This window comes from Drosophila miranda, chromosome XL, assembly GCF_003369915.1.
Source record: "Drosophila miranda strain MSH22 chromosome XL, D.miranda_PacBio2.1, whole genome shotgun sequence".
Taxonomy (NCBI): domain Eukaryota; kingdom Metazoa; phylum Arthropoda; class Insecta; order Diptera; family Drosophilidae; genus Drosophila; species Drosophila miranda.
The window spans coordinates 16,890,148-17,033,686 of NC_046673.1; the positions used below are offsets into that span (position 1 = coordinate 16,890,148).

The following is a 143,539-nucleotide window of genomic DNA, read 5'->3' on the forward strand; positions in this document are numbered from 1 at the left end:
TAATTAAAACGAACATTCGATGTCGTAATAGCTGGCGATATTCGGGGCCACTAGCAGTACCACTAGCTGCTAGAATGCTGATAAGGAATGATAAGGGTGCTCTTTCATGACATCACAGAACTTCAAAAACTCAGATCTGTGGAGGAAACGTCTGTACAGAGGAAACTAGAGAGAGAGAGAGAGAGAGAGAGAGAGAGAGACACACATTTCAGACATTATTAAGTACTATTTTATCAAGATCTCGATAGATCTGATGAGTAAACTTCCACAAATAGGCTCAGAAGCGAGCAAGAACACAACCCAGAAATCCTAGAATCCTATTTCAATTTATTATATTTTAAATATATATATATATTTTATTCATTAAGAGGTTTCCTTGATTCCGCAGCTCACGTAGTACATATTTTATTTCATACTCTCTATTAAAATCGATTAAAACTAAATTTTTTTCACATTCGCAAATGAAATAAAAACGTTTTGGGTTTCCACAATAATTTACTATTATTCTTCTACTTTCTTATAGAAATTTAATGATCTTACTAAGTCTCTCTAAATTGGTGCATTTCAAAGGGCGGTTTAATTATAGTTCCAATTCTATTTTAACTTGGAATTAATTGAACCTAAAGATATGGTTAGGTCTGAATTTATACTTTTCCTTTCAGATGCAATCAAGAAGCCACTTCAACTCCTACAAGTCGACAACTTGATTAGCAATTAGCCAAATTTTGGATCGAATTCGTTTCAGTCCGACCCAAAACCCGCGTAGTGCTCAAAGAACGGGGGCAAAACATGAGAAATGAGTCCTCCCATTAGGCGTACGGCAATTAATAATGATTGCCGTCAACAACCTGAGAGACGAGCCAATAAAAATCAGTTATAAAACCATTAAGTCGATACACAAGCGGACATACGAGTGAGTAGAAGATACATTGCTGATACAGCTACTGTCCGGGCTATAAATAGCCCCAGAAAAACCGCAACGAACCGAATCGAAAACCAAACCCGAGACCGAAGCCTTAATTGTCTAACGCCCGTGTATCAATCAGATGGAATAAGGGGCTCCCTATCTCCCCATTCTCAAGTTTCGCACAAGTGTTCAAAGGAGAAAATGGTATCGTATAAGACTCGCTCGATTGTAAATTTCCAAAATATATGATGAGAACGTCAACATTTCACATGGTTTATCTCTACTTCAGTCTGTGATTTCTTTATTAATTGACCAATTGCCGGATCTTAGTCATCCATCTACGTGAGGAGCCCAACGATGTCGGACAATCATCCAAGCAAATTCCCCGAAAATTCTCTGCGTCACTATATTAAAATCAAGCTACGCCTGCGCTGAGCCTCTCTCTCGCTCTCTTGGTTTTTGCAGACCCAAGAGGAGCTCTCAAAAAAGACAGCGCTGTTGGGCCTGCCAATGATAAACTCTCTCGCCGCTCCCTCGGTTTGACTATCTTATAGATACTTGGATACACTCGTACTTTGTTTTGTTTGCCTAATCAGTTTCTCGTGTCGGCGTCGCTTTGTGTACAGCGCCACCATTAAAGCCATCGAATCAAGTTCATTTCGCATACGATTCTCCATTAAGTTCCCTATGAATAATTGGCAACAGGTGGCGATTACCCCAAAAACGTCTTCGAGGTCTTCTTTTTCGTGTGGGGGAAGGGAGCTAATGGCAAAAGGTATGCTCTTGAAAACGTTTATCAATCTAAGACCCCTAGAAATGTTTATTCTCCAAAGGTAAAGGCCAAGGAATCGTGAAATCATGGAACTTTATACGCATTACTCCTACGACAGGTAATGGGGTTCATTTATTGAATATTCTATGAAAATTTGAGAGCAGTATTCCTTCCAACGGATACAAATATTCTAAGTAGAAAAAGTACCTCGCTTATAACTCATAGCTCTTAATTTTAATAAACATGTTAACTTTAAGGAGAAAATAAATTGAAATTTAAATAACATGAATTCAGCTCAACAAACAACTGAAATACGAGTATTACCGGGAAATAATGCATACCATTATTATAGATCAAAGAACGAAGAATTTTCCAATAAATAAAGCATACCATTATTATTAAAAAACTTTGGCTATTGGTACCAGAAGATGCATCTGTCCACCGACACACAGAGTAGACTTCGCAGGTAAGATGACGAGACAACCAATAAATTCTGAAGTAAGGATGCTTTCTTCACAGGCACACGGGGCTCGACATCAAGATACCCGGCAATCCATTTCTGTGGTCTGATCTGGATAAGGACCATTCCTGGATTCAGAAAGGGTATATCAGTTGTTGCGCTCACTAATCACCTGGTCAATCGCATTCTTCAAATGCAAAGCATTGTGCAATTTGTATTAAATAAAAGCTCGTACTTTCATTTTTTCAGCAGAATATTGTTGCAACGAATGCGAATACGAGTATTGCCTATGAGGTGTAATTGTATCTGTGACTGAGGGTAATGTGTTGATCGCCTTGCTTGAATGGCTTGAATTTCGATTTCATTGCGGTTTGCTTTATTCAAATTTAAATGCGAAAATGCCAATGGAAAAAAGATAAATAACAATACGAGTATTAGGCAATTGCGTTAATGAAGCAATTCGACTGATATTTGAATATGATTCAATGAACTTTCGCTGAACCAAAAAAAAACCAAAACAAATTTTCCAATGAAACCCAAGAACCGGAAAAGGCAATATCATAGCCAGTCAACCATCTAAAAATGTGGCAATTACTAACACGATTTCATAGAGAGAGAGAGAGAGTCACTGCCCATATTTACGCATTTCCATTCCCGTCTCTATCTGTACGGCTGTACGGGTATCTTATCCGGCAACGTTAGACTCTTAAGCGCTTAAGTAATAAGCACAAAATATGAATTCGTCGTAGTCGTTGAGCTATTTAGATAAGCGTCAGAAAAGATACAGATAGAGATACATAGCATGCTGACACTGATAGTGTGGGGGGATCTCAAACGACATTCCACCCCAAAAATAATAATAAGTAATAAAACAAAATGAAACGAAACAAAAAAGAAAGCACAACCTCATAAAAAGGAAAATGAAGAGTAGACCCTGACTGGTTGTCTGTCTAGCGATAAGATTGTCATTTCATATAAGATTAAAGAGAACAAACGTAGACCTCCACCTGTCCTGCCAAGAGTCATGCAGTTATGACGAACTCCGAAATAAAATCTTTTTCAACGCAAACAATCGAGTAATCCCCATCTTAAGTTAAAGAACAACAGTCAATGTTCTGTGAGTCCGTCACTGATCTGGGTCAACAGCTGCATCCCCCTCGTATCCACTGCGCCACAATAATTCACTTTCGGTCCCTCCATCCATTGGCATAGACAACATTGAATCGGAATTGCGATTGATAGCGGGGCTCTCTGATGCGGAGAGCTCTAGTTTACGGCGGAAACGGAGCTGCACTCTGGCACGAACCACGAATCGGGTGATTCACGAACTATGCGAAGAGAAATTCATTTTCATTGTGTCATTCGATTCCACTTTCATACTTTATTCTTTCCTCATCGTCTCGAAATGTCCGTGACGAATGTATGTTTGTGTTTCGTGTCGATTCGTAGCGTATGTATGTATCCGTTCACCTATGGGAAATGCGGACAACGCAGGAGTACAGCAGTACAGATCAGATGTGAATCTTTGAATTGGATAATTCAATGATATATTCTTTGGGATCATACACATGAGCATTATAGCCTTTTTTTATGCACAAAAGAAAACTTATTCAAATTGCAAATGCCAATCATCCCCGGTCAAAACTAAAGTCCTTGTGACTCAAAAAATCCCCTTCCAAATATAGCTACCTACTACATTTTGTGTAATATCTTTTTACGTAGCTCAAAGAAATGTGGTTCTGTATAAGATTAGTTTAATTATTTTTTACACCACGTGGGCTCAAAATTATTTCGGTTCAGTTATTTTCGAACATGATTAAATCATTAAACGTGTACCTATCATAGTCCTAGGGTGTTTCGTTTGAAGTCATATATCGTATATATTCCATAGGAACGATTTTCCATGTTAGCATCCTTCCATTGATTCGATCATAGCTTAGGAGCTTAGGGATCTTTATGAGGTGTGCATTGGAAGAGGTGGATCGTATTCTTTTCTTAATTTCGTTTCTTTTTTGTTCACTCACTTTTGGGATTACTCATTTGGATTATTCTCTTTTCGGTTTTTCCCAACGGAGAAGATATTTTGATCAGGAATTCCACTTGCAAGTTACGTTCCCTCGTTCTCCTTGAGCGAATATCATTCGATAAGATAATCAGTGAGTGCTACTCGTAGTCTCTCCCCCAAAAACTCAATTAAATAGCCGAGTTGGCTCTTTGGCCGAAGTCTTATCGAAGGGGGAGGCTCTTTTGGTTGGGTCTTATTACCAAGAGAACTTGAGGCAATGGGCTCCCTCCCTGATAACGCAATCAGACGCCTCCCAAGCAGGCAGTCCAGCGCGTTACCAGAGTCGAAACAGTTTGCAATCCCCGACAGTGCGCGGACAACAGCAACGTTATGAGGAGCTAGGCCACAGCACACACAACCCTTGACAATTCTCCAGAGAAACCTCGTTCGAAACGCGAGAAAACCCCTTGTACTGTAATCGTAATCGCAGCTGAAAGGTGAAACTAGAACTAGATAACAGCTCCCACAATGCTGAACACATTCAGCTCGGTGAGGCAGTACCTCAAGTTCGATATTACGCGGGTGATCATCGACAATATTGTCTTCAAGCTGCACTATCGCTGGACCTTTGTCATCCTCCTGGTGGCCACACTACTGATCACCTCCCGCCAGTACATTGGCGAACATATCCAGTGTATATCCGATGCTGTGATTGCACCGGTGATCAATACCTTTTGTTTCTTTACGCCCACTTTTACTGTGGTAAGTACATCACAAGCCATGGTAACATTCTATGGTTTGGGGCCTTCTCAAATGGTAGACAGAGATTTCGGATACGGAGGAATCATTTTGAAAGATTCAAAAATCTTTTGAACTAAAAAGTGCGATCTATTTCCATTTTTCCAGGTGAAGCACTACAACAATACTGCCTTTAAGAATGGTGAAATCTTCTCGCCTGGTATCGGACCGTTCAATCAAAATGAGGATAAGATCAAGCGCCATGGCTACTATCAGTGGGTGCCGTTTGTGCTGTTCTTCCAGGCGCTCTGCTTCTATGTGCCGCACTTTCTATGGAAGAAGTGGGAGGGCGGACGGGTCAAGGCCTTGGTCTTTGGCCTCCGGATGGTGGGCCTCACCAAATACCTCAAGAACGATAGTCTACGGATTGGCAAGCTGAACATACCCTCGATGGCGGAGGCCGATGAGCGGATAAAGGACATCCGTCGGACAATGATCGATCGCATGCGATTGAATCAGTCTTGGGGCGCACATTTGGTCTTTGCCGAGGTGCTCAATCTGGTGAATCTGCTGTTGCAGATCACCTGGACGAACCGCTTCCTGGCCGGAGAGTTCCTCACACTGGGCCCGAAGGCTCTGCACTCCCGATGGGTGGACGAGATGAATGCCTTGGATATCGTCTTCCCCAAGGTGACCAAGTGTAAGTTCTTCAAGTTCGGCGCCTCCGGATCGCTGCAGGAGCACGACACCCTCTGTGTGATGGCCCTGAACATCATGAACGAGAAAATCTATGTGATATTGTGGTTCTGGTATGCCTTCCTGTTGATTGTCACCGTTCTGGGTCTCGTCTGGCGACTTCTGACGCTGTTCTTTTACAAAAAGTGAGTAGACGAGTACTCAACCCTTAACCCTTTTGATAATCCCATCCATCATACAGCTTGACCTTTACCCGCTGGTCTCTGTATTGGGCCAAGCCGGGTAGAGTGGACGAGAACGAGATCTCTGCGGTGATCGACAAGTGCAACTTCTCCAACTGGATGTTCCTCTTCTTTCTGCGCACCAACTTATCCGAGTTCCTGTTCAAGAAGATCATCTATCATCTGGCCAGCGAGTTCCCCGATCCCGATCGCGACAACGACATCAATGCGTATCGCGATCGTGTACCCCACTATCCGGACACTAGTGGCCTGGACACAACGGATTCTCCCCTGCTGCATCTGCGTCATCCATCCACAGCTCCGCACCAGCTTCCATCGACGTCAGGGATGTCCACCAAGCAGCCCGTCTGAACGGAATCAAAACCCGATTCCAATTCCGAACCCCTACCAGAACCAGAATAATTTATTCATTTCGATTAAATCTAGGCAGTTAATTATTTCAAATGCTTTTTTTTATTTTAAATATAGGTATATATATTTTTAAGTGTATGCATTTTTTGGTTCTTTTATTTTGTTTTCTTTTTTGGGGAGTGTAACAGGTTTTTGGATCTGGCCAAAATGGCCGACAAAAAAAACTGTAATTTCGATTTCGGAATTTCAAATGAAAAAAAAAAACGAGACACCTCCATTCGAGGGCTGTGAAACGTGGGCGTGGCTGACAGTTTTGTGGTTTTGGTGACCCACTTTATGGCCTGTTCCTACGCGGTTTTGAAAGTGTCTCCACCAAGCTATGGGCCCAGCCCAGTGAAGTTTTTATGGATGGTGTGTGCTTGGGAAATTTCAATGGATTCCCATCCAAAAGATCCAGAGATATTGTACTATGTATTCGTATGATTGCTGTGGTTTTCTCCACTGATAAGCACTGAAGCTTGTTTGCTTCCATTGGGATATCATACCCTGTTGGTAACTCAATGATTTCCCATAGAATACCCCATAGAAAACCTAAATAAATACACATACAATCAAAGGCAAATAACGAATGGAGAGACCTTCTCTCCTTTGTCCCAATAAAAATATATCCGATCCCAAGATTAAAAGATAATTGTACACAAAGATAAGAACACCTTTCTCTTGTCGGAGATTTTCCAAGGAGACTGATCCCTTTTGGCAGACCCGTAAATCCTTATAAAGTCATTGTATCTATAGGATGAGTGAAACAACAAATTAGTATGAGAAGCCTCTGGTCTGACACATTTTTGCACTTACTTTTGGCAAGTATTTCCAAATACGATGACGACTCTTGCGCCATACGCGTCGAGGTGTAATGGCAGGCTAGTTATGACACCTGCTTAGCACCAAGTCGAGAAGTCGACGAGGCACTCGGACATTCGAATCTCTTGAGAAGTTGATTTGATGACAAGATTTCGCTTTGATAGTTTGCGGTCAATGTTAACCGGATTGGAATGGCTTGGATTGGATTGGATTGGAATGGAATGAGTTCGGGGATTAGATTGGCCTGGGTTCATTCATTTGGTCATGCAAAAGTTCAACTTTCGAAACTGTCCAGGTCCAATACGGGCCCCCCGATCGACTTCAAGATCGAGAACAAAAAAGAGTTGGCGTTGGAGAGCCGATCAGGTTTACGAGTATCTTTTGTCTCTTCAGACAGACAGTCTCTGTCTCAATTTGTATACCCGATACTCAAAATGAGTATTGGGGTATATTAGATTTGTGGTAAAAGTGGATGTATGTAACGTCCAGAAGGAATCGTTTCCGACCCCATAAAGTATATATATCTTGATCAGCATTAATAGCCGAGTCGATTGAGCCCTGTCTGTCTGTCCGTCCGTCCGTCTGTCCGTCTGTCCGTCCCCTTCAGCGCCCAGTGCTCAAAGACTATAAGAGCTAGAGCAACGTTGTTTTGGATCCAGACTTCTGTGATATGTCACTGCTACAAAAATATTTCAAAACTTCGCCCCGCCCACTTCCGCCCCCACAAAGGACGAAAATCTGTGGCATCCACATTTTTAAAGATACGATAAAACCAAAAATCTCAACCAGATCGTATAATTATTATAGCCAGAATCGAGAAAACAATTTCATTCTTTCTCGCTCTGTCTCTCTCTAACACACAGGTTTCATGGTCGACTTTGCCAATTGCAAAATATGAGTTCAAGGATCTCAGAACCTATAAGAGCCAGAGCAACCAAATTTGGTATCCACACTCCTGTGATATCGGACCTTGACCGTTTCGTGTCCAAATTTCGCCACACCCCCTTCCGCCTACGCAAGGACGAAAATCTGGGGCATCCACAAATCTCAGAGACTATTAAGGCTAGAGTAACCAAATTTGGTATCCGCACTTCTGTTAGATCTCACTATAAAACGTATATCTCAGAATTTCGCCCCACCCTTTTCCGCCCCCACAAAAGACGAAAATCTGTTGCATCCACAATATTGCACATTCGAGAAAACTAAAAACGCAGAATCATAGATAACGACCATATCTATCAGATTGCTGAATCTGGACCAGATCAGACAAATCAATTTGCACTGGCTACGCAGCGCCCGACGTCACGCTCAGACTGATTTTCTGTCTCTCTCGCACGCACTCTTTGTCGTGTCGTTTAATATTAGCGGCGTCTGCCGGAGGAGAGTTAAACTGACTTAGTATCGGGTATAACTGTAAAGTTGCGGTGTTCGCAGCAACTCACAACGTTCCCCCTCGTTTTTTATTCTTTTTGTATCGAACCAAATCGAATCGAATCGAACGCTGTGTGCATATCAAGTGACTTCTTTCTTTCGCTTGCCTTAAAATCCCCAACAAAGCTGAAAACCAGCTCCTCGAATACTATATCAAACAATAAATAATGTGTTCAGCTTGCTCTCTGTCATGCACTAACAATCATGGGGTCAACTTACTATCCTGTCCAGATATGTAATGACGTATATGTCTGATGTCTGCCATTAAAAAATTATATGAATAATAACACTACAGAAAAATGTGCTACAGAATTTTTTGTAGAGAAAAAACGTAGTATTGTATTTATTTTAAAGTGTTGCATATTTAGATTAAAAAACCTTTGTTTTAAATCAAAGTGAATTCTATTTAATTTCTCTATTTGTGTATTTCAAACCCGAATATTTAATTTAAATATGGGTGTGCCAATTTTTGTCTGAGTGTATAGACTTTTAATTGACTTTTTCCAAGCCTTTGCTATATCATTATATGGTAAAGAAATATTTTCATGTTTGTATAAGAGTACCTACAATAGTGCTTAAGCTGTTGTCAGTTGGAGATACTTTTGGAAGAGCATCAAGGATACCCTGGATACTTCTACAATATAATGCCATGAACCAGATATAATTTATTTCTGAATTAATTAATCGTATAGCATCATCTAGAGTATTCTTCGTGGAGTAGGGTATTCATGTATCTGTTTCTATTTTAGGCTTCGTTTTCGTTTAATTTTTTCTTCGGTTGTTGTTGTTGTTGCTGCTGCTGGTGAATGACCGTTAACATTTATGAGATCGAAGTGGTTTTTTTCTGTTTCTGTGTTGTTTCTCGGTTTCTCGTTTTTGGGCATCGGTCAAGATTTCGTTTGATCTGTCTTTTGTTCTATTAAGTTGTCTTTGTAGCAGAGTTTGAGATCTTTTGGATTGGATTAGGGTGTATCTACATTAGGGGGAGATGGAAAGCGATAGAAAGAGAGAGAGAGAGATCGATCCCAAGGCAATTTAATTAGAGATACGAAGACAGCGGGACTACCTTCAATTATCCAAATTGATGCGACAATTAACACTTTTGAACTTTTGCGGCTGCTGCCTCACCTCGAGAAATATTGGAGGATGACCTATAGAAGGGGATGGGCTGGGCTGGACTGGGAATTTGTTGCCAATAAATTGTATGCAATTGGAACACTTGTTGCATGCCATTTGCCATCCCAATCTTGGCATGCAAATTTATTTCAATTGCATTTAATTTGTGCGGATTAGCAGACACCAAGACACAAGGTGGGAGGGTGTTTCCAGGCTGGAGACTGGAGACTAGTCAGCCTACCAATTAAGAGTCACAATTTATAGCGATTTATTAGCAATTTAGAAACGTTGAACTGGGGCCGGGCCTCATTTGCTATTCGAATTTTGACATATTTTGCAGCTTCCTTCCACGTGATTCGACGGATAACAAATACTAATTGCTCTCGGGGGGAATGGGGTCTATGGCGTTTTTTCGTTTTAGGGAATGTAAAAGATTGGGTGGATTGGAATGGAGCATGAAAGGGATAGGGAATGCAGATATTTAATTTTTCGGGTATCAAAGATATAAACATGTACAAAAGGAAGAGGAAATATGCTCTTAAATGTCAAGAAGGTGGAATACTGCAAGATTCAGATAACGTAGAATATAGTCTATGATATTCAATGGTATAAAGATGGCTAGTTCTTGAAGAAGATTTACATTGCGAATAGATAGAGGATGGAGGAGGATACAGAACAAAAGTTATAATATATAATGGAACAGAATAGAGAGAAATAAAATGCAGAGATACAAAAAGGGTAGAAATCTGGCTCTGAAAACTGATAGATAGAAGTACAAAAATATTGACTTTAATACATTTATGGAATAATTTACGAAATTGAAAGGCAAATATTCATATAAAGCATTTCCCTCCTTAATGGAAATTACATATACATATATGATGATTTTAGTAGGTACTTAGATAAATGTAATTTATGAGATGGAGTAGGCAAAAAGTTTTAAATATAGTGTCAAAGTATGTATGAGTATTGATGGTATATATGTAAGTAGATGGGATACATAGATTACAGAGTCCAGATGTGTTTAAGGGTAGGTTTTAAAGGGAACATACATGTATATAGCCATACATGTATAATAATCCCTCTATTATATGAACAAGTTTTGGGTCATATTTCAGCATATGTCTGACCGCCAAAGAGCTTCTGCACGTAAATAAATTATTGATAAATCGCGGCACCACGAGGATATTTAACTTGCATGTGAAAAGGGGATTGCAGGGGCTTGTACATATATAATTATAAATTGGGATTGAATGTTCTGTGGCTATTGCTATTACTATAGTATACATATCCGCTAAAGTCTAGACTCTCAATTACTTAATATTTAAGTAAAGATGATATATCTTAATGTCTAGCAATATAGATACTCTCCTACTTAAAAGTCATAGAATGGCAATAGTTTTGGAACGTCTATCTATTGCGTTGTCTTACATTTATCGCTGTGGTTACGACCCCCCTCCCCATGGAGCTTACACAAACCCTTACTCAACGAGGAAATTGAGGATTTTTGGGGAAAATCGCGTGTGAATAACCTCCATTGCGTCGTTTTCATTTTGCAACAAACACGTGGGGAAAGACTGTCGGTTCTTTGTGTCCTTTGTGTCCTTTGTGTTGTCATACTTTCGTGTCCTTGCTTCCGCAAATGACGCCAAAAATTTCCATCCACGAAAAGCATAGGTCAGTGCGAGTCGAGTGCAATTTGGAGTTGAGTGGAATGTGGACTTCGACTGAGTCGAGTTGAGTGAAAGTTAGAAGCAGGAACAGGAAGCAGGAAGCAAGAACAAAGGATAAACTCGCTCTCTTTCTCTGTCTGTCTCTCTCTGTGTCTCTCTTTTTCTCTGTACTGAGAGATCAACCCCCGGACTAATGACGCAGCAGCCTCATAAAAACTGATTTTTCTATGAAATACCCAACATCATCCCATCATCCGAAATTCGTTTTCGTTTGCAGATTCAGATTCAGAAGTTCTGGTTCAAATGTTTATGCTCGGGGTTGTCCCGTCCCTATTCGGGGGTTGTTCCACACGAGCTCGGTCTCTCTCTGGACTGCTTGTGTGTGCTTAGTGTGGCATGTGGCATGTGGCATGTTTCGAATGTTGGAAATTTACAAGAATTTTCAAAATGCTTGTTGTCTGTGTCTGTTGTCTGGTCTGGAGTTTGTGCCTCGTCTGCATTTCGTTTTTGTGGCTATTTTGGTTGCGCTTGGCAGTGACCTTGAGCCAGCCATCGCATGCTGCCAGATCTGCCCTCTACCATTGTATTCTATCCCCTATTCGTCCCCCGGATTTCCAGCCTCAACACATCGCACATCGCCCATTGCCCTCCACCGATTCAACAAAGTTCTGTTTACACATCTTGTGTCTATCAGCTAAAACATTGTTAACCTTTCGCTTCATAGATTTTTATATATTTACATGTACTACATACATACATATGTATACCCATAGAGGTGTTCACATTTCACAATCACAATCGGAACGAGGGGACTTTTTGGAATGTTTGAAGACGGAACCAGACTATGAAAAATCGAAGCGGCATTCGAATACGTAGAATAACAATATTAAAAGCTGTTAGAAACAGTATTCTGGTTTGAAAAGTATAATTACATGATTGAAAGAAAAACACATTTCACATCCAGACAAAAGTACTTAAAAATTCCTAACCCTAATCATCTAACAACCGAAAATGTTGCATAATTTTAAACATACTCGTATGTACATATATATTTGTATATTTTTTAGAAATAATTAGGGGTTAAGACCCCTGGCAACCCCCCCGTCTCATTGGATTAGGCAACAAAAAAAAATACCCTCGATACCCTACTATTTGGCGACGACCCAAAGTAAAATATCGGACTACGACGACAACGACGAACCAAAACTGGTTTTTGTAATAAAGATATTGCCCACTAAATGATCGTTTTGTTCAATGATGACACTTGCTTTTTCTTGAAGGATTGAGCATTGAACAATTCTATGAAAAATTCTTACAACGACTCCAACAAAGTCTTTTGCGTGTTCAATGAATGTACAAGGCATGCTATTAAATCCAATTCAGAATGTTTTTTCATTCGACTATCTATATTTATCTAACAGATAATAATACAATTACTAGCTATCTTCATTCAAAGGGAATTAGTTGAGAATGGGATTATCAAAATCGATCGAACTGTGAGAGTATTCAAGTCTTTGCTTCTCCATGTGATGGAAGACCATTCTCAAACGAACCATAAAATGAAAATCTGTCATCCCATCGATATGCCATGTCACATTTCTATCATTTGTATATGCTTACCTTCATTTCCATCTGAATATTAGCTAAACAGTAGACCTATTTATACTATTTTTTCTGTTTTTCCATTACAAATCTTTAAATCTTCTATGGGACGGCAGACAGAGATGGGGATACAGTGGGAGAGAGGGCAATTGTGTCAGTGGAAATGCTGATAAAGAATCGACTCGTAGCGATTAGAATACGAAAACATAGTACTTTGTCGAGCGCCTGGATCTTTGGATCCCTTTCCTTGTTTCGCTGCCTCTCCTCCCTGGTGTTTGGTGTGGATGTCACAGCGGTCGGTGGCCATGCCGCATGCCCAATGATAGCGCCTCAAGGCGCTTTCAATTTATACAATTACGCAACAGTGCGGCTCTGCTATTCGTGCCGCGGGGTTCATCCAACTTATGGGGCTTACGGGGCTGTTGTGTGGGCAGAGCGTTGCCTCAGGTTGCCATAGGTTCTTTGTGCCTTTAAACGACCGGCCGCAAATTGCGCTGGCTTAAATGATCTCTCGCTCAATTGCCAAATGGAAGAATGTCAAATCCAATTCCGATTGATGATTGCGATTGCCGTTCGATTCCGGAGGTCAGTCGATTGACAAACAGAATCTTTCAAAGGCAAGCCGAGAACAGTCTTCGAGAAGTGTGTCACTAGTAGCACAAGGGCCACTATCTTGGCTATTGGATCTATTTATACCGCTTAAATAGGATTAACATAAGGTTAAAGTTTGATGCGGTATTCATGAAAATATATTCATTTAAAGAATGACATAAAACACAGACACCACGGAGACAAGTACGATGATTCTTTTTGTATTTCCAAGTTCCACGTTCGACTATGGTTTATGTAGTTCTTAAATGAAACTTTAGCGAATGACATGATATGAATTGTGACCAGGAGACCATTGAAAAGCCAATACATTAAATATGATGTTTCAGCCATAAAATATCATTCTAATAGATACATATGTATATTATGTTGGATTTAATAGGGTATAGAATAGGGTATGGATATCGGCGTAAGGATGTGTTTTGTGTTTCAGAGTTGCGCAAGCGTGCCCCTAATCGAGTCGCGGAGAGAAAGAGAAAAATATGTGGAGAGCCCTTCTACATCGATCTCCATTGTTGTTCCTCAGTCCAGGCGTTCCTCTCTCTCGCTCTGTTCAACTTTGAGTTGCGCTCAAAGTGTGTGTTCCACTGCCAAAGCGTTCCCATGCCCCCAAAACCAATTAAATATACATCTGTGAGGTTTCTCTATTTGTTTTGTGTGTGTCTGTCTCTTCACTCTTTACTTTGTTACAACTTAAAAATTAAAAGCTTAAGGTACTACGAAAAAAAAAAAAACTAAACGATGCACAACGTGTAGAAGAAGCTGAAACAGTGTAGCTTCTTTGTTCGCGATCTCTCTCTCTCTGTCTTTCTCTCACTGTGGGAGAGACTCTCCTCTCCACAGCTTCAGCGTTGCCAGATGAGCCAGAGCGCAAGCATCAGGCCGGCCACACCCCATTTACCGTTGCCAAAGGGCCTCGTCAGCTGTGAAACGGCGCCATTGCACCCATCTGAGTCGCAGGTGTAGATGCAGCTGCGATAGTCCATGCGGTCACCCTTGTTCCGCACGTAGTCACAATAGTTGCCCAGATCCTTGGAGCTGCAGAAGCGCTTCGCTCCAATGCCGCCCTCGAAGCGGCCGACATGCTTCACACAAAACTGTGCCCCATGGACGCTGGAGCAGTTCTGCGGCTGGATGTCCGGCTGATCGTACCGCTCGAACCACTCGCCGCACTGGAAGGGATGCTCCGTGTCGCTCGTATCGCACACATAGCACTCGATGGCCTCACCAAAGGGCACCAGGCACAGGCACAAGCAGAGGCAGAGCAGCGATGCGATCCACCACTGGGACAGCGATGACATTCTCGATTGCCTTCGATTGCACAATGCTATGGGCAGGGGTTAAGCAGGGCAGGGTGGGGGGGTGCGCTGCGCTGGTTGCTTGGCGTGACGTGACGTGACGGAGACAACAACAACAAAAACAACAGCGTTCGGTTTTTTGGAGAGTCAAAAAGTGGTCTCAGCGTCGTCAGCAAATGCCAGGTTTGAACTGTGTACTGAAGCGCTGTTTCAACTTCGTTTCCGTTCGTTTCACGTGTCGCTGCGTGTCTACCTCAGCTCTGAAAGAGAATGAGCGAAAGAGAGAGAGAAAGAGGGCTTGCGTCCAAGCGGGCTTAGGCAAGGTGCATTTTCCTCAAGGTGCGGCATTTCCACTCCTGGAGTTGCATATTTTGTTGGCCACTCCATCATTCCCTCTCGCCCGCTCTGCGTGTCTGCCGCAATATAGGTAACCATGAAGAGCAGGTCACTCTGGGACTGCCGCACCCTATGTGAGTACACCTTGGGATTGCGATGGCTTGGTCGCTCTCTCCAGTACTGCCTCTCCCAGTGCTTGTGCTGCTTTGTTTGTTTGGTTTTTTGGTTTTTGTGTTCTTTTTTGTTTTGTTAAGGGGGCAAAACCGGTTGCCAAGCAGCCAGCCCCCAAAATCAGTCCTAGGGCTAAGGCTATCAAGGGTTAAGGCTAGGGCATTCATTCTCGTGTCCTTTTCTGGCCCCCGGGTTATCCGTGAGACCAGCCCCACAGGAACTTGTTGTGCAGCCAGCAACAGGTATAATAATCGGATTACACACAATCGAAACGAACACAACCAAAACACACATTCACACACACACACACACACACAGAGAGAGAGTGACAGACAGAGAGAAGGCGAATAATGGGGAGACCAACATTTTTGGTTCTTTGTTTTCCCCTGTGGCTGTTTTTCTGTATACCCAGTACTCGTGGAGTACAAGAGTATATTAATATACATATATTCGTAATCAGCAAAAATGAACACCTGAAAGTCACAATCACTAATCACCACCACCTTACGCCCTATCGACCGAGGGGCACTGCAGCATGACACGCAACACGTACTATAACCGAACCGGTCGCGTTCACAGCAAACGAATCTGTTTACCACGATATTTTTACGATTCTATGATTTTTCTATGTGTATTTTCTCGAATAATACCCAGTTTTGCCTGAATTTAATCCGTATATTGATATTGCAAACGACTTACTAATAATACTCAAATGGTTCAACGGATATGCAATTAGCGTGGTATCTTTTAGTCGGAATAACACAAATAACCTGGGACATACTTGTTCTTTATTGGAATTTTGGTATTCTTCTTTACTTGGCTTTTTTTTTGTGGAGCTGCCCAATCGAGGGCATTCAACTTACATTTATCTGCTGTGCCCCATCAACTGCTTCGACAGCGAGAGAGCCAGTGCCATTGTCAACCGATCGGCCAAGAAGACCCCACTCCCCACAGAAGAGAACCGCGCCAGCCAGCCCACGCCTTTCAAAGCCAGTTTTTCGTGCCGCTGGTAGCCAGGGCGATTGGATCGAAGTGACCAAGAGATTGGTATGCGCCAATACATATTTCACCATTTCAATGCAAATGCAAATGCACTGCACAATTCCAGCGTCAGCGACGATCCCAAGTGGATTCATGTCGATGCAATGGCCACTTGAGCACCCGTGTTTCCACCTCATAAGAGCTGTACTCAGATTTCTTTGGGTGTACGTGATCGTTAAGAGACAATTATGAGCTGAAAATCGCTCGTTCTCACCCATGCAGTGGCCGAGAGATGGAGGGGGCAAGTCAAGTACATGCGAGGAATCTTCAAGATAGTTTTTACAAATATCTTGAAAGAACAAGGAAGATTATACTAAAGATCAGATTTTTAAAGGCCAAAGGGATCATAGTAAATTTATTTAAAACTAGTTTGGACTGCAAATTTCGAACAATATTTAATAAAAATATAACTAATAATTATCGCTTGGGACAGGGATTGGTAGTTGGATTGGGTCTGGGACTGGGGCTAGAGCAAGTTCGTTTGGATCATCCTCCAGTCTAGCGACTTCACTTGCTCCATCTTCTATGGCGGCTATCTCCTCCTCCTCCTCAGATAACTCGCCCTCATCGTCCTCTTCGATATCCTCCATATCGTCTATCTGTTTTAGCATAGCATTCCAATGGTAGAGTTTTCCGCATACTTTTACTAGATCTTTAAGGCATATACCCATAATAAAAGGGCATACGAAGACCAATATCAGGGAACCAACGTTGAGGGCATTAATAACGTTGTCATCGCCCAGAAAGCGTACAAATGGAGGGGGCGGCGGTCGAAAATAGTACCAAATCTGAAGGCATATTTTTTTAGTAATTTCGACAATCGTTGGCTCCTGTACTGGCGGTGGGTTGAAATATATTGCAATTCTTTTAAAGATATCCATCTTCAGAAACTGTCAAAGATATAGGACAACAAATTTTAGGTTTTCTAAAATTTTAAAAATGTGTGTTTTGTTTTTGGATTTCTATCTTACCGATCACTTATTCAGACGGTACTGAGCTCTGGTGTGTAGTTCTGTACAGGGTTTCATGAAAGTATTTAGCATCGCCTACTTTACTCTCATTTTATAAGTATTCTAAACAAGTTTTTGAATTTGAATAGTCCCAAATTTTGGCGAACTTTGGCCAGGGCCACAGACAAGGTTCCTTCGAGAAAAATAATACAAAAATAGGGATCTATGGTCTATGATTTCATGGCAAATGTTCCAGTTCCAAGAGTTCTCTATGAAACTGTGCCTTCGTTTGCGTTGGTTTAAACTTAAAAGTTGGCCCGCGTTTCAGTGATTGATTGTCCTCTTTTCGGTAAATCTATCGACTCATTCGAATCCTCGGACATAAGGTGTACACAGCCATTGATCTGAACATTGATCTGGTGGGGATCACACCCCACACCCATCAACTCCATCACACATTCGAGTGCAATGAACATCCGAATTTTTCAAGGTGAAATTAGCTATTAAAGTCATTAAAGAAAAAATTATTAAATGATAGCAATTGTATAATAAAAATCATCTAGAATAGAAAGAACTTTTAAAGCAGAAATCCCTTGAAATCCGTTTTGATTTTGGGTACATTTCTCCTTATAGACAGTATATTCCTGGAGATCTTCTAATAGCCGTTGAGCCACTGAAAGGGAGCATTATTTTTAGAATATTAAGATAATTTTTCTCTCTGCCTACGTGATGAATGCTGCGGACATTGACGATCCTCAGATACAGAAAAGATGTTGGAACTCTCTCGAATGTGAATGTTGGCTATATATAGCACTCGGCGGATGTATGGAGCATGGGGCATAAGTCATGGAGCATGGATGGTCCTATGGTTCAAGTACACCCCATACTCGTATTCGACTCCTTTTGATCTCCACTCTTTGTAAAGCGTTTCCATATTTGTTGCCAGTGGCAGCCAGACATATGTACATAAAAGGAAGCTGCAACAAACCTCTCCCCCTTCTCTCTGTTGCATCCAATTTTTCCACCTCGACTCTCTGCTGCTCGTCCATCAAGGAAGCAGACAAAAAAGGAAATTGCAAAACAGGAGCAGCTGCTGTGGCTGCTGCTTCAGAGCGTGAGAGAAACGAGTGAAATAATGAGAGAGCCTTGAGTGTGAGTCCCAGTGTGCCGTTTTGAGTGGAAAATTCTCCGAACTGCAGATGGCGGATGAGAGGATGCTCATGGCGGAAGGCAAAGATACACGCACACACAAATGCAGATAAATCCACGCCTGGAGCTCGTGCAACCGCTCACGTACTGTCCACAGGGGGCAGGGGCAAGGAGAGGCCATCGATACCGCCGACCGATACCAGGTCGGCGGTGATGTAGAACGGGAACGGACTGTATCTGACAGACGTGACACTTAACGAGTGAAAGGTATGTAAGATACGAGTGCATGTATCTTCAGATATATGTGTGCATACATATGTGAGTAGGTCTTATGTACAAATGTACGTCTGAATGCCATGTACATAAAATATGTAGTACAGTGGTCTGTCAATAATCGGAACTACCATACAAATTAGTACAGTTCCAGAAATGATACCTAAAGAAAGACCTAAAATTCTTCTTTAGTTACACATGTAAAAAGTATTCTGAACATTCACTAAATTGTATTTTTGGATGTCGAAGTGTCAAAATTTCCATACCAAGTCTATGCTTGTTATGCGCCAAAATGAATCGAGGGGCGCTGCCGCATTACGCAGAAAATAATATGGATACGATCTAGTAACAAATGTTATACTTGATTAATAATTATACTACAAAATAAAAAGTATAGCCAGGAACGAAAGAGTTTTGCGAGATATCTAATTTAGAGGGGGATACGAATGAAAACAACGGATATATCCGCTCACTTATGGGAAATCCGTGCGTAATGTTGGACTAAAGGAGATTCAAACCATCACCTTCCTCAAACTGTCTCTCTTTCGGCGGACACCTATGCAAATCGTGGTCGCTCGTCTGAGAGAGCATTCACTGTACAACGATCGTGAGCGTGATATGTAGGAATATCTGTGTCTATGCGCATGCCTTGTGCTGAAGCCGTTTTTGTGTGTGTGTGTGTGTTTGAGGCCCATTTTCGATATCATCCGAAAGAAACCAAGTCTGGTTTCGGAGCAGAGCTCTGGATCGGGGTCGGGTACGGACCCCATTTACGCGTTTCTCATGTCGGAGTTGTTCGTGTCGGCAATGACAACGCACTTAACATTTTTTCCCTCATACTTCTCTTACTTTTACATTTTATTTAATTTTTTCTTTTCGGTACCTTTTTGATTAAAGTCCGAAAGTGCGCTGTTCGTTTATGGCCAAGTCAAGACGAAAAGCCCAAAAAGAGGGCAAGAAATTTTTTAAATTAAAAAGGAGCACGAAGTCACCGCATGATATTATGGGAATGGCATAGGGATGGGGGCGACGAATGATTTTTTAAGGGCCCCGAATCGTAAGACAAAACCTGCGACGACTCCAAAGCGGTTGCACTGGTAAAAAATAAACAAAAAAAATAAGAAAGACAGCGGGCACTTATGCCACTGTCATTGTAATTCGAGAGCCCGGCCGTATTGGGTGGCAATTCTGGCACTCGGTCCCTGCAGACCGATTGACGAACTGGCTCAGTGGCTAACTTGCTGACTGACACGCTCCACGAGCCAACATATCCGATATCAGTCGGTATTGCAACACACTTATCCGTGGGATGATCTTGAAGATTGAGATTGATATTTGCGAGAGCAAGCATTTATCAGAATAGAAAAATCTAAAAAAAATCTCATCTTGTGCCTTACGTTGCCAGATCTGATCGTACCAATCCACAAGAAAGTTTGGATAGGATGAGGTATCCAAATAATATAAAAAGAGAGTAATTTCTTTATGCTTTAAACCAAACTTTTATAAAACTCAAACGATTTGAATCAATCCAATTTTGTTTCATAGTTTTTAATTACTAAAAATTGTAAATTCCGAAGATGTAACCAGAATCCACAGAGCTGTGAACCATTTACCTTGAGCCCCCCATATCATAATTTTGGTAAAACTTGATTGACGTTCTAGAATGTAGTCCTATTCTTCATACTAATGAGATCACCTCTATAAGAACCCGCATGGCAGAGAGAGCATTTCTTGAGCGACTCCCCCCACTGAGAGAACACAAAAATAATTTCAAGTTTTTTCCGCCTCTTACCGCATTCTTTTATCGGAATAATCAAGGTAGAAGAATAGGAGAAGGTGAATGAGAAGGAGATGGAGAAAACCTTAACTTAAGACAAACGCACAAAAAATGTGTGCGTTTCCATTTTGGGAGAAAAGAAAACCAAAAGAAAAGCGAGAAGTGAGCAAAATTTAATTCGAAGCATTCGAAAAAGAAGAAACAGAAACCCCACCCGATCCCCTCCCCTGCACGTGCCCTTTGAAAAGCAGCCAAGCAAGAAAAGAAGTCAAGTAATCAAAAAAGAATAAGAAAGAGAAAAAAAAAGAAGCCAAAGAAGCAAAAGAAGAAGAAAATGTAAGCTGAACGGCATACAAAACACATCTTGGGACGAACGACAGCTTAAGTCTCAAACTTGAGAGAGAAAATAAAGCTGTGGATTTGGTTTTTTTTTTGTGGAATGGAGACAATATCTTCTCGTCAATTGTTGCTCCAATTTTAGTTTATTCCAAGCGATCACTTTAATTTAAGGCTTAATTCGTTTAAATAAACCAATATATGTACAAGCGCTCACTCGCGCTCGCTCCCAGTCTCTCTCGCTCAAAATCCACACGCACCACGCTCAGCATGGGAACAAAAACGCACTCCAAGTGAGATGAGCGCAAGAGAGCGCACTCGAGAGAGCGCGGCTTTGAAGCTAAGCATCGAGTCGAGCTGCGAGAGTGAGCGCGTAACGCTGAGCGGTTCGCGCGCGAGTTTGAGTCCAGCTCGCTTTAGGTTATCTCTCTCGGCTCTCTCGCTCAACAGATTTCGGTTGAATTCATAGAGGAACCTTGATACCCTCTCTTGATACCCTAAGTGCACACGCCGCTGGTTCGGCAGCAGGGAGAGCGAGCAGCTGCTACAAAAGCCATTCCATTCCCGAGCAGCGGGCCCAAACAACACCACTCAAAATCATTTTCACTTCTGCGGCGTTTGCATCGCATCTGTATCGTCCGCCCTGCCATTCTGGTCTGTGTTTGAGACGTTGTCTCCCATATATTTTTTGTTCTACGTACGTTTTTATTTTTTTGTTCTTTTGTTGCTATATATTTTGTTTGATTTTGCGTTTGTTTGGCTTGGACTGTCTCCAGTCTGTTGGGTGACAGTGTAAAATAGGAGAGAGAGCGAGAGCGATAACTTTCTGGAGCAACTCCTCCGCGGCAGCTGCTGTTCTGCCGCCGCTGCTGCTGCTGCTGCTGCTGCAGTTTTTTGTTTTAGTTTTTATGTGCGCGGCATTTTCAAGTTTCGTTTCTTTCTGATTTTTTAGTTGCAGCGGCTGCAACGTGACGCGCGCTTTAAACCGCCCCAAAACGCACCACCAAAACCAAAACCACCGCCAAGAACAACAACAACAACAACAAAAGCAACACCAAGGAGAACTGCAAAGATTTTATTTTGTGATGCTGCTCTGCCAAAACCTGTTCTAAATTGCCCACTGTGCGTGCGTGCATGCGTGTGTGTATGTGTGTGTCTCCACTGCGATTGTTCATGTGTATGTTGGTCCGTATGCAAATTTCTGAGACGCCGACGTCGACGCCGCTGCCACCTGGCAGCTGATTTTGCTTCTGCCATAAGGAATCCAACGCGACACTTACACATGCACATACACAGTACAGCGCCCATTCATGCAAGTACAGCTGCTGGTGACAAAAACATCAAGCAGTGAGATAATACAGCCCAGAAAGCAGTTGGCAAAGCGTCACTCAAGCAGTGGATGAGATCGAGAGCAGTAGAAGGAGGAGGAACAGCTAAGCAGCACCTAAGGAGAAGGAGCGTGGCGAGACAATCATAATCAATCAACGGAATTCGGTGTAAGTTCCATCACTTCCACACATTCAATATTCACTGTACCACCAGAACAAGAGAGAGCAACGCAATACAATGTTCTCTTGATTAATTGCGAAAGCTTTCAAGCTGAACTAAGCTAAAGCTTAAGCTCTCGATTAAGCCCAAAGATATTAGGCACGACACACGCGCGCCAGCTAGCTCTCTTTGAGTTGTTGTGTAATCTGCACCCGAACAGCGATCATCTACCAGGAGCTGGGGAGCCAACCTACGTGTACGGGGGTCCCAGATGGGGTAGATCTATATCTAACATCTGTGTTTGTTCTGCGCCCTTTGAGCTTTTTATATTTTTTTTTTGCTCCTGGTCATTATTTCCTCATTTCTCTTTCCATCACATGCTTCTTTCTGTTCTTTAACACCATTCTTCTCCCATGGACTTCTGTCTGTCTTCATCATTGTTTTCCAGTAATTATTTTCCCATTGTTCTCTTCATTCTTTTCCTTCTTCTAATCAGTTTTCCACCTTCGTTTATTCATCTTCGTCATGCCATCATTTTCTTCAGTTTCAAGCCTTGATTCTGATCGTCTATCGGCTTGCCTTTAGATGTCGTGTTAGAAGTCTTCACCTGAACAGGTTCGGCGACATCTATGGCACGATGATCCCCTCTCCATCATCCCACCCTCCTACGGCCCCATCCCTAGCAACGGAAATGGTCAATTTATGTGGCACAGAGGCGGCTCATTGTTTGAGCATGTGTCTCCAATCAGAAGAGACCCGAACCCGAACCGGAGCCTCTCTCCGCACCCTGCACCCTATTATGTGCACGCTATTCTTTGGTTTCCCAATTCTAACGATCCTCCACCTCCACGGCCTCCTGTTCGAGCCACATGCAAAGTTGGTGGCTGAAAGCAGAAGAAGCCAGCAATCGTGGTTGGCCAGCTGCCACGTTTGTGGCTAGACAGCTAGAGATGGAACCGTGAGACGGAACCCAAAGAGATTCCACCTAGTCTTAGGTTCTACAAAAATATTCGATGTCGATTGGGTCTAACGAATCGTATGATTCAATGTTACCTGGTGAATCACTAAAAATAAAACGTGTCCGTTTGCTTATGGGAAATTTTGACAGGGAATCAACGTTATTTTCGAGTGCACCGAGTCATGGATGCATATCTGTCTCTGTCATCTCTAGCATGTCGCACAGGCGCACACACATTCGGAGAGGGCCACTTCCGCTTTTTGCGGCCCAAAAGCTGCTCTTTGGCTAACCAAAAACCAACCGAACAGAACTGAATCGAGCCAAAAACAAAACGAGTGTACAATCAGATGCAATTATGGCCTCTGTCTGCCGCTGCTCCAACACAGACTCCCACTGAGAGTCGGATGCCGATTGCAATAGCAATTGCAATTGCAATTACGATTGCAGTTTTTCTGTACTTGTTTGCTTGCTTTTTGTTTGTTTCTGTTTTTGTTTTTGACTAGCATTCATGTTAAGGTTAAGCACTCAAAACACTGCCTGCGACAGCGGCACACAGAAAAAAAAAGCCAGCAAAAACAATTGAGTATTACGACTATGGGATACCCGCTACTTGGATTCTTGACACCCTTCCAAATACCCTTACAATCCACAAGCAGGGCGTTTGTATCAACAGTCGTAATGTTGGATGTGAAGGTACACGTGCCTCAATATTATGATATCTGATACACGATTGCTGCACATGCATTGAAACGACTTTGACGGACTTCCCCCTCCTGTGAGGAACGGGGGGCGAGAAAATGAATCGCATTTGAGGCACGTACATAAATAGCCTTCATGCAGGCAATTGCCGAGCCTGACACCTAACCATAAAACAGCCCGAAAAATGTGCGAATATACAAATTGGAATTTGTTGGGGAGAAATTGTCGAGAAATTCTGCGGTGATCAACTGTTTGGTCTCCCCATGGCCTTGGCAATGAAAATGTTTGAGTGTATATATAGAAATATTATACAGGAAAAATGAATAGTTCTGTGTTGTGTTGGGGGGCGGTGGGGGGACGGTGGGTTGTGGGCGGGCAACCTGCCAAAGTCATGGAAGTCAGCGAAGCGTAGTGCAGCAGAGGGAGAGGATGTCAGGTGCTGGCAACGAGGCAGAATTTATGTGGGAAGTATGTAGTGCGAAAGGGAAGTGGTTAAGTGTTGGAGGGGGCATGGGGTGGTGCAACAACATGCATTAGAGATTCGTAGAGAATGCAAATACGACTGATACCACAAACCATTCATTGCAGTGTATTTTTAGAGCAGCCGATTGCGAGAATTATTCTGCAACACTGGCTGTCAGCAGAAGGCAGCTCTTGCGCAACACTGCTGCGAGTTAGGCAACACTGTTTAAAGCTTTGCTTCACCCTAAGCACACTTGTAAATCGTTTTGCAATCCTGTTTTAAACGAAAGTTGAAAGTCCCTTGGAAAATCAATCTACTTAGGTTATAAAAGGCCAATATGTAGGTATCATCAGAATTGATCAGTTTCCTATTGGAGCAAAAGAATCGATGACAAAAGAGACAGAATTTGAAACGATTTAGCATAATTGAGGGTCTCCAAGTGGCGCTTGGGTCAAATGCGTTGCACAAAGATCGCATGGGTGGAATCTCCAACATGCCTCGAGGTGCAATGCCCCCGTGATAGAGGCGGCACCGACCGTAGAGACCCAACAGAACCAGACCGAAGCGGTCCGGATTGGAGCTGAGCGGTCCCAGTGGCAAATGGCAAGTGGAGCATATGGCAATTGTTGTTACTTAAATGGCGCATCAATTTCCACAAAAAGACATGGGACGCAACACTGAGAGACAAAGAGAGACAGAGAGAGAGTGAGAGAGTGAGATACAGAGAGAAAGAGAGAGACGTCTTTAATTGAAATTGAAATTGAAACTGTCTGAAGATTCTATTAGTTGATGTTGATTTATGCCAAAGTGCGAGTACACATGGGCCCTCTTGCTCGTTGGCTTCGCTTCGTAGTACTCCTCGTTTTTCGGCAAAACTTCAATTGGAGATTGCAACTGTATTTTCAATCAGTGGAATGTACTTCGCAGATATCGCACCGCACCGCACACGTACACTACAAATATTTACTCTATTTGTTTATCTACTTTCAGTTGATATGCATCGAACGCTGAGCAGTTACAAGAAAAGGAACAAGAATCGATTGAAAGAAACGCTTGCGTAACATCCTTTGTTTTTTCGCTCACTTGCCAACACTGCCCGACCCCAGAGCGGGGAATACAGCAAATTCCAGCAAAAAGGACACCACCCTTCCTTCTTCAATTACCACATAGCCTGGCAGCCAGGCAGCCAGCCCGCCCCCTTTCAAATTTGAGATCCAAACTGTGGCAAGATGTATAAGCTATTGGGTAGCCTGAAGAGCTACCTCAAATGGCAGGACATCCAGACGGACAACGCCGTCTTCCGGCTGCACAACTCATTCACCACGGTGCTCCTGCTCACCTGCAGCCTGATCATCACCGCCACCCAGTACGTGGGCCAGCCGATCAGCTGCATCGTGAACGGTGTGCCCCCGCATGTGGTGAACACGTTCTGCTGGATCCACAGCACGTTCACCATGCCGGATGCGTTTCGCAGACAGGTAAGAACTCTCCAAAATAAGTCTACAATTGCAATTGTGCCTAAAGCCCTTCAAAAAGCTGAAAGAGAGCTGTAAAGTATTGCCATGAAAACTCTCCAAAGTCTCCACAAGTCTGCAAACACTCGCCAATGGTTGATTTTGTACCCAACCGATTCATCTGAATGGTTTCTTTCCCACTCTACACAAGTCTCCAAATTTTACTAAGGGTTTTTAAGACAACAAAACTGTCTGGAAATGTATGGTTTCGCTGAAAAAAACAATTCCATATCAACTCTACAATCTCTACACTATCTCCACTACTCTCCAATATTTGAAAGTACTGATTTTTTCACAGTTTGTTGTTTAACCACTTCAGGTTCACGATTTTACACTATTCGACTATCTCTACAAAGTCTCCAAAGAGGAATATATTGTCATCCACACTCAAAAAGCATCTAAAAATGCATAGTTTAGCTGTAGGATAATCTCTACAAACTCTCCACAAATCCTTAATTTCGCAAAATTAATTCTTTGGTCTCCAATCTCAATAAAAACAGAATTTCCAAGCTTTTTGATCATCTCAACAAAAAAAAACCTGCCTTTAATGGTAAATAAAGAGCTCTTTAGTTTTTGGAAGCTCTTTGAATTCTTTAAAAGTTTCTCAAGTATTTCCGCTTCATCCCTTATGGCACTTCCTGTCCGCTTCCAGCACAATAGATAGGATTCCTCCTGGATGACTGCCAAAAGCTCTTTTCTGTCATGGGAGTGGATATGCCAGGTCTGTCGATCTGCCCCCCCCCCCTGTATACTCTGTACGCGGAGCACGTCCGACCCTTGGCTGGAGGTACGAGTATGATATGATATGGACACACACACACACACACACACACACACATAATTTATGCCCGGCCTATAAAGCAATTATAAACTGGGCGTAGTCTCTTCGTCTTCGGTCGCTTTGGGCCACGCACCGATTTCTACATTCGATCGCAAACAGAGGCGAAAAAATACAAAAAAAAAAAAACAAAATTGAATTCCCGCAGGGATTCGTTCCCTGGAGACTTGGCTCATATTTCATGGGCATGGGCATGGGCAGGAAACGACCAAAAATTTCTTGAATTTCGTGGAAAACATTGTACAGACTCCACACCATTGGATGGCCTTAAATTTATTCTGGCGTATCAAATTACCCCACAAAGTTTAGCAAACTAAGTGAATCTCTGCCAGACAGAAGTGCTTTCTACGTAAATCACTTGCAGTTCAAGAGCATCGATCTGAGAAGAAAATATCCAGAGATCAAATACGATATAGTAGAGATTTCTTTTGTATTTTTGTACCTACTACTAAGTTAAACAATGTTTTTATGTTTGTTTCCTGCAGGTTGGTCGCGAGGTGGCCCATCCCGGTGTGTCCAATGATTTTGGAGACGAGGATGCCAAGAAATACTATACCTACTACCAGTGGGTATGCTTTGTGCTCTTCTTTCAGGTGAGTGAATAGTCTGGTCTGCAATGATCATACGAGTACTCGCACTCGTCAATGGCCGGCTGTCGATCGTTTGCGTGTGTCGTCGTGGTCTCGTTTCTCCAAACTTAACGCAACTCGAGGGAGCGAGCCAGCCAGCCAGCCAGCGAGCAATCGCTCCAATTAAGTTCAATTGAATGCGTGCCATGCGTGGAAAAAGATAGGGGAGTGCTGCTTTTGGGTTGGGGATGGGGCTGGAGGGTTGGGGGCTTGGGTCAAAGTATTGCTCAAATGCGGAGAGATGTTTGAGCGCCCTGTTGTGCCATGTCCAGAGCCGAGTCGAGCAGAACTGGGCGGCAAAAGTATTCCAACTTGTGAAATACCGAATGTAATTAATGACTTGCTAAATAGCAATAGCCACAGCCACAACAACAGAAACATCAATGTGTCAATTGCTTCGACAGATTTCAATAAAAAAAAGTGTTTGTAAAACACACATTCCAACACAGTCAGTGCTCAAACATTGCGGGGGGGGGGAGGAGAGAAGTCTTGCCAATGAGCAAATATTGAAATACAGTAAGAAATACAATGAAATGATTTTCTTGTAAATATAAATAGATAGATAGATAGTCTCCAAACATTTCCACGTATTTACTTTAGTATTATTTTGTGTGTTTAGAGGCTAATGGTAAGGCATTTCTGCCACTCTACACAAGTCTCCAAATGTAAGACAACCAATTCAATTCCGAAATACACTGTCTCCACTAATTTCCCCAATTATTGGGCATCTACAGAAGGTCTCCAAAGGGGAATATATTAAATTTAAGGCTTTTTTTGCTCGACTGATTAATTTATGTATTTTGTAGGCCATGGCCTGTTATACGCCCAAATTCCTGTGGAACAAATTCGAGGGCGGCCTGATGCGCATGATCGTGATGGGCCTGAACATCACGATCTGCACCCGCGAGGAGAAGGAGGCCAAGCGGGATGCCCTGCTCGACTATCTGATTAAGCACGTCAAGGTAAGTGAGAACGGGAGAATAGTACTCCTCGTGCCACTCGTACATATATCTTACGCATATCTCTCTGTCCTATCCGCTTGCAGCGCCACAAGCTGTACGCAATCAGATATTGGGCCTGTGAGGTGCTCTGCTGCGTGAACATCGTGGTGCAGATGTATCTGATGAATCGGTTCTTTGACGGCGAGTTCCTCTCGTACGGCACGAACATAATGCAGCTGTCGGATGTGCCGCAGGAGCAGCGCATCGATCCGATGGTGTTTGTGTTTCCCCGTGTGACCAAGTGCACATTCCACAAATACGGTGCCTCCGGGTCGCTGCAGAAGCACGACTCCCTCTGCATCCTGCCCCTGAATATTGTCAACGAGAAGACATATGTGTTCATCTGGTTCTGGTTTTGGATTCTGCTCGTCCTGCTGCTCGGCCTGATGGTCTTCCGGTATGTCGCGCACTCTCTAGACTGTAACTCAATGTAATTCTAATTGCCGGTTGAATTCCAACAGCGCCTGCATCATCTTTATGCCCAAGTTCCGGCCGCGCCTGCTGAATGCCCGCAACCGGATGATACCCATGGAGATTTGTCGCTCGCTGTCCGGGAAGCTGGACATTGGTGACTGGTGGCTCATCTACATGCTGGGCCGCAATCTCGATCCCGTCATCTACAAGGATGTGATGAGCGAGTTTGCCAAGCAGGTGGAGCCTGCCAAGCACGATCGTGCCAAGTAAATTGACAGCAGCATAAGCAGCAGCAGTCTCTTCTCCTCCCCCCCTGGACACCCTTTTCGCGGAATACCCCTGCAGAATTCGCCTCTGATTCTGATTCCCCCTTTGGACTATTAATTTTATTTAGCGCAAATCATTTTAATTAGTGGAAGCCCCAGAGAACCGAACCCAGGCACCTATCCACCACCTCTCTCTCTCTCTCTCTCTCCAGTTCTGTGATTATGCTGAAACTCTCCCCTACGCTACCCTAGCCCCGCCCTACTTTCCTCCCCTTGGGGGGCACTATCATACTACGTCTTATAATCAATGATCACAACTCGAATCGAATCGCTTGGCAAAAAACAGAAAAAAAGAACGACAATCTTTTTTTTGTGTGGCTTCATTATTTTTTTATTTTTTGCTTTTTACCCAACGAAAGATGAGATTTTGCCCTCGGAAATGCATGTGTTTTTCTGCAAACAAAATCATTTTTTTTCCTAATTTTTAAAACACTAATTTAATACCTAGCTTTTATTTATAATTAGAAACTATAAAAACAAGAAATGAAAAATCCCCATAAAAAAAAAAACAAGAACAAAATCGGTAAAAATTCGATATTTTTGCATGAAATTGAGAATTGTTTAAACGCTTCGCAGCCAACAAAATAAATATTGCTTTTGAGTCTTTCATAATAAAAGTTTTTAGTTCTTACGGAAGCGTTTCAACAATAAAAACAAAGAGCAGCTAAAAAAAAATTATCTTATTTTTGCTGTTAATTTTTTTTTAAATTTATATTTTGGGGAAGAATAAAATGCGCTATGTTAAGTTTATTGTGTAGTTTTAGGCGAAAATTGCAAAGGTTTTACATACATCTATGCAGATATAATATGAAATAAAAAACTTTTTACAACTGGCGAAAAAAACAAAAAAATTTAAATTCAAAATTATTTATAGGCGCGCGATGGTGGAACCAGCCAGCCAGGAACTAGCTGAATGGCCTGGCGTCCTCTGGTGGCGAGAGCAAGAACTAAACATATCGCTGACAAATTATTATCGCAACGCTTTTTGGTAATAGTAACTAAGAGCCATGACAAAATACGATCATGATAAAATTATATGGTTGCGTAAAAGTAAAGTCGGTGCTATTTTATGAACATTTAAACAAATAATTTCTGGTGCTTAAAGAAATACGCGATTGTCCAACAATGGAAATGTATTGACGTTTACTGCCTATCGATACTGTTTCGGCGATAGCACAAGCCAGAGTGATCGTTTACGGTATGTTATATACTTTTGTTTATATTTTGACGTCGCAAATGAGTTCTGCTGTCTAATTCAAGTTGCAAATCTGTTTCAATTGATGGGATTAAGTTCGGTTCTTAAACGGTATATTTTCAATATGAGACGGTGTATTTAGTATATTTCTGAGGGTCAGACCGTATTTTTGATCGGACTATGTGATTTTCTTGCCACCATGTCTAACACACCGTGCAAGTGTTTATACTTTTCATAGCGTTTTCTAGTATTTTTCAGTATATTTTAAGACGCGTTCTGGACTCACCCCCTTGTGCAATGCACCAATGTAGAAACCGTGTTGAAATGCCAATTAGAAACACGTTCCAGACCTGATCGTTTGACATCAAAATCTCAATTTTTCCAAAAATGTCGGGAAAAAGGTATGTCCAAAAGTGGTTAACGGAGGCGCTTCCATGGGGCTTATATGAAAAAAAGGGCAAACATTTTTGAAACGTACTCCTTTTTCCTTCAGGTGATGCCTTTGGTAATTACATGAAAATGTAGTTAATATGTAGCACGTGTGTAGTAAGCGTGAAGTTATCGTGTAAGGAAATTAATTTACTGGAAATTGTTGTTGACCGGTTTTGCTTAAACCTTATTTTATAAGCCATGCAATAAAGATGAAAACTTCAATTTAATCAGTCATGTAGGAAATTGATTTAATGATCGGATAAATATATGATTTTGGAGCCGAGGATCTTAGCTGGCTAGTAATATTTGACCTAATAACAAAAACGGGGAATATGATGCAATTTGATTACAAATAATTCGTCAGTATATTTACGGCATATTTTGAAATTCCTGACGTAGTACGGTATATTTCTGTGGGTCAGACCGTATATCTTTTCGATAAATCCGCGGTCACACAGACAAGCGAGAAAAATAAATAATAATTTGCAACTTGGTTTTAATGAAAAACGCCAGCAAATTCATTCAGCGACACATAATATTCGTGATTATTTCGCCTGCACCTCCGCACTCAGCCCCTCGCCCGATCCCCTGTCCAGAAGCAGCAAATCAAAAGTGATGTTAAGTGTGAGTGTTTAAAAAAAAAATAAGAATGGAAATCCATTAAAACGCCATAGTTTGAGTGTGTGCGTTCGTGCTCGCTCGCTCGTTCGCTCGTGTGTTGTTTGTGTGTGTGATGTGCGAACGAAATTAAGAAGCAGCAAAGCAGCAAATGCCGCAGCCGAAATGAAAACAGAATGATGTCGCCAAATAAATAAACAATTATCAATTTCCAAAAGCAGTTTTCAGTTGCGTGCAATGAGAAAACGGAAATGAAAGAAAGAAGTTGTGCAAGGCAAACAACAAATGTATGAAACCAGAAACGACTTTGGGGTGCAATGGTAGTGCTCCCAACTCCCCACACCCCACACCTTGCCACTAGCTTATCCCTATCCCTATCCCTGTTCCTGTCCCTATCTTGCCTGTGTGGGAGTAAACGAGAAAGCGCTTTGACCAGTTTCCAGGTTGTTGAAGGAGACTTGTAGCCGCAAAATTTTGAGCTTCTTCACATCCGTCCGTCCGTCCGTCCCAACCCTTGTTTTGTTATCCCTTTTTTATTTTTTGCTCTCCATGCGCGTGTGTGTGTGAGCGTCCCCATAGCCCGGGAGCTAAATATTCAACCCCCAAAATTGCCCCTTCCCACTGTCCAGGCAAATCACTGAGCAATAACCACCCACCCATTCAGCCAGACGCCCACTCTCACCCCCAAGCGTCGACATTTCGCACTGGAAATTTCTTGCTGGATGTTCTCACTCTCCCTGTTCTTCTTATTCGTCTTGTGCCTCCCCTGCCGCCGTTGCCGTCAGCTCCAGCTCCAGCTCTTTGTTGTTTCGGTTGCGGGATGAAGCAGTGGCATTAACGGGGAGCCAAAAGGCAGGAGCAGCGGGTAAAGGGAGCAGTAATTCAAAAACTGTCGAAATAAAACGGCTTCTCCACTTTCCTGTCCCGGCCCCCCTGTGCTCACTCTTTGCTCTCCTGCTTGTTCAACCACTTTGCCTCTCTCGCTCACGCTCTCTCTGGTCTCTTTCTTTTGTGCCTATTTCCGCTGCCGCTTGTTAGGTCAGCTCTGCCTCCCGCTCTCACCTACATCACATCACATCACCACTGCTTTCCCCCCCTTTGGGGTCCTATTAAACTTTTGGGCTTCAAGCTCTCGCAATCCTGCCTGACTCTGTGTGGGTGTGTGTTTGTTGGTGTGAGTAAGGGTCGGAATGCGCATAAGTAAGGCGAAATATGAATAGGACTTTGGGACACTGCCTGGAATTGGTTCTAGAACAGAAGTAAATGAAAGGAGGGGGAATATAATTGAGTGTAACACTTTCCGGCTGCTGCTGGCGTCGGCTTCTCGGGAAATACAATTCCACGATTTTTTTAAATTGCGCAAATTGGCGCGTTTGCGAGCGTTGCCCAACACTAGCCGCATGCAACCCTGCACGCGCAGTGTGAAAGAAGGGAGACGGAAAACTTACACTCACACAAACACACTGGTCGCACACAGGGAAGCAATTTTTGTTATTATTGAACAGAAAGAACATCGCAAAAAAAAAAAAGAAATAAAAGACACCTTCCGAAGCTGGGTGCAAAAGCGTGCGGTTGGTTAAAAAGTGTAAATTACTGCGAAAATGTAAGAGGGTGAGGTGCTCTCTCAATAAGAGCGGCATCGGGCCACCAGGCAAAGCCGAAAAAAATTCACTCGCGGGGGAGCATAAAGGCAAAAAGAAGCAGTAGCACCGCAGCAGCCGCAGTCGCAGCGGAATCAAAAGCAGCGCAGCCGCCGCTAATTGTCGCGTCGCCGTCGTCGTAGTTGTTGTTGCTGTTCCCAGTGTTCGTGCGCTGCGTCGCAAAAAAGAATCATTTTCCCCCAAAGGAAAATTCGAAAAGAGAAACAAAAAGTTAATTTTTTTCCACAAGTTTTCACGGGTTCGTTCTCTGTGTGCTCGTACATATATATCTATATAAATATATATATATATATATGTGTGTGTGTGTATGGTGTGTGCTGGTGTGTGTGAAAGGCAAAGAACAAGGCGCTAAAAGGCGCAAAGGAGAAGAAGAGGAAGACCGAAACGAAGCGAAAGAGCAGAATGTGAAGGCGAAAGGAAAACTATTAAAAACGAACAAAAAGGTCAAAAAAAAAAGTGTGAAAGAGAACCGAAAGAACCGAACAAAATGTGGATTAAAAGTGGGAAAACTAGCATGTGTGTGTGTGTGTGTGCGGTGGGGGGAAAAGCTAAAATTAATTTTTTGTTTTTGTTACATTCGCGTGCATGTGTGCGTGTGTATGCGAGGGGGGGATATGCATATTTGTTAATGTGCTAGGAACGATTCTGTAAAACGAATTTATTATATATATATTAATTCCCAATTTATTAATTAATGTGTTTGTGTTTTCTTTTGTATCCAAAAATTGCAGTAGAATCAATTGCACAAAAAAGTGGAGAACAAGGAAAGGAGAAGCAGAAGCAGCAGCAGAAGGAATAAGCAACAATAAAAACGAGAGGAAATCAATAATAATAATAACAATAAAGCAGTAAATAACAGAAGAAAGGAGAAGCAGAAGTGGGAGCCGTAGCGCAGCGGCCGGACCTGTGCCTGTGTGAGTGCATGTGCCGCGTGTGTGCGTGCATGTAGCATGTAGTGTAGTATTGTTGTAGCAAACAAAACGAAAGGCGGCCAACAACAATATACAACAAGAAAACATAATGAAAGCAAATGAGCGAAATCAAGCAGCAGAAGCAGCAGCAGCAGCAACCGCGTCCAACATCGACGACGACGTAGCAGCCGCCGATGCCGCCGACGCACGGGAAGCACCGAAAACCGCATGACAAGGAAATGGAAAATTTTGTTAAAAATTCTTTGGAAAAGCGAACCAAAAACGCGAATCAAAAATTAACAAGAATTCAAAGTAAATCACAGAAACAGAGCAACTAAGAAGGAAGCACCAGCCAGGTGCCGCACCAGTAACAACAAAGAAGAAGCAGCTAAAGGAACTAAAGAAGAGGAAGAAGAAGAATAAGAAACAGCAGTAGAGCATCCGAAATAAAGCAGTGCAGCTAACGGAGTGAGAAATACAAAGCAGTGCATGAATAGGAATATAAGAAAAGGTGCAGGAAGAGGTGCAGTGCAAGAAGCAGTGGAGCTAGGAAGAAGAAGCAGGAGAACCGGCAGTTTGCGCCCCCGCCCTCCACCCTCACCCACACCCACATCAACACCCTCTCAAACACACACTCTTATCACCGAACAACCAGCAGCTCCATCTCCACCTCCACCCACTCTCATAGCAGGAGGACTGGGGGATAATACCATGGCAAGCAGTGCAACAAATGCAGCAAGCATCATACGCACAAACACCAACAGCAGTATCACTGCTCTGCCATCACTATTCTCCTCTGCCTCCGCCGCAGCCGCTGCCGCTGCAGCAGCCACCTCAAAGGACATGGACGGACTGATTGCCATAAATGATAGCGCATTATCGCAACAAATCGAATTTATACTACAAGATGCTCCCATGGAGCAGGATGATGACCATCAACAGCACCACCACCACCACCGGCACCACCATCACCACCACCATCAGCAGCAGCAGCAGCATCAGCACCACCAGCCGTCGCAGCAGCAGCAGCAGACGCAGCAGCACCACCACCAGCCGCAGCAGCAACAGCCGCATCTGCAACCACATCATCAGCTGGTAGTAGGAGCTGGAAGTGGAACAGCGGCGAAGCTCGAGAATAACCACCCACCGACAACAACAACCGCTGCAGCAACCGCAACGGCGACCAACAGCGCTTCCGTTTCCACCTACACCACCACCAGCAACAGCAGCAACAACAACAATCACCTGGAGGAGCATCACCACCTGATGATCCAACAGCAGCAACAGCATCTGCTAAATGGCCGGCGCGTTATCATCCAGTCGACCGGTAACAGCAGCATGGCAACAGTACTGGCCGCCAGCGACATCAAGGAGGAGGAGCTGGACGAGGAGGAAGAGGATCCCGAGCTGAACGATGAGAATCTTCAGGATATCGAGGAGGAGGCCCAGGCGGCCGAAGCCGACGAGGAACCAGAGACGACCGCGCAGCAGCATCCGCACCTTCAGACTCGCGTCAAGATCGAGGTGGAGGACGACGATATGCCCGAAGACGATGACGATGAGGAGGAGGACGAAGATGAGAACATGTCGGTAGCCCATCTCCAGCGGCAGCAACAGGCCCAGGCTCAAGCCCAAGCACGAGCCCAAGCTCAGGCCCAGGTCCAGGCCCAATTGGAATATCAACTGCAAACGACGCAAGCGGGCGGGGCAGGCGCCCAGCAGTTGGTGCAGCTGCCCGCCGGGGGTCTAATGAGCGCCTCGAGTACCCGCACTATGACTGTGCCCGTCACTGAGGCGGCACTCGTCCAGCTGCAGCGCCGTCCCGTGTATATCAGCAATGCTGTCGGCGGTCTGTCCGCCGGCACCACCTATGTACGAATGCCAGGAGCGGCCGTGATCAGCCGGAGTCCGATGACGGTGCTGAATGTGGTGCAACAGGCGGCGGCCCTACCCGCCACCCAATTGATCCTGCAGGCCCAGAGCCCAACGCCTCAACAACAGCAGCCCCCACCCGAACAGCAGCAGCAGCAACAACAGCAGCAGCAGCAGCAGATGGCCATAAACCAACAGCAGCAGCAGGCACAATTGCAATCACAGCAGCCGCAGCCGCACCAGCAGCCGCAGTCGCAACAGCAGCCGCAGCAGCCTCAGCAGCCTCAGCAGCCGCAGCAGCAGCCACAGCTATCATCCCATCCCGTGAAGCATCAACAACCATCGCCAGCATCCAGCTCTTCCCCATGCAGCAGTAGCGGTAGCAGTGGGGCCAGCAGCACGGGGGCCACCGCCAGCTCATCGAGCAGCTACCAGTGCATGGAGTGTGTGGAGAAGTTCGAGTCGAAGGAGCTGTTCGACATCCATCGCAGCGGGCACGCCAACAACATGAAGTGCGCCATCTGCAACATGGTACTGAAGTCGCTCAAGAACTACGAGAAGCATTGCCTGCGATGCAAGCCGTACGAATGCCAGATCTGCGGCCGGGTGGTACGCTTCCGGCCGAACTTCATCAAGCATATGCGGGTGCACACGGGCCAGCAGTCGGAGCGGCACAAGTACAAGTGCGAGGTGTGCCACAAGGAGTTCATGAGCTTCGAGTACTTCAAGGTGCACAAGAAGATCCACAACGAGAACGTGAACCTCACCTGCGAGATCTGTGGCAAGGTGTTCAGTGCCCTGGCCTCGCTGCGCGGCCACTCGAAGCTCCACTCGGGGGTCAAGCTGCACAAGTAAGTAGCTCTTTGTTTTGTTTTCTGTAATTGCAATTGTTAACCGCTTTTTTGTGCCGCCCTCTTCCCTTTTCAGGTGCGATGTCTGCGGCAAGGGCTTTGGCCAGCGCTACAACCTGAAGATCCATGCCCGCACCCACACGGGCGACTTTCCCTTTGAGTGCAAAATATGCAAGAAGAAGCTCCACACACAATCCTCGCTGCAAACGCACATGCAGGTCCATCTCAGGGACCAGCCGACGGCAGTAGCCACGCAGCAGGCAAAGGCCAGCAGTGCCAGTGCCAGTGCCAATGCCAATGCCAGTGCCAGTGCCAGCAGCCAGAACGGGGGGAGCATCACCAATAATACCAATACCACCACAACTAGCACCACCCAAACCCACACCGGCAGCAGCGGCAGCAACTCGAGCAACAGCAACAGTGCGACAACCGGTACGGCCACAACGATTGTCAAACTGGAGCCGCCAAGCGATCTGGATATGGCCAGCACCAGCAACAACAATCAGCTGCAACAGCAGCACCACTCTCACCACCACCACAACCACCACCAACAACAACAGCAGCAGCAGCAGCAGCAGCAACAGCAACAACAGCAAATGGAATTGGACGACCATTCTGGCCTCAGTGGGGACGAGGATGTGAACTCTTCCTCGCATATTGTCAACTCAACCACCAATCGCTTGACCACCGGTGAGGATTCATCCAATGAGTCCTCGAATGCCTCGCTACACAATCAGCCGCACTCCTCCTCATCCGCAGCCAGCATCAGCTCCTCGCATTCACCATCTATGCTGCAGCAGCAGCAGCAGCAGGTGCCGCCTACAGCATCGTCGCAGTATCTAATGTCCACGTCCTCACGGACGATTGTCATCAAGAACTACATGCAGCAGCAGCAGCAGCAGCAACAGCAACATGCAGGCGCGGGGCAGGGGCAGCATCATCAACAGAACGGACCCGATCAGGGGGCTGTACTCCATACGCAGGTCATCCAGAGCGGTGCAGGCACCAGCAGCAGCGGCAGCAGCAGCAGCAATGGCAGCGGGAACGCCATCGTTAGCAATGGTACACAGCAATTGATACGCAAGACGCCCATCATTCATCACTCAACGAGTGGCAGTGGCAGCGGCACGCTGAGCTCCGCTTTGGCCAGTGTGGTGCAGCAACAGCATACAGGAGGTGCAGGAGGTGAGTGGGAAGCCCCCTTGGAGGCTTTCAGAGAGCGTAATTAAATGTTGTTCTTTCTACTATTTGTTCACAGTTGGTTCGCCCGCTCAATCGCCACAGTCATCGTCGTCAACGTCTGGCTCCTCCACCACTGTGCTGGTGTCCAAGGCCACGGGTGTACCCCTATCGATAGCATCCTCGGCAGCGGCGGCGGCCGCCCTGGCCGGTTCCACTATCATACGGAGCACACGCAGTCATCATCATATACAGCATCAGCAGCAACAGCATAGCAACAGCCAGAGCCAGAGTCAGAGTCAACAGCAGCAGCAGCGTGGGTCAGGAGCTGGAACGCAGCAGCGCAATAACCACCGAAACCACCACCGACGTCGTCATCTCGCAGACATGGATGATGACGACGATGACGATGAGGACGAAGATGCAGCCACAGCAGCCGCTCAATTGCAGTTGCAGCGCCATGGTCAACAGTCGTCGATGTCCGCCAGCCCCCACCACCACCAGCATCAGCAGCACCATCATTCACATCATCAACAGCATCAGCAGCAACAGCAGCAGCTCCATCATCATCATCATCATCATCATCATCACAATCATCATTTCGATGATGACGATGACGATGAGAAATCATCACCGTCCCTGGCAACGGCGGCCATCAAGGTGGAACCGAATCTCTACTCCTCCGGCTCCGGCGACAACTCCAACGATATGTTCATCAAGGAGGAGGTGATGTTCGAGGACTCGGCCGCCCCACATTCACCACAATCGCCGCCCAGCTCAAAGTTTCGCATATCGAACTTTGATGGCGATCTGGTCGATCATCATGTCGATTTGAATCACTCGCTACCGCCGTATGGGAACCTGTTTGAGCCGCATTCGATACCCGATAGCATACCCGTGCAACTCTATCCGGATGATGATGATGACTTTCGGCTGGACCATAGCTCGTTGGGTGGACTGCATAATACATCGTCATCGACCACAGATGGGGACTTTATCAAAAAGGAATGGGTCTATGGCACCGGCACCAGTTCCTATGCCATGAATGGTAAATTCGACGATGACAGCGATGCCCTATGCGATGCTGCAAATTTCATATACAATTGAGAGTGAGCGTCGTCGCAATTGTCGGGCAGCCAGAGAGGAGCGACAGGAATGGAAGGGTACAGGATATACCTGGACATGCATACGCACATTTTGGCAAGACAATTGTTTGGATATATGTACATCATATACGATAGATATATATATATCTCTCTCTCTCTCTCTCTATCCCTGGTCACCTCTTCTGTGGCACCGTTTAAACACAATCAATCACACACACACCACCCCCACACAAACAACATAGATATACATGCATAGATATATGTGTGTATGTATATATATATATATATATATATATATATATATATGCCACACACACCTCTAGATAATTTGCTATTTCTGTGTTGCGCTCGTGATGATCTTAACGTGATCTTAAGTCTAGATATGTGTAGAGTGTAGAATTTTGATATACTCTCTCTCCCTCTCCCTCTCTCTCTCTCTTCCTCTGTTTTACCTTCTTTTCGCCGACGCCCCCCAAACACCCTCTATCCTGTGTGTCGTCATTTTTCCAATCTCTGTCTCTGTCTGTCTACCTCTGTTGTAGTTTTTTGTGCATATTGCCCTCTCACTCTAAGTCGCTCACGAAATATATATCCGTCTCTCTCTTTCTATCTCTGTCTGTCTCTGCTGTCACTGTCCCATTCTCTGATGTTTTGAGTATAGAGTACTCCTTCCACGAAAAACCACTGCTCTTCTTCCTCAATGATGTGTAGTGTAAACGAGACCTGATCCTCCCCCCAAACCCACCCACTCCTCGCCTCAGCCAAGAACAAAGTTACAAAACAATAATTTCTATTATTAAAAAGGGGTTTTTTTTTTTTGGAGAAATCTCTCTATATACGGCTAGCGTCCAGCACACTGATCCGCCAGATATAGTAATAATACTATATAGCAGTTATATATATCATTTTGTATACGATTTAATCTTAAGTTTAATTAGTTTTTGCATTTGATCTCTCGCTTCCACTCAATTTTGGTTTTAATGTGTGCAACCCAAAACGAAAGAAATGTAGTTCCTGTTTAATGGCAAAGAAAGCTTGAGGAAATCGTATGATTATTTTACATATAAAACATATAGATTATAGGGTGGTGTGGCTTGTGCTGGCGGCCAGCTCTATATGGAAAGATCTCTCCATTCACTTTTTTGTGACTTCTAAAAAGATTGTACAGTATTTTGCTCAAAAAAAAAAAAAAGAAAGCAAAATGATCTATCTCGTATATTTGTAATGAATGTGCACTTCTGATTAACAATTTTATTTTTTTTAACTTACCTAAAGCGCAGTATTTGTTGGTCCTTCTATTCGAGAATCCATTGAATTTTTTTATTTTAAACCACATACACACATCCTAATACATAAGTATTTAGTTTTTATTGTAATTAGATATTTTTGTTGTTGTTTATAATTTGGTTAAGAATTCAATGCTCGATTTGTGCCGCTGCTTTGTGTAACAGCGCCGCTACCTTTAAAACTGTTCTAATGTGCAATCTCTCGCTTGCCCCCGTCTCTACTCCCCCCCGCAAACCCCCACCCCCCCTCTCAGACGAAACCTTAACTAGTTTCTAAGTTCTACGGATTCACACAAACACACACACATGTATATTCTTTATGATTTGCATTATATATGTAACTGTAAGCGTAAGGCCCCAACCATTTGTGTTTTGTCTCATAAACTGGAAGAGCATGCTTTTAGCCCTAGCTTTACCCTAACAGACGACACTGCTTGTAAAAACATATAAAACACACACACACACACATACCCTCCACATATACATAGATAGATCTTTAGCGTTAACAACTTTAATTTGCATTTACACTCATTTTTTTGTGTACTCGCTTGTATTTCCTCCTCCTTCGTTTGCAGAGAGACAAACAATTAAAAATAATTAAAAAACAAAAAAAAAAAAACGAAAAGCAAACAGAACGCAACATATATATATGTATATGTATATATATGTTGGACGATGTACATGGGATTGGAAGATGAGGATGCAATAAGAGGAGTACATTTAACATAAACTTCTATCAAAAGCATTTAATGTTAACAAAAATAAAAACAAAAATTCATAATAAATCGATATAAATTAATTACAAATATATAAAGTATATACATATAACAAACAAATTAGCCAACAATTTTAAAATGTAGCTGAAGAATTTAATTTTGTTTGTTTTGGAATTTGTGTTAGTTTTCGAGTAGACGATACAAATTTGTCCCCCACCTACCACGCCCACTTTAATTTCGTGCATTTTACGCTGTTGCTTTTTTGCGCATCATATAAACAAAAATGATTAATATTGGTAATTGTTGTTGCTTGCCATTTTGTTTGTTACTAAAAGAAATATATTAACAAGATCATTAAGTACACACACACACACAAAACACATAGACATGTACGTATAGAGAAAAGCTCAAAGGAAAAGAAACAAAACAAAAACAAATGCGCGCAAAAAATAATACGTTTTACATTTTGAAACCTAACTTTATGGATTTGTCTTCCGCACGCACGTCGAAACAGGGGTTCGAGTCCGTTCGAATGCTGTTCGATTTATGTACAAATTGCCAATCGTAATCGGCGATTGACGATATCAACCGATAACCGCTAGACCTACCCCTAGACCTCCCCTACCCGTTTACATTGCATTCTTTGCTGGAAGATTGCCAGCAAGAAATCAGAATGAGAGACAACAAAGAGTGTCGGGAAAACGCCTAAGAAATGTGAGCACTGCCCCCAAGCCTTCGGCTAAGCCCCTCATTTGCCGCCAGCATTCTGAAAAGAAAATTTAAGACCCAGAGAAGAAGAAGGAAAGAAAAAGTAGTAGTGAGTCCTCCCAGTAGCCCGGCCCCCTGCCCCCGCCCCCGACCCCGTAACAAATCTCAGTTGAACTAATGAAACAGAAGCAATTTAAAATTAAAACAAAACAAAAAAAAAAAGTTATACATTTTTGTACATTTGAAAAATGAAATAGAGTTACAAAACAAAAGAAAAACTATTTTATATACCAAACAACAAAAAGGAAAACGATCGACAAACACCCAAACAAATGAAACAGCAAACAAATTTTGCACCACAACAACAAAAACAACAAGAAAACCGAAAGCAACAAAGAAAAAAACAAAAACAAAAAACAAAAAACAAATGATGTAACTTTTAACATTTAAAATCTCAACGACTGCGCACACAGCAACAAAACAAATTTTTTGTATTATATTGAAAAGAAAACGTGAAGGCAAGAAAACCTTACCTAATCATAAGAAAAACGAGAGAAACACGTACACTTAGGGGAAAATTCAGAAGAGAAGAGGCGATTGGATAGATGGAAAGCAAATAAAGTGAAATATTTTTTTAAGTGTAAACCAGGCCCGTCACACGGCTTGGTCGCCAAATTTTCTGCAATAAAAATAAACAAACAAAAAAACGATAAGAAAATATACAAAAAAAAGAAAATATTGTAAACTTTATAGGCATATACACACACACACACACACACACACACATACACAGAGAAAAACTAACACACATAGACATACGTCACACTGAACTTATTGTTAGGCTGCTGTTACACGACACATTTTCCAGCGACAGAGACAGCGACATGTCCTAGATAATCGTTGCCTTCCATCCGCGAAGTAGAAAAGGATTTTGAGATGTTCCCGAATGTGAGAATGCATGATAGGGAAGCGTATTCTGTGACTAAAAATAAGCGACGGGAAAATTCGGAATTCATCGGTGGTAGAGGTATCGTTTAACAGCAGCTGTAGGGTAGGAAAGAGCAAGTATGGAAGAGTTTGGGTAGAACTTAGGCCGGGAGTAGAGGAGAAAACAGACAGCTTCAACAGTCCAACAACACAAAACAGACGTATATATATATTTGTATACGTATTCGCAGAACTTCCACAGAGATCTGGCAAAAATATGATATATGATTATTTTTCTTTGTGAAACAAATTATGTTTTCCGTAGGCAAAAAATTGTTGGTTCTTAAACACACGTACACTTAGATACGGGTATATAGATGTATAGTGATGTATGAATAGATATGTCTATATATTAGGACCCAAGACGGGGGAGGGTAGAATAGGGCCAGGCCTGGGCCCAAAACATATTCGCCACCTCTCTTGAAGCGATCCTGGTCCACACACACACACACACACACACACAAACACACATACACAGAAATACATTAAATGTCATAGTTTTTGTTTTTTGTTGTTTTTTTTAACATAAATGTACCTAAAAAGCAAACAAAAGCAAAGATAAAAATAGTTAAAAAGAATTGGGAAGACAAATCAAGAATAATTCCAATTAAAAATGATTTTTCGATTCGAAATGGAATAGAAATTTTTGGCAACTTTATATAGATTGAATATATAGCCGCATATATTTATTTATATATTTCTATGTGTCGTCCCCACCCCTTCCCCCGCCCCTGTGTGTAATTTTGCAACTCAAAATTCTTAGAAAACAAACAAAAACAAATGAAAAACGAAAGCAAGAGAATGTTATAATAGAAAAGAATTATTTTTAATGGAGGAAATGGATTTGTTAGGCACAAAATCAAGCAGAAGAGCCAATTTTTTTCTTGATTTACGAATTTGTTAAAAAAAAAAAGAAAAATTTGACAAAAAAACAAAACAAAAACAAAAAAAAACATGATATAAAATAAGAGAAACCCAAGGAAAAACACGACTTTTTAAAGCATTTTCGAGAAATATTGAGGAGTAAAGGAATAAAACCGAAACCGAACAATTTCAATCTGAACAACAACATAAAGCCCACGAAAGTATATATATATATATAAATATAAATAAAAGTAAATAAAAGTATATATATATTTAAATAAATTATGTGTAACAAAATGGTAAAGTAAATTAAACAAATCGTATTTATATACTATGAATGTCTAGTCGTATTTTCAGTATTATGTAAACCTACCCCGATCCCACTCCCTACCCCCCCACAACAACCATACTCCAGGAAAAACACAGTAAAAACTATTAAAACAAAAAACACACACAAACAATATATAGAGAAAGCTAAGCTAAATGAATGTGAACAAATATAAAAAACAAATTTTTGAAAATTAAAAATTTAAAAACTAAAAAAAAAATATATTATGTGTGTAGTGTGTACAATAAAAAATAACAAAAAAAAAAATAAAGAAAAAAAATAAAAAGAATGGTGGAAATAAGTGAAAGGGAGGCGGAAGGCAAAAAACAATATGGTAAACAATTTTTAGAAGCATTTTTAACACATACAAAACCCAAACTAAATGTTTACAAAAATATCGAAAGTAACGTATATGTATATATACACCTATATATACATATGAATATGTGTATAATGCAAGTGGCAGAGGAAGGAGAAAAATTTAAACGAAATGTGTCTGTTTTTAGTGTTAGATTCGATGTAAGAAAAAACCCACAATAAAACATAACAAACAAATCATATATATAGATATATATTATATACATACATCCAGAAAAATCATTAAAAACTACTAAATCAATGTGTGTAAACAGATAGAAGAGATCTACAAATATATAGCTATATATATAGATATATGTATATATACATATATTAAAACAGAGAGTTGGAGAGAAGAAGGGACAGATGTGTTGGCTTTAAAGAAAAAACAAAAAAAGGAACTACTACATATATGCAGACTTATATATCTGTGTATATAGTCGCGCTGTATACATACGTATATATATTATTACTCTTAATTTTTGTGTATACATTTTTTGTGAATTACAATTAATACTTTGCTAAACCGACTTTAGTTTATAAAAAAAATATATATATTTTAAACACTACGATTATGATTTGTCATTTAAATCGATTTTTATTTCATATTTTAACCATAACACCAGCAAAAATATACATATATATTTTGTCAGAATAAAATCTGTGTTTCTTTTCCTTTTCGTTTCGATTCTTTTCGTTTCGTTTCGGTCCCTGAGGAGTGAAGGTTCATATCAGCATAAATCATATGTATATCTATATATATATCTATATGTGTCATCATTTATATAAATGTAAATTGTATTTGTTAAGCAAAACAAACACAAGGCAAACAAATGGAAAAATGAAAATGAAAATTGGCGCAATTTGCTCAAACCTATTAAATCGAAGAAAACTAAATTCTCTTAAACAAAGAAACAAAAAAAATTTTCCTTTCCCTGTGTATCCTTAGTTTACTATCTGTTTTCTCTCTATTTTTTATTAATAGTGGAAATTTTAAAGAATTTAGTTCAACTAATGAAAAAGAAAAACAATTTAGAAGAAGATGCTAAAACAAGAAGAGAAACCGTAAAAACTTGCTAAATGGAAATTAATTAAACAAATACATATATTCAAATTCATGAAATAATGAAAAATAATGACAAAAACAAAACAAAACAACAAAAAAAAAACAAAACAAAAAAGAAACAACTAAAATGAACCCAAAAACAATCTAGTTTTTATTGTAATTCCGTGTCTGTGTGTGTATTTCAGTAATTAATGTGAAAAACAAAAACAAAAAAACCAAAGTCTAACAATAATAACAAGAGCAACAACAACAAAACAAAACAAAAATGGAAGAAAACCCCAACAAAAAAAAATGCAAAAACCTAACGAAAAAAAAAACTAAAAAAAAAAGAACACAAGAAAAAACCCAAAAAGAAGAAGGACAAAACATAAAGAAACTAGCGAAATAAATAAAATACAAAATATTTGAAAATAAACCAAGAAAAAAAGAGAAGTGTGGAAAAGTTTTTGATTACATTTCGATGGGATCTTCTCTCGGTTCTTTATCACGGGGAGCTCCCCAATCCGTTCAAATAATTGATGTTTACCCGAAATTACATAAATGAATTCTCTTTCCATTCCTGCACGTACTGAAACGACTCGGCTACGCGTGTGACGCGGCATGCGGCAGCGCCCCTCGGTCTTTTTGAGTTTCTGCCTGGTAACCGTTCACGGAACCAGATCCGTTAATTATGGTGTCCAGTTTTCTATGCTCTTTGATGGCTCGGACTAAGGGGATTTCTGCCGAAGAGAAGATTCGTTGGTGGGAACAGATAGAAACAGAGACGGAAGGTGGGCTACGAGGACATCTGTAATATTGGTCTGGCAATGGTCTTATAACGCACTTTCTTTGCAGATTAGATCTATTCTTAATTGGTCGTAATTTAAGTCAGTCGTGGGCGGACTATAGTGTGGTCAATGTGGACCTACTGGTTGGGCCACAGGGTCCACGGTTTTTACTGTATCGAATCGAATTAAATTATATCGGATCCCAAAGTTGTTGCCTTTTACAGGAGATGCGGGTGATTCGATGGCTAAAAGCAGGAACCAGAAATGTTCGCCTGGGATAAAAATAACTGTGTAGCGGAGCGCATAGGTGTTTTGGAGAACAAAGTCTGATAAGTCTGATTAAACATTGATCAACTACATTATATATTGATCATTTTAGTTGCCATTTTGAATATTCCAATATATAGCAGTTTTTAGAGTTCTACGAAAACTTTTTATAATTTTTGCCGGCAAAATGTCGTTTGTAACACAAATCCTTAGTACATTGATCTCTCCCCTGTATGGAAAATGCATTTTAGTAAAATATTCAATGTTTATTAATTAATTCGATTCTCATAATCTTTATATAGTATACATAAATGATAGTTTAAAAAAAAAACCTTTCTTTATTATCAGCTAAATCAAATTTTTCTTTCGATCAAATTTCCAATACATGTTTCATATATAGTACTACATACATATATACGATATATAGTTATTTAGATTTTAGGTTTACGTTTTTGTTATACCCTGGTACTCGAAGGTTTTTGTTTGTTTCTTGCGTGGCGTACAAAAAATTCGTAGAAATAAAAGTAAATTTGCAATTTTTCATGGAAGTTGAAGATTTTCTGAATGGTAGATACTTTTTTTGACTAAACTAAATAGATATATCTATGTATATATAAATGTTTGTGTGTGTGTTTGTGCTGATCGGATATATATATGTTTGTTGTGTGTGTGTGTGTGTGTGTGAAAGTTTTCTAATTAAATCTAAGGTTTCTGAGTGGGGGAGGGGGTTCACCTATACCCCTCTCCCTCTTGTAAATCTATCTACATGTCTAAGGCTTTTTTCCTTCCTGCTGGTGGGGGGGCGGGACTCTGCGGGGGCTGTGCAGAGGGCGTGTGTGTCGCCGCAGTGCACAGCCCCCGTCGTCTCACCGCCCCCTCCCAAAACGAATCATTCATCTCGTTCTATCCATCCATTCTCCTGCTTCCTTTTGTTTAAGTTTAACCAACACCAAGCGATTGCACATAAAAACCCGTTGTTGCTTATAAACATAAAAAATGAAAAACAAAAAAAAATACAAAATTAATCCTCAGCGTTAAATTAGAATTTCAATTTCATTTAAATCAAAAAGTAAAGTTAGTTTGTTGTTTGTAATTCAAATTCAAATCAAAATCAAATTCTGAAGAAATGCTTAGGCTTTAGACTTAGAACTAGCGATAGAGACTACAATTATGTGTTAACTCTAAGCGATTTCCTACGATTTGTATTCGTAAATCGCCATTTTTGTGGTGTTTTTTGTTGTTTGTTCAGTGTATCAGTACGATTGGTGGTCTTTCCTACAAGCTACTATTAATGCAAGAGTAATTATTTAAATCAAAGGAAACCATTCACTTTTTAATGGTTTATGGTGTGTATATATGTATGGTATATAGTGCATGGATTGGTTATAAGATACAATATGTTTCGATTATTTTGTTGTTGGGCTTTGACTTCATTTATAAACAGCTTTAGTTTACACGCATCTCTCTCTCTAACTTCTATCTTCTTCGCGCATTGCTTCTTACTTCTATAGTTTGGGTTTTAGTTTGATTGTTATCCGCTTTTTGCCTCTTTACAATGGATTAATGGTGTGATTAAATAATAAATTACATGTGTATGTTGATGTGTATGTGTATGTGTTGCTTGTATATCCTTTTTCCTCCTTTTACTTCTTGTTTGTTCTCTTTTGCGGTGACAAAATAAATGCCAACGTTTGCAGCTTTTGTTTGTTGTTCGGTTTCTAGCTCTAAACATCTTACAAATAAGCTATATCCTAGCTATATCTATATATATATATATATGATATATTCATGATTTTTGTATTACTTATGTGTGTGGGGTGTCTGCTCAAAGCATTTATCAAAAAAAAAAAAAACTCTTCTTAAAGCTAAGAAAACTATTTAGGGCAAAACATTTCCTTTCTTTTCTTTTCCTGTTCTGTTTTGTTTTTTGACTAAGAGAAGGTTTTCCAATATTACAAACAAAAATAAAAAATGAGTTTACTTATAAAACAACGAAAGGCGGAATTCCATCATTAACTAAATACGAAAATTGTTAAACAAATGTTTAAGAGCATGAGAGAGTGAGAGCGATTTTTTGCACAGCAAAGTGTTGTTGTAATCATCATCGACTAAATCTAAATCTAGGCAAAAAATATACAGAAATTGTGTAGTGCTATTTGTAATCTCCAAAGATCTTCCTCCCTACTCCTCTCCTCTCCGCTAGCTACAGCAGAGGGCGGTGTGGGGGTGGTTTTTGTGGTGGGGCATGGGGGCAGTTTTCAGAAAACTTCAAAGTCACATGGTGGGGGTTGGGGATCTTAGGGCTAACTACTGACGATCCACGATTCAATTGTGGACAGGCATTGGCAGCTGTCCGAGCAGATTGTTGGCAAACTGCGAATTGGTGAACTTGAAGTGCCGCTTATCGTAGAACTTAAGGAGCGCCGGCGAGAACGGATGCAGATCCTTCAGATGCAGATAATGCACCTCTGGCTCGCAGGTCGTGTGGCCGCACTCTTCGCATACGTACATCTAAAGCGCAAAAAGAGAGATTAGGGGTTTGTGCTTTAGAAGGAGACTCTTGCTAATCATTACCTTGGCGCGACGCTCTTTATAAGCATACTGATGCTGGACACTGTGCACCTTCTGGCAGTGCGACTCGAGGGAACAGCGCTGCGTGAAGCTCTTCTCGCACAGATTGCACTTGTACGGTCGGACGCCCGTGTGGGTGCGCGTGTGCCGCTTCAGATCGAAGGTATCGTTGAATCCCTTGCCACAGAACGTGCACAGGTACCGCTTGATGTCCGAGTGGCACTTCATGTGCCGATTGAGCAGCCTCTGCAGCGAGAACGTTTTCATGCACACACGGCAAACGAACTTTCCATTGACTACAGAATCATCACCGGCCTGGCTGGCCGATCCAGATCCCCCCATACAGAGGGCATCCGCGGAGCCGTGGCTACTGGCATTGCTGCTGGCACTGCTGTGATGCTGGAGCTGCTGCTGATGTTGCTGCTGGAGGGATTGCTGCTGCTGCTGCTGCTGTTGCTGGAGCGTCTGCTGCTGCTGGGGGGATGATTGCTGCTGCTGCTGTTGCTGCTGGGAATGGTGGCCGTGCTTGCTGAGATCATCAATGCAATCGATGTTGCGTATCCGGTGATGGCCACCATGGGCATTCTCGACAGCCAGTGGATTCTTGATGCCATGTCCGCCATTCACAAACTCCAACTGTAGATCCGGCGGCAGGCCCAACTATTGAAAGAAACAAAAGGGCATAGAGAAATGGAAATTAAGGTGCGGTTCATATAAAAAAAAAAAAAAAAAACTGAGGGAGTGGATTATTCGAAGGATTGATTGGTTGGGAAGAATAATACGGGCTAAAAGACAATACAGACAAAATACAACGAGGAGGAAACACATTTTGATTCGGATTCGGTTTTGGTTTCGGTTTCAGTTTGATTTTCGCTTACACGCCGCTGCAACACCTTGCTCTGATTGAGCACCGAAACGGTGGGCGATGGGGCACACAGGCCAGCGGCCGTGGCCGCCGCCGCCGTGGCCAACGAACGTAATGTGGTGCGGTGCACCGTTCGTGTGGCCGGCACCTCCGGCGAGGGCTTCATTGTCGATACAAGGGTGATCATCGTGGAGCCATACGCCACGGCCTTGGCTCGACCACTCAGCTTGCCTCCTCCCGATCCGTTGCTGCTGTCTTTCCCTGCAGGATCATAGTCTATATCTGCCGCCTCCTCTTTTATATCCTCCTTTTCTTCCTTGACCAGAAGGCAATCGAAATCGTTGGGGACCATTGGTATGGGCATCACCTTCTTGGACCTGCCTCTCGACAGCTTCGTTAAGTTCTGTTGTTGCTGCCCCTCCTGTTGTTGCTGCCCCTCCTGTTGTTGCTGCCCCTCCTGTTGTTGCTGCCCCTCCTGTTGTTGCTGCCCCTCCTGTTGTTGCTGCCCCTCCTGTTGTTGCTGCTCCTGCTGGTTCGGGGAATGTATCTGTTGCTGCTGGAGGGATTGTTGTTGTAAAATGGGTGGAACACTTACGCTTTGGATGAGTGGCTTTGTGTCGAGCAGCGCAGCGGCAGCCGCTGCCGCTGCGTTAGCATCCATGCTGCTGTTGCTGCTGCTGCTGTTCGTACCGGAGCTGCTGCTGCTGCTCATGGGACGCGCTAGATGAACGGCTGCTGCAGCAGCAGCAGCGGCGGCCGCGGCGGCAGCAGCAGCCGCTGCCGTGGGCGATGGAAGCGACATGTTGCTGTTGTCGTGGTGGTGCGAATGGTGAGAGTGGTGCGACTGCTGCTGTTGCTGGTGGAATTGGTGGTGCGAATGATGCTGGTGTTGCTGCTGCTGTTGTTGCTGCTGGTGGTGCTGCTGCTGCTGTTGGGCAGCATACAGATTGTGCTGCTGGTAGGCGGCGGCATGTTGCTGCTGCTGTTGGTGGTGCGACTGTTGCTGTTGCTGGCTGAGCAGCTGCTGCTGCTGCTGCTGCTGTGACATCAGCGCCGACTGCTGCTGGTAGCTGCCGTGCTGCGACTGCTGCTGTTGTTGTTGCATCATTTGCAGGCCTCTGGTGGCATGCTGGTACGAAGGCGGCGGCTGTTGCACATGCTGCACGTGCTGCTGGACATGCTGCTGTTGCACATGCTGCTGCTGCTGCTGCTGCTGCAGGTGCTGCTGCTGTTGCACGTGCTGTTGCTGCTGCTGCTGTTGCTGCTGCTGGGAGTTAACGCCATTGCGTGTTATATTGTGGGTCAACTGCGTCAGCAGATTCTCGTGGAGGGCATCCAGCTGGGAGGTGCTCGCTGTCTGGTGACTGCTATGGTGATGATGATGGTGATGCTCCACGGGCGTCACCGACACCGAGTCGGGCGTCAGGGAGGGCGTCGAGCCGAGCTCAAAGTCCTGCCGCGGACTGGTGGAGCCCTCGTCGTCCACACAGCTCCGCTGCAGGAACGAGCTCAGATCGACGGCATCCGAGAGCTGCTCCAGCAGGTGGTCCGTCTGTGAGCTGAGCATCAGCGTGGCCGTAAACTGCAGTGGATCCACAGTGCCGTTGGGGCACTGCGAGCTGGCGAGATCCGACATGATGGCGTCCTCGTAGGCGCTGGCATTGAACTGCCCGGAACTGCCCATCGTCGCCTGGATGATGTTCTGCGCAAAGGTGCCGATATCGATCTTTGCCTCGTCGTACTCGATGTCCGGCTCGTCCTTCAGTATGATGCCGTACGCTGAAGGATTGCCACCGTAAAAGGGATGACCCATCGTTGAGTTTGGATTATGGAATTTGGAATTGGATTCGTTATAGTTAGGATTACTGGCCAAGCCACTGGCGAAGTTCAAAAGATTATTACCATCGATACCACCCGATGATGCAGCTCCACCACCTCCAACCGTACCTCCACCTCCATTTCCATTGGCATTGCCATTGCCACCTCCTCCTCCTCCTCCGTTGGATCCGCAATTGATGTAGCCGCCACCTCCGCCTACTCCTCCTCCACCTCCACCGACTCCTGCTCCCGCTGACATGATGTACGCCGCTGCAGCAGCGTTTTGAATGGAAAGAAAGTTGGGATTCCCGTTGAAGGCTGCGTGGGAGCCTGCTCCGTTTCCTGCGGATGTTTGACTGGCGCCCGTATTATTGCTGGCCGTGCTCTGTTGGCCACTCTTCAGGCTCTCGTAGAATGGGGGCAGGGCCCCGGTGGGGGGAGAGTTGGGACCGTAGTTGCCTCGTCCGTCACGGCCACCGCCCATGCCACCGCCTCCGGCTCCGCTGCCGCCTAGAGCACCCCCAAAGCCGCCTCCCGGCGAACCAGCACCACCGCTGGCGTTCTGTCCGCTGCCCGAGCCGGTCGAGCTGCTGCCGCTGCCAAAGCCAGACGACTGAAAGCCCTGTCCGGCTGCACCGGAACTGCTGCTACTGCGTCCGTGGCCGGCGGCTGCGGCCAAAATCCCGGGAAGGCTGCGCACCAGGCGCGGATTCAGGCGCTGCGACTGGGCCAGCAGTACGCGGGCTGCCAAGATCGTGTTCCGCCTGCGGGCCTCGCGCACCTGGCGCGCTCTCTCCAGCCGACGGGCGTTCAACTCTTCGTCGCTGTCGTAGCTGGGGCTGCGCCGCTTCGGCACGTGATAGTCAATGGGCTCCTGCTGCTCCGGTCCCAGCTGATCGAGATCGAGGGCACTTAGGGGCAATAGAACGCTCCTCTGGGGTGTCTGATGGTCCGGATGCTGATTCTGATAATGATGGTGATGCGGGGATACAGCGTGTCCTGCTGTTGCTACTGCTGCTGACGTGGTCTGTGGTGCGCGCTGGATCACGCTGCAGCGGACAGCGGGCGTCGGTTCCCTTGGGGGTGGTGGACTGGGACGCTCCTCTGCCGGGGGCGGGGTGCTGCGCATACGCAGAGACAACGGCTTGTCCACGGGCAACACGGGCTTCTCGTCCACAATCAACTTGCAGCCGTCATCGGAGTCTGTGTCGGAGTCCACATCCGAGTGGGGTTCCTTTTCTTTTGTGGTTCTGACGAGGTTCGGCTGCTGCTGGTGCTCCTTGGGGTACTCCTTCCGCTGGGCCTGGGTAAGGACGATGCCCGTATTGTAAAAGCGCGGGCGGGGTACCTCAATTCCAACGTCAACGTCAACGTCGCCGTCTTCTTCCTCTTCTTCTTCTACTTCTTCCGCCGCTAAGGATGCGCGCGCATTTTGCTCATTTTCTTTTTGCGCTTTCCTATCGGGATCTTCTACATCTACTTCGCTGCTGCTACTGCTGCTAATCCTCTCTGCCGCTGTCGACTGCGGCGTCGGCTGCTTTGGTATGCTGCTGCTTGCTGTTGTTGTTGTTGTTATCGCGGTTTTTATTGGAGAATTCTCGACGCAGTCTTTTGTGGGTAATGCGGGGGGCGTGGGTGTTGGTGTGGGCGTAGGTGAGGGTGTGTTTGTGGTTGTGGTTGTGGTTGTGGCTATGCTACTGCTGGTGGTGGTGTGGTTGGTGGTGGTGCAGCTAAGGCGCTGCAACAATTCTGCCGGCCTCAGGCAACCAAATTTGTCTGCAAAAAAAACCGAGAAAAACAAAAAAAGTTAGTCAAATAATCAATGAAAAATATACGTACACATAAGCTAAGATAAAACCGATCCTTTGTATTTTTGTATCTAAAAGAAAATTTAACAAATAGGCCCCAATATATTACAACGAAAAATTTCCGAGAAAAGCCACGTTGACCGTTGCGTAACTGTAAAAGGAATGAGAGAATGCCCAAAATCACTTAGTATTGATCTCCCTTTTGCGACTTTTGTGGTGTGCGTGTGTGTAGGTGAGTAGGAATGATCGATTGAGTGAGTGACTTTAGGACAGTGCTGTGAAATGCAAGCTGTCTGCACGTTGCTGTTGATCAAATTTTCAGCCTAATACACTATGTGCAGGTATACTTAATTGATTACCTTCCATTAAATCAAAATTCACTTTAAGGCCACGAGTCCTTATGTACGTTTAAGTGGCAAAGCACCAAGAAATTAGTTGGATTACACATGCATGTACCAAGGTACAATCATATGATTATATGTTGGGACGACGGACTAAATTTCCATATTATTATAACTTGTATGTGTACACACGATAAAGAGGACGCTTTTGCGATCGGCCTTTCCTTATTACTCGCATATCTTGCCCTATTCTTCTTCCCACTTCTTTCGCCACTGATCTTCTTCACTCTAATGTAGAGCAGCTTCGCGATGCTCAAATTACACTCTTTCTTTTACTCATTCTCATTTTTGGAGGTTGGAAAAAAGTTAACGCGCAATTTCATATGTCCTCTTTGGTGCCGTTCTGTGAGTGAAACGGCGAGATGTGTGGAGGAATAAGAATAAATAGATGGGTACAGGCTGACCGGTTGAGACCATTTCTGATGTGTGTGCTAAGGAGGTGGCTTTTGTATGTGCATACATACACACACATGTGTGTATGTTTAGGGTAATTTGAATAGCCTATAATTGACAATTGCAAATGGAAAAAGCAAGTGCAAGTGCAAGTGCGCGAAAAGACGAATCGGGCCAAGACAAGGCTAGCGACCAGCTGGCCGCAAAGTTGTCTTTTGGCTTTAAATCAAAAAACAAGTGCAGTATAAAATGGCAACAGCAACAGCAACAAAAGCAGCGGCATTTAACGGCTGTCATTGTTGATGGTGCAGTGGTTTTCAGCTGCGACGTTCGTGTTTGATCAAGATCAAGGCTGCAGTGTGTCGTGTGTGTGTGTGGGTGTGTGGGTGAGCTGGTTGCTGCCGGACAGCCCTTCATATTAGTTAATGCTCATATTTAGCCAAGTACCAGTTTATAACCATTTGTGTGAGTGTGTGTGCATATGTGTGCTATTACAAATGCCAAGCACGCACAACCCTGTTGCTGCCATTTACGGGACGGGGCGGAGCGGGGGCTGCTGGCTCTGTTGGTCATGGCCAGGCCTGCAGCGCAGTTGCAGCGCTGTCGCATAAATTCTAACTGTCGTCACACACTTACACACACGCGCGCGCATGTCATCTATCGCATGCATACAGTGGCGGACAAAAGTCAAGGCACTACTAAGAAAACACTCTTGGAGAGAATATCATGATTTGTACGGACTTTTGGTTAACCAGAGAAGGAAGGTAGCATTCCATTCTTTTTCGCTGTGGACAGTTTTAATGGCAGTCGTACATAGACTTTTGTCCGCCACTATCGATGTGCGATGTGTAAGCTGCGTTTAACAAAGATTTGCGTTGCGCTGCTTTGGACGTTAACAGCCTTGGGGCGGCTCCAACGTTTAACATTTTTTCTTAATAATTTGTTTAATCTTAATTTAATTGATTGTTTGTTTTGCTGATTTTACGCGTATTTCGTTTCTGAAATACCTGGCGTGCCATTCATTTATTAATCGGTTAATAGAGACCCGGCGCCCCCAGGTACGCCCTGTCACGCCTTGTGCCGCAAGCAGCTATAGCAAGTGATGTACATTTACATGATTTATTTTATTCTACAATTTTACTACATGTTATAAGACAGGCTTTCATGTTTCGATCTCTTTCTTTCTCTCTCTCTCTCGCTGTTTGACTGAACGGCAATTGCAGTTGTTTGACATGGATGTGTAGAATCTACATTTTTACAGCCTTTTGCTTTTACATACATATATTTCAAAAGCAACCTTACATCTTGGCCTCTCTTTCCGTCTCAGCTTACTCGTTTCTATCCCTCTCCAGCTTTCGTTTACATGTTTGTGCCTCTCCCTCTTCCGCTCTGTATTGATGTTGCAATTGCTTGCCATAGTTGTAATTTATTTTATTGTGTTAAGGTCAAGGCGAATTGTAAAATGCTTTATAATTACATACAGATGTACATGCTCACACACACACATACACATAAATACATACATGCAAAAACATGTTTTCAAGTTGAAAATGAAATGCGAATAAGGTTTTATTTTCATTTGTTTGTGTTATTTTTATAATTTTTGTGTGCTGCTGCTGCCGCTGCTGCCATGAGGAAATGAATTTCAATTGAAGTTGTACAAAAAATACAACAAATACTGACCTCCAGTTAGCCAGCAATTAAAACAGCATTATAAAATAGTATGTAGTACATAGATAACGTAAGCATTTGTAGGAGCTCTGGGATCTTAAAGATCTCCTTGCTCTTGATTGTTCTGTGGGAGGACTTTCAGCTTAGCCTTTTGTACTCCTCCTCTTAGGATTTCTTCCATTTATGGTCATCCTCTATTTTCGGTGCCTGTTTTTGTTGACTGAACATCCTATTTTGTCTCCCTCCTATCCCCATTCCATCTATGGTCTTCCATACGACCTGAAACTTTTCTGCAATTATTTTACTCTTTGGTTTTCTTTCTTTCCAGTCGTTTCGTACACGCATATGGTCATCTCTCTCACGCCCAAGGGTCAATGCACGTTTTATCCTTTACCGTAATTGATTTACATGCTGTTTTTTTTCGGTTTGTTTGTTTTTCGATTTTGTGTGGATGAACTTTTAAAATATTCCACCTCCACCGCCTGCCGGCTACCGATTTCGTCTAGCGCAAAATGCGTCGTAAAAATACGATCCACTACAAAAATAAGCGAAAATAAAAAAAAAAAAAAAAAAAAAAAAACTGAAAATAAAATAACATTATCTGTCTTCTGCTGTGTATATACATATGTATGTAAATTGTTCACGACAAAGCCCCGCGCCAAAGGCAAAGCCCGTCGAAGTTGTCGTCTAGAATTCGTAATACATTCTTTGCGCCCTCTCCCTGCGAATGGGGGATGGATCTTTGATGCTACGACTGGCAAATCGGGTAGATGAACTCGCTTGAAAAGGAATCTAAAAGCTCTATGAAGGAGTACACATCTGAACGATTCTTATGCTCTTGTCTCATTATTATAGTCTTGTACTTTTCAGCTGATCTCCCATATAACATTTGCTTTGATCTCAGGATCGGTGTATATGTATACCTATACCTTACTACCATATATGTATATTTACATATAGTATGTGTGAGTGTGTGTATGCGGGTGGCACCTGAGCGAGAAGTACGCCCACCCAACAGCTGTCGTTGCTATCGGCCATGGGCGTTCAACTTGTTTTTTATGGAAAACTACTTAAAAAACAACAGAAAGAGCTACAGAGGGAACAAAAAAGCGAAGCAAAACCAAAACAAAACCGAAAACAACAACAAAAAGGTATACGAAAATAAATAAAACTAAAAGTTTCAACTTTTATTTTATATTTAATAGATTTTCAGCCACAAAAAGTTACAAAAACCAGAGAAAAAACCAATAAGGAGAGACGGAAAGATACTGTGGCTGCAAAATCGAATTCCAAACGCATTCTGAGCTTATCGCATATGGAATTCCTGTCATGCACGACGACGACAACGACAACGACGACGACGACGACGATGACGACAGTCCCCTCTTCAGTCTTCTGCTTGAAGCTGATTCTTCTTCAGGTCCCGCCATAACCCCCATCTTGGGGTTCTGTGTGTCTAATTGCAAATGCCAAACACGTTGACAGGGGCGGCAACGGCGAACGGCAACGAACGTTGTCAAGCAGCTCAGCCCATGTACATGGGGGATATATTGTATGTAAATAATGTACACTCGTACATACATAGGTACTCGTACAGCAACAAATTGAACAATACCCACAGACCCAACCCATGTCGGAGCCCGAAAGCGTTTAAGGCTGCGTTTTAAGTTAGGGCCTCAGAAACACACAATCTTTGTTGCACGAATAGACTATTATTATGAGATGATCAAGCGTTTAACCTCAATAGTTTTAAGAACGCACTGCAGAGACATGCAACAGGTGCTCATTCTTATTTGTTTATTGTTTATTTGGGAAATTGTGGTTCAAAATTAAGGTTTTTAAGTGAAAAAATGAAACATCTCATCCATTTTCAGTGTCATCTATCTTCAGAAAATCCCGCAATGGAATCGGATCACCTATTTAGGCCCTCACCCAATTGGCCAGCGAATGCAACCACCGCCCACACAACCGCTGAACCGCTGAACCATCATTCATCTATCTATAAAACCCATCGAAATGTATGTATGCTTTCGCAAAAAGAAAAAAAAAATGATTGCAAATGTCAAACAAAATTTAATAGAGCATGAAACGGCATGAAATCCATTGAAAAAAAAGAGAAGGAGAGGGAGAGATGAGCGAAATGAGATGGAAATATATGCGAGTGCAAAGTGTCATCGATTAGCTGACAGACAGCCAATCAATTCCATTCCATTTCGATTCCATTCGATTCGATGGTGACAAGTGCATTTCTTTCAAATGTGGCACAGCAAAGCGCTTGCTTTGGAGGAGAGCCCAGCACACAAAGATACAATATGGAGAGAATGAGAATAGGAACACCTTGATCGATAGCAGATGCCTGGGACTGGGACTGGAACTGGCACTGGCACTTGGACTGGGTTCGGGATCGGGACCCTTGTCAAAGAAGCTTCCTGTTTGGGGTCGATCCTGCCAAATTGATGAATGCATCCGTTTGAAGAAAGGTAGCCAGGCAGGCAGGAAGGAAGTGGCGAGTCCTCACAGAGCTTCTAACAGGTGCTTTCCCATCATTCCCCTGGGTCCTAATGTGCGATCCTCCTCCCTTTGTGTCTCTCTCTATCTCTGACAATTCCAAAACAAATTATGTAGTGTAGTGTAAAAGCTTAAACAGCGAACCCTTTTCCGCTGCCTGGTGCTTGTAGCATTTAGCAATTCTAATGCCGAAAGGGATACCGAACACTGTCCATGCCCAAACCCTTACCCTTACCCTTACCTTAAGTGTGGTTCCAACCCATTTGCAACACGATCCGATCCTCGATCCTCTCTTTTTTTTTGCCTCTGTTTCCAGCTCTGATCAAGATCTGGCCCTGGAACCTTGCGGGCAGTCTATAAATTTATTGCCTAAGCGCTTCTCCCTCTCTTTTGTCTTTTGTCTGCTGTTTGTTTCTGTTTCTTCACTCTGCTTAAATGAATTTGTCTCTAACGCCCAATTTGGCTTTTGGCTCTTCCTCTTCCGTTGGTTTTCGTTGGGTTTTCGGATGCGGTGTGGGGCAGCTGCTGTTGATAGTTCGATTTCTAAGGGTTTCAAGGTCTTTATTAGTCCCTTCCGTCTCGGGTTACCATCTCTCTCTCTCGTGTTGTCTGGCTCTGGGGACGCGACTTAAAATGCATTAAGTGCCGTGCAATTAAGTCTTATCGATGCCCGAAAATCTGCTCATCTTGATTGCTATATATAACTATAAATACGTATACTTCCATACCCCATACATGCGTATAAGTATATGAATTATAAATTGCCGACGCGTTAACAAAATAATTTCGTTTAACTTAATTACTTTTTGGTTTTTTTTCGGCGCTGAAGTTTGTTTCCCTTTTTTTTTTGCTCTCATTTCAGTGCAGGAATGGAATGCAGGAGCCACCAAACAAAAGTTTCAGATATTTTGGGTTCTTTCTTGCTCTAAGTTTTCTTCCCAAGTCTTTTGTTTGTTTCGTAGATTTTGGAGTAAAAAAATTCAGATTTACCCTATCATTTGAAGTATTTGAAAAGAAGCACCAGAAATGTTTATGTTGATATAATTTAACGTTTTATAAACAGTAAGCATCAATTGTACAACTGTACCGATTCGGGCATGCTTTTCAAACATTCTGCTTGCTTGCCACTGCTTGCTTATCTACCACTTTCCCGCCTAACACGGCTTTGCTTCTTAATCACCGATCACTGCTGGATTTTATAGAATACTTCCACTGCTTGCTGGCTCTAAGCTTCGCTCAAGAGCCGCTACTTCAAACCTGCACTCGCAAAAATGTCTCGCTGCTTCCACTGCTTTGATAACTGAACGGTTTTGGCTTCTGCTTCTGGCTGGCTTGCTGCAGCTGGCACTGCTTGCTGTTTCAAGGTCAGGAATGCAACGAATTGTTACTGCCTGGCCTGCCTTTTTGTGGCTGCTGTTGTTAAATGTTGGTTAAGCATTTAGTGTTGTGTGTGAGATATCGCTGCTCGTCATCATAATCATCATCATCATCGACATTCACATCATCTCTACGACATCTCCAACAGCGCGCAGGGCCTTCGACTTGGAGCGTCTTAAATTGCAAACCACATTGACATAAGCATTTCTGTGTGTGGTGTGTGTGTGTGTGTATAGAGCGGCAGCGGCAACAAAGTTACAGCATCCGAAGTTACACCAACAAATAGTACAACAACAAAAGAAGCAGCAGAGACAAAATACACCAACAACAGTTACACCACAAACTGCAAGAACAAACTACACCAACAACAAGTACAACAAGTAAACAAACAACAATTACACCAACATCAAAAAGCGACACTAGCATATGCAGCTGCTAATTACAGTTGCTTTTATTTACGATGATACGTTGTTGCTGTTGTTGTTGTTGTTATTGCAGCTGACTGTTCTAATGCAGTTATTTATGTTTGTATTTGTTTCAATTTGTTGCTCTTTTTGGTATTAATGTCAATGCTAACCTTGCTCTCTTTCATCGGACTCGTTTACATTGCTATTTGTGCACCAGCTCAGCTTAGCTCAGGCTCAGCTCTCTCTCGCGTTCGGTCGCTCTACAGATCAGGCTTGGACTTGACTTGAACTACATTTGACATTGAAATCAATAGATGGCGTTTGTCACAGCAACAGTCCTTCCAACAGATGGCGCCGTTGCATCATCAGCTTTGGCCCAAAAGTACAGTTGTGCAATTGAGCTAACCTCACTTAACCGGGCATCACATCATAACATAGCTAGGCATAGCGCAGCCTTACTCTTCTTCACTTGCGCTGACTGACTCGAAACAAATCGAGGACGCTCTAAACAAAAGTGCAACAAACTGTTTAACAAAATGCCGAAGAAAAACCGAAACGAAACGGCCTGTCTGTCTGTCTATCTGTCTGTGTTTGTTTGTCAGACCCGTTGTCTTCGCTTTTGTTTTGTTGTTGTTGTTGCTGTTGTTGTTGTATCTGGATTTTGAATGGGGCAAAGTTTTAACGCAATTGCGTTAAATGATTTGTAAGCTAAAACACAACAATGATATAGAGAGGAGGCTGCACCTAGCTGTTGTAGTAAAATGTTAATGAGACATGCACGAACTTTGTACAGAAAATCGCTTTTCGGTTCTATATATATATAGATATACAGATATGTATTTATAGTACACATTGTGCTGGCAGTACGTTGGGGTAGTCAAGACCCCAGAGTCACTGGAGTACAGTGAAAGTTCTTTTGAGAGCATGTCCGTCCCATAGTTGAAGTTATTTATTTATAGATTCGGTTATAAAATTCGATTGTTCCACTGTACGAGCAAAAATCATACAGCATATTGTACATAGATATGTCATATGCGGCTCTATTGGTTGTAACAATTAGCACACAGACACAGACACACACATGCTCGCATGGATAGCCTTCAGTTAAGTTTGTCATTCTAGTTGGTCAGTTCGTCATTCGCTCAATTCCACACGATGCATTTGTATAGTTTTAGTAGCTATTTAGCATGCTTCTTTGTACACATACTCGGACAGAGACACAGACACAGACACAAGCGAGTACTCGTACTCGTACTCTCAAAATGGCAAACAACAAATGAGACACAAAATTTAGGTCAACGCATATAATATATTCATTCTAAAAAGCTTCACAATGAGCAATATGTCGTATGTCGTGTGCCTGTGTGTGTGTATGGGTCAGTTTAACAGTTTCAAAGTTGACTCTCATTGCATTTCGTATTGCGAAAATGACTAAACTATAATTAAATATAACGGAAACACTCATCAAACACATGCATTTGTACATATCTTTATAGGTATATGTGCATACATCTGATATACAGTGCAAGCTCGCTTTGGAGAACATTTTCACTACTCCTCAAGCATCCAATTTGGTTTCGTTTTCGTTTCGTTCCTCGCTGTTAAAAGATGCCATATTTCAATGAATTAGAAGAGTTCTGTTGCTCTTCTTCTGGTAGCCTAAAGTTTAGGCCGTTTGGCATCTGCCACCTGTTCACATCCTACATCCTTCTCTCTACACATACATATATGTATTCCCTTCTGATGCCACCTAGCAACTACTGGCATCTGGTTGACCTTCCCGTACCGTTATATAGGCCCCGATTACAACATAATATCAACGTCTGTCGACACTAAAAAACGGCTAGCAAAAAAAAAAAAAAAATCAATAATGATGATGAGCAAAGCTTGCTTCACTCTTGCTCTCAATATTTATTGCTACACAGAGAGGGAGCGAGACCTGGCAAGTGTCGTTGTGGCTTGTTTTAACTGTAAACATTTAACAAAAGTTTTTTGTTTTTTGTTTTTATTTTTTAGATGCAGGCATCCACGGGAGACAGCGAACAGGCAACAGCGGAGAGATGAGAGTTCGTCGTCTGCCAGTTTCTGACCCACATTTGCATACAGTAAACACACACAGAAAACGAAAAACGAAACTGAAACTGAAACGTGTTGCTGCGTGGTAGGAGCGTGGAGGGCGTGTGATTGGTGTGAGAAGTAAGGAGAGAGAGAGAGAGTCAAAATGAAGGAACGGACAGCAGCGGACAGCATCCCCCCAACTGTACCGCTCTCATTAGTGTACCCACTTCCATTGTAGCCAGCTTAGTCGTAACCGTTTTTACTGCGCCACCCACCCATCCTTTCTTCGCTCTGACTTATTTCCTACTGAACTTTGACCCTTTTTAACATATGTAGGCACCCTTCCGCGATCCATCGCGATCTCATGCTCACCAAACTCCTGAGTTCTCCGTTGACTTCTCCTGACTTCTTTACCTATTGTACTATCTATCATTGTAATGTTCCCAAATGATTATGCCAGCACAGTGTCTTGTTTTACTCATCTCCCCGATTTTACCCCAATCTCCCCCGATCGATCACCTGTATTCACTCTTTTTTTTGGTGGATTTTGTTACAAATATTAAATTATGCGTATAAAATGTATATTTTTGTTGCTTGCTGGCTCTTTACCGCTTTCCCCCTATGCCAATATCCAAGCGCTCTTCGTCCCCTCCCCCCATGCGACTATTCTCAAGCGGTGTACGCCCCCCCCCCCCCCCCCCCCCCCCCCCCCCCCCCGCACCGCGTAAACCCATACAAAATGAAATGAGCCAAAACCGCAAGAAAAATTGTTGCCGTTGTTGCTGTTGTTGCTGTTGGCGCTCTGTTCATTATGACGTAACTTTTCTCTGCCAGTGCTGCTGCCACTGCTGGCGCTCTGATCTGCTTTGCTGCTCTGCTGCTCTGCTGCTGTGATTACGGACCCGGTGTTAATACAGTTAAAGCAGCCTAACCTTGAAAACCGGTAGATATTTTTTCTTCCATTTTTTTTTTTTTTACTCAATTTCATGTGTGTGTCCCACTGTTGTCCGTGTGTGTGTGTGTGTGTATGCATATTATTACTTGGCTTTATTTATAGTTTTGTTGTATTTTCATATCCCCCCCCTTACCCCGTCATCCTGCTCTTTTGGTTTTTGTTGGTAATTTCACTTGCAGTTCGCTCATTCCCCCACCCGAAAAAATAAATAAAAAACTAAAAACTTAGGCAACGAACTTGATATTGATATTGAAATATTTGACATGTGTCAATGAATCTGTGCTTGCAGCATTACTTGTTGACATGGAATGCGGGGTGTCCGTTTTGGTGACGCCCCCTCTGATCAACAATTTGGAGGGGTTGGAGCCTGTTTGGAACCATTTCCGCCTTTAGAGCAGTTCCTTGAACAGCTTACACTCTCATTCTCTTGGTTAAAATCGAAATCGGGTGCTTTTTGGTCTATAACTGCACTGCTATGCACGATATTCCCCTAAGTGAACGGCACATTCATGAAAATAGTTCACAAGAAAGCTGTACCCCGAGTATGGAACTAGATTGTTGATAATACGGAGGATTACAGATGAAACTGGCACCTAGAAATATCTTATATCAATAGAAGCTAAATTTTGTATGGAAATCAATATATTGTGGATGCAACTAAAACTTGAATTGAATAAAAAACGGTGCCATTCAAGAGGATGTTGATGAGATTATAGTATGGTATGGAATATATATATTCTAAGCACTCGGGCAGAGCATATCCTGCTCTCTCAATATTCAATGCCAACGGCACTTGAAAGCGGAACTAGTTGCACCATCCTCTAAATCATCTGATACCTCTCTGCCTTGGCCGGGTCGGTCCGTCTCATGACAAAACTTTTTTGGTGAATTTTTTTGGGGACACACACAAATTTCAAATTTTATGCAAAACCAAACTGAAATCGAAAACGAAATGGGAAAAAACATTTCACAAATTTCATTGGCTTAAAGATTTAAACAAAATTGACCAATCCCCAAGATAGTGGCGGGTCGCAGGGGCAAGGGCAGGGGTCTCCCCGCTATTAGTAGTAGAGGGATAGATACTTTCAACTGGTTGATGCGTAAATTGCACAACAACCGAATGAGACAAAAGATTTGTCTTTGCTTTGTTTTGTCTGATGAAATTTCTTTCAAAGAAAAAAAGATCGAATAGCCATAAAATTTCACATAGTATGTCTTTAACAAGAAGAAGAGTTGCCAAAAAAAAAAGCAGATATACAGAGATGTGTATTATTATATGGCATACATACATATATGTGTGTATGTATATATATGTGTGTGTGTGTAAGCTTAATGAAGTTGCCGCTCAGTTGATCAGTTTGTCAATGGCTGTGTTTGTCAAGCCAGCAGGCAGGCAGGGAGGCAGGCAGGCTGGCACGAGAGGCAAACCAGTTCAGAGGTGCAGCGCAGCGGCAGTGCAATGTGTTTAACGCATATGCGAGATGCTGCGGGGGAGGGGTATACATATATCGTATCGCTATATAGTACAACTTGTCAATGTTTTAGTTAGTCGTGCATGCAGCCAGAGAGAGAGAGAGAGAGAGAGAGAGACGAACGGGCCGAGTGGCCGAGCTAAATGCAGTTTCATGCAGTCATTCATTCATTCATTCATTTAGTCAGTCACAAGTCAACCCTGACCTGAAAAGAGCATACATACAGATGTACGAACAGTATATACCACATACACTCGTATGTATGTATTTTTATATGCAACTTTTTAATGCTTTCTGCCGGGGCACAGCGCGATGTCGCCTTTGAAGATCTGTGAACTGAAGATCTGTGTGTGTGAATCTCTTAGTTTTAAGGATATAGGAACCTACCTGTAATGTTTTGATCTTCATTTCTTTGACAATCATCCCGGCTCCGATTTCAAGGTAATGCCAGGCCTAACACTGGCCCGTCCCCAAAGTCAAAGCGGAAATTGTTTTGCATACAATGAATAAATAAATCATATGGCCTGGGCCAAAAATAATACATATAATTTGAGCAGATTTTTACAAAGAGTTCAACGTGGAAATGGCATGAGTAGGCATACATTTTGAGTAGAAATTTGATGGATGCCCATAAAAAAGCACACTGCTTTAAAGACTTCAGCCTTTTGCTGTGTCTCGGCTTACGGGCCGAAACGTGTTTGCCGATCTTCTTCCAAAAACATGCAAATATTTCACACAAAAACAGTTAACTTTTGAACGGAGCGTCGGAAAACGAGTTCTATATTGATTGTTGCTGTTTCTTTATACAAATCGAATCATATACAAATGCGTTTAAAATGAAATAATACAAAATAAAGAGCGTATCGAAATTTTAAAAATACACAAAAACAAGTTCCCTTTTGGCGCCAATAAAAGTTTATCATAATAATAATACATTTTAAATGATAAAATACTCAGTCACAAAGCAATTTAAAAGTTATTGACACTTTGTGCATACACATGTGCATATGTGTGTATATTTTTTTGGCTAATTTTTCTTGTTCACATTTTTTTTGCCAACTGTTGATCGAGTTATTTATAGAATTTTGCATGTGTTTCCACAGATTGTTCGAAATTTCAGCCAGATGGAAGAAATTCAGGGTTTCCTTAATGTAAATATGCACATACATATATCTGTTATATGTTTAAATTCGAATTGCAATGATGGGATCAATATTTCATAAAGTTGATTGGCTTGCATCATGCACAAGACATGCATGTTGTTTTTCTTCAATTCTCGGGCGCTTGTGCGTCTCGAATCGAGCATCAAATGTGCCGCGTCATGTGGGAGCAATGGGAGAAGCTGTGAGCAAGGACGTGCCCATCGCTCTACAGTGTAGACCAAATGGATCCCATGGTGTTGCTGTATCCATGTCGGAATATAATTCAATTAGAAGTGGTTTGAAAACCATAGAAAAATGCATTTCATGCCGTCCAAACAGAACAAAAAGAAAAGGAGAAAGAGAGAGAGCGAGAGTGGAGAGTGGAGAAGCAAGAACAAACACACACACACACCTCACGCATCATCATCATGAAGATCATTGTCATTGCGCTGGTGATCATTGAGGCAGGGGCAGCAGCAGCAGCAGCAGGGCCAAAGCGAGGCTTTGCTCAGGTATTTCTTTCCCTCTTTTTGGCTCTGCCTCTTTTCTACTGCCGCTGTTGTTGCTGCTCCTGCTGCTTCTTCTACTGCTTCTACTGTTCTTTTACCGCTCCTACTGTTCTTATACTTATACTTGTACTGATTTTTCTGCTGCTCCTTTACTTCGTCTACTGCTTCTACTGCTTGTTCCACCGTCGCCTGCTTCTTCTACTGTTACTCCTGCTTCCTTTACTCCTACATAGTGCTGATTTTCTACTGCTTGTTACGAGTATATTACACTGCTTCCATCAACGACTGCATACCAAAAAGCAGAAAAAAAACCCTGGGCTTCCTTTTGAATTCTTTTTTTTATATTATTATTATTTTTCTTCTTTTTCAAATGTATTTTTTTCTCTATCTCTTGCTGTTGTTCTTACTGTTCTCTTACTCTCTCTCTCTCTCTTTCTTTCTTTCTAGATATCTCTGTGTTTCTCTCTGTTTGGCCGCAGTGGAGCGAAGCGGCGGGGCCGAGCACTTGAGACCTGTTTTGAGCCGTACTTCTGCCTGTTGCTCTTCTTCTCTGCCATGCTGCTGCTGCTGTTGTTGCTGCTTCCTTTGTGCTTTGTGTATTTTCTCCTCTTTTCCGTCCACTGCTTCTTCCTCTTCTTCTTCTCCGCCTCCCCCTCCCCCTCCTTCTGCTTCTTGTCGATTCACTGCACAAATAAATCTCAGCTTTGAGCGTTATCAACGGAACGGTGTTTGTGTGTGTTCAGGACACTCTCTGCCCTTTTTCACTTCTCTTTTTCCATCTCTCCCTCCTGTTCAGTTCTTCGTCTGCCTTTATTCCGATTGTCAAATATATATTCTTCTCTCTCTCTCCCTCTCTGGGTGTGTGTGTGTGTGTGAGAGATTATCGCCAGACTTTGAGCAGGGCCTGGGCCTGGAGCAGGGTTCTGGAGCCCAAGGCACAGGTAGAGACACCACAAACTGCATTGTTTTATCAGAGTCTCTCCTCGACATACGGCAGGTAGAACTAATGCCAAAAAAACACGCACACACACACACATACGATGAGAAAAACAGAAAAACAAACGGTAGACAACAAAATTGTATGAAAAAATGGAAATGGAATTAGATGCTGCGCCCCCGCCTATTGGGAGTTTGTACCAAGACAAAAACCCTTTTTCGATTTGAAACATGATGCTCTATGAATCTCTAGCCAATCTTCTAGAACTAAGGAACTTAGATACATGCCATATTCCACAAATGGAGACATAAATCTATTGTTAGAGGACTGCCAGATGTTACAAACTAAAATCAAAAGTATTATAGAAGTTGGTATTGCTAGGTCGAAACTTTAGTTACTTCCAGATTAATTATCATTGACTTGAATCATTTTCAAGTTGTTTCCACTAATATTATTCCAAGATTTGACCATTAAAGCAGATTATCTGCCCTCCAATTGGTGGCAGCCTGCTCAAGAATCGATTAATTCGAATTGAAATTAATGCGATTTCCCTAGAAAACTGCTCTTAAGTAACAGTTACAGTAACAGAAGCAATTGTTTTTTGTTTTTTTGTCTTTCTCCTCACTTGACTTTTGCTTTTATGCTTGTGTGTGTGTGGAGGGTTCGCTGAACCTCCAACTCGCATCTTGGGATTGCCATCGGAAAGGGGTTCCCTACTTTGATGGGGGGGGTACCTTTCGCTAACTTCCGCTCAATGATTGTAACATCTGCGTGTAGTAAACTGTGCGTGCAATTGAAGTTGGCCAAAAACGTTTTCGCTGGATCGGTCTCCGATCCGCTGGCTTTGTTCTAACAGCTGCAGAATTTGCATGGAACAATGAATGTGCCCCTGGTTTTTGTGTTGGTCTTTCTTTCTTTTTTTTTTTAGTATCTTTATCGATGATGGCTCATCAATGAATTTCCTTTTGCCTTTCGGTTATTTATTGACTTTTACTTGCGGCCAGTGAGACAGAGAAATGGATCGATGGATCGACAGGAAGTTTGCCCCGAAATAAACAGAACAGACAGCTGGGATAGAGTACAGGGGCAGCGCGGTGTGGCTTCGGGGGAAACACACTCATAGTTCCAACATCAGCGGGGGTGTTGGGCCCCCAAAGAGCTTTCACTGTACATGTTTCTTGGTTGCGGTTCTCCCCGTTCTCTGTTCTGTGTTCTGTGTTCTCTGCCCGCAGTTGTCGATTACCCCCGTTCCCATCTTCCCTGTTCCCTGTTCCAGGCTGTGTATCATCCTCCAAGGCCCTTCAACATTCAGCTTCTCTTGGTTCTTGGCCTCTTCTTTGCTGCTTCGTCTTTGGTTTTCTTCTTCTTTTTTATTCTTACTGGTTCTACAAGTTTTATGGCCTGTTGCCTTGACTTTGCTTAGGCCAAATGGCAGACGAAGACACACCACACCACGCCACACCACCCATCAGGGTCCCCACTTCCCCGTTCCGTTCCATTCCTTTCCTTTCCTTTACTATCCCATTCCTTTCCATTCCATTCCATTCGAAACTGAACCTGGGGTTCCTCCTATGATGATGATGATCTTTGTCTATGCTCTACACTCTTTTCGCTTCTTCTTTGCCAACTTGTACTTTTGCTGTTGGCCAAGATTGTTGGAGATTTCTGTATATGTATGTGTCTGTGTCTGTGTGTGGCTCTTAGTAGCTTGTACTTTGCTATAGTTATATAATTCTTTGTATCCCTCCGTTCGTTCGTTCGGTTCTTTGGTTCTTTCTGCATTTTATTTTTATTTTTTGCCATTGTACTGGCTGTACTGTGGCTGTGTGTGAAGTTCTTGGCCATGGGCACAGCACAGCACTGCCCACAGACTAAAATAAAAGCTAAAAAAGAACCAAACACCGTATTGATTGAACAAAGAGCCAGATTTCAGTGTGACCAAAGCTCTAGCGCAAAGAAGTTCGCAAAATAGAAAAGGAAACGTTTCGGAATGAAACAAATACAAAACACTGAAAGCTTTGGAGTGACCAAAGTATAAAGGAAACTAAGAGCTCTAATGTATCTTTGAAGAAGCAAAAAACTTTATCTATAGATAGATCTATTGATTACTAATCATCCACAGAGTACTTCCATCAGAAGAAAACGTTTGTAGATGGAACAAAAGACAATCGTTGGCTTCTGTTCAAAGAGGAGCCAAACGATTTCCCTTCAAAATAGCCTACCATTACGATATCCGCAAAGAAAACGCATAAAATTATCCAACGGAAGCGTTCATAATACATTTTTAAGTGGAAGCAGAAGTAGGAGACAATGGATACAGAACTGGGGGGGCACTGGGGAGACTGGAAGAACGTGAAGGAACGAAGGCAACGTGTTATTTAATTTAATAAATGTAAAAAAGTTATAACCATGAAATATAATGCCCATGTAGGGGGGGGCAAAATTATGAGTGTGGCGTGTGAAGATGATAATGATTCTGTTGAAGCAACAGATGGATATATGTATCTAGTCTATCATATACACTATATAATTAATGCCCAGACAAAGGGACGTTAAAAATGGCTTAGAGACAAAAGACTTAGGCAGCAAACTTGCCAAGACCGAGACCGAGAGCAGAGGTACAGATGGAGGTAGAAGAACCTCTAAAATGAAATTCACTTTCAGAAAATCGAAACGATATTCATTAATAAACGCTCTCTCGACCCCCAATGAAAGTTCCCCAAAATCTTGACTGTGAAATTAAAACACCCGACGACCTCCGCCTAAATCGAAAAACGAAATGACTTAATAACCATTTCTTATGCTGGGCGATTATATAAGAACCGAATCAGAATTTGAATTGGAATCTGAATCCCAGAAACAGAGACCAGAACACTAAGAACTGGAGAGCTGGAGAGCTGTAGAGCTGTAGAACAGAACGCTTACGAAATTCAATGAAAGTGATTGATGTTGAAGTAAGCCCTGGCTTTGAATCGAGAGAATGGTGGATAGATAGACGGATAGCGGATTGGGGCAGAGAGAGAGAGGGATCGGAACGGATCATCGTTATGGTGTGGGCGAATACCGGAGGAGAACAACAAAAGGTAAAGCTAACCGAAAAAGCGAAGCTTGAAATTGAAAAGATTTCCAGGCAATAGATATGGCATTTTGTATGGCACTTTGTGCTGATTCTCGACTGACAGATTTGTGGCAATTATTTATCCATTTAAATGGGGTATGAGAATTCCTTTTGATTCAATAGCTAAAGCTAATATATTGGGAGTGGTCTTGGCTTGGCGGCAAAGGTTTAAAGCAGTTTAGAAGAGGAGTAGAGTTCGAAACATAATTAAAAGAAATTCTTTCCAGAAAGTGAATTCGAGGCATTCACTTTATAAATAGAACCCAAGTTACAGCAAAAAAATTGCAAATAATCCCAAAAACACCTTGAACAAAAATCTGAAGACATGAAATGCCTCGGGGGAAACCAAAATGCCAGTCATTCCTCTAAGAAAAAGCAAATAAAAAGTGTTCCCCTCAAAGAAAGATCTATTTTTGTACCATTTCTTAGATGACTTGATTTGATATAAACTTACCATTTTGAACTTCACTTGCTGCTGTGTTGTGATCGACATCCAATTCCGTAGAGTTTTGATTTTGATTTTGATTCTGATTCTGAATTTGATTTTGATTCTGATTGAGTCCATGGTCTGCGAGGAGACTGTGACGCGACTGTCCGAAGTAGTGACGGCGATGGTGGAAGCGTTTTCGCGTGAGACTCAGCGGCTGTTGGTCATCCTGCTGCTGGAATGGCGATGACGTTTGACCCTGACCCTGCGGCTCAGGATGCGGATGGGCGGGCGACGGCGATGGCGAGGGCGAGTGCGGTGTGCCAGAGCCGGAGCCGTGGGGACTGAGCGGTGGCACCAGGCATCGTTCATCGTCCTGGCTCTTGTGCTGGAGCAGGTTCTGTGATTCGAGCAGGCGCTGTTGCTGCTGATGCAGGCGGTTCTTGATCAGGAAGATCTTCGGCATGGTTGCTGGCGATTAACGATACACGATTAACGATCGGCGAACGATAAACGAACGATTAACACGGCGACGCAACGGAACGCGTGACGCGGTACGCGAGACGCGACACGCGACGAGACGCGCAAGTGGGGGAGAGTGGGAGGTGGTCTTCAAAGGGTTCCCGAATAAACAAAACACTAATCCAATTGTGTGTGTATGTTTGATCCTTGCCCCGCCCACTGTGCTGTGCAAAAGTTGCGCAACAAAAAAACAAAAAAAATCAGATACAATTTCTAGATAGATTTTGTTTGTATCCCGACCTGAAGCTCAAGTCAACCTCTGCTTGGGCTTCTTCATCATAAATAATCCATGTTGTGGCTTCTCTGGAGTGTGTTTTTTTTTTTGTTTGTTTGGGTTTTTTTGGTTCTTTTTTTTCAGAAGCACTTGGAAAAAATTAACAAAAAAAAAATTTCGTAAGTTTTAGTTATGTTTTTTTCTGTTTTTTTTTTGTTTAATTTTGGTTTTTGTTGTTTTTTTTTTTGATTTGTTCTCACAATGCACGAAAAGTATTTTCACAGTATTTTTTTGTGTTGTGGTTCACGCGGTTTCTGTTGTTTTTGTTGCTTGCAGTTGAACAGAATTCGATCTTGTCATACGTTGTTCTGTGTGTGATATGTTTTGGGCTGTGTTTTGTTTTGTGTCAGTTCACACAGCAGGGCAGGGGGAGGGGGCTCAGGTGAGAGCGCTCAGGTGAGTTGAAGCGAAAACACGTGCATTCACAACGCCGGCTCGCCACTTACTGTATTCGAGCGGTCCCAGACGCTGAGCAGTTAGGCCAAAGTCGTCCGCCGTCAGCACAGCACGCCACACACACGGATCCACGGATCTCGCCGTGCGCTACAACAAACTCAGTTAGACGGCTGGCCTGCCCCGAACCGAGCCAAACCGAACCGAACGGTGCACGCTGAAACGGGGCGAATTCGTTTTTGTCGAGCCCAAACGCAAAACACCGTAAGTCGCGAGAGTCGTGCGAGAGATAGAGAGAGAGAGAGAGCGAGAGAGATCATAACTTCGCTTTCGTACAAATGAGTCAGAAGAGACTTCGCCTTCGACTTCGACTTCGACTTCGGCTCTGGACTGCTTCTCCGTTCTCCGTTCTCAGTTCGGCTTACGGCTTACGGTTCTGTACGTGAGAGCCACCGCATCGTGAGCACAGAGCACCTGTGTGTGAGAGGAGAGTGAGAGTGTTTTGTGTGCGTTGCTTCATTTCGCTCACATAACGTTTCTCATGCAGTTTTTTTTTTGTTCATTCCCTGGGCCCCGTATCTGTGTGTGTGCATGCCAGCCATGTGTGTGCGTGTTGCCTAACTTGTTGGTTCAGAGTCAAGGTAGAGGCAATCATCATCATCATGATGATGATGATGATGATGATGATCGCTGTGTTTGTTCTTTGCTTTGGCCATTTGCCGGTTGAGATGGTTTTACTTGTACATGTATCTCTATCTTCCTCTCTCTTTGTCTCTCTCTCTCTCTCTCTCTCTTTCGCTGCGTGTGTGTGTGTGCTGTACTTGTTGTACTTAGAGGTTGGTTTTTACCGCCTCTTCTTCTACTACTTCTTGGGCACTTCTTCTTGTGGATGGCTTTGGCTCTCTGCTCTTGACTGTGTAATAGCCGAAATCAAGGGATGAGTAGGAGTTGCAATCAAAATCGATATTTCGTTGGGTCCTTCCCTTCGTGCATACCAGTCCCCTTTTGGGGAAATTTCGAGAAAGTAGTAATGATATTTCTTGTGTACGCTTGAGTTTTAGGAATAGTGTTTTATACATTTTCGAAAACACATAATTTTAAGAATTTATGTAAATGGGAACAATTTTCGTATTGCTCCCTGACTTCAACGAATATCTTTAATTTCTTATAGAACCATTTCGTATTATCCTTTGCCAAACCTTTTGATTGCTTCCCATAAGATCCCCTTAGATTTCTGCAGTTCTGAAATCTGTTAGATTTTAAGGGAAGCTCCTTTTAGATTTGCCTATTTCAAGAAATATTGAATATCTGTCGGTTCTGCATACTATAGTGCCCTCGAGTTTGTGTCCTAAGTCATTTGATTTGATCGCATTCGAAGGAGCTACAAAAATTCCAATAGTCCCGGGCCCTACAAGAATTTCATCATTATCATCAGTGCGTGTGTGTGCTTGTATGTGTGTGGTGCACGCGTATAGCGACGAAGGAGACAAGAGGTAAAATACAATAAGAAGAAATAGCAAGAGGAAAAAAAAACTGAGAAAAAGTACCATATAAGCGAAATTAAACGGCAAAATAGTTGGTAACGAAGGCGCGCAGGCATTTAACGAGCAGGCCTCTCCCGCTCCCTGGATCAGGTGTATCTGTGTGTGTGTGTAGCTCTCTCTCTAGCGCTCTCTCTCTCTTTTTGCTTATGTGTAAATGTGTGTGTGTGTGTACGAAGACGAAAACTATGGAGGAGACTTCGCCTTGGCGCTTAGAATGCGCTAAGAATGGCAAATAAGATTGCCAGCAGCAAACGCAGGGGCATAGGCAGCAGTGAGAGCAACAGAGAGGGCCCATAGCGAGAGAGAGCGAGAGACACAGCTCGCACGCTACACTGCTCTGACGCGTACAGGTGTGATGGCAACGGATAACTAACGTTATTTCACACACACACACGCTCACGCTCGCACACACAGCGGCCGCGGCAAGTGATGTAAGCGACGGCGAATTCAGCTCGTCGAATTGAGCGGCGCACACCTGTGGAGAGAGACACTCACACAGATACAAAGAGAAGCCGATACGCGCACACAGATATACCTTTTGCGGCGACGTAACAAATTTACAGCTAACTTTTTACTTGTGTGAGAGTGAGAGAGGCAGAGAGAAACGAAGGCAAACACGAAGCCGCAGCCGAAGCCGAAGCCTCAACCAAGAGCGCGGCTCAGAGAGCCAACGATCGCGAGAGAGCGGCAGAAGAAGAGCCAGAGTGGGCGAGAGAGAGGGAACAGGTGAGAGAAGGAGAGAGATAAAAACCTGTTGTTGGCTTTGGCTTTGACTGTGACTTTGCCGTTGAGGCAGCGCGCGGCAATGTTAATGTCGTGACGCTGCCGCTGCCGCTGACTCTGGCAGAGGCAGCAACAGCAATAGCCGCAGCAGCAGCGGCAGCGGCAGCAAAGTTTTGGCTTCTTCGTTGGAGCCTCCTGAAGAACCTCTTCTTCTTCGTGTTCTGTTCCTGCGCCAACTTCACTCTCACTCGAAAATGCCGCTCACTGGCCAAAATGCAAGTGTTTTGCCACTCGGTCCCTCGGCTCTCGGGCCCTGGCTGAACCCCAAAATATTTGATTATCTGTTTAGAATCAAGGCTCTTGTATGGAAGAGCTAAGAACACTGGCACCAAACGTAGGCCCCTAGAGGGTATACTTGTAGAATGATATCTATCTATGTATAACCATTGCTCAAAGATAGATAAATATGTTGGAATAATAGAAGTATTGGGAAAAGGCGGTTTAAATATACAAATTAACAAAATGAAAGTGTTCTGCCACTCGACTAATCGGTCCCTGCTCAAAAAAACCCAAGACCTTTAGAGCATTTGGAGCTCCACTCCAAAGGTTTGGGAAAACTCCGAAAATTTACACCAAGGATAATCGGAATATTTTAAAGTATAAACATTCATCGAAACCCCAATAAGAGTATAAATTTAAAAAACATACAAAGGATTGAAACAAAATTGACAATACGAAAAATATTGTAACAAATTAAAGCGTTCCATTAAGGTTTGATTATACAAAATTGATACAGGGATACAGTTTTGAATCTATTAAATCATGCAGCTTTAAAGCAGAGGGTTTCTCCAAATTATATAACACCTTTGCAATGGTAGGATTCTAAAAAGATAAAAAGATTTCAATAAACAATTGAAATAGTTAAAGAAAATATAGAATATAGGAAATATATGATTTAAGATTATGGTTCTACAGGCTCTACTCTGAAAAACTGCTAATAACAGTTAAAGTAACTGAACTGCTTATACTGCTTATACATACTTTGAACATGTACTTGGCACTTCTGCATTGAAACAAGTTTCTTTAACTTAAGGATCTCCATATAAAAATGAGATTCTCATATACTTTAGATCCTTGGCAAATCCTACGACACTCATATCCCAATACTAACAAGTTTCGGGAAGAATGTTATTCAATTTATCCTCTTATGTACATACAATTGTATAGTATGCAATGATTTGTACTATATAACCCAAAGAAGCTCAGTTCAGCTCATTTGAATCAATGATACATATTATCTAGAACTCTAACATTTTATACTTGATAAACCTTAAATTTCAAGAGCCCTATGCCATTTTCTTTGATGATTCTCATACGGTTTCTTTATGGTATTCTTTGAGCGAAAAGCCAGCCATCGAAACCATGCAGCTCTGGCTCTCGTACTTGAGATGTTCTTGGCCCAGACCTAGGCCACCAAAACCAAAACCAAAGCCAAAGGCATAGACTTATAGTACTGCCAATACACGTACTTACTTTGACTCTGGCTTTGGCTTTTTGCGGTTGGGTGGGGCTGTCAAGGGAGTGGGGTGGGTGAGTCTCCGTGAGTGTGTGTGTGTGTGTGTGTGTGTTTGTGGCTCAAAGAAGAGAACTTTTTCTCGTTTTTACTGTCTGCATCGTCCGCGCTGGCTCCCCCTGGTTGGTGTTGGGTAATTGCTGTGTTTAAGAATGTGTTCCTTTGGGCCGAGTTCTGTTGGGCCTCAATGCGCAGCCACTACCATACGAACTCTTTCTCTCTCTGTCTCTCGCTCTGTTCCCTAACTCTCTCTTTCTCTCTTTGCCGGGCTGTGTTCTTTCAGTTGTTGTTTTCTTTACATTTTATCTTTATTTGCTCAATTGTCGTCATCGACATCGGCGACTCGCTAAAATAATGCTTCAAGTGAAGTAAGCAAAGAGAGTAAGAGAGTGAGTGAGTGAGAGAGAGAGAGAGAGAGCATGGAGTGGCGCAGAAAAAGAGGAGAAGGAGGATGATGATGATGGAAGAGCGGCAGGGAATACCTGTTTTACCTGTTTGTATACCTACTAACGTACTAACACTGTTATAGCGGATTCAACGCGCACCGCACACGCCTGACAACAACAGCAACAGCAACAGCAATTGAAGACGCGACCAAAGCGGAGGAAGCAGATGAAGTAGAAGAGGAACCACCATCAGCAGCAGCACCACCAACAGCAGAGGATGATGAAGAAGGAGGAGAAACAGCGCCAGCACCAGCACCAGAACCACCAGCAGAAGTTCTTGCAGTACCAATCCCAACGCCCAAACCCCACACACACAGAGCGCAAGTGAGAGAGAGAGAGAGGCAGAGGCTCCAGCCTGTCGTTGGTTCTTTGTATACCCTTCCCACAGGGGGCTGACCTTGATTCGCGCGTCATGCGGCAGCGCTTCTCGGTTGCTTGCATTTTTGACTGGAATTCGTGCATACATATGTCTCCAAATCCTTTAAAATAGGCAAATGATTCTTCAAAAACTTTCTTCAAAATCTGTTGAAATTATCCTATACATATATAGCCCTGGAAACTTTAGTATGTCTGATGGTGCGGCTCTCAAGCCTGGTATTCCTTTGTTCTTTCCTTTGGCCGAACGCCAAAACCGAACGCCAATCTGAGCCCGAACCAGTCCCTCTTCCTACTCCACCTCCCTTTTCCCAGCCTCTTTGGTTTTCTGCTTCCTTCACTTCTCTCATTCGCTTCTTCTCGTGTTCTTTTGCATCATCAACATCGGCATGATGATCATCTTGGGCCTGGACTTTGGTTACACCTTTGCCATTATTTTTGCAGACTCCAACCTCGCCTCCACACTCCCCCTTCCCCGCCCAGCCGCCTCACCAGAAGCGACTCCCCGCCCCTAGTCTTGCCATGCCTTTTGCCGTTGTTTATTTGTTGTTTCCTTTTGTGCCGTTTTATTAACGCTTCACTTTTTTTTGCCCCTGTGTCCACGTTCTTTTCTGACGCCAGGAATCTTGCTCTTCTTGGCCTAACCGATGTCTATTTCTGGCCGGGATCAGGAAGGAGGAGGGGCAGAAGGAGGAGGTGGAGAAGGAGGAGGCGGACGTGAGCGTGGAGAGTAAATCCGGTGATGGAGAGCGGCTCGAGAAGGGGCCTGTGGAGCGTCGTTGTGTTGGGGGTCACTGGGAGACGGCTAATTTATGTTGGAAATGCAAAAAATTGAAAATATGCAACGGAGATCCGAACGTGAGGAGCAATCAGAAGCAGAGAGTTTGAGAAGAAGACAGAGACAGAGAAAAAAGGGCGTTTAGGAAGATATTCGATGAAAAGAAATTGAGAAAGGGGTGTTTCTCAAAAGAACATTGTGGGCAATGTTCCTCCAAAAGAAGTTGAGAAAGATACAGATATTGTCAGATATATGCATTCTAGATGTTTTTCAAAGGGAATATAAGAGAAAAAGTAGATGAGTAGAGATGGAAACAGGGAATGAAAAGGAAAGTCATGATCAAAGAGCGTTCATCTAAATTCAGAGCCAGAATATCAAAAAATTAGAGGAAATTATGTTTTGGTATAGAATCGTTGCTCTGTCTGTGTGTCTGTCTTTCATTAGACTTCCAGTTGAACTTGAGGCATTTTTGCGGTTTTCCTTGTCCACTTTTTATGGTTCAAGTTGGAGTCAACTAAAGTACGAGTACTCGTACGATTATATGAAAACCGAAACGTAACTGAAAATGAACTTAAATTCAACTTACAAATTATCATTGTCATCACCAGGGCTGTCGTCGACACCCTTCTGCCGCTGCTGCTGTTGCTTCTTTATGGCATGTGATATATATATATATATAGATATAAAACTATATACACTCGTACATGGAGAAAAAAAACTTAATTAAAATTGTATGCAAGGTCGAAATTAGTTGCCAACGTGGCCATCAAGCCACCACGAACGGGCAAAAGCCAACAACAACAATGCCAGAGAATTACTTTATTCATAATTCAGTTGAGAGGGCACCCGGACTCCCCGTACCAAGCCCCTACTTGGCCACCCACCCTCCTCCCGTCCATGTCTCTATCCCAATGGTCGCACTGAAGCGTCAAGCGCACGTTTTCCGACTAATTTTCAAAAAGAAGACAACCTGATTGCAATAGTAATGAGATTGTTTCAGAATTCGGATATCTCTGTCTATGTACAATTCAGTTTCGTTTCTTCAGTTTGTATCGACATATGACGACAGCCTCCTTTTTTTGCTTGGAAAATATTTGGGAGGATTTTTTTTATAATATTTCGATGTCCAGAGGGTAAGTTCTACTCAATAACTCTTCTGTAAGAATGTTCGCTTTTTTAAACTCAAAACTAGGACATGTAGTATCGCCTTAAATCGATATTTGGTCATATATGTATGTATTTATTCCTTTAATTTTTGAATATTTTTTGGTTAACGATCGTTAGGGAAATATCTTCTTTTCAGTCTCCAAATGTTTATGATTCTTTCGGCTTGTCCGTAATTCGGTGTCTTTGCTTCATACTAAATTATAGAAAAAATTTACCTAATATAATATTACATCGGCTAAAAATTGTTGTATTCCTCTTCCTCAAATTCCTGCGAAAGGATTTTTTTTCGTATTTTATTTAATTTTTGTTTTGTTTTGCTGTGGCTTGGCAGGTTTCCTCCTCTCGCAAAACAGTAACCGCACAAAGGACAAAAGATTGTGGGACAAGAAACTTGTTGGTTTCTCAGTTTATGATTTGGGCTGGGCGTATTTTGGTTAAGACCATCTCTCACCCTCCCAGACACACTGGGCAAAGGGGCGTGTCAGCAGGGCAAACCTTTGGCGAGTATTGAGAACCGGGCACTGATCCGATACAATCCGAGGGGATGGGATGGGATATACATATTTTGTGCACTCAGCGGGTACTCTGGGGTTATACAATAGTGCGGCAAAATGATGATAATCCGAGACTCTCGGTTATGATGAACATCAGATAACAAGTGCAAGTGACAACAAATTTAAGAGTGCTACCAACAAAAGCATCGATTACTTTTCTTGGCTTTGAGCTATAGCCAAAAAAAAAAGAACTAAAAGGCACCAACAAAAGATAACAAGTGTCTACCATTTGTGGAATGCCCAGACAACAATAACAATAACCAACAAAAACTACGACACTAGACAGCACCCACCAGGAAAAACTTCAACAACAGCTACACCAACAAAAGCACCAACCAAAACTTGCACAAAAACTGCAACATCTAAAGCCACAATTACACCAACATTTACACCAACAACAGCAACAGCAACAACAACAACAACATCGGATTAACCATTAAACTTCAAATTCAAATTCAAGTTCATGATGAATGTATCACGTGCAAGAGTCAGAGTCGAAGTCAGTCTCGGACCTCATGGAGTCTCTGACTCCAACGTTTGGCGCTTTTTTTGTGGGTATTTTTTTGTCGTTATTGTTGCTGTTGTTGTACGTCTGTACTTGTTGTTGTAGTGGAGCCGAGCACGACAAGAGCCCAAGTAAAACAACAACAACAGCAGCAACAACATGGTGTCTGCCTTCGGTACCTTGTGGTAATAAGTGGCTTGATTTTTTTTTTGTTGCTGGTCGCTACACTTTGGGCCATATGGGTTTTGCACCACAAAGCGGCTTCATATATACATAAAGTATGTATATTTGGTAAGACTTTGGAGAACAAAGTAAAAATAACAATTACTTTTTTAAAATGCAAATTGAAATGCGCGTAAAATCTAGAGATGATTTGTAAATATATTGGGTTAACCAATATGAATCCCCTAGCAGTGGGTAAGTTAATAATAAATCAGGAATAAATCAGCCATCGAGTCGAGCCACAATCGGCTGTATTTTTCTATGGAAAATCGTACTGAAACCCTTTCCAAAATCTTCTTTCTGCGGAAAGCGGTGTTATATAAACAGATGTGCATAGGATCACTATATCCTTAAGATGCGCCATACGAACGATCTTTCGAAACCCTTTTGTCTGTTTTTCTTAAAATATATTTCAAGCAAATAGTTATAAATGTTCGTACTATCTAAGAACCTTCATTTAACATATAGTTTGTTGCCTAAGTCTTTCGTTTCCATTCAAAATGAAGAAGATTCAAGTGCACAGTACACAAGTCGAAACCAACTAAATAATCTGAATGATATACCCATATATATTGGGTAGCTCATTCGCATAGCTTCTCTGGCTGAGCTTTTTGTACCTTTGATTTTTCCGCCTGCGCTGGCATGGGTCGGGTTTTTGGGTGTCTACACGTACACAAACACAGAAAGACACTGAGATATATTTAGACTTAGAGAACGAAGGCACACAGATACTCACTGGTACACCGGGAAGCAACCTGACTTGTCTGTGTTGTTTATTTATTTTTATTTTTTTACCTTTATAATGCTCTTTTTTTTTTGTACGAGTTTTTGGCTATTTACCTCTCAGTTGAACATTTTTTTGCGCTTAGTTTCGTGGCAAGTGGTTGGCTGGTTGGCTTTACGGTGCTGTTGTTTTTGTTGTCATTAATGTAGTTCGTCTGAGGTGTTTTTTTTTTATTTTTTTGGTTTGGTTTCTTTGGAACACTGCCTGTTCGTCTGATGGAGTTGTTTCTGTTTTGCTTTACATCATAATTCTCGTCCGACATTTCCCACTCTCTTTCTCAACCTTTAACGTGTATTTCTTTCTTATGTAACTCTTGCCTCACTGTCCCGTTCATTGGCAGCAATTATGCAACGATCAGGTGGCACTTCCAGAATTATTTACTTGCCTTACCCTACCCCCCCTACCGATACCCTGCTAGCTTCTTTTTGGATTGTCCGTCTCAAGGTGATTCGAAATTAACATTGACTTTGAGGGCGTTACAAGAGCAATGTCGTTCCTATTGTTGATCCAAATCGAATCTAAGTGAAACGAGAGCAATTTGGATAATTGAATTCGTTTTTCTCTCCTCCTTCTTCTCGTAGCTTATTTTTTACTTAACTTTTTGCTTAATTGTGCCATGCGACCGTTAATTTGAATAATCGTTTGTTTCCTGTCCGCTTCCTGTTGATGTTGGAGAGTCTTTAGAGCGGGAGATCTGTTCAGAGACACTACTGAAGCTCAGATAGAAGTCTCGAGCTGGAGACTGATTTAGTATAGCTTTAGTATTCTACATTCGAAAAGTATCGGTCGTAGTCATCGGATTTCGATATAAACAAGAGACTAGAGTACAGAATGGGGTTCCTTCTTCTTATTTCTTTTTTGCTCAACTTCCACGCAACGCCAAAGCCAAAGCCGAAGGCCCCACCCTCTTCATTTAGTATTATGACACGCCCTAACACCTTAAGTCAACATCCATGTCATGCGACATTTAATAGGGCTAATACGCCATAATCATGCTGTTGTAATAAGAGAGACGTCAACACGCTGCACCGCAGGGAACTTGATTGATAAAAACCAAAAATAAAGATCCAAACCGAACCCAAAACCCAAAACCCAAAAACCTAAACCAAAGCTGGAAACTGAAAACTAAACGAAAGAAAGAAACTCCCCAACAAGGTGTGGGGGGAAGTAAACCGATAAAAGATACGAGTATAAGATGGTATGACCATTTCCACAATGCTATTCCCCGAAGAAAAGTCAACTGCAGTTTAGCATATCAATGGTGGGCTATCGATGATAAATGCGTTCGTAGGCAACAATCTTCAGTCAATGAATGCCTTTTGGGACTGGTCCAGGCTCTGCGGCCTCTGTAGCCTCTGGGGCGTAAGCTCTAAGGCAATACAAACAAACAGACCAACCGAGACCCAATGAATGCTAATGCTAATTTACTGGACAAGCTCCACTTTACACTCGCTGAGTGAGTGAGTTTTTCGGCTAAGAAAGGCCGGCCGAGTGGTCAATGAATTCGGAAACGAATAAATAGAAATGTTCAAAACCCATCTATGGGGCGGACTGGGGAGGCGTGGCTGGGCAATTTAATGTGGATTTTTTCTTAATTCTTCTTCGGGTGTCGTGTGTGCGTGTGTCACTCGTCGTGGGGAATGTTCTCAGTCGGGGAGTGGTCGACTTCATGGTAGCCCTACAGCTAAAGATAAGATGATAGAGACTGCTACAGCTTCATCAAGAAACAACAAAAATCGCCTAAAGTTTCATCTGAGAAATCCTATATGTATAATAATTCGATGTGATATGATCAGATGGGATCCGTAAACTTCCAATTTAAAGATGGATAAAGAGATACAATGGAAAAAAGTATAAATCATAAAAAAATCAGTAAAGAAAAAAATCGAATAATCGATAAACATAAAATGTATCAACAATCGCAGTCGATTAACATACCAATCGACATTAAATTTGGCAATCAATAAACCTAAATGATATCCACAATAGCAACAAAAATAACCACAATAGCTATCGATAAATATGAAAATCGACATGCCATATCATTAGATAAACAAAAAATGTATCGATAGCAAAGCAATCGATAAACATAAAAAGCAGTCGACTAAGCAATCGAAACTGAAGGGAAATCGAGATCGAACATAAGACACAATCGATAAAAGCTTGAACAGATTCAGATTATCGATCGATAGTTCTTGCAATTTACCTGTAATTCAAGTTTCCTTGAATGTTTTCGGAAACACCATAAGTATCAAGTTCGTATCAAAAGAAAATGGACCGCAGAATGTAGGGTGTTCCAGAAAAGTACCGTTCGATTGGTCGAAGAAGCAGAAGCCGTCAGCGCTGAACCATAAACTACCAAATATCACATCTAAAATGTATATTATGCACTCCACAGACTCCACCAGATTCCCTTGATGATGTTGATGACGCTGAGAACGAGGAAGATCAAAATGAAGGAGAGGTCGGAGTCGGAGAGCCCATAAATTTATGCTAAAATTTAAATTTTCTTTTAAGTAGTCTCTGGATTGAGGAGTAGAGAGGTCATTCCGATTGGTGTCGCGGTGACAAAATGCCACATAAATATTACACACACGAACCCACGATAGCCGAATGTCACTCTTATTAAAAAGAAAATGGTCCCAATGCCCGAAAATGGAAATGAGTATGAACAAAGCGCCCCAAAAGTGTATCCCAAATGAAAGAAAGAACTTCCGAAAATGCCGTCCCTAGATAATGGATGGTATGGAAGCCAGTGGGATGGGATTTTATGGGTAACTTCCAGGCGGATTACAAAATTCAAGTTTGTATTTGCATGTCCACAATGTTCACATCAATTGCACGGCGACAATTGAAGCCTTCAACTCGAAAGCTACCTCACTTGCCGCGGATGGATTCAAATCTAATGTAATCCCCAGCATTATCCAATTCCACAAACCATTAACCATTCCATATCTGAGATTCCGCAGAACGGTCAGCTAATCGGATTTCCCAGTGTAATTTCTGACAGACGATTGTTGCCCACTCGCCTCGCCTCGCCTCGCCTCTTGTCCCCTCGTTTTGGTTAAGCTTACACTTTGTCGCTATTTTGTACTTCTTAACGCCTCGAGCAACAGTGGCACCAGCAGCAGCAACAATAATAGCATTAACATTAGCATTAGCATTGGAACGCTTGTCATGCGGCAGAGAGTCCGAGTGGCCGGGACAGGGCAGGGTAGGGCAGGGCAGGGCATGGCCGAACAGAGCAGGGAGCTGACAAGTGTAATGGACACGCTTGGTTCCCATCCACATCACGATGAACTTGAAGTTTCGCATTCGCTTGATTGAGTTGTTCTGCCATCCCATGCCATGGCATGCGATGCCCTCTCTGGTGCCGGTCGGTCTTCGGTCAGCTGGCATGGCTCAGCAGATCATCAGATCAGCAGACTAGCTGTACTTTATATATAACGATTTGACCATGGGAACTTACTGCTCTTCATCATCATCGTCATCGTCATTGTCATCGTCATCGTCCTCGACATTGCGAGCAATGTGACAGACAGCATCCATTACCCTCAAGATAATTGGCTAGGGTATGTTCCCTATATGAGCATCGTATCACATATATTTGTGGGCAGCACTCGCACAATATCATTTAATACCATGATCGTTACTAATAGATCTAATAGATCTGCCCATCTATTCCTTGTACTTTTTCGGTTCGTCTTAGCTAGATTCTAACTATTCTGGGCTTTAGAGATTTCACTCGCTATATCTCTTCTAAGAGATTTAACAGGTAAAGATAATCTCTATCGGTTCGCTAAGAATTCGAATTTATCATAGAAATCGATCAGTATCAGTATCTGTAGGGCATTCCAAGTTCGTTAACGATTTCCCGATTCGGGTCTTACATTGTTGCCTGTGCACTGCATCGACAGTGACGTAATCCCAGTGGCAAAGTTGCACTACAACAACAGCAAGTACAGTAATGATTTTTTTTTGTATGTCTTTTTTTTTGTGCTTCTGCCACACTCGTACACATACTTGTACTGGTTCTTCGACTGCTCTGCGACTCTGCGGCTCTGAGAGTTTTTTGTGTGTGTTTTTGTCGCGGTCGTGGTCGTGGTCGTAAGCCCAGACAAATGACTTCCGTTGCGGCTGGCTACGCTCTCATCTCATAAACTAAAGAGACAGAATCGAGAGAATCAAGAAAATTTCGGATTCTGTTATGTCTCACGCGGCGTATGCGTAATAAAAATATATACATATATCTATTTTTGGTACGAGTACTGGTGCACCTGTTCTGGCACCTCGCCTTATCGATCGTGGAAAGCAAATACTTTCTTGGGTCTTTAACGACAACGGTCGTCAACACATTTTGATTGGTTCTTCAAAACTCTTCTCTTTTTAGTTGCATTTTGTTTTATTGATTTATGTAGATTTTTTTGGGTTTTTTTGTTTTGTGTGTGAAAATTTTGGTTTCGATTCGGGCCGGGCTTCCCAAATTGTTGTCGTTTCTCATTAAACTGCGATTTAAACCTCATTTAAGCTACTTTGACTTCAAAGTCCCTTAAACTATAAAAATCAAATCTCAGTAATGGAGCGTCTTAAGAGTGTTGTCGTTGTTGAATGATGATTTTCATTCAAAGTTTTCACTTCCTCAATGGGAAAACTATTGAATTGTTTAACCAGACTTGATTGATTTCCGCAAAGCAGAGAAATGTGGGAAAAAAACCCAAAAATATTGTTAAGACTTATGGGAATCGCAGAGAAAGGCTTTGAGAAGCGGTTGCAAAAGTACTATTCGATGAGATACAAATGTGTTCTCTGCTAGATTGATCTGATTTATTTCAAAGAATTTTGATTAAACAAATTCCTGCCTAAAGTTTCATTAAAACATTAACATTTTGATGTGGAATTCCCTCAACTCTTCTGGCGCATATCTATCTGTTTATTAAAGATCAAGAGAGCTGCAGCCAATTTGCATAGAATTACTCAGACGAATGCAGACAGTCGGATGGTTGGATACGCGACTTGGATGCTCCTCCCACCATTCGCCAAGGAATGGAAAAGATGTTTAGCCAATTAGCTTCATCGTGTTGTGTGCGTGGAGAGCGAGTGTTCACGGTGTTCACGGTGTTCAGGCTGATAAACCAACTCAGATTAGTTGTAGTCATTAAAAATGTTCTGTTTTTGAAGAAGCCCACTTGCTGATGGCCGGCAATAAATGTCCCAACGAAATGAAGCATGCCTAATGAATGAGGCAGAAGCAGAAGCTCTGGGGTGGGAGTTGACTTGGGTATGACGTTGCTGCTGTGGCTTGGGTTGGGGCTGCACATGCCCCTAGGGATGCAACAGGTGCACTACTCGCATATGTGTGTGCCCGATATGCTGTCTGTTTGGGCTTGGCTTGGCTTGAATTTCTTCTTTGTTTGTTTGTTGGGGGGGGGGCGGGGGGTCTTCAGTTCTTCGTGCTTCAGTTCAGTTCAGCGGCTGCTTCATGTTGTTGGTGGCTGCTGGCTGGTGCTGTCTGTCCATCAAACGGCACCGTCACCGTCACCAGCAATTAGATGAATTGCTACCATTGCAGAAAGTGGTCACAAACTCTGCGAGTGTAGCAGAATAAGTATTATTGCTTTGGCTTACATAAAAGGCCATAAATTAGTCACTTAACCGCCGCTGCCGCTGCTGCTGCTGCTGCTTCTGTTGCCTCTGTTGGCTCTGGCATTGCTGTGTTGTTGTGTTGCTGTTGCTCTTGCTCCTGTTTGATATAAGTATGGCCAGAAATGGCATATGGCCGAATGCCAATACAGTTCTGGCCAACTATTCTGGCCAATCTAGCAATTCTTTAACAATTCAACAATCTATCACTGCCACTCAAAATGCTTTCTATCTTTTTTTTTCCTATTTTTTTTTTTTGTTCTAGCCAAGTCTCTAATGATCTCTCTAGCGCGTTTGCTCTAATTGACTGACAGTCAGACAGATAGAGACAGGGGGAGAGACAGCGAAAGAGATGAGGCCAGAGAGCCAGAGCCAGAGCCAGCGCAAGCCTTGAGTCTCATTTCCTTTGGATCTTTTGCAACAATTTCTGTAACAATTAGTTCAACGATCGTTTTTGGTTTTGCCTGCAATTAGTAAGTCATCCGTGTGCTATACTCCTCCCAGTCGATCCCACTCTTAATGCCGCTAGAGCCTGCCTCTCGTTTATTTATAGGTGAATCTCCAATGACAGGATCCTGATGATTCGACTATGACATGGCATTTTTAAAGATTGGAATGTTGGATTATCTATCATTCATACTTTCTTGATTTTTGATGGACGACGGTTAGACGGTTCTATTTATAGCCCTGCTCCCATAGCTTTTCTCCTATTGAAAGACAACGATTGCTGTGATTAGTGCGAAGATATATATAGATATATCTACATATATAATTTGAAGCAAATTTAATTTTGAGCACAAATTATTGTTATTTTGATGTCTGCATTCATTCACAAAAGTGGGGACTAAGAGCCCGAAACAAATGATTAAGTTGAAAGATTTTCGCTGCTTCGGTTTTAAGCAGCTTAAATGACTCCTCCGTGTGTGTGCCCCAAAATACTTGAGTCTCAAGACTCGAGCCCCCCGAAACCCCGAAACAGGCAATCCCAACATTATTGATGAGCTACAACCGATAAAGCACTGATATAAAAATACATATATTGTCAGTCCAAGGAATCATTCAACTCTTGTGGGTCTTCGACGGACTTCGATTTGGTTTTCGGTCTTGGGCTTTGTTTTTATGACACTTTGTTGATCTAGTTTGAGAAACTCCGATTACGATTCCCATCAATAATTCAGTTTTGATCTGGAATAACTTAGCTGCCAATCAGTAAGCATATCATCAAAACCCCGAATCGAGCTCGTTATGTTTATGATGTGTACATTTAATGCAGTTTAGAATGTTCTGAGCAAATGCTTGGCTTTCGTTCTCCTCAAACCTTACTAGTTTTATGGCCAAAATATGGAAAATATAGAATGTTCATTCTAAATACCATAGTCTGATTATATTTCTCAGTTGGTGAAAGTCATCGAGTTAAATGTTCATTGGTTGTTGATGTAATAAAAGTGCTCCGTGTTCCCAGTTGTAGCTCAAAAACCAAAGTCCACCTAACCGAATCTTTGAGCAGATTGGCTTCTTTTTTTTTTTGGCGTTTTTTCTTTCTTTGCCTGCAGATTTTTGCAGTTCATTGGACTGAGTCAAAAACCCAAGTCGCCTGAGTCTGCTGACTAAGTGAATGAGTCGCTGCTGCTGTTGCTGTGGCTGTTCGCTGGGCTGGTATTATTCATGTGGTTGTTGTTGTTGTGGGGCCGACCTTAGCAGCGCATCATGAAGAAAGAAATGCGGTCCAGGCCGAGAAGCGGGTAAAAACAAGACGAAAAACTTAACTTATAAGAGATAAATTAGCGCGATTTCTGAGATGCTTGGCTCTGACTTGGCGTGGCTCACACGCAACAACATTAGCAGTCACAGCAACACCGACAACGACAGCAGCAATAGCACCAAAAACTTCATCAACAATTACACCAATAGAACCACCAAAAGCAGCAGACGAAAGTTAACAAACAGAAGCCCAGTATTAACAACCAAAACTACAGAAATGCGTGCCAGAGAATCAATAACTACACCAAAAAATATACCAACACTTACACCAATAGCCCCTTCACCTAACACCAGAAACAAAAACCAACAGCATTACACCAGTAAAGACACAATCAGTTCCACCAACAGTTAGAAATATACCAATAGCCCCACGAGCCCCATCACTAACACCACAAACCAAATACCAACAACATTACACCAGTAAAGACACCATCATTTACACCAACATTAACACCAATAACACCAACAGCTACAAAAAAAACTTGCACCAATCACATAAGCAGCTACAGAAACTTCAACAAAAAGCTGAAAGTCATAATGACTAATGATTTAAATGGTGGTCAGAAATAGTTTGACTCTCGGGAAGAAAAAAAAAAACATGCAGCATTTGGTATCCGTATCCGTGGTAAGAGTATCTCTGTATCTTTGCATCCTCCAATCGGTGCTTATGTGTGTGTGTGAGTGTGTTTGTATCAATTTAAAAACAAACATTTATTTTAATTCGATTTTGATTGCAAAATTCCGCCTCAATTACAACGCAACGCTAATCAAAATGTGAAGCATATTTTATGGCCATCGTTTTGGCCCGACGTTAAATGGTTAACTAGCCAAGGTAGTCAAATCATTTGATTGCAACTCAAATAAATTGTTAATTATATATGAACATAAACATATCTTGTCTCCTTTGATTTCCTAGTCGGAGCTGTTCTTGTTTTTTGTGGTGTTTCGAGCTGATTGGCCTAGACACTCTCTACACCGTTTTAGAGTGGATGCTCGTTTTAATCAGATGCCTGCAATGCAGAAAAGGAATCGTTTCCGTGTTAAATACTATGTACAACATATTCTTGAGCAGCCTGTAAATTCTGCAGAAATCGGTACCGTCATGATTGGATTACGTTATAGCATCTATGGAAGATAGAGCTCGTAAAAATGTATCCATGGCTCAAATTGCATTATTTTTTCTCCTGTGAACATACTGTTGAGATGTTAGCTGTCCCATTAGCAGAAGCTTATCGCAAAACTGCACCAAGGGGGGCTGCCGCACGACGCGCGACACGCATAGCCGACTAGAAAGGAAAGACCAGACCTATTTAGAAGAAACAAATTAGATCCAAGCGTATGAATTGCAAATATGAATACTAATTAATGTTTGTTTGTTTTTCTTTCTTTTCACAATCAAGGAAATAGAATTGTGGTTACCAATCAATGAACTTTTCCCTTTGCTCTCAGATCTAATATCTTAAATCGAATTGGATTGGATTTCCGCCCACTGGCAGAGCACCTTAATTTCCTATGAAAATTTGCCATGATCTCGCCCAAAGGCAGCTAGAACTTTCAGATACAGATTGAAAGGTTGTTGCGGTTGGGGTCTTGTCTCATTGGATGATATTCAGTTTCGGTTTCATTTGGATTTCGGTTCAGTTTCGGTTTCGTGAACGTGAGGCAACCGAAACCGTAACGCGGCACGCACAGAAACGGCAACTTCAAGACAAATTGTAGGCTCAACTACATTAGGCTTTTTTTTTTTTTGATTTTTTTTGGTAGTTAGAGTTGCTTAGAAAATAATGAAGCAAACGATTGTCGGTCCGAAATGTCTGTCTGTCTGTCAGACCTTGGCCTTGGCGTCGGTTATTGGCAGCCGTAAACTAAAATTAAGCGAAACGTATCTCAAAAAGCGTATACATTGTACGAGTATGCCTCTGCAAATTGCGTAAAGAGCTTTTTAATTGCCCCCCGCTTTGCAGACCGCACGAAAATTCCATATAAAAATGTGTGTGTGTGAGATACAATCGGCTAGGGGTGGGGGGAGGGGTGGAGAAGGGAGTGTCAGTCCTACCAATACCCACCCAAAGTGCTTGCATATATGAATAATATCTGAATATAGATTGATAGACAGCCAAACATTTTCCCCATAATCGGGGCGGATGTACCTGTTGCCGCAGGAAATTCACACGTGAAATGTTTAATTAATGAAATGAAATGAACAAAAATCAAGAACTGTAAGCGACAATTTTCGACTTTTCGAATGCGCAGATTGCTGAGGGCCGAGGAATGGGTAAAGGTTAAGACACTTATCTAACGGAAACTTTTGGCTTCTCTGTGGATCGTATCATTCTTAAAAATGAACTTTGTTCAATTAGTTTCGAAACTGTTCTCCAAGTGCCATAAGCTGATTTAATATGGGTGATGTTTTCATTTTGCCAATGGGATTTGCCGAAGAAGAACGGTAAAGTTAAGTCACTTAACGGTTCCCGTACAATCGATCGAATGAAGAATCGGCAATGTCAAGGCAATTAAAACAATTCGATTGCCAAAAAGTTACAACAAATTCCACAAAAGATCAGCAAATAAAGATCTTAAATGAAGTAATTATGGGCAATGAAGTGGGAAGTTCTTGGGAAAGAGGAAGAGAGCACTGATGAAAAGGTGAGGGCAATGGACAAAAGTGGGAGGGAATAAAGATACATATTTCGGGATAATAATACATACACCCGATAAGGTATCCATCAAAACCAGAATCAACAAAAATATCCCGAAGCTAGTACTCTCCATTTGGATGTGGTCTTAGATCTGCTACGATCTTTGATCTTTGATATATGTATGGCTGTGTATGAATCTGTATATACGAACTGTACGTGAAAAAATGATGATTTGTGAGACTTGAAACAGACTTGAAACTTTGCCAGATGGTTGGAGCTTTAATTAGATAGTGCAAGAATAAACATACATATATGTATGGATTCCCCAGGTTTGTGTGTGTGTTATAGTATATAAACTACCGCACAACATGCGAAATTCTCACGCAACAGAGCAGAAAGAGTGGAAATGAGAAGGAGAGTACAGGGAGAAGACCAGAGAGACCAAAGAAGAGAAGCAATGCACAGAAGCAGGGAAACAGGGAAATAGACAAATAATAAACGTTGAATCAGTTGAAAGAGCGGCAACAGAGAGAATTCTATCCAACTATCCAATAAATTTCAATGTCACTTACACTTGATTTATAAAGAAACAGCAAATTGGATATACCTAGATGGGGAAACAGAGCACAGAACCCAGACAGCACCCCAGAGATACATACATACATACATACACGAGTATGTATGTTATAAAGAATGTATCTGTTGGAACTGTAAACTAAATGAGTGGCGGGGAAGCCAGAGGAGGAGCAGAAGAACTAATCTAATTACTTCCTTATTGATTTCGAGTGCATTTGAGCGTGCTCAGCCAGCCATCAACCACCAACCACCCCTGGGGTCCACACTCTGGAAAGAAAAAGTGCAAAAACTCAAATGAAATTAAGAAGAGCGCAAAAATTAAATACAAGAAAAACTGTGCAAAGAAAAGCACCGCCCAACGAAGCCAAGCCGAGACCACGCTAACCATCAAGCCTTAAGCCAGAATGACAGACCTTAACCCACCTGTGGCTCCTGGGCCCAAAATTTTGGGTTTTACAAGAAACAACAAGAACAACGAATCTACTAGGCATGTCGAGACAGTCAAATACTCAAATATTCCTTAAAACTGATCTTTAAATTGATCTTAAGTGAAGATCTTGTATCGAGCACTTAGAGCTATGATAATCCTACGATAGTCTCGTTATCGGTGGATAATCTATATGATCATAAAGTTCAGATTGATTGAGGAGCACAAAAACTACTTATTACTTTCTCGAATTATATAGTTCTAGTTCTGTTTGGGAGAACTCTTCATCAAATATGTATGTTCTTCTCTGAACACCGATGTTCCATTGAGAGGTTATTTTCCTTCTCTTTGCATATGTCGTGGGTTAATTAAATTGTTCTTTTTGTTGCTGTTTTTGCTAACAATGTGCGCTCGCGAAAAATAACAGAGGAGAAAAAGTATTACATTGTAACATTTTAATGGTGCAGCATTTTGTGGCCAAAAATGGACAAGTTGCCGGTGAAGTTGTTGTAGTTGTAGTTGTAGTTGTAGTTGCTGTTGACTTGACTTGAGCTTGAGGTTGAGGCTAACAAAAAGCACTTGTTGCCTCCTTCTCTGGCTCTGATGCCTCTTCTACTTGAGCTGCCACAATGAGCTTTCATTGTAATAACAAAAGCAAGACAATGGGCAAAGAATCTTGTTGTTGTAGCTGTTGTGGCTGTTGTGCTGCTGCTTTGGCTGCCCCTGACTATGTGGCATGATAATGATGTTTCACCTAATGTTGCCGCCTGTTGCAGCAGCGGTGCCAACAAAAACAACACCAGCGACATTCACACGAACTTCAGCACTTGAGGTAGGGAACAGTGTTTGTTTTGTTGTTGTTGTTGTTGTTGCAAATCACACAATAGACAGAGCAACAACATGCTTTGGGTTCAGGAGCTGTAGATACCCTTACGAAGCCATTATTGGAAAATAAGAGTATATTAATGTTTAAAGAAAAACAGAAACAGAAAAGGATTTATCCCAAAGCCAAAGGTTGTTGAAACGATTTGGATCTCATTTGTTTCAATCGACATATATGTATATATGGATTGATCTCGATTTCTTAAATGCTGTAGGATTTGAGGGCTGGAGGATGATTGGCAAACATCTGCTTAAAATCGTAATACCCTCTTTTGAAAGGGCCCAAACGACAGTCCAAGCAACAAAAATCTATTTCCATTTCAATACGAAAAAAAATGTGTATTTTGTTTGTGTCTTTTTTTCGGTTTTTGTTTCGTTCTTGTTGCTGTTCATTGTTTGTTCTCGTCACGCTGCTCTGCACAGACCAAGGGGGGGACGGTGGTGGGGAATCAGGCAGGGGAAAGAGGGAGTTGGGTGTTTGTTAGAATTTGCAATCGTAGAATTTGTACAATGATTTCGAGTTCGGTTTGTTCTGGTCAGTTGATATGTACTCGTAATTTGGTATTCAAATTCTTTTGTGAAGAAGTCCCGGTCGCTCCCACTCGGGGCACCAGCCATCACCCATTGAAAGTGAGAAAAAACGCTGCTCTTTCAAAAGTGTCTCAGAAAATTTTGCTTGTTGAATTCAAAAAAAAAAGGGGGGAGAGAGCCAGCTAATTATGGTAGTTTGTACTATTATTTATATGATTTTGCATTCGCTTGAGAACAGGCCAAAGTCCGGGCAAGACATTGAATTTGCTAAGTTCGTTTCCTAAGTCTTTCGTTTCGGCAATTGGCAATCGCTCAGGCATTCAACAACAAAAAGCACACACACACAATGCGGTTCACTTCAGTTCATTTCATTTGACTACAGTTAGCCAGGCCATGTCCAGAGCCTGCCCCTCGGTGCCCCCCTGCTGCCACGCCCCTGGCCAAGTACAAGTTCTAATGAAATTTGTCAATAAAAATTCGCAGAATTCCGAAACAGCAAAAGCAAAACCCCGAAACAACGAAAGCAACGACGATCATAAAAAAAAAAAAAAAAAAACGAGTAAACATCCAAAAGCTGTTTTTTTTTTGTTATGAATCAAATTTACTTTTTTACCGTTTCAAGCGAAAGGAGAAGAACGTGAATTTACGCGAATGTATTTACATATGCATATAGTATGGAGTACATACGAGTATATATATCGTATAAGAATATGCATGTACGAATTTGCACAATCAACAAAGAGTTGGAAAAGGTGTCTTAAAGCTGAGAGCAGGAGAGAGACTGTGATGTATTATACTACATATACGATATATATATAATATATACTCTCGTATCTTTACCGTGTGTATCCGAAAGAATCGAGCGTCCAGTCAAGTTCGGTTCGATGCGGTTCGCTTCAGTTCCAGTCATTGTCATTGTCAAAGAATTTTGGATTTGGTTCTGTTTGGGCGCATTTTTTTTTTCGTGGGTACACAGAGATGTTCGGATGTATATCCTTATATAGTATATACGGTATACAAAAAACTGGTTAAGCATGCCCAGCAATGTGTAGGCGTGCCGTACAGGGTGCGATATTGGGCAAGGCCGCCAGGGCAAGATGGGGTAGAGAAAGCCAGCCAATTTCTGATTCAAAATTGTGTCATGTACTGATGAAATGATTTGTTGTGATCTACTCAGCAAAAATGCGCATGAATTATCCATATGGCTGTTGCATATTTTATTTGCAAGGGAATGTCTGAATCATTGGTGTTCCTAAAAGGGTTTCATGGCATGGATAAGGTTCCCTAAGGTGTCCAGAAAGTGTGCAGGCGACCATAAGATTTATTTACCAAACATTTCTTTTATCTATCATTAGAGGCCTGTAGGGCCTGTATATATTTTGTGACCCCTAAAGTAGTTTAAGAGTAGTCTTCTCTCACTCTAATGTATGCCGTACTCTCATGATGATCGCTTAAAGAATTTGATGATCAATTCTGTTTGTTTAACTTTGAAATTCCTATCGAATGCCTATCCTCTGAGTGAGGCATAGCCCAGTCTGTTGTGGAGCGAGTGCTTTATATTAGTTATGCATTTAATGCGATGAAAACATTAAAAATGCATCGCAATCAACTCGGGCAGCGTGCTTCGGTGTGTGTTTTTTTTTTATTATTTAGTTGTGCAGTCGAGTCAGCTCCCACGACATTGGCTCTGCTATATAGAATTTATATATAGTGCTGTGGGTAAAGAGCACCCCACTTGGAATGAGTGCGCCACAGAAGGTGCCACCGCCACCGTCACACCATCATCATCAAACTACAGCAACAGCCACAACAGCGAACAATTGCTCAGAGCAGTGCCCCTGCCACCGCCACTGCCACTGCCACTGCCACTGCCACTGCCAACGCCATCGCAATGAACTCATGGAATAATTATCCTATGAATGAGCAGTTTGCATGATCATTGCCAAAGCTTCCGCTTTTGTTTTTGTTCTAAACTTAATTTTTCCACTGTTTTTTTGTTGGTGGCTCTTCTTGGCAATTACCGCATGAAAATGTTGCATTTAAGAGGTATTTTCTTATGTCATAGACACACGATCTCTGCTCATAGTCATCCCCCACCCACTCCCCCACGATCGGAGTTAGTCAGAGAATATTCCAACTAATTCAGCTCTCTTTTTGTTCCCATAGCGCGAGGGAGAGGGAGAGAATTTGCCTTTTATGAATTCCGCTCAGATCTTTGGGATCCAAGAGGAGATGTGGGGATGCCCAGAGGCATCTAAGTGATGCGCATATAAATGTCGAGCACTCCGACTCCAACCTGCCTCGCAAGTGTTGTGTTCGAGTAACGAGTGAGCATTCTTCATTCTTCATTCTTTAGTCTTCGTTCTTCATATTTTTTCTGCAATAAAACTATGCAAAATTATGTGTAGCATTCTCGAGCTGGGACTCGACTCGGCTCGACTCGAGACTAGACCTCTCCCATGATATAAGCCCGAAACTAAAATTCACAAGCCGAAAAGCCACAGACCTACAGAAGAGGAGACGACGACAAAGCCACGTACGTTTCTTGGTGCCCAAATGCAATGCAGGCTGATGAAATAACCAGAAATTCCTTTACAAAACTTGTACAATTGCGGTGGAAACAATAGGGCATGGTCTAAATTACAAAATGTACTCAAGAGTAATGTCGGGAACACATAAATCCCTTGGGAAATGATGGCCCACCTCGCCAAAACATAGACATTCCAAGCACTGATTCTTCGTACATTTTTTAATATTTTTTACTGTTTGTATTACTAATGTATTGTCCACAACTGTATGTGGATGTTGGTTTTTTTAGTGTATTTATTTTATCCAATTATTATTCCCCCTTGCAACGTGGCTCAATATGTTGCATAGAAAGCAGCTGAAAGAGCACAGGAAAACCTTACCAAACTAATCATAAATGCTAAGAATAATCGCAAATGTTACCCCGGGCACAGTAGAAGCCACCAAGGATGGACAGCAGAAGTGGTACAGCTTCCAGGACTTTCAAATGGGATATGCCTGTAGAGTCCAAGTTTGCTTTAAAATGATCGATGTCGGAATAATGTCATCTGAAAAGTATCCAAGAAACTCCTCAGAGATGTTGTCCACTTGTGCTGGAGGCTGGGGAGTGCCATTTGAGACTATTTCTCCAATCCCTTTGTAAATGTAATGTCCCCACAATTCCCTCCTTTTAAGCCGAGCCAAAATTTTAATTGGTTTTGGATTTTTGTGTGTTTTTTGCATGACTTTAATTTGTGGCTTACTTGTAGCGGGGTTTTTGGTTTCAAATGATTCAGTGGCCTCGCTCCTGGCTGGAAGTGCAACCGAATTTTGTGAAAAATCTTTTGGGTTGCGGACTGGCGCTGGACCGTTGTCAGAATCATCTGGCAATATGCATAAATTTGTACAAAAAAAAAAAGCAAACAAATGACATGCTCCGATGCGATCGAACGAGGGAACAAAGAAAATCGTTTGTCATATGATTAATGAGGCAACACCCTGTGCTCCTCTGCGGAATATTTCACAGTTCGGTTCAGAATAATGATTAACAGCGTATCGAAGTGTTTGGGACCCTGTTTTCTATAAAACAGCATAAATAATTGCCTTCTTTTGGGCTTTAAATGAGCACTTGATACCCCAGACCCCCGTTTGGTTTTCCAGGGTACACCCAGCCGTGCTCTCTTGGTTGAGCGACCCCTAATTGGGTGGGTCACTGGCTCATTGTTGTAGATCCTTCAGCAAGTGTGACAGGGATAAAGCCCCTCTCGGCTGGGGGCGTTGCAGTGGGGCGTACCCTAGTCGTTTGCTCCATTGAGCGTTATTTATTTGCGGTCGGTCACCGAGAAGTGGCCAAGAGAAATAAAAAATACAATATATATTATGCACAAAATTTGGAGCACTGACTGGGGAAGGGGATGACAACGAGAACGGTATCCATATCGAATCCAGGCACTGCCCATTGATATATTTTCATATTTATCCGTTGCTGTCGTCGCATGGGCGTTGTCACAATTTGTCCAAAAGTTGTCCGGTTCAATGAATCTCTTTCGCCTGACCTTGAAATGGTTTCCTCCTCTCCAATGACTCCCATCTCTCCCATCTCTCTGCTCTCTATCACTCTTCTTGCAGCTGTTATCCCCCCACTTTCATTTGTCAGACCGTATTCAATTTGTATTTGCCGCAATTTACTTTATTTCGCTTACGTGTGGTTTGTTAACAACAACAATAAATAAAAACAAAAATGAAGGCGGTGCATCGTCTTCGTCTTCGTCATCGTCATCGTCATCGTCGTCATCCTCTGCCATTTGGCGGGTATGAACGACATCCACTTGACCTCCACATCATCGACCAAAGTGGAGCAGATTTTCAGTTCATTATAAATATCCCTTCGTATCCTATCGATCAATCATCAATTTCTTTCCAGTATTTCCCTGATACGAAGTGTATTCAAACTTCGTTTTCACTGCATTATCGTTTGGGGGCCCCCATCAAAATCCTTTAAATTTTCGACTCGCAAAGAACCCCGAAAACGATTCAAGAAAAATCGCCAAAAATGTTTTGCGCTTTAATTTGAAAGCCACGCACGCTCGTGCACATACAAAAATTGTAACAATCAGCGACAAGGCAACAGCAAAGCCACAAAAAGAAGTGCAGCGATAAAAAGCGGAGAAATAATACTGGAAAAAAAAAGGAGGAAAATGTGCAGACAACAATTTGGGAAGCACAGCTGCCTGGCTGCCTCCAAAGTGGGGACGCGGCCGCATCGCGGGTTGCACCTTGCAGTTGCAGCGAACGATTGTGTTGCGGCGGTGCGGCGGTGCAAGCGAACAACGCCCCACAAACAATCACTTACAAGCTGCTAAATTGCATAATCACCCAAAAAAGGAATCAGCGGCCCAGTCGGAGTCGGAGTCGAGGATGTCTTGGGTTGCTCTGCGGCTCCTTGTGGAATAATTGTTGCCATTATTTGCTCAAGGAATGACACACACACGCAGAACCAAACCCAGATGCACATGCAGATGCAGCAGAAGCTTTAGCTGGAGCTGGAGTTGGGGTAAAATCAGAAGCAGCTGCTCCGATTACTCCACCGATAAGTTATCATAATGCACCTCGGCCCCTGCTCCTGCTCCTGCCTCTGTCCATACTCTGCTCGGATTATCTCCGCGGCGCACTTGAGCGCAATTTGCAAAGCAAACAAAGGCCAAAGACCAGGAGAGGAATCAGTTTCCTTTTTGGTAGATGCCACAAATGAAATGCAATAAAAATGCCGCCGACCCTCATCCTCTCCCCTTTACGGCTCTCCTCAGCTCCACTGCTGCGTTCTGTTCTGTGGCTTTGTTTTGCGGCTGCTCTTTAATTTATTTACACTGGCCAAATGCCACACCCCATTAACATTAGCTTTGGACGTAAGTGCATTTGTGTATGCTGCAGCGGAGATTTGCGATGCGAGATGCACCCTGGAAAGATGCCAAAAATGAGGGTATATGGTTTTGTACTTCTATTCTTAAGGGAGGAGGTTCCAATATCCTTTTCGTACGGGTAGATATCCTAAGCTCAAGGCATTATTTGTGGAACAGAATACCTAGAATGCTACGGGGTAGCATCGTGTTCGAGCCGGCTCCACCTGACTGCAGCTGTTGCAGATTCACATTAAAGCCAAAAGCCTTTTATTAAATTTATGTTTGATCAACTTGCGGCGTAAAATTATTTTTTGAACATTTTTTTTTGTTCTTCTGCTGTTTTTTTTTTATTGCTTCTTTTCTTTTCTGTTCGGTTGTTTGTTATTTTCTGGCCAAATGGCATGAAAGCGAAAATTTGATTGCAGACTCCGTCGGAACAGATTGCAGGCACTGGGACCGCCGCGCCGCGCCGGACCGGACTCCTTGCTGAGATTGACAGGGGGGGCAGCAGGCAGCAGGCAGTAGGCTGCCGGCAGCAGGCAGCAGCTGGGATGGTGGCCTCCAAACGAGAGAATCTCAAGATCAAGACGACAAATGACGACGACACCAGCAGTGGCACCAGCAGCGTTCAAGCTAACGGTGCCCGGAGTGGAGCGATTGCTACTGCCACAGCGCCAAACTATAAAATCATTTAAAATGCATAAAAACTAATTTCGTTGATTAATTGCCTTCTTGTGTGCGGCTGATGCTGTTGTCGCTCTCGGCTTTGATGGAACTCGTGTTCGGGTTGTATCGCTGCATCGAATATATGATCAACTCCTCCCCAGCCCGCCCGCTCCTGGGGGCTTCTTCGGCACCTGATCATTGATTTTATTTTCTCCCATTTAATATCCGCAGCCCCATCCCAGTCCAGTCAATAAGCTGTTAAAGCCAGACTGGGCCGTTTTTGGGGATATAGATGATATTTTGTGGGGTTTGTAACAATCCGATTCAGACAGCTGTTCAGTGGGTAATCGAACGGCCAATCAACTGAAGAATTGATTAAAAAACGGTTCTATCAATCGATTCGAAACGTTACAATTGTATGAAAAATTATCAAAAATTGAGTGCGAAACCTTCTCGTGATATACGAATATTTCTGCCATGATCAGTAGCCCTTTCTTGTAATCCTCTAAATACTTTCGCATAGGGTATTCCGAAATGCTTCAACATTCCGCCTCATCCTGTTTTTATGTTGAGCCATCTTAAAGTGCTGTCCATCATCATCCAGTACTCATCCTCCTGCCGCTAAACACCCCGGGCTATTGCTGTTGCTGTGGCTGGTGGATCTCTAAGATCGCTGGGATGTAATGCAAATCAAGTTGATTGAAAATCAATGTAAATATTTCTGAAAACTCTACGTTGTTGTTGTCGCTACTGGCGCAAGCGTTTGATTTCCCATTAAAAAAATAAATAGAAAAGAAAACGACACGGAATGGATCGGAGTGCAGTGTGGAGTGGTGCGGAGTGGATACGAAAAATTGCTTTAATTTTCGGAAGCCAACTTGTTCTGAGATATCACCTGGGGGACGTGGTCGGGACGGGTCTGCTACTAACAAATGCGCTTTTAAATGCTTTTGGTGTTTTAAATATTTTGATAACACCTCAGCGAGGAAATGTCGTTGCTTTGTCCAGTCGATACTCGTATCGGCCAATCAGTGAAACAAAGGGAGAAATATACTTAACTAACTAACGGCTTTTGTTTCATTTCCATTTCCATTTCCATTTTTCTTTGGGCCTAATGAGCATGTACCATCACGATATGCCCAAGTTCTCGATGTGTAAATTTCGGTGAGTGGATTGAGATGGGACACACGACTATGCATATGCATATATGCATGATGGGGTGGCAGATGGGGTCGGAAGATTATGTTTTGCTTGGGGATATATATTTTAAAAGCTAGACTTCAATTTATTACTGCTTTTGATTTGATTCGAACTGATTCTAATGGGCTCCAACCATGGTCCATTCTAGCCGGCAGAAAGTATTTTTTGATCAGATCTTGGCAATACACAGTTCCACTGGCAGTACATCCATTCTGTTTCAAATTTGTTGGGAAAAGCATCTAAAAATCAAAAATGCAAACCAAATATGACAGAAACAGAAACGAGGGCCAGCAACCCCCTGAAAACCAAGTGGGTCTAGATTAATTTCTAGTAGATAGTCGATTCCCAAATATCCACTATCAAATCTTAAAACTAAAACTTTGGATCCCTTAACCAATTACCCGTTCAATCAACTTGAATTTCCTTGTGTTCCTGACTCTTAGATTTGTTTTGATTATCTGAGATTTCCCAAAATTTTAGCCCGACCCAAAACCCAACTCCAACCGAGTGCCGTAGTCAACAGAAGCTCCACCAACTTGATTTGCATCAGCATTGTTCTATGGCCCCCCCACCTGTGGTTCTGTCTCGCTCTTTTTGTGTAATTAAAGTATCATTCACACCGTGTGTTCGCACAAGCTAACGGCATTTCGCTAAAAAATAATAATGAAAAAAAAGCCCAACAATACCAAAAAAAGAAAAATGAAAAAAAAAACGAAGAGAGACATGTCGTCGTTCGTTGCTTCCGCTTCCATCCAGAAGGGGGAAGCCCCAGCGGCGATGGAAGGGGTAAGCGGCGCGGCTCCCCTTCAATGAGTCTACATTAGCCAAAAAAAGATGTATGTACACACTGTATGTATGTATGTATAATTTCTACTAGTATCATCCAATGGCTCCAATCTGGCACCTGTTCATCGCCCAGTGTGTATGGATCTGTCGGTACCCTTTACAGCAGAATCTGGTAGTTTGTTCATTTATTGTTTCCTCATTGAATCGTATATTTGGTTAATCGTTTCATTCGACCACAATCCATTTTTAAAATTATTATATTAGTCTGCTAGCCTCTGGAATATCATTCTAATGATGATTCAAAGGACACAATCGCCGCACTTTTCAGCAATTCAAACGCAGATCATTACCATTGCCATTATTGATTTATTGAAATATACGAATAATTTGAAAAGTACACAAAAATTAATCAAATTCGAGCAACAGTCAAGTCTTCTATCTACTGGTTGGAGACCAGCACTTAAAAACTGAAAATTTGAACATTAAAACATTTGAACATTCAAAAACAGTATTATACAAAAATATACATCTATATAAACATATCTTTTGGGTATTAAAATGTTTAATGAGCAGAAAACATATTTTCATTTAATTTTCGCTACATATTTAAAAAAGCTGTTATTTTCTTAATTGATTCAATATGATTTTCCGAATCAGTCTTTCTAAATACATTGCAAATTATCATCTTACGCCTAACAATCACGAATGGAAAAAATCCGGACGTCCCCTGCCCGAAATCCTGGGTATATATGGTAGTATTGTCTGGCTATATGGAGGTGGTATTCGATAGGCGGAATATCGACGAAAGTGGCTTGGCTCTGCTCTCCCAGGTGCCTCTGCTTCCAGTGGTGCTGATAGCGCTGGCATCTCCACCTCTTCCTCTGTATGGGGTTTTGCTTTACTGATAGATTTACCCTGCTTCTCTTTCTCCTTCTTCTTTTATGCTCTGCCCCACTGCCTTGACTGCTATCTCTAGCTCTGTGCCTCAGCTACTTCTTTCCTCTCCCTCTTTGCCAGAAACCCACTTCCTACCACTCTACCTACGTCTCTCTCTCTCTATCGGTCAACCGCCTCTGTCTGTCCATGGTTGACAATTCTCTTAGTCTTTGACCTTTTCAGGGGGACATACGATAATTGTCATGTCTCTTCCTCTCTATTTCTTGCCTGTGTGTGTGTGTGTGTGTGCTTGGGACAATTAACATGAACTTTTAGCTTTGCTTAATTACTCGACGTTTACGTCGACGTCGATGTCGACGTTGTCGTTGTTCTAAAAGTGACGCAAAATCTCAAAAAATGAGCCGAAAAAATGCAAAAGAGAGAGAACGAAAAAAAAATACCTAGAGGTTAATTACTTTTTGAAGAGCAGCGACGGCAACAACAAACACAAATTGAAATGTGGATAAGGCTTGTTTTTCCATACCCTCGGATAGAGGGTGTTCCGATTTAGACGAGCTGTTTGTGACGCAGAGAAGGAATCATCTCCAACCGATAAAAAGCGTGTAGTAGTGGTCTATATTTATTCCGTGTAAACCTGCCCTTTTCTTTAGACAGTATACGAAATGGAAATTTCAAATTTGGTTCGGTATATCCTTTAGCATATCCTTGGTATACGACACCAGTTTCAGTTATTGGAACTCTTTAATATAATGGCCAAAAGTGATGAAAAGACAACATCGCTTCGTAAAATATCGGAAGATGCCTACCCAAAGCTCTTTTATGTAATAGAGAAATATATCTGACAGAAGACCATTGGGTATCTTAAGCCTCGACACTTGTAGCGCAAAAGCCATACTAAAAGCAGCAACAATAGAGTCAGAGCAAGAAAAAGAAGTAGAAGAAGGAGAATGAGAAGGAGAATGAGAAGAAGAAGTAAGAAATCAGTGTGACAATTATGTAAATGGAAGCACTTGGTGGTGCTGTGTGAACCTCATATTTTTCTGTACTTTGCTTTGGATAAGTGAATTTTCTGTTGTTGGGGTTGTGGTCGTGGCTGCTGAAGGTCACACGCAAGCACTTCGGAAAAGAGAGCGAGAAAGAGAGAAGTTACCGTTAAGTGGTTTGGGTCGAATGCATCAGGTTTGTGTCGTAAGTCATTTTGCAGGGCGATTAGCAAAGGTTGATGGACACCCGTCGAAGGGAATGGGTGGAAGAGAGCTGGAAAAACACGCAGAAAGAGAGAGGGAGAGGGAGAGGAAGAGTGGCATAAAAATGGAGCTGGTGTGATCATCAGATGCTAAGGAAATCATCTTCTATCTAACCATGAACTAATGCTTTAAATGTAAGGGTACGAGGTCTTACGAGAATCCATCAGTAGAATCCATCAGAGTCATTCGAATGCACTCATACATATTGAACGAGAACGTTCTGAACATTCCTGCGGATACTCAAAAACTTCTTGCATACAAATGATAAATGAAAGAAGGCATACTAATCAGTCTCAGGCTCTCTGGTACAGTATACGGAGCAGAGCCAAAAAAAGAAGGTAGCCGAGGCCTAAGAGTAGGCAAAATATCATCAATGCGTAAATATTTGTGGTATAAAACTTAAAGATTTGATTATTTTCTTGAAATATAATATAATGTTGAACTGTTTGTAGCTTTAAATGATTAATGTATCAATAAATAACATTGTTCTTAAAACTATTCTTTAATCAATGCCCTATTTTTTTTGGCAATAGCCGTGATCAAGCAGTGCTTTGCTGAATACTGAAAGGCCTATTCGTTTTCCCTTAAACATTGACTACCAAAACAATGAAATTCTTTACAAAATCAATTCTAAACAAACTATGGGTTCGCTGAGATTGTTTCATTACAAGAAGTTCTTAAGAAAAGCCAAATGCCGTTTATAAGTCACATTCAACAAGAATCGAAATCGGTAGACTAAGACAACAAGCAACAACAAGTATTCGTTTATTCGGATTATACGGTTATACCATAGAACTTCCCCACAATCGACGGACTTGATTCAATGTTCCACCATTCGACTACCGACTAGCGACGGTACCCACGGAACCAGCCTTCCCCCTGCCATTGATATGTGACCCTCACCCAAATAATAGTTGTTGCCTATTGCTGCACGCCAACTCTAATTAAAAGAAGAAAAACTAAAACAAAACTAGGTAATAATAAAGAAAAATAAAACTAAAGCCGCCGCTGAGAAGCGACTGGCTATAAGGCTATATATATATGATATATTAATAGGTGCTCTGAGAAGCGCGAGAATTTCGCATAAAATTACAAAAGGCAAAAGGCAGGCAAATGGACGTACCTACAGAAACATTTTGTGGGAATAACAGCAATCGTCGTAAGCCACAGTCACAGCCACAAGAACTTGAAAGGCGGAAGAACGACGGAAGCAGGCGACAAAAACCCAAAGAACAGTATAATGAAAACCCATAAAGATGAACAAACCATCGGGTATAAAGAAATATGAGCTTTACCAAAACTTGGGCGGCCAACAACAAAATGAAGAGAAAAAAAGACCCCAACTCCAATCACAATCCCATTCGAACTTCCGAACTTTCGACAACTTGTTGGTTCTCTTCTCTATTGATTTTATCGTCCATCTTAAACTAAAAACGACAAATTATGTGAATACCAAGGGGGCTTAGAGTCAGTACGAGCAACAAATCAACAACTAAACGATCTCCGACCGGACAAGAGGGTATCGACATACCCCCACGCCTAAGAGGTGCGTAGGACACATCGAGATGAAAATGTTTTGTTCGAAAAGCCCAAGAGAAGGATTTTCGGACTTTCAGAACATTGTGGGACTTAGCCGGATCAACATAATATGTTTTCCATATTGCTGAATGGAGGCCGGGCCGGTTTTCAGTGGGCAGAACAGACTATAGAATTGAATTCCCAATGGAAAGAAAAGTATAAAAAATTCGGAGTTTTTGTAGACATTTATATATTTGTGTATTTATGATTCTAAACGAGGGGGAACGTTGTGAGTTGCTGCGGCGACCGCAGCATTACATTTATACCCGATACTTAGTCAGTATGGCTCTCCTCCACCAGACGGCGCTAGCATTGCACGACACGACAAATAGTGCGTGCGAGAGAGACAAAAAATCTGTCTGAGCGTGTCGTCGGGCGCTGCGTAGCGACTGATTTCTTACTTTTGGCTATAATAATATTCCGATCCGATCCAGATTCGGCATTCTGCTAGATATGGTCATTTTCTATGATTGTGCGTTTTTAATTTTCTCATATCTTCAATATTGTTGCCACAGATTTTCGTCCTTTGCGGGGCGGAAGGGGTTGGCGCGAAATTTTGAAATATACGTGTAAAAGTGACATATTACAGAAGTTTGGATACAAAATGTCGTTGCTCTAGCTCTTATAGTCTTTGAGCACTAGTCGCTCATAGGGACGGACAGACGGACAGACAGACAGGGCTCAATCGACTCGGCTATTGATGCTGATCAAGAATATACATACATATATTCTAATGGAGTCGGAAACGCTTCCTTCTGGAAGTTACACACATCCATTTTTACCACAAATCGAATATACCCCTAAACTCATTTTGAGCATTGGGTATAATAATAGTTATACAATTAAAATCAAAAATAATAGTTTTGATTTTTATTGTATAACTATTATTTTTGATTTTTATTGAATAACTATTATTATAATTGTTATTCTTGATTTTTATTGAATAACTATTATTATAACTATTATTTTTGATTTTTATTGAATAACTATTATTATTATTGTTATTCTTGATTTTTATTGAATAACTATTATTATAACTATTATTTTTGATTTTTATTGAATAACTATTATTATAACTATTATTTTTGATTTTTATTGAATAACTATTATTATAATTGTTATTCTTGATTTTTATTGAATAACTATTATTATAATTGTTATTCTTGATTTTTATTGAATAACTATTATTATAATTGTTATTCTTGATTTTTATTGAATAACTATTATTATAATTGTTATTTTTGATTTTTATTGTATAAATATTATTATAATTGTTATTCTTAATTTTTATTGAATAACTATTATTATAATTGTTATTCTTGATTTTTATTGAATACCTATTATTATAATTATTATTCTTGATTTTTATTGTATAATTATTATTATAATTATTATTTTGATTTTTATTGAATAACTAGTATTATATATAATATATATAATTATACGATCTGGTTCAGATTTTGCACTCTAGACGACATAGTCATCCTCTACGTTTTTCTGCGTTTTCTGTTTTTTCGTATCTTTGAAATTGTGAATGCCACAGATTTTCGCCCTTTGTGGGGGCGGAAGTGGGCGGTGCGAAGTTTTGAAATATACTTGTAAGAGTGACAACGATTCCTTCTGGACGTCCCCTATATTCATTTTGAGTATCGGGTATAAAAAAGGAAGAAATTACACTGGAGCCAGGTCGCGGAGTAATCATAAAATCCGAGGGAATTACTGATTCTTTTAATTGTGATTCTTGTGCATAGATCAAAACTTTTTTAGATATTTTGATGGGATTTTGACAAGTTTCTCAAGCTTAAAGCCCCATTAATTTGTTCAAATTGGCTTCTCTCAATTACCCCCAGCACAACCCACATGCATGGCTAATTTTGGAACAAAACAGGTTAAAATCCGAGGCTGCCAAATATCATCCCCTCTCTCTCTTTCTCTGCAATTGCAATTGGAATTGCCGCCACCCAAAGGCCATAAAACGATTTAACAACACGAAAATAGTTCGCATTATTCCATTTGATAGATACAAGACAGGCTGAGAACTGGTGGGAAGAGGAGAGGTAGAGAGACAAAGAGATAGAGTGGAAGGACAGACAGAGAGACAGACAGACAGACAGGCTGGAAGACAGAGAGATCGTGTCTGGAGGTTTCAGCAAAGGATGTTTAGCTTTGGTAAATGTTGCGTTTATAAATTTAAAAACCTATAATAAAGTCATTTGCTGTGGTCAGCCACTTGGCCAGCAGCAACAAGCCAGAACGGAGAACTGAGAACGGTAAGCGGAAAGCGGAGAGGAGGAGTCTTTTGGTCAAGATCGTTACGCATGCGTCGACGACAGGCAGCAGCTAAAGGGAACTAGAGAGAGGATGTGCCTGAAACGAGCAGAAAAAAAGGCACCAGCCAACAGACAGCAAACTGAACAGAACAGACACGGACACGGACACGGACATGGACACTGACACGGACAGCACGGCAGATAGACAGACAGACAGACAGTCGACAGGCGACAAGTGCCTGGCAACAGCAAGTGGCCCAAGAAAATAGTTCCTAAGCAAAGCACACAGGAAACGGGGTCGAATAGCTTATATTCTGTGACAAAGGGTTATTCCTATAGGACAAGGGCTGAAGAAATCATTGGAACGGCTTGGCTGTATTTTCTGATTTACATACGAACGGGGATCCCCTATCGGCCTATCAGATATGGATATGGAAAGCAGCTACCACTGCTCATGCAATTAAAATATTTCAAATCTAAGATTATCCATTGATAATCCATTGATTTCTTAGAATGCGGAAAGGTATCTACTGCTTCGGCTTGCCCCACTGAGTCGCCTTCGGCTGCTGGACCCCCGCTCTCTTCTCAGATATAGACAGCGAGTGGAACAACATGTCGCACTGATTATTGTGTTCAATTTTAATTTGTGCAACATTTTGCGTTGTTTGTGGCTCGTTTTTGTAGCTGCACTCGTTTCATTTGATGGCCCCAAATGTTTTTGCCTGTGGCCCGGCCCGGTCCAGCACGGCCTAGCCTAGCCTAGCCTAGCCTGGCCTGGCCTGGCCCGGATCTGACAATTGCCACAGAGACAGAGAATCGGGATCAGATTGGAGCTGGAGCTGGAGCTGGAGCTGGAGCTGAACCCGAACGATGCGATCTCTACTCGTAGGTGCCTGCTGCTCCTCCATCCAGTTATCAGCTTTCTCTTAACCGTTCGAACAATGTCAAGAACTTTGCCACTTGTTTTTTTTTGTGGGTCTGCCTTTTTTGGTTTCCTTTGTTGGCCGGCACTGCGAGTGCGATTCGCAATTGGCGAAGTATCTATCGCCCAATTTTCGTCAAGTTTTTAATCTCATTTGAATTGAATGTACGGAGCAATTTGTGCGACACCCACCAGCGATAAACGAACGAACGAGCGATCGATCGGTCGAATAAATGAATGAATGAATAATATAAATCAAATGCAAATAACAATAACAGACACTGCGCTTAAGTTGGGCATTTAAATATTGTTTTGTTTGCCCGTTTTGTGGCGCTGTGGCTGAGGTGGCTTTGGCTCTCACTGTAGCTGATATTTTCTCACAATTAAGCGGGCAAACGAGCGCGCAGGCGAACCAGCCATCAGCCATCAGCAATCAGCATCAGCGGACAGTCCGAACGGGGGACAGTGGTACAGTGGGACCCATGCCAAAGCCAAAAACAATACAAAACACAAACAGAAACAGAAAATTGTTTTATACACGGGCGTATCAAACACATCACATTTGTCGGTTTATAGCTTTATATGTTTTACGTGCATACCCTTGTCAGGGCGGGTACTCCAGTACACAGTATTCCGGCTGTGGCAATCTCAATGGAATTATCAGGATTCTCCAGGATAGCTGACTATCTTCTTGTTTGATTTTTAATAAAAACCATCCAAAAATTCTTTTTCTTTTGCTTTTATTTATGACGATTGAGCTTCAATCAATAATACTCCCATGTTGTAGTTTTTTGCTTCCCATACGTGCCCTAATGGTTTTATTTACTTTAAGATATTATGGCATGACAATGTACGATTTGGAACCACAGGAAAGCCTACATTACAGAGGGTTTGAAGGGCACAAAACAGTCTATTAAGATAATATGAGTAATCCTTCATAATTTGTAATATATACTTGGACGAAGTTTTTTCGAGCTGTAAAGATATAAGGATCCCTAAGACCTAAGATTGTCACAGTTCCTATGGGCTACATACGAGTATGTATAATCTCTCTATGAATCTATCATCGTGGCCCGATATTTGACTCATTTCGGCGCAAGCGAGTGTGCAGGGGTCCAAGGTCTTAGGGATTCTCATATCTTTACAGCTCGAAAAAACTTTGAAGATGCTAAGTAAGCCACAAATGGCTCATTCGATTGGCTAGATGGCTAGACTACCACATCAAATCACTGTCATGGAAAGGACGATTAAAGATTTATGGAACTTGAAGGGTATTTGGGACTTCGGCTAGCCGGATGGCTGGTGTTAGTGCAGCTGCTGCCTAAGAAACAAACACACGCAAAAATGGCAATCGGCAGTCAAGTTGAGTTAAGTCAAGCCCCAAGTCGAGTCGGTTCCAGTCCGGACAGACTCCACTCAAGCACGGCACAACTGGGGGAAAGAGAGAGACACACACAGAGATGGAGACAGAGAGAGAAAGAGAGAGAGAGTGAGACAAAAGTGCTTTTTAATTGTCAGCCTCAAGTGCTTTTCAAATGTGTGAACTTAATAAATCTTTTCAGATATTTCGCTGTGATTTCTTGTCTGGTCTGGTCTCACTCTTTATATGCATGAATACATATGTACGGTATCGTATGTAGGTATCGTATCTATGAATTGACAATTGTTTGAGTTATTTATCCAACGCCTTAATTGAATCGCGACAAACAAAACCAAATGATTATGCATATCAATTATGCTCTCCTCGACTTGAGTGTGTGTGGGTGTGGGGGCGGCACTGGATGATGGATGGCTGGCTGGTTGGTTGGATGGTTAATAGATCATGGCTCGTGGAGAGGGGCCAGCGGTGGATTGCCCTTGGCTTGCAATCGGTTGAGCAGGTGCTCAAGCTCGGCTCCCGCTGAGATCTTAATTCGATTTGATTGGAATAAGGTTTCTTTTGATCCGGCATGTGCTTCAAATGGCTTTCTTGGTTCCGTGGAACAATTGAACGGACAGGTGGAGTGCCATATGGATAGAATATGAGCCATGATACTCGTACGCATATGTTGGGGCTCAAATTGCAATGACAAATGCAGCATTGCCTGTTCAGAATAGCTAGAGTCAATGTGTAAAGATCTATACATAAGGAGTTACTCCTGAATGACATATATTTATGATTCGCTTTAAATCTGAACCTGTGATTATCTTTTACATCCATTTCAAAGACCCAATGAACAAACATCTTAAGGAGAGCTTCTTCTTCTTATTGGAGAGCCTCTCAATCGTGGCATTTGAAGCACATCAATTTGGTTTTTGATTACCAACACTGGCCGAACTGAAGAGCGTGTTCCACGAGCACCTCCATCATTCGTGGCATCGATTGAAAGCTGGGGATACACATACACTTCCTCCACTTCGATACAAACTGGCGATGGCCTCTGGCGATGGCACAGACTCGGTCTGTCGTTAGAACGGTTCAGGCTCTAATTGGAGCAACATCGCGCCAAATGTACGGCCCAAACGCATATACATAAAAAATGCTTAATTATGGCTTAGCCGGGCAAAAATTATTGAATTATGCGTCTCGCTTTTGGCTCCTTATCGGCCGGCGGACTCCATATGCTTTGGAATTTACTGGAGTTTATTTTTTCTTTTTCCTTTTCTTTTTTTTTGTTTTTTGTGGGTTTTTGTGAAGTTCTGTTTGATTTGGCAATGCCTTGGGTTGGCTTGGCTTGGGTTGGGTTGGGTTCGTTTCTTCCAATGTGTGGGACTGTTTGGCTAATAGAATCATTTGGTAAAGTTGCCAGCCCGGTTGTGCAGCATTTTGACTAATTAACTGCAAAGTTTTATTGCAGCCAGAGATAGCATGGAGCTCGAGTTGAAGTTGGAGCTGGAGCTGGAGATGTAGCTGGAAATGCCTGAGGAGCCGCTGCAGATGGAAGTTGATCTTGCCAGCCTTGGTTTGGCTAGCATTTCCTGTCCATAATGTTGGGGTTCTTCTAACAAGTCTTATTGCACAGGCAAAAACACTCAAAACTGTCATAATTTTCATATCTTTTGGGCTGTCGCCTCAACTCGGACCGTGCCATATATAAATAAGTGTTTTGCTGCAATCAAAATTCTCACTGGACATGCTAAACATTTGATATAGATTTTATTATTCAAGAATATAGATTTTTCTTGCAGTGTAAGTTTGCATCTTCTTCTCCTTGTGCTGGGCGACGACAGTCATAATCGGCATTGAAAAACGCACATTGCGTATACTTATCGAGTTTGCATCGAGTATGGCCATGGGCCTTGGCCAAGTATATGTATATGTCTTTGGCACATATGCAGATGTCTTCGCTGAAGCAACTGGAATTACATGGAGATGGAAATGGAAATGGAGAGGGGGAGGTGGAGGGTGAGAAAGACGGAAATACATGGAGAAAGACAGCCATGATGGGGCTTTCAAAACATTCGCAAAGGTGTCAGGATTATGTGGACATAACTAATGATATTTTAAGCCGGCATTGAGTGGGCTTATTAATTGATTCGGCCAAAGGTTATACCAAGACAAATAAGGCATGGAAATTGGTTATATTTCTTTTCCCCTTCTATTCCTTTTCCAACACACTTCAACTGTATGTAAACGCTAATTTTTATGTTTGATTTAAGCACTTTGTTTTATCCATCAATTAGCATTAAGTTAATGCTTTAGAATTGGTTTGAGATTCAGATTCAGATTAAGTGTGGTTCCAGTTCAAGTTCTAGTTGCAGCTGCAACGAGTTTTGCCAGAGGCACCAGGCCCCAGGTCCCAGGTCCCAGTTTCGTCAGCTTCAAAGAGTTGCGAAATAGTTTGAGATGAAATGTTTATCACTTAGTGTCAAAATACAGTAAATATTTGTTTCGATTAAGCTGAGTGGCAGTGCTATTTTGCTCTTCTGAAAATCGGCTTTTCTGCTTTTCGTCTCCAAAGATATGCGAGAAACCAGTTGCAGAACTGTTCCTGCTCGAGAAATGTTTACCGATAATTTGTTTTGGAACATTAATGTTAATGGAAATTTTGATTCATTTTTGATTGGGTGTAGAATGGATATTTTAATGGTTATTTAGTTGTTCTTTCAGTGCATCATTAATTGGTTTTCTGGAGTGCTTATTTTTCCAGTGAACCACGTTGTTTCAGTGAAAAATAAGTGATCATAATTCATCTGCTGCAAAGTCTTTCAGGCTAATTTCAATTCCTGTTCAAGCCCGACACAGTATGAAAACCATCAGCTCTCATAGAATACGGTCTTTTGTTGGTGACTTATATCTGAGATTATTCATATGATCTCCCTCTCTGTCAATCCTGCAGGAGAAAATTCTCCTTCAGAGCTGGCCTCTGGCCTCTTCTTACCAGTTTATTTTGGTCGCTGTTGCTGTTTTGTCGAGCAAATTCAAACATCCAATTCATAGCCCGAACATGAACCACACACAGGGGGGAAAAGACTCGTCTAAAACAGCAACAATACTCGTAACCTGAACAACAATTGCAATTGTCAGCGGCACGTTATCAGGCAACAGAGAGAGAGAAAGAGAGAGAGAGAGAAAGAGAGAGAGAGCGAAAGAGAGTCCACTGACGATAAAGCCAAAGTGTTTACGAGCTGTTTAGTGTTTGATGATCGCTGGAGGAGCGCAGAGGAGACGAAGATCGGAGCCAAAGACGACGATCTGGAAAAACTTGTAACCTTGCAGCCTTGTCATTGTCATCAGGCAGTCAGGGTCTGAGACGGAGACGGCCCGAAGAGAGCCTAACCTGAAGCCAGAGTCCAGAGTCGGAGTCAGAGTCAGAGTCAGAGCTGGACATAGTCAATAGTCCATAGTCAAAGCCGAAGACCCGAAGAACCGAGGCCAGGCGGATCGTGCAAATCTTGTTAGCATTTTTCAGCCATTTCCTTTTTACATACAAGCCCCCCCCTACCACCCCACAGCAGCCATTCTCCTGCTCTAGCATCTAAGCCGGCCAGAGACAAGGAAAGAAAAAAAAAAAATATGTTTAAAAGAGAAACAAAAAATTATGTTCGATATCAATTTCGCGTGGACACATGCCAAGAGACACGCAACGCCACCAAACACGCGCACCACATTTTTACACACTCCCCACTGCCACTCCACCGCTTTGCACTCCAATAATTGAAAATCCAAAACCCGGTGCGGTGTGCCTCTACTGCCCTCCATTGGTGAGGCGGTCTGGCGGTCTGGCGGTCTGGCGGTCTGGCGGCCAGAGCGGGAGACGGGAGACGTGAGACGGCAGATGGTAGATGGGATTTGGGTAGAAGGAGGAGGATGAGGAAGTAATTACGTCTGGCAGCGGATGGAATGGACTGCACTGAGAAAAAAAAGGGTGCATTAATACCCGCTTTTGTCCTAGACCCCGGATTTGTTGGGGTCAAAGCTAAGCGAATGTTCTGTGTCTTTTTTGAACAGGAGTCAACAGATATTTTCACTAGATCTAGAACTAATTGAAGCCCGGATAGTACAGCGTGTTGTTTTTTGCCAAGTGTGGAATCGGGATGGGTTAGGAGCATGCCATGGGAGGTAAGTTGGAGGCTGATTCAAGATCTGGAAAGTCGAGCAGACCAGGAATTAGAATTAGCTCTCTGTGGGTAAATAAATACATGCAAGATTTGTGCGTGTTACAGGCAACATTTACCTCCATGCCCCTACACTACCCTACACTCTCTTGCCTCAGTAGCCCCACTCCGACCCAATCGTGTTTCTTGTCTGCCCCAGGGTGTAGGCGTGGGCGTGGATGTGGATGTGGATGTGGATGCCATCCCAGGTGGGTTTTTACTTGGCCTTTTAGTGCAGTTTGGTTTATATCTGTCCGAACAGTTTGCCTTCTGGTAAATGACCGTTTAATGGAATTGTCATAAAATTCGATTACCAAAACCGACTGGCATCTGGGGGATATGGGGCATATCATAGGAAGAGTAGCCAAATGATCTGCTGTTGGTTGAAGCGAAAGCGGTATACCCTTGAGATACATATGTACTTTGTTTTGCGATATTCAGAGTGGAAGAGTGCTTGGAACCGTCTTATTTCGAAGGAAATTGTAAGTGAAGTGTTGAGGTACTGGCTTTCGCCTTCTCCTATTCAACAGACTCTTTTCTTACCATTATCATCTCCCATTACTGCTCTCCGTATTACCAAATTGTTGCAGCTTGAGAGCTGAGTCGATTTACCAGACTATTTCGCTTTATTAAAGTATTCCCCCAGAACCATTTAGTTATACAAATTTCACATGGTATGGTATTGGAAGTACGAGTACACAGGCAGTCTTTTGCTTCACCCAATTCCGAATCGTCGTCCGCCTGCCCCTCCTCAACGTTCTCGTTCTGCTTTTCCGTTTTGCACTTTTCCACAAACCACTGATCAGACATGGCGATTTTCTTAAACGATATTGAATAATATGATGCACATGGAATCTAACTAAGGATCTGGGTCATTTGAGCTTCGTTCACACTCGGACACGCCCCCTGTAGAGAGCACAACGAGCACAAAGGAATAATCAAGAGCCAGAGCCAACAGAAACCAAAATCCATCCCATACTTAAAGCTGGAAAATGCATTGAATGCGAGAGTCTCTTCTAATAAAGTGTTCAAGACTAAGCCACCACCCGGATGAGGATGTGAATAAAAAATGGGGCTGGGGCTGGGGCTGGGGCTGGGGCTGAGTCTGGCCATGGAGATGAGGATGGGTATGGGTATGGGTATGATGATGTCCAGGTGTGCGTGCGTGCAACACATGCATAAAACATCAACCCATAATGCCTGGACTCGGGGCAGAGGACTGTGACTGGGGAGTCTCTTCGAGTCGAATGATGAGAGTGTGCGGCAAGTTGAGCATTTTTCCTTTTATCTGGCCCAGGCTAGCACTCTCCTCTGATATCTGTGGCTAATGCATAAAATCTTATAATTTGCGCACGTGTTAATCAGACATTATGATGCACACACAAGAAACACACAGCAACGACTGCAGCTGCAACACTTCAGTGCCACATGGCGAGTGGAGAGGGTATATCGGTGTGGTGCGGAGTGGTGCGGAGTGGAGCGGAGCGGAGTGGTGTCTTGGCCATGACCAAGTCGGCAAACTAACAATTTTAGGCTAATGATGTGCTCATATTTAAGTTAGTTGAAACGCTTTTAGTGCAAGGCATAATTCAAGTTGAGCCACAACGAACAGAGCCAAGATCAGAGCAATAGCAATGTAGACCAGGCCCGAGACCGAGACCGAGCCCGAGCCGGAGCCGTAGCCGGAGCAGGAGATCCTCGACTGAGCAGAGCCGAGTCGAGCCAGGTGCCTGGAGACCAGAGACCGACCAGAGACCGCATGCTGTTGCATTTAATGATTGCACGCCTTGGCTTTGGCAATAAAACAAATTTGTGGCCATAATTTTCGAAATTCAAATAACAAATGCTGAGGCGGCTGCTGCTGTTGGACTTGGTCTTGGAATCGGAAGATGGAGACAACGTATACGACGACGACGACGACTACGACGACGATACGACTCTTCCCCAACTTGTTTGCATTGAAAATTTATTGTTACGCGGTGGCCAGAAGAAAGAGGAGAGTGCTGTGGCAAGGAGTGCAGAGGGGGGGCGAATGCTTGTCCAACGATTTATGGCATTGCTGCAATTGTTGCCAACTGTAAATGCTGCGGCAAACAAGTCAATTGAATTTATTTCGTTTATAAATTGCCAGCAGCAAGCCACCAGCCACCAGCCACCAGCCACCAGCCTGCAGTCTCCAGTCTAAGAATCTCATCCAGCAGCTGCTGCATAAGTAGATGATGAGGCTTGAGCAGAAGCACAAGCAGGAGGAGATGGAGATGGAGAAGGAGAAGCAGCCAAAGCAGCTTCCACTCAAGTGTCAATTGGCCTAGAGGCTGGTGAAAAGACTTCTCCCATTGCCATCCCCATCCAGAGACCCCAGAGCCAGACCCATCCAGAGACCCAACCCCGGACTGCCTTTGGCCGACTACCGATTGGGAGACAAATCACTGCTCGATTTGACAACGTTCCAACATTCACCGGACACAACAGAAAAAAAAAGCAAAACTCTCTGGGGTAGGGTGCTAGAGATGGGTCTGTGACACCACATTCAGAGCCAATCATCTTTCGGTTGAGGAGAGCCTCAAATCCCTCACAATCAAAGGACTAACGCATGAACAGAGAGAAAATCCTATATCTCCAGTGATCGTCTGTTCTAGAACTATTGAAGGAATACAAACGAGTTTAGTGGGCTCCAAACATTCCTAGAACCTTACGTGACCATAAATAAATCGATTTTTTGCTCACGAAGTCTCGGTAAGGTATCCTTAATATTCCGAAACTCTCAATCTACTCTACTCTACTTAAACCCAAACAGAATCCATTCAGTGTCAGCTCTCGTAACGCTCTTCACGAGGCACTCAACGCAACCCAACTCAATCACGGACTCATCTTTAGAACCAAGTTTGCTTGCAAATTCTATGTGATAGTCGATGGGGTTGTGGCCGGGACTCGGGACTCGGGACTGGGGAGGATGGATGGGATGGCGACGATGTTTGCCGCTGCAGCTGCACTTCTGTGATTTACAATTTTTTCCGTTTGCTTATTTTCCGTCTGTCTTGCCAGCTGTCTGCCGCTGTCGGTTCAGCTATTTGTTTTTCTTCTCTTGGAGAAAAGGAGAGAAGAAGCAGCGATAATTTGCATACAAGCTACGGGCTTCCTTTCACAAATCACTTGATATGGCTTCCCAAAAAGTTTAAATACTTTCAAAATGCGATCAGAGCACACAGCACACAACACACAGCACTGAAATATCAATATAAATGCCGGCCTGATTTATTGTGTTGCGCTGTGTTGTGTTGCAGAGGAGCAGAGCAGTTTCCCTGCTGCCCAGCCAAACAAAAGACTTAGGCAACGAACTTGCTTTCACAAGCTGCTCTCCAAGCGGCTCTCCAAGCGGCTAGTGCCTCTTAACAAATTATTGATTTACGGCTGCACGCAGACGATCTCCCTCCGTGTTAGACAAAGAATGGCAGATCATAAACTCTATATGGTCTACTCATACATGCGAGTATATCCAATATCCAATAAATATAAATATCATAGTATACATAGATTGTTTGGACTCTTTTAAGTGCCTCACAATTAGTCATTTGTCCATTTGACATAAAACCAGGCATAAAACACACACAGAAAGCTTTAAAAATCATCTTGCTGGGTTTGTGGTTCATAAAATCCTTAGCGCAGCCGTAGATCATGTGGGGTCCACCATCAGCACTGAGAGAAAAAGTTCTGACTAAAGAGTGCCGAGAGCTGGTGTCACTGAAATCTACTTAAAGAATGTTGGCATTTGATATGATAATTGGCACTATTCATTCATCTATGATATTACTTCTACTCTCCTTGTCACGCATATCCTTATCCAATCAAACTCTTTTATACAAAATGATGGCTCCCCTGTTGATGGCCAAGTTCTTTGACCTGCTAAAAAGTCCAAGTCAGTCCGATCGACTGTCGGTGTCGAGTCGGAGGTCCATAGGCGGCGGCGGTGGCTAGTTATGTAATGTCTAAGACCTGCAACCGGCAATAGACAGAAGAGCTGGTATCAGAGCACACTTTAAGCAGCTTTATGATGTGTTAAAATTGTTGCAACAACAACTGCCACAATGACAGGCAGCAGCAGCAGCAGCAAATATAAAGAAGGATGACGATGACTGGCCAACGTCATCGTCATCATCGTCATCGTCAGCGTCATTGCCATTGTCATTGTCGTCATCATAGACACATAGACATGTGGGACAGATCCGAACAGTCAGTTTCGCTTTGGCTTGAATCAAGTGCTGTTTCTGGTGGCTGGTGGCTGGTTGCTGGACTTCTTGTTGGGTTGGAGTTGGAGTTGGGGCATGACTCGGCCATCAAGACTGGAGGAATCGAGATCAACTCGGTCGCAGCTTCTTCACTTTGGTCTTCATCTTTTGCCGATAATTGATCATCATCAGTCGGTTTTAATTGATCGCTGCCTTGCCTTGCCTTGCCTTGCCTTGCATTACATTGTATTACATTTAGCTGGATCGATCCGTCGCTGATTGTAATCAATCACTTTCGTGGAATTGTGCCTGCTGAATGAACTATGCTTTCAGCCCCAGTCCCATCCCCAGCCCCAGCCTCAGCTCCAGTCTCGGCCTCGGCGGTGGCCCAATAATCTCGTCCCAGCTCCAAGGCGTTGTCAACGGTGTCTCTCAGGCTCCCTGTCTCTGTCTGTGTCACTGACTTTGGTATTTTCTTTCCAATCATCAAGCACAATTGCGTACGTGAGCTGCCTGATGACTGGGCCCCATCCCTATCTCCTCTGGCTCACTCCACTCCATTCCAGTGGCAGCTTGGAGTCGCCTCATGCTGCGTCAATAAGTCACTGGTTGGCATTTGTGAAATGCATTAGATCGGAGCTGAGCAAAGCAGAGCAGAGCAGAACCAAGCGGGACCCCAATTCGACACGAATTCCAATGTAAATTTTACGGTGAAAAGGTGAAGGATGTTCATGTCAGGCCTGGGCGAAAAATTCAGATCACAACTAGGTCAAGGTCAAACAGTTCTGGTGTTCACAGGGAAGAAATTTGATGCATTACTCTATTCCTTTTTCGATGGTAAATTAACAAAAATATTCAAATACAAATCATTTCAATTTCCAGCCAGACTTCAACCATGAACGGACATCATCGACTTAGCGTAGGGAGTCCAGGAAGCACAGTAGGGACAGAAGTTTACGGTCCCAGTCGCCGATAATATAAGCGGAGACAAATATGGTGTTTGCCCGATAGCAAGGTGTGCTATCCAATACGATGGCTTCGCGTCCATAGAGACGCCTTGGGTTGCGGCAATGCAAGCGTAGATATTGAATATGTCCCTCATCATCAAGGAAGTCCAGCATGTCCGTGGCGTAGTTATCCTGTGAACCGGTGAATATGACCAGATGATACCATCTGGTCACTTTCTTAAGGAAGTGGTCAAGGAAGGGCCGCTTGTAGATCAACATTGTGCCCTCATACTCGGGTACCTCGAGTGCGAAATCGTGTAGCACACCAAGCTCTTTCTTCCAGTCCGTCCCCTTCTTGACGAACACTGTAGATATCAGAATATTTATATCTATGATAAGGGTCTTCTTCTTCGTGGCTGCCGGCATGAAATCATATAAGGACTTTAGAAATTTCACCATTAAATAGAAAAATATCTTGAAAATGAAATAGCGTGAGCCCTGGACCAGACCCTTTAGATTAACATTGACGAGCACAATCACAAACAGAATCACCAGCCATGTGTTCAGAGTTCCGAATCTATGAAATTTGTACAATATTTATTGTACACGGTTAGGCAAATACTCGTACTTACATAGAATATAGAAATGTGGTTACACCCCAATTTCCATAGACCCCACAATTTGTGGCTATCGTGCAGTTTGCGCCTTCTGGCATTGTTTCTGAATCCGATAAAGTAAATTTGAGAATTTGGGTATCACAAATCAGTTGTGTTGCTGAACCTTAACTGACTGACAAAGCAAATGACAAACTCCCTAAACATATTTTTACTAGCCTATTCGATTGTTTTATTTATTACAAAAATCACATTAAACTGTAAGCTAAGTGATTCGTCTGGTGCAAGGAGAATCTCCGAAAGATACTTGTCCACGAAAACCCCATTTCCTGATCACAATTTCCCAGTGACCCACTAAACACAAGTTGATGAAGGCCTCAGCAGCTTAAGCCACCTTAAAAATATATATATAGTACCTAAATAATTCTGTTCTTTTTCAATTCTATGAAGACGATGTAGGAAGTCGCGGTCTATAGATCAAGAGGTCTATGATCAAGAGGTTTGGTCTTGTGGCCCATCCACCCACTATGTAGTGTAGTCCTCGATGTGTATGCCTTTCATTCCACCAGAACTTAGCGACTGAGTTATCCGGCATAATAAAATTGGCCAAATCGCGACCCGATGCTCAATTTGTTATGTCCGTGGCGATCCCTCCGACAAATACATATGTATATCCTAACATCAGAATGCTCATCGTGGAATATCTTGTGTCTATTGCTCATCCTCACTACCGCAACTGGAGTTTCATCCATGTCAGCCATGCCTGGTGTCCGGCGCCCTGTCATCCTCGTCCATGTACTTGGCTTTACTTGTACTTAGCCCTTTGATTTTGTACCCAAAGCACCAGAGCTCATCCGAATGGCAACACCCACCAGCAGACAACTGGATCCACTTGATTTAAGTAACTTTTTCGACTAATCAGTTCGAAAACATTATGCACGGACGACCTAATTAAAATGAAATTAGATACACTTGTCAGCACGTTTCTGGCGATTGGACTTCTCCCTTGGAGTGCATGGGAATGCACCCCATCTCTTTCCTTTTACTCCTATGCAGAAAATGTCTAATTAGCATTAGTTACTGGCCTCTGGCTAAGGCCAGACACATGTCTTTGCCTCAAACTAAAAAAAAAGAAACAGAAACAGAAACCAAACCCCCGATACGGAGTCGAGCCGAAACAGAAATAGAAACCGGAGCAATAAACAAAGACATCAATGGCCCAGGGGCCATATCTGGTCTTGCCTTTTCTCTTCGCCCATCCAATACGATCCTTCCGATTGGTCTTGGTCTTCCCTCTCCTTTAAATTAGATGCAGTCCCATAAATAATAATTCGACGGCAAATGCAAAGTGGAAAAGCAAATACTTGCCATGGCGACAAATGCTCACCACAGTGGGAGATATAGAGAAGATAGGGAGTGGGGTGTGGGCTGTGGGGTGTGGGGTGTGGGCTGTGGGGAGGCGGTTGCCATTGCCACTGCCACTGCCAATGCCACGGCACACGTTTGCCCAGAGACCTAGAGCAATCAATAATCCAAAGAGCAGCCCAACCAGGTGGGAGCCGAGTCGAGTCGAGTAAACCATGGCAGAGCCGATCCGATCCGATCCGATCCAGTGGAGCTACCGAGGGGTAGGGAGGGGAGATCAAAGTTAGATCGCAATGAATTCTCGCCGCGCGAGAACCTGTTCACCCAACGGTCCTCACATTAGGAGGCAGTTGAGAAGTAAGGCAGATTCTTTTCAGTAGTTTTATTTTTGTTGGTATCCTTGGGGCGCAGAGACGGCGGACAAGGAGGTGGCTCGACCTGAAGGGTACCCTTGAAAGTAAATGTCACCATAGAATCAATGAATCGTTGTGATTATACTTTGAATACCGTATCTTTATATAATCTACTATATGTGGATGATAATAATGATCTATCTTGATACTTTTCTGTGGGAATCTATATACTTAGTAAATATATTATTGTTTTTTCTATCTATCTACTCTATCCATGAGTATACCCCATATTTGCCCACTTATTTCGATCTTGCTGATTATAAAAATAGCAAACGAGTCACGGCCAGATCGACAAGCAGCGCCAGTTCAAGGAGACACCACACCAGAGGCACACACACTGAAGAGACAAGAGACAAGAGGCTTGGCGACAGGGGGACGGGGAACATGGGAGGAGAGGCAAGAAGAAGCTGCACTTCAGATTGACCAATCCAGAATGGGGCTTTGGATGAGGATGGGGATGGAGATGGAGATGGGGCTGGAAGCTGGAAGCTGGAAGCGAGCGACCGAACCGAGCCGAACCGAAGAATGTAGGTATCGTCTTTCAATGTTCTTTTGAGTCGCGGATTCCTGTTTCTCTCGCTCCTTCTCTCTCTCGTTTTTGGCATTAGAAGAGCTTCACATCCTCAGAAGAATCTCTGGCTCTGCAAAATGAGAGGTGAGGTGAGGAGAGGGAGCGGGTGACGTTGCGAGCGGAATGCAGGGGGAGCGAAGAAAATTATTATAATAAAAATAATAGCAAACCGGAATTTCCTGATCCTGTTTGCGTCTGCCAGCCGCCTGCCTATCAGCCTACCTACCAGCTACCACTACTAGCCACTCCGATCCACCAACCTCTCCAACTGTGATTCCTTTTTGCATCTAAAGTTCGTTTGGCGCAGATGTTTTGCCTCGGCCCGAACATCGGTTGGACAGGAATCCTATGTAAGGCATTGGGTTGGCTCTCAGTGACTCCGAGGAGTCGGAGCCAAACCGACAGCTCTGCTTTGGCTTTGTTTCACAGGCTGTAATATAGTTCGAAAATTACAGGATTTCCCCCATTTGCAGGACTCCTCGTGAGTCACGTGTCACGCTTGCTGCTCCTCTCTAGCGTCCAATGCCGATAGCCAGCTGTTCCTTTTGCATTTTGATTGCTTTTCGCATTCTATTTCTAACTAGCTTCGGTGGTGGTGGTAAAGGATTGTATCCCATTTAGCCATTGCATCGGCCCGATCAGATGCAGCATCCCGCCCCACACCACACCACACCACACCACATCAGTCCTCTGAGATATCTCCCCACAAAGTGGACAGTTCTCTGTCTCTGTCTGTGGCAGCAATATTTATGAGTGTCTCCACAGAACCGGCAATTAATACGATTATCGGGCAGATTAATTGGCACTGTGAATGCAATTAATACCTCAGTCGGAGCTGCACTTGACTGCCAGTTAGGTAATAGATCTAAGAAGTAATATTCTTCATGGTTTCAATTCAAACAGCTGCCACAGAGCAGCGCCTTTTTCTGAACTAACTTCTAACTCTAACGGATTGAAAAAAAAAAACTTTATCAACCAAAAGATCTACAGAAATAAATCTCAGGAATTTGTAATCTTATTCAAATAAGTCTTAGAAGAAAGGCAGTTTCTTTCTGTTCTTCCGCCCAAGTTTAGGGGAAGTGGATATGCTTCTTTTAATCTGTATAGTAATAATGGGGTAATAATGAGGCGTCAATATTCGTGATATTTTTGAGGATTTACTTAACGAAAACGACGGAACGAACTTGGGGAAAAGCAGCAACAGAGCGAACCAAAAAACTCCTATAATTTCGACTCATTTTTTTTTGAGCACTCTTCATTTTTTGCAGGAATATTTTTGTTGCTATTTTGTCTGCCATCAGTCAAGTGCCGATTGCGCCAGAGAAACCGAAGATGGAGCTGGAGATGAAGATGTTGGAGAAGAGAAGAGGAGACTGGACTGGTCTGGTCTGGACTGGAGTGGAGAATATCCAGACACATTTTATGGCAAAAATAAATGACGAACAGCAAACGACAACGCCAACAACAACGACGACTGGCTAATAAAAAGCCATTACAGCCAAGTTCAGGCAGGTCATGTGAGTCAGTCCGTTGGGAGATTCTGAGAGGGGCATCAGGCATCAGGCATCAGGCGTTCAGGATCTTTGGAGGGTCCCTCCTCTGGCAAAGCGCATCTCCCCGGTGTCTGTCCATAAATCAGCGAAATTAGAAAAATGAACAAATTTGCCAAAAAGCTATAAAAACCAAGGAATGAAGAAGAAGGGAAGAAACAAAAAACATTTGCAATGCAATTTAAGAGAGAAAAAAAATGTTCGAGAAAGAGACAGAGTGGGTGGGCCTCTGCCCAGAGAGAGAGAGAGAGAGAGAGGTGTGTCCCTGCCTTCCACGTTCTACGTCGTTTTTGGTGGTGCCCATGCCCGGGCCCCCCCACCCGTAGCATTCCAGCCCACTGTCTTCGCTGCTGCAACTCTGGATCCTCATTTGTGGCAAGCAACTGTTTTTAAAAAGGAAAAGGGAGAAACCAGTTTCAGTTTTTTCCACATCGCTCCTTGTTCTTTCTTCGCTCAACTTCCATTTTCCATTTGGGAATGCCAGTGCTATTGCCGCTGTTTGGATGCTTCTGCCTTTTGTGGCAGGCCTCACGATAGTAAGGTCCGCCCCACGAAACCCTGTGGTTGGTACGTTGCCAAAAGCCTAAGACATTTCTCGCCTCAAATCGGTATTGCCATGCCATAGAGAGAGAGAGAGTCCTTTCTTCTTCGGAAATATAGGAGGACTCTACGCTTCGTTGCATATAATTTTTGTGGGCTCGATTTTTGTAAATTTTTGGCATTTTATCGTATACTATTTGTGGTATCTGTTCTCCATCTGCATGACATCATCGTGCAATGCAAATTTTCAGCCAAGACAAAGAGAGTGAGCGAACAATGAGAAGCAGAACAATAGCAGTGGACAGAACCTTCTCGACTTGGAGATACTCGTAGGAGCGTGGAAAATTGTCTCACTTCGTCCCCCCCTCCTCCCCTCTGGAAAATTGTCTCGATCTAAAGACAACAGCAGCCCCATAAGAATAATAATCAAAATATTTGCATAACAAATTGGGTCAAATGAGCGGGCACACAGACACGTAATGCTAAACAAATCAAATATACCTACTATATCTTTTGGACAGATACATATGTATGTATATATAGATGTATGAGTGTATGGGTGGATATACATATGTATGATTCCTCCTTCCATACATACACGTATGCTAATCGAATGAGCGTGTCCATATGGAAATGAATGAAACGACGACGACGAAAACAAACTGTAAACGTTGTACAATAATACGAAGCGAATCTCAGGGATACATGCACACATATACACACTCGAATGTACATATGTATTGAGGGAAACAATGCACAATTGCCCATTAGCACAATGATGCTATAAAATCCGGTGGAGCAGGGGTAGGGGTGGGCTTGCCAAAAAGAATCCCGCGAATGCTCATCAATAGCCCATAGACATGAATAGCCCATTACCCCACTGCGCACACACACATATAGTACACACATACATATGTATATATATCGTATATCGTATACTTGGATGTATGTACAAGTATTCCTATATGCATCGTTTCGTTTTATGACAATTAACACCGCTCAAGAAGGCAAACAAACAGCCAGTGAGCGAGCAGTCGAGCGCTGCTCAAGTTGTCTCCGGTTTATGGCCAACCAGCAATGGTTCTGTGACCGAAGGAGGGGCTCGGGGCTCCAGGTCTGGACGGGGCTATCGGGAATGTTTGTGCAAATATGGTGTAATACTCGTATAATGATGTGTCTACGGAGAGGGTTTGCTATTCTCTTTACGGCCCAAAACAGTTTTCATGGTTCAGTTACCTATACCTTCGAGCCTATACTCTTCGAGTGTCGGGTGTAAAAAGAGAACATAGAGGGGATCGAGTGAGTCTTGATCTAAATTAAGGGCGTCTTCAACAGGTGATGAAAACTGTATTACTCCTGAGATTACTGATCTTTATTAGGGGACGTCCTATAGGGGCTCTGATGTTTGCTAAGATGAGATATGTCCTACTGATCTTCTCTAAGCGCTACCGATCTCCTCCTACTGTTATACATTTCTGCTCAACAGATCTGTTGGTCTTTCATCCCATCGTAGCCTTTGATTTAGTTTGAGGATCCCTCTGTTAGTTTTTCCGATCTCCCATCGCCGACTCTGATCTTCTCCTAGTTCCACTGCGGCTGCTAATGCTGGTCCTCTTGGTCAGGCTAGCCTATCGGATGTCTGTCAATCAATCTCCGTGCCCGAAGCTGGGCCGAGCCAGACAGCAATTGTCTGTGCAAAAAACTGTTAACATCTCTGAAGTGTGTGTGTGTGTTAGTCCACCTCTGTTATCTCTGGCAACAAGGTTGCTGGCAACATGTTGCATGCACAGTGTCAATAGATTTAGAGTATAGGAATAGAATCGAATAGAATGGGTTGCGGGGGGATGCGGGGGGATATGCTGGTGGGGAGGGGACGGTATTGGCGCGTGTCTCGATGCCATGCCTCGATGCTTGATTGGCCGGTTGGACTTGACTCAATTCGTCATTTAAATGATGCCTAGCTGCCTGCCGCTTGCAACAGCTGCCTGTGCCCGTGCCTGTGCCTGTGGCAATGGCAGTGGCAGTGGCAATGGCAGCACTTAGCGCAACATCAACTTAAATTGCAACCAAAAGCAGAAGCTGGAGCGGGAGCTAGAACAGCAACAACTGGAGACGAAACCGGAGCTCAGATCTTCTCCAGGGGAACGTGCCGAGCCAAATTAATTGCTTCGTTAGATCGACAGTGGAGTGGTGCTAGGAGTGGAGCAACCGTGCGGCGGCTGCCGGCTGGCTGCGTGCCCCAGAAGAACCGCTTTGGTCAATTTTTTTCCTCTCCCACTTCCGTTGGCCATGGCAAGGAGGTAGGCCGCCGGGTGCTGCCCAACAACGATTGACAAATTTCCAAATGCCATTAAGAAGGCGTTGCATGCAACAAGAGATCCCCAAACCGCAAACCCCCAAACCCGCAAACCCCCAAACCCCATAGACAAGTTGACACAGGAAGGATGGCTAATGGATGACAAAACAGGTGGCCGAGCGGCAACAAAGTCTGGCCAAGAGCCCGGTTTGGATGCTCCTGTTGCCAGTTGTGGCAGCACGCCCCGCTGGCGTTTGCAATTACCGTGTGGATGCCACCATAGCCATTAAATCACATTGCTGAAATATTTCATTTGTTTGCAAATTTTCGACAATCAACTTAATCGGAAATGCTCCGTTTTTTATAACTTTATCATCCCAGTTGCTGCTGACGGGGAGACGCGGAAACGGAGAACAAAACGGGAGCAGGACTGCATGCATGTTGCAGGTGGCATCATCATCATCATCATCATCATCTCTGTGTGTCTCTGTGATAAGAATCTCGTTAGAGGCAATCTCTCTTGGGCATCTGTGAATGCCGCTTCCCTACCCCGTCCCTGGCAATTCTGAGGCCAGTCCCCCATCTGGGCGATGCCTCCATTTTGAGGCACTCTCAGGCCGTTTGTTGCTTAATTAATGCTGCAGGTGGCGCTGCTAACGAGATGAAAGCCACGCCCAAATATAGATTTAAAAAAAAAAAAAAGTGTGCAACAATCTGGGATAAATAAAGGAAGCGCCTTGGCGAATGTCTGGAAAAAAAATCAAGGAAACATTTATCGGAAATGCAGTGTGAATGAAATCCATATACAAGCCAGATGGCTATCACTAAAAGACAGTTGTGTGATAAATAATCGTAATTAGTTATAGCCTTTTTACACAGCCGCTTTCGAAATAGGGGCAATGCAGACGTAGGTTAAAAATATTTTGTATTTGTGCTTTTGATGGCAAGGAAATCAAACAATTATGGAAATAATACAGGAAAATAAACGAAAGAGATCGAGTCTTATATGCTTATTGTTTTTTCAGAGACGGTTCTGCCTCACACTAGAAACACTATCGATGTTCTCCTCCCATGTATGCAGCAGTGTCCTTGTGGTCCCTTATCTAATGGTCTTATCTAATGATAAAATTGTTTGAAGGTATTTTATTTTTAAGAATTATATGAACTATATATTTTAATTATATATGTATTTTTAATTTGATCTTTGATTTGCTATTTTGTTGTTTGAATTAGTTTCAAAAGGACGCCATTTTTTGCCATCACTAGGCCACTGTCCTGCGTCTCCGGCAAGCTTCAAAGCCCTAGTGTAAACAGGGCTTAGATGGCATTAGATTAGGGTTTATAAATAGATACATACAAGTCCAGTTTCTGGTCTCCGAGAGGCAGAGATATGTAGGTCCCAAGTCCCAGCCCCAAAAGATCGTCCCCCCGGCAGAGTTCAGTCATCTTCGCACAGACACTTTGCATAAGACGAAAGCCGCAGACAAAAAGCAAGCCAAAAATAGTTTGCAAAAACGAAGAAATACATTAGGATCGGCAAAGAAATGTTACACCAATTTTTCTATAAGCAAAATATGAAAGAAACCAGACAAAAATTGACAATAAGCGAAAACAAAGCAAAAGGCCCTTTCAAAAAGTTTGTAAAAATCGTTCAACGTATGGAATGATATAATCCTAGAGATCGATACAAAAACCCCGAATTTTAATATCGATAAAAATACACCTTCGGCACAATGGTGGACTCGATGGGGTGGCGAGCCGTAGGGCGTAGCTGATGATTCCACGGGGCTGCGGATGGGAATGGGGATGGGGATGGGGATATCGAATCGGTTTATTTAGCTATCGAAATCAATCATGGACAGCTGCAGGTGCGTATCAGTATAGAGCAGCGGAGTGCGAGGCACGAGTATCTGTGGGGAATGGGGGGGGGGGGGGGGGTCGGTGACAAATGTCAACGAACGAGTCGAACAAAAGGTTCGATCAAGATTTGAAATTGTTTTGTCGCTGGTGGACAAAAGGCCCCAGAAGCCGCCGCCGCCGCCGCCGCTGAGGAAGATGTTCGCTGCCGGTCTATTCGGGGCTGGAAAACGGTACTTTAAACAACATCCATACCAAAACTTCTCCCCCTGCCCGACTGCCGACTGCCGACTGGACTGACCCTCGTCTTCCATTAGTAGCCAAAGTTCATGTGTCAGATGATGGAAAACGAAATCGAAGCGACCGCCTCGACCGCCACCTCTACGAGTGTATCGTTTTTTTTTTTTTGTTTTTTTTGTTTTTTGGTATCTGGAGCCTCTCTCTCTCGCTTTGACAAACTTTATTTATGCTTTTCTTCACGCTCGACCGTTAAGCTAACTGCACATTCGCTTTGTTTGGCTTATTGGTCGCTTATTGTTTTAAACTCTGATCTCTGATCTGCGGGCCCTGCTGACTCGACTTGTTTTCTTTCGTCACCATCAAAGAGAATGTTTTAATTATAGCATCCGGAGCAGGGGCTGGGGGGGTTGGGGAGCCGACTAAGTAGTCGAGGTAGTCGCAGGGCGCAACTAACCCATTGATTAATGTCCCTCTTTAGTCGGCCCCTCCAATTTTAAGTAGTTTTCATTTGTATTCCCATTCTCCTGCAATTCGGCACGGCTTTCGATCTGGAAGGTGTCGCAGATAACGAAACGAGCAACTTATACTGTTTTTAGCCACTACTTAAATACTTAATTGCTGTCACTAAGTAGCCAGACGATAATTTCCAAAGAATAGGGCTTGATTGGTGCACGTGCGAGGCATTGAGACCGCTGGGAAGGGAGAAGGAATCGATTCCCACATTCTGAAAGAAGTTTATCAAAAGATTGAGCAAAGAATACGAAAGGGGAGAAAGGAAATCTCATGGATGACAGTGAAGAGTCAAGATGAAGCAACTGAAGAATTGCATAAGGGATAAGGGATATCTCATTTCCTTGTGGGACTATTATCTAATAGAGAAATCAAATGAAATGAAGATCATGGTAAAGTCGCAGGGAAAGAGAAGGAGAAAGGAGGTTAGGGCTTCAATTTCCCTCGGTATGATGGAATCACTCCCTGATAAAGAAGATTCTTTATCGATATGGCAGTGGTTCCTTAAAGAGAAACTTTCTGCGGAGCGGCCTTTGATAGAGCTCTGGAATATCGCGTATTGGTATCGTGAAACGACAAGTGCGTGCCCTCAGTCTCTCTATCAGACATTGGGCCGATGGACCCGGTTCGAAAACTCATCGTTTGCCATTGAAAGTCCGTTCAACTGAGAAGGAAGTCGGGAAAATAGGTATAAAAGAGATGAAAAGTGAAGAAGAAAGTCGAAAGCATACAGGGAAGACAAGGGTAAAAGGCACTGACATAGGAGGTGATAATATTATACCCCACGAGGGAATCAAAGAAATGGCAGAGAAAATGGAAGCAAAAAGCAAGGACAGGAGAGAAAAGAAAAATCTAAAGAAATGTAGAAGAAAACAGAGAAATTTAATGAGTTGAAGGCGAAGAATGGAACAGCAGAGGCCACATTCCAGTGTAATTCATTGTGGTGCAGGAGCAGCTGCCCCCCGCAGCTCCCGCAGACGCAGAGCTTATGCGGGGCCGCTCGGCCCCCTGGAGATGTCCGTGTATGGCAGTGTTGCTGCTGCTGCCACAACCGCCGCTTCATTTGTTCTGCAAAAGTCGTGATTGTCCGTCCGGCCATGGGAGATTTTCTCTCTCTCTCTCTGCCCGTACAGGTGTGTGAGCGCTCAGGTTGTGTTTAGCTGCTAAAATAGTTGACTAATTAATTTATAATGCAATTTCACTCAAGCGACAGCTGAAGCAGCAGCAGCAGCAACGGCCACAGAAGCACTAATAGGAGCTCAAGAAGCTGGGAGCTTCACCCAGAGGAGGGTGATCGCTTCCATTTGTAAAATGGAAACCGTTTTAATAGACACCACAACAAGAAAGAAAGGCTATCCTCAAGGTCGACACCTGGGATACCCTGGCCACCTCTGAACATAGATCGTTCCCCAGACAGCCTGTAAAGCAGATCGACCAAGGATATACGAGTAAATATTTGCATTGAAAAATGTATGTTACATTTTTCTGACGTTGTGCACGTCCCATAGTACCCTCTGCTCTGTCAGGGAATGGCAGCAGCACCACCAGAAGTAGAAGTAGAAACAGCAGCCCCACTAGCCACCGCCTAATCATTGTTTATGATATGGCTAGCCGGCCAGGCCGGGCTTCCAAGTCGCTTCCAAGTCGTGTCCCCCAAGTCACTTCTCTGGCATTACGCATTTCCCAACTGCAGTGCGCCGTGTGGTCTCCCCGGCAAGGGAAATTTATGCAAATGGATATGCTGCATCTGGAGAGATCTCTTTAAAGCTTTTGCGCAATTATCCGTGGAGACCTCACCTGCTGCTATTCCGCCATTCTCCGGCATTTGATTGAACTCAAGTGTGCCAGATGCGTAATGCCCAGATGTTGGATGGGGGATGGGGGGACTGCGGATAGGGCGGAGGCAGCAAGTGGGAGAAAGGTGGGCAGGGCCGGGGCAGGCCTGTGGTGGCATGTGCGGCAAACACGTGACAATTGCTGTGCCGGTCAATTGAAATTGAAAACCAATTGGAAATTCCGATGAAACACCAGCAACAATTGCAAGAGCCACTGGACCCAAGAGCCACTCGTGAGTGGGTACCACAATTTTGGCACAGTGGTGCGAAAAGACCTGTCAGTGGACAAAAACTTAGAAGCTGCTGACACGTGAAACCCAAGAGAACGAATACAAGATCTCGTACCACTGTGCAGGCACCGGCAGACAACGGCATTTGTGCAACAGTTTCTGCCTCTGAACCCCCTCCCCCCGGGCCCCAGGCCAATGGCCAAAATGCAAATCGCCCCAGAATCGAACTGGAGTACTCGATATCTGGTGTTCTGGGTATTCTGTTGTTCTGCATTCAAATGGACGCGCCGCCCTCCCCACCCAGCACCAGCTCCCTTCCCCCTGAATGTTGACAATTCGGCCGCCAAGGCTTTTCCTTGCAGTTGCAGTGGAACCGCTAGACCAGCGCCATAGACGAGGGCACAGACGAAGGCACAGACACAGTACCAGCCCCGACCGGATGAATGGGGAATGGAAATTGGATGTTGGAATGAGAATCGCGAATCGCGAATAGCAAATAGCGAATTGGGGATTAGGTTTTGCAATGTGGATGGAAATTAGGAGCACGCCAGGCAGGCGCAGGTGACCGATCAGAAACGATGGCTGCAACGTGATGTGGCAAATGGAAGAAGGTGAAACCAGCTGGCGAAGTAGAAGCACAAAAACACGAGTGTAGGAACAGAGCAAACAATGGCCCATAAAGGACGAGACTAAGATTTAATTTTGGTTGATTTTTGATTTAATTTAAGTAAATAAGGCTGAAACCTTAAATACATTCAAAAGCAAGGCCGGCGATAAAATAATCTAGATTCCAGTTCAGTCGTTTTCACATCATATTTTGTTGGTTAATTTGTTCTTTTTTTTTGGTTTTTGGGATCCCCAAGCGCCCTCTCCGATCAATCTTTATGGTCGAAGCATAAAATTTTATGAGTCGCATTATGTTCGAGACCGGATCAGTGCCCGCCCTTAAAGTCGCTGAATCGCCATGGAGATGGACAATGGGAGGGCCAGGAGTCGAAGCCATACGCCAATGCCAATGCGCTCGGCACCACTTTTGCCGAGGGAATAGTGGATAACACCGCGTTTTGTTTTGAGCACATCTGTGAGCGGATCCGAGCTCATATCGTTCTCCATGAGGCACATCTGCATGAGATCGTCGGGCAACTGGATGTGGAACGGGAAGCAATACATGGCTGCTTTGTCCAGGACCATCGTGTCGTTAACATTATCGCCCTGGTCCAGACAGTTGAAGCTCTTCACGTCCACGAACCGCATCCTCTCGCAGCTTTGCAGCGGTGACTCCTTCATCAGGACCAGAATGTAGTCCAGCGAGTCTGGCATGTACAGTGCGAACGGCTCGCCAGCCTCTATAAACGTGTCCCGGAACTTGGTGACCGCCACCAGAGGATAATGTCCCGAGCATTTCCTCTGCAGGATCTCCTCGTGCGATTTCAAATACAGACAGCGTTCGGGGACAATATTTTCCATTTCATCGTAGCCACTGAGGCTGTCAAAGCAGAGAAATAGGCACAGAATCACCAGACTTCGGTCCATTCGATTCGTCCAAAGAGAATTTACTAGATATATGTATGTCCATGTGTATTTGTACATGAGTGAATATTTTTGTGCTTTTTCATTAACAGATACTGAATCTATTAGAGCACTTAAAAATCTACATCGGACAGTTGGCTCACAGTTTACTTGCGCCTAGACTGAGTCAATCAGATAGATAGATAGTTTGAGTGGAATCATACACTGAGATACTTACAATACACTGCAATACTCCAGTTGGCAGAAGAGCCCACATCTTGTAAGTCAGGAAGAGATCTCCGAAGAGATCTCTCTCTTTATTTGGCTCAGAATATAATAAACCCTACCATGTTTTTTCATGGTTCAACGAGTAGATGAAATCTCCAATTTGGCGCAAATCTTTTCCCCCAGTGTAGTATGTCGTGACTGTGTCAAGCATTCCCATGGAGCATGGAGCATGGAGCATGGATCATGGATCATGGATAGATATACCAACACTTGGATAGCTCCAATTGGCATTATTCATTTCGCCTCGGTGCTGATTTGTTGGCGATTTAATTGATTCAATTATGGGCTGGCATTATTTCAATTAAGCAAGAATGATGAGAGCCGGGCCTTGGTGATGCGATACGAGGCATGACATGACACGTTCGAGCCGATCTATCAACGGTAATGAATGCGATCGAACGATCGACCGCCTCTGATTTGCCTGCATAGTTTTGTGCGATTAATGCAACGGCCAACTGTTCGGCTTCCTCCTCATCACTCTGATTGACTTTTCCGGAAGCAGAAATAAAGAAAAGATGAGAAGATTGTGATTGCATAATCCGTTCCATTCGATTGGATTGGATCTCTTAGTCTCCACGATTATAATAGCTTGCCAATTAAATGATTTATTTCAACAGGGAAATAATCGCTTAAGGTTTAACACAGTTTTAGGCAAATCCAAGTGAACGTTGTGGAGGTTTTCTGTTACCTTTTGAACTCCTTAAAGAATACTAATGATTTTACCCAAAGTTTCAAAGATAGCCAGTTCTCGTTAATAGCCACAACTTCTGCCTCGAAGATATCGACCTATTAACTTCTCATCAAAGAAGTGTTGATCTCAGTCGATCAAGGAAAGATTGATCTCGAATCTGTTTATCTACCTTTAGATATTTACTATGGAACCCTCTATCAAAGACATCTCCATCCCACTCCAATCCTTGGCTATAGTCTCGCATTAAATTTCCCATGCCCAATTTGTGGTTCTTCTTGGCTGGATGCTCGTAGGAATATGATGGTGGGGGATGATGATTTATATGGCAAATCAATTTTATTCACACTCCCATCCACATCTTCCTCCCCACCCGTTGGGTTTGAGTGCGCTTCTGATGAGGCAATTTATTTATTTCTGTTTTCTGTCTGTTTCTTGTTATGTGGCATCGGTTCGGTTCCCTCTGTTCCGGGGAATTGGACGGACTTTAATTTAATATTGTGTATTAAAGAATATGGTTACGAAAAACGATGAAGATTTAACGGCATTTTAACTGTTTGTTTATGCATTTTTTCGAGTTTCAGTCTCTCAGTTCTTGGGCTTTTGATGGAAATATGAATTTATTGACTTTTGTTTTGTCATTAATGGGATTTGACTTTCGGCGGCGGGGGGTTTGTGTTATTTTTGGCTTTGTCAGCAGGTGGCAATTGTCATGCTCAGCCAGTGTTGTCAACAGCTCCAAGCCCTCGAACTCAGACTGGCACTGGCCCCCAACCAGAACTCCATCCCTTGGACTCTACCAAAACCAATGAGACTCACTCTCATAACTGATTTATGGTTTTTGTATGGGGTTCGGTGTGGGTACGATTGGGCTGGGCGTAACTGCTGAATTATATAGATGTATATATAATCGGAAGTTGGCACTCCATTTGAGGCAAGTGCCGCCGTTCCCCATATTAATCGACGCACCAAGTCTGGGGCCCCGTGTCCACTTCCGTCGCGTCTCGCGCCGCATTCCAAAATTGTGTCACGCGACGGAGTCGTACAATCGAAGTTCCCCGCTTCCCAGTCCCAGAGCAGCTTTAGGATCGAAGACAGAAGCGGAATCGATCATGCAGCCATTCAATATGCGCACATTGTGCCAGATTTTGAGGTTTCATCTATGGACATCTATAGGGTATCTCGGGATATACCTCCTTAGGGAACTTCAACAACTAGATGAAAGACCAAAGCTAACTGATCGGATCTTAAGATCAATTGGAACCCGAAACTTTACCTGATCATAAGCTTAACTTTATTGAATATTGAAATATTGATCATCGAGGGTCTGATGTCTAAAAATAACAGGGCAAATATCACCGATTATAGCTCTGATATTGGTTTAGCTTGGAAATTCTGATCATATTTGGTTGTAGGATATTCACGACTTCGTAACCTACCATTTTGTAGTTTTCTTCAGTAGTTTATAATCAATTTTTGGATTCCATCGGCTTATTGTTTATTGCACTTGATACTGGCTTTTGTTTTAGTTGTCTTTATTTTGTTGATCCACGACGATGGCGACCTTCCAATGGTCAATGGTATGGAGATGGAGTTCGTTGGCCACTTGGCTGGCGGCGGTTTTTGGGGTTTTGTTTCGTTTTTCATTTAGTTTTTTTTTTGGTTGGTTAGTTGGTGGCTTTGCTGGCTGATTGGATGCGCGGAGAAACTGCCGAGCACCGTTAAACTTTAGCCCCTTGCTTTGACACCTGACACTTGACACATGACACCTGACACAGGCGACGACAGAGCAGCCTTGGGCGCCACGCTCTGTTGTTGGGATTGGTATTGGGAATGGGATTCTTTCTTCATTAATCGCTCGCAATTAAGCGCCACTTTACAGCCAGATTCACACTTTGTTTACACACTTTCGCATCAGATCAGCCTTTCCACATCCACATCCACATCCCCTCCATCTCTGTTTTCTTTTGACTGTCGAATGCATTCAATCAACGCAATTGATTGATGTCTTCGGTGTTGTCATTGTTGTTGGCTTGGCACGTGTCGAGCTTCTTTTTGTGTGTGCCTCACATTCCAAGATCTTAACGGATATGGAAAACCAGTTGATCTTTCTAAGCCTGGATTAATGGCAGATCAGGTCAGATGCAGGGGAAGAATGGGAAAATGTCTTTGGATAGAGGAGTCGCCTGAAAAGATGAATCATTTGTATTATCCGAAGAATGAGAAAGATTTTCGTGAGAAATGACTGATTTTTAAGATGATTTTCCTCAAAATAGGTTAGAGCCCCCCCATAAGTTGGTATACCTTCATTGGGAGAATAGCTTTCATTCGCCGGATGACGACTCCAAACTTCTATATTACCCCCGTTGGTTGCCCCTTGAAAACCAATAGACGGATGAGTTGGCAGCACTCACAGATGTACTTTATATAACTATGACCGTATATTTATATACACGGAAGATACAAGTATCTTTCCATCCACCTTTCGGCCGGCTAGCCGGCTAGTCGGGGAGGCGCACTTTAATCTGGTTCTGCGCACTGAGCGCATTAATTATGCGTTCCAAAGCGATGTCTGGAATATATACTCGTTCGTACGATTATAAGTATATTCTTTTCTTTTCTTTTTTTTTTTAGTTTTTCTGTTTCTGCTTCTGCTGCTACTGCTGTGTATGAAATTCTTGGCACGAGTTGGTTAATTAATTTAATTAATGTTTTACCAAAGCGACGCCGGCGCTGAGGAAGCCGTCGGCTTTGACGCCAGTCGAGAGCCCCCACACACCACACGCTGATGAGCAGGCAGTACTATCCCCATCCCCCAAAAAATCCAACTCTTTTCCCCTCCATCTTCCTCTGCGGCTTCTAACGGTAGCACGAATATTAAAAGCACAAGAGGAGAACCAAACCACACACACCGAAAGGGATGCAGTATGTAGGGAGAGGGAGAGAGATGCAGAGCCTAAGATATAGATATAGTCTAGTTTATGATCTCTCTTTCCACCACTGGGTCCGTCTCTGTGTCTGTCTCTGTCTTTCTATCGTTACTTTTTTCCCCCAAAAATTATTCAAATTTCATTTCGATTTCAATAATTCCCGGCGTCTTTTGGGGCCCAATTTTTTTTTATTTTCAATTAAAGCTTGTTTATATCAACAACAACCATAAAACTCTTATCATTTCCAGCTGCCGCTTGCATTTCTAATGAAAATTTATGGAACTTACAGCTCTCACACTCTTTCGTTTTCTCGTTTTCTGTCAGTTTGAATTTTTCAAATTGGAAATTCTTTCATCTTGACTGGCATTAAAACTTGCTCAGAGATCCTTATCTGCCCAGGGAATATTATTAGTTTTTTTTTAAGAAGCATTAACTTTCTTCTGGCCGGGTTCTCGGGGAGCTAGATCGGAGTTGGGAGAGAGATTCCCACTCGTAAAAATTGCAATTTGTTGTTTCGATACCACACCAAAGTAATATCCCAATAAAAGTTCTAAATGCATTAAGGGTTCAGAAGCGAAAGATAGTGGGATACATAGTATCTTCTTCTACACATGGAAAAAAAAGGGTCAAGATCGTCTTAATATCTACAGGTACAACTCACATTTCAAATATGTCATATTCGGAAATCCAATTGGGTAATAAATAATGTCAGAAGTCATTAAAAACGAAAGAAACGATTAGAGACCATTGTTTAACTATACATATTAGAGGAACAGCGAAGATCGGATAAGTATATCACATAAATAAATATGTTAGATATCAAATTATATTTGACTTTGAAATTAAAATTTGGCTAGACTTGGTATTGGTGTGAACATTGTTTTTGGCAGAAATACTTAGTATTTATTAGGTTCCACTATCAACAAGCATCATTGTATCTCCCTTGTGTCATATCACATATCTCTGTCATTTAGTCTAGATTTTCAGTGATTCTTGGGAAATACCACCAACAATTTAACTGTCTTTGTTGGACAGCTAATTTCAGAGTGTTTCATATTTTTCGCTATCAAACCTACAAAATATTTCTAAAAGCTTATACGTAAATTCCAAAAGAAAGTAGCCAAAGAGACAAATACGGCAGCACTTACTTTAGTGGAATTGATCGGGGGCTATAGGTATGGTAGGGATAAAGGTCACCGAGAATTCGCCTAAATTGTGGCCTATCATCTCAGGCTTAACCTCAACCTCTGCCTGAGCAAAATGGCAGAAATCACCAACAAAACGCCAAATGATAGGCTTTAGATGGTCTTTAATGGCACATTTTCATTCTCATTGATGTAATAAACATCAGGATAGTAGTAGTACCCTCGATTATTTGTAGTACTATACATTTATCGTTTCTGCTGCTACCGATATTCGTTACGGACTTCTCTTACGCATACGCTATAAAATTTACAAGATATTTGGCAATTTAATTGTCATCCCCATGCCAGCAGTCGCCAGAAGCAAAAAATTGGTCCTTGATTTGGCTACTTCAATTGATTTCTTCCTTCAGAAAGTCTCCGAATCTTGTTAGAAATCTATACCATAAAATCTTGCTATATTCACCGCTTCAGACGAAGGCTTATCTTGTAAAGACTCAGGATTCAATGCTGGCTTATTACAATCTTCAGGAAATACACTTTCTCGCTCCTGTTGCAATCAGCGTCATGCCCTATATTTCATTGACTTTAACATTGTTGAGTGGAACATGAAATTTCTGTACATACAGCACGTTTCATCGACACTGTCGGTATTGCCTTGAAAACTTAGTTCTCCTTAATGGCAGATTCCCAAGTAATTCAGTTTTCATCGAATAAACTTCTTTGAGAGTTAATATACGAATTCAGTGATTCATTGGTTTCAGTATTGATGGATCCATAGGAAGGATAGATCACCGACTGACCTTTTCGGATCACCGCCTTGACCTGACGTCTGCTCTGATAGTAGGTGTAGTTCGGTGTAGTTTGCTTTGCATTTCCTTGTTTGTTTTGTCCTCCTGCTACTGCAGTTGTGTTTTACCCCGCCTTCAAGTGAGTGGGAGCATCGCATTTGTTTTAGGCTTCTACTGTCCTTACTTTTGTCCTCTGCCTTAAGCTGATGCGTCGCTGCCTTTGCATTTGCTTTTGTTGTCATCTGCAATTGGATGCTGCGTCGCCATCGCATCCTCTGTTTTCTCTGCCCATTCGTATCGTTGCCCACTGCTGCTGCTGTTGCTGCTGTGCTTCCACTGCTATTGCCGCTGCTTTTACTCCTTCCATTGCTGCCGCTGTCGCTTCTGCTGCTGCTTCTACTAATGGCTCTGCTTCGGCTTCTGCCGCTGCCGCTGCCTGGCCTGCAATTGTATTGATTTATGCGAATGCGGCGAGCATCAAAGCAATGTCCAGGGCATAAATGCAACTACACAACTACAACTACGACTACAACTGCAACTACAACTACGATTACATCTTTGATCGGTCTGTGGGCTGTGGAGCTCAAATGTAGAAGTAAATGGATGTGGACCGCGTTGTTGTAGATTATCAATTTTCTTCGTTTTTCCAAAATTATGGCATACAAAATGCCTTTTGGGCACACACAGACATCAGCATGTACGTATGCGTAATGTGCAAGAGAGTGGGACAACGACTGCGAAGCAGCAGCAGCAGCAGCAGAGCAGAATCAACGCAAATTCACCGCTACAGAGCATTGACACTGGAAACATCATTATCAGGAGAGAAGAGAGAGGGAGGGTAGGGGGGGAATAGAGACATATTGGGGCAGCGAGGAAGGGATGGCAATACATACATAGATGGATGGCTGGCCGCCGAGCGACTCTATTGACAGCCGCAGTTAGCGCTGGCTGCGCCAGAATTTATCTTTCAAGCATCATAAATCACAGCAGCAGCGAGAAGTTTCCGAGAATGCGACCACCTCGATACCCTGCAGATGGCTATGCTAGGTCTCTGCTCTTAGATGTTTCCTTAGCTTCCTTAGGATTTCTTCCCATAATATGGAGATTTAAAGTAGGAAAACTCTAGTTGCCACAAGGATTGCAAAATATAATCGCCACAAGTTCTATATCTATTCCATACGCTGTACTACTACTGAACAGAGCTTTAGGTTTTAGTCGAATTTAAGTTGGTAGTTTCCTAGGTGCCAAAACACCCTAGCTGTAAGCCTGTGTACAGGGTGTGCAAATAGTTGAAATTATATAACATTCTTCCTCCTAAGCACTAAGCATAGGCAAGGGCTGAGCACAGAGCAGATTGAGGGGGCACTTGCTGCCACGCTCATTGCTCGGGACAGTCTTCCATAAATATACCAGTATACCTATATATGCACATACATATATACATACATACATATATGTAGGTACTTAGCGATAATTACTCCACATGCACATACACATAGTGCTAGTACATTCTTTTTCTTGATGGTTTTTCCTCATCTTTTGCGTTTTTTCGCTGATTAAGAAAATGAAAATGCAGCCAAGCGGAGGAATTGTGGCTGATAAAACAGCAGCAACAAAGAGCCACAACAATTAAAGCAACAACAACAAACACTTTTTGTGTGTGCACTCAATGAAAACCAAATGAATTTATTTATAAGCATCCAAAGCCACATATGTATCCACACATATTTTATGTAATATTTGTATATACTCGTACAAAGTTACATGGTATTTTTATGAACATTTTAGAACCTTTGAAATTATGATACTACGAAAAGAAAGCAGTCATTATATACATTGTGGAATGTGGATTTTAAGCCGAAAAACCGTATAAATCAGTCATTCATTAGCTATTAATTAACGAAACATTTTCATATCAAAAATCAAAAAGTGGAAATAAATATATACAAAAAATATATTTGAAGCCGATAGGGCAGCCTTTACTGGGTCAGAACATTTTAGTTTCTTCACTTTTGGCGGCTCTATAAAAAATTTTACAAAATTTTCGGAAAACGCACCCAGCTCAGGAAGCCAAATGAAGACCATCCCAAAGGACAACAAAAATGTACAGTGGTGCCTTCAGGCGACAGGAGTCGTCGGCCAGATAATACTCAAATGGGGCACAACTCAACGAAACTTTTACTTCATATGATTAGCGAAAAATAAATGAATGATTTATTGAATCTAAGATAAATCTGTTTTGTTGGGAAAGTGGGAAGAATAATCGGCGGAAAGTCGGAGAACCCTATACAAAATACGTACTTAAAACGTACGGTGTGGCAAGGAGAGAGCAGGATGGTCGGTGGACCACTAATTAACAGATCGTTAAATGCGGTCACGACAAAAAAAAAAATTCAGATGAAAACCCCATACCGTCTGTTTTGAAGCACTTTCCGACTACTGAGGTCCTCATATTCAGGGAAGATTGTGCTCCTTGTTGTTGGTAGGACTTAAGGCATTGGACTAGCTGGGAGTTGATCCTGATCTCAATCCGATCGATAATCTTAAACACATCATCAATGTATGGCATATTGATATACAAACATCAAAATAATCTAAAATCTAGTAGATTTGAGGATCCTTTTGAAAACAAAGACATTTGGGTTCCAACTTTTGTTGCGTTTCTTTAGCCTATTAAACTTTTCACTTAGTTTGAAAGCTTTTTTCTTGAGAAACATACAAAAACCTAAGAAAAACTTTACTGCCCACATTTTATTGTCCGTTACTTTACGAGGTTTGAAGAACCAGAAATTGAAAATTCAGATAAAATTCAGAAGCATAACAAATTTCAAATCCTTATTGCTTTCGCATAGACATCCTTAGATGGAAGATTCTATAAAAGATTTATTGAAATAAATTGAGAGAAATTATTCATTGTTTTCAATTCAATCCATCAGATTCTGATGGTATCTTTCGATAATAGTACATCCACAAGGTGCTACCCTCTCATCTTCACTCAAATCTTTTCCATTCTATATACAAATCCTCTTCAGTTCCCATGAGCCACAACCAATTTCTTGAGCTCTCTCAGTATCGGCCTACCCGACCATTACTCATTCGTGGTAAATTGTTCGATTGCCTCATAATTTGATGCAACAAAAGGAAGTCCCCCCGAAGTCTAACTCTATCTCATATATACATACATACATAGGTATATATCATATGTTTATATATATGTGTGTATCGTATATACGACTGTCGTCTAATCATAATTCAGGGGCTTATCGCAATGTTGTGCATCTCTAGTTTCATTTCGTTCCGTTTCGTTTCGATTCGTTTCGTTTGGATTGTGGCTGAGGCTGAGGCTGGGGCTAAGGCTAAGGCTGAGGCTGAGGCTGAGGCTGCTCCTCCTGCCGGCCTCCAACTGCGGGGAGCGTGGTGTCTTGGGTCTGGCAGTCTTGGAGCTTGGATCTTGGAGCTGTGCCGTGGTCTGTCTGTCGTCGACCGTAAACTTGCGACAAAATGTCGCGTGCTCTAAACTGCAGTTATGTAACTTTACTATGCCTGACAACTCGCTGGCAAGTCGGTCATAAAATCATGAGCTTTATCGCAATAAAGGAGAACTCTCTCAAAGCCCCAATGGAGGAGTTCCCTCTGGCTCTATGTGAATGCCAAAGATGTCTCTGGCGGAGATCGTTAATTCTTGATTGACAAATTATTGGCCAAATTGTTTTGCCTTTGTTCGGCTTCCGCCTTGAGGCGGGGCGGCCGAAAGCAATTATAAACAATTTCCCTCTGACAGAAGTGTGCAGCAGCAGCAGCACCACATAATGATTGAAAAGCGACGACACCTGATAATAAACGTGGCAAGCAGGCAAGCTGGCAAGCTGGCAACCTGGCAAGCTGGCAACCTGGCAGATTCAAATTCAGGCCAAGGAGGAGACTGACAGCGCCTCGCGTGGGTGTTAAATTACAGGGGCCCCAGGCATCAGCTCCCACTCCGGCAATCTCCGCCGCATGACAGACAGCAAACTCCCAGCAACACCGCCACACATCGGGAGCAACATCCAGAGCAGCAGCCAGCCACAGAGCAATAGATCTAGTCCCGGACCAGGTTGGGAGATTTCAAATTCAGGTTCAACCTCCACGCCAGATGGATGGCTTGGCGCGCGTCAATGTCATCCGCATCTACGCCCGCGGTTGTTGTACACCATTCCCCAATCCCCCACCACCCCATCGACAAGGAGTGACAGGAGCGACCTGCCGCGAGAGAACGAACCTGTAAATACCCTATACCATGTCAAAGAGTAGCAAAACCAAAGCAATATGTGGCCTTCAATAAGATAAACGGACACCGGGAATGCACGTATATTGGGCAATGGAATTTTAGATACTTTCTCATGGGAATCGCTATATTCTAGGGAAATTTGTGTGGACTGCTTGTGGAGAAGCAACAACAAATGTTAATAATTGTTATTTGCAGCTCTTGTGGGCTGCTGTGGGCGTTGCAACAGTGGCAGTTGCACTCTGGGCTTGCACCCTGGCTTTGACACTTTGCAGTTAATTGCATGCGGTTCATCTCGTCGATCGTCTGGCGAATACGTAATGTGTGGAATTTTATACCCCTACCATTCTGCATCTCCATGGAGACAATCATTAAGGCCTTGCTACATAATTTGACCAAAAGCAGCAGCAGCAGTGGCAGTGGCAGTGGCAATTGCACTGCAACAAGTCAAACTGAAACTCGAACCGAAGTCGGAGACAAAGTCAAAGTCAATAAAAATTCTGAGGCGGCAAAGATGAGAAAGCGAATAAAAAAGCAGCGCACAGCGCACTGAGGAGGGAAAATAAATGCAGGCAAACTTCGATCTGGCAGATCCAACCGACCCGACCGACCGACCGACCACCGCCAGCTAAATTAGTTGTCATGGGAATTTATTGTGCTCAAGTGTGAGGCGACTCCGCCAAGACAGCGAGGCCTTAGACTCTAAGACCGATATGTTGGGAACAGCACTGCACCGGCGGGAATCGGGGCTCAGTCGAGCAGTGGCCGTGGCCGTGGGGATGGCGATTGCGATGGCGGTGGTAACCCTAATGTGCCCACATGCATCCATCCCAGAGATCATGCGCATGATTAGCTGGAAAAAAAAAAGCAAAAACAACAACAACGCCAGGCAAAATGAAAAGAAAACAGATTGGCAGCGCGTTTGGTTCTCATCCCAGAGATGTGTCGATCTCCTAGAGAGGCCTCTCTCATCGTAATTCGTGACACGATCCGCTGCGATCTCCCATTCTATTCCCTATACCTGCCTATATCCTGGTCATGGTTTCGATCCTGTGGGGTATTCTCCCCGTAGTTCTACGTCCTTATGTTTATTGTGATCGTGACACTGATCGTAGCCACTTGTGATACCCACTTCCA

At 42.8% G+C, this 143,539-nt stretch overlaps 7 protein-coding genes and 3 long non-coding RNA genes across 24 annotated transcripts; 5 read left to right on the forward strand and 5 right to left on the reverse strand.

The window, feature by feature from the left end:
• The first annotated feature begins 504 nt into the window (after positions 1 to 504).
• Positions 505 to 2,180, forward strand: LOC117186038. The gene is made up of 3 exons (XR_004471218.1): positions 505 to 1,682; positions 1,741 to 1,797; positions 2,032 to 2,180. It is a non-coding gene; the product is annotated as an uncharacterized LOC117186038 (long non-coding RNA).
• Positions 2,181 to 4,443: 2,263 nt separating this feature from the next.
• On the forward strand, positions 4,444 to 6,281 carry LOC108165072 (innexin inx7). Its single transcript, XM_017301122.2, has 3 exons — positions 4,444 to 4,906; positions 5,051 to 5,763; positions 5,820 to 6,281. The coding sequence occupies exons 1-3, from the start codon at positions 4,673 to 4,675 to the stop codon at positions 6,169 to 6,171; spliced, it is 1,299 nt and encodes a 432-aa protein (XP_017156611.1). The 5' UTR covers positions 4,444 to 4,672; the 3' UTR covers positions 6,172 to 6,281.
• A 7,808-nt stretch (positions 6,282 to 14,089) lies between these two features.
• On the reverse strand, positions 14,090 to 15,006 carry LOC108164993. The gene has a single exon (XM_017301018.2). It carries the CDS (start codon positions 14,762 to 14,764, stop codon positions 14,309 to 14,311), a length of 456 nt encoding a protein of 151 aa, XP_017156507.1. The 5' UTR covers positions 14,765 to 15,006; the 3' UTR covers positions 14,090 to 14,308.
• Positions 15,007 to 17,116: 2,110 nt separating this feature from the next.
• On the reverse strand, positions 17,117 to 18,477 carry LOC117186037. The gene is made up of 3 exons (XR_004471209.1): positions 17,986 to 18,477; positions 17,281 to 17,932; positions 17,117 to 17,199 (listed from the first exon to the last, which is right to left on the reverse strand). It is a non-coding gene; the product is annotated as an uncharacterized LOC117186037 (long non-coding RNA).
• A 2,862-nt stretch (positions 18,478 to 21,339) lies between these two features.
• On the forward strand, positions 21,340 to 29,799 carry LOC108163786 (innexin inx1). Of its 2 annotated transcripts, none has more exons than XM_017299273.2 (7): positions 21,340 to 21,448; positions 21,747 to 22,290; positions 25,393 to 25,880; positions 27,240 to 27,347; positions 28,190 to 28,345; positions 28,429 to 28,781; positions 28,846 to 29,799. In XM_017299273.2, exons 3-7 carry the CDS (start codon positions 25,632 to 25,634, stop codon positions 29,066 to 29,068), a joined length of 1,089 nt encoding a protein of 362 aa, XP_017154762.1. In that variant the 5' UTR covers positions 21,340 to 21,448; positions 21,747 to 22,290; positions 25,393 to 25,631; the 3' UTR covers positions 29,069 to 29,799. The 2 variants fall into 2 exon arrangements, with proteins under 2 accessions (XP_017154762.1, XP_017154770.1); XM_017299281.2 differs by having other exon boundaries at positions 21,349 to 21,491.
• Positions 29,800 to 31,189: 1,390 nt separating this feature from the next.
• Positions 31,190 to 43,570, forward strand: LOC108160452 (zinc finger protein 236). 3 transcript variants are annotated; one of them, XM_017294586.2, is made up of 4 exons: positions 31,190 to 31,375; positions 33,762 to 36,664; positions 36,741 to 37,849; positions 37,923 to 43,570. In XM_017294586.2, the coding sequence occupies exons 2-4, from the start codon at positions 34,431 to 34,433 to the stop codon at positions 38,948 to 38,950; spliced, it is 4,371 nt and encodes a 1,456-aa protein (XP_017150075.2). In that variant the 5' UTR covers positions 31,190 to 31,375; positions 33,762 to 34,430; the 3' UTR covers positions 38,951 to 43,570. The 3 variants fall into 3 exon arrangements, with proteins under 3 accessions (XP_017150075.2, XP_017149993.2, XP_033241989.1); XM_017294504.2 differs by lacking the exon at positions 31,190 to 31,375 and adding an exon at positions 32,807 to 32,972; XM_033386098.1 differs by lacking the exon at positions 31,190 to 31,375 and adding an exon at positions 32,988 to 33,268.
• Positions 43,571 to 47,334: 3,764 nt separating this feature from the next.
• On the reverse strand, positions 47,335 to 71,630 carry LOC108160327 (transcriptional regulator ovo). 3 transcript variants are annotated; one of them, XM_017294386.2, is made up of 5 exons: positions 70,760 to 71,628; positions 51,634 to 53,325; positions 50,327 to 51,510; positions 48,870 to 49,526; positions 47,335 to 48,806 (listed from the first exon to the last, which is right to left on the reverse strand). In XM_017294386.2, exons 1-5 carry the CDS (start codon positions 71,196 to 71,198, stop codon positions 48,621 to 48,623), a joined length of 4,158 nt encoding a protein of 1,385 aa, XP_017149875.1. In that variant the 5' UTR covers positions 71,199 to 71,628; the 3' UTR covers positions 47,335 to 48,620. The 3 variants fall into 3 exon arrangements, with proteins under 3 accessions (XP_017149875.1, XP_033241990.1, XP_033241991.1); XM_033386099.1 differs by having other exon boundaries at positions 50,327 to 53,325; positions 70,760 to 71,630; XM_033386100.1 differs by lacking the exon at positions 70,760 to 71,628 and adding an exon at positions 53,389 to 53,407 and having other exon boundaries at positions 50,327 to 53,325.
• LOC108163170 lies at positions 53,952 to 62,827 on the forward strand. Of its 10 annotated transcripts, none has more exons than XR_004471210.1 (5): positions 54,116 to 54,245; positions 56,151 to 56,246; positions 56,693 to 56,973; positions 57,028 to 57,840; positions 62,131 to 62,827. It is a non-coding gene; the product is annotated as an uncharacterized LOC108163170 (long non-coding RNA). The 10 variants fall into 10 exon arrangements; XR_004471211.1 differs by lacking the exon at positions 62,131 to 62,827 and having other exon boundaries at positions 57,028 to 57,601; positions 57,697 to 59,088; XR_004471214.1 differs by lacking the exon at positions 62,131 to 62,827 and having other exon boundaries at positions 57,028 to 57,374; positions 57,697 to 59,088.
• Positions 71,631 to 118,605: 46,975 nt separating the features above from the next.
• On the reverse strand, positions 118,606 to 119,572 carry LOC108162540 (CTD nuclear envelope phosphatase 1A-like). Its single transcript, XM_017297364.2, has 2 exons — positions 119,402 to 119,572; positions 118,606 to 119,346 (listed from the first exon to the last, which is right to left on the reverse strand). Exons 1-2 carry the CDS (start codon positions 119,482 to 119,484, stop codon positions 118,737 to 118,739), a joined length of 693 nt encoding a protein of 230 aa, XP_017152853.1. The 5' UTR covers positions 119,485 to 119,572; the 3' UTR covers positions 118,606 to 118,736.
• Positions 119,573 to 131,490: 11,918 nt separating this feature from the next.
• LOC108162621 lies at positions 131,491 to 132,464 on the reverse strand. The gene has a single exon (XM_017297484.2). It carries the CDS (start codon positions 132,378 to 132,380, stop codon positions 131,736 to 131,738), a length of 645 nt encoding a protein of 214 aa, XP_017152973.1. The 5' UTR covers positions 132,381 to 132,464; the 3' UTR covers positions 131,491 to 131,735.
• Between the last annotated feature and the right edge of the window lie 11,075 nt (positions 132,465 to 143,539).

Coding starts and splice junctions, on each gene's coding strand:
- LOC108163786 (XM_017299273.2), top strand. CDS start 25,632: ATGTATAAGCTATTGGGTAGCCTGAAGAGCTACCTCAAATGGCAGGAC. Junction 27,348..28,189: donor GCTTTGTGCTCTTCTTTCAG/GTGAGTGAATAG, acceptor TGTATTTTGTAG/GCCATGGCCTGTTATACGCC. Junction 28,782..28,845: donor CTCGGCCTGATGGTCTTCCG/GTATGTCGCGCA, acceptor GAATTCCAACAG/CGCCTGCATCATCTTTATGC.
- LOC108162540 (XM_017297364.2), bottom strand. CDS start 119,484: ATGCCAGAAGGCGCAAACTGCACGATAGCCACAAATTGTGGGGTCTAT. Junction 119,347..119,401: donor ACCACATTTCTATATTCTAT/GTAAGTACGAGT, acceptor CAAATTTCATAG/ATTCGGAACTCTGAACACAT.
- LOC108160327 (XM_033386099.1), bottom strand. CDS start 71,198: ATGCCGAAGATCTTCCTGATCAAGAACCGCCTGCATCAGCAGCAACAG. Junction 53,326..70,759: donor AGCAAGTGAAGTTCAAAATG/GTAAGTTTATAT, acceptor TTTTTTTTGCAG/ACAAATTTGGTTGCCTGAGG. Junction 48,807..48,869: donor ATAAAGAGCGTCGCGCCAAG/GTAATGATTAGC, acceptor TTTGCGCTTTAG/ATGTACGTATGCGAAGAGTG.
- LOC108162621 (XM_017297484.2), bottom strand. CDS start 132,380: ATGTACAAATACACATGGACATACATATATCTAGTAAATTCTCTTTGG.
- LOC108165072 (XM_017301122.2), top strand. CDS start 4,673: ATGCTGAACACATTCAGCTCGGTGAGGCAGTACCTCAAGTTCGATATT. Junction 4,907..5,050: donor TTACGCCCACTTTTACTGTG/GTAAGTACATCA, acceptor CCATTTTTCCAG/GTGAAGCACTACAACAATAC. Junction 5,764..5,819: donor ACGCTGTTCTTTTACAAAAA/GTGAGTAGACGA, acceptor TCCATCATACAG/CTTGACCTTTACCCGCTGGT.
- LOC108164993 (XM_017301018.2), bottom strand. CDS start 14,764: ATGTCATCGCTGTCCCAGTGGTGGATCGCATCGCTGCTCTGCCTCTGC.
- LOC108160452 (XM_017294586.2), top strand. CDS start 34,431: ATGAATAGGAATATAAGAAAAGGTGCAGGAAGAGGTGCAGTGCAAGAA. Junction 36,665..36,740: donor TCGGGGGTCAAGCTGCACAA/GTAAGTAGCTCT, acceptor TTCCCTTTTCAG/GTGCGATGTCTGCGGCAAGG. Junction 37,850..37,922: donor GCATACAGGAGGTGCAGGAG/GTGAGTGGGAAG, acceptor ATTTGTTCACAG/TTGGTTCGCCCGCTCAATCG.